This window comes from Felis catus, chromosome A3 (assembly GCF_018350175.1).
Source record: "Felis catus isolate Fca126 chromosome A3, F.catus_Fca126_mat1.0, whole genome shotgun sequence".
NCBI lineage: Eukaryota > Metazoa > Chordata > Mammalia > Carnivora > Felidae > Felis > Felis catus.
Window position 1 is genome coordinate 51,017,210 of NC_058370.1, and position 144,179 is coordinate 51,161,388.

At 38.5% G+C, this 144,179-nt stretch overlaps 2 protein-coding genes across 8 annotated transcripts; one reads left to right on the forward strand and one right to left on the reverse strand.

Moving 5' to 3' along the window:
• Positions 1 to 27,636: 27,636 nt before the first annotated feature.
• SOWAHC (sosondowah ankyrin repeat domain family member C) lies at positions 27,637 to 32,134 on the reverse strand. Its single transcript, XM_006930014.5, has one exon. The coding sequence runs from the start codon at positions 31,938 to 31,940 to the stop codon at positions 30,297 to 30,299; it is 1,644 nt and encodes a 547-aa protein (XP_006930076.3). The 5' UTR covers positions 31,941 to 32,134; the 3' UTR covers positions 27,637 to 30,296.
• A 173-nt stretch (positions 32,135 to 32,307) lies between these two features.
• On the forward strand, positions 32,308 to 98,775 carry SEPTIN10 (septin 10). 7 transcript variants are annotated; one of them, XM_019826929.3, is made up of 12 exons: positions 32,308 to 32,769; positions 58,926 to 58,994; positions 64,720 to 64,840; positions 65,245 to 65,440; positions 70,015 to 70,201; positions 73,274 to 73,435; positions 75,024 to 75,120; positions 76,309 to 76,477; positions 89,676 to 89,808; positions 95,168 to 95,355; positions 95,871 to 95,953; positions 97,115 to 98,348. In XM_019826929.3, the coding sequence occupies exons 1-12, from the start codon at positions 32,743 to 32,745 to the stop codon at positions 97,276 to 97,278; spliced, it is 1,596 nt and encodes a 531-aa protein (XP_019682488.2). In that variant the 5' UTR covers positions 32,308 to 32,742; the 3' UTR covers positions 97,279 to 98,348. The 7 variants fall into 7 exon arrangements, with proteins under 7 accessions (XP_019682488.2, XP_019682491.2, XP_023107298.1 ...); XM_019826932.3 differs by lacking the exon at positions 32,308 to 32,769 and adding an exon at positions 47,362 to 47,381; XM_023251530.2 differs by lacking the exon at positions 32,308 to 32,769 and having other exon boundaries at positions 95,871 to 96,028; positions 97,115 to 97,191.
• The last annotated feature ends 45,404 nt before the right edge of the window (positions 98,776 to 144,179 follow it).

The window sequence follows — 144,179 nt, forward strand, 5'->3', positions numbered from 1 at the left end:
CAACAAAAAACATTCTAAGCATTAGGGAAACTAACTCCTACTCTCTAAGATTATTGGCTAGAAAAGCCAGGTGACACTTCTTTTAGATTGCTCCATGTTTGCCATAAAGGGATTTGGCCAGTAGCAACATCTGCTGGGTCCAGGCTCTGTTTGGGAGCATGGCCAGAACTCTCCTGAAGGTAGAAAAAATTCTCCAAGCTCTATTTCAAGAAACATCATCTTGGTGTTGGCAGAAGAAGCAGGGAGTCTTATAAGAACATCATCTCAACAATGCAATTTCCTAGGCATTTGAAACTGCTTTTCAACAGTTTTAGTTGTTTTTAATGGTTTTTAACAGTTTAGTGGTTTTCAGGAGAGCCAGTCCTAGTAGCTGAGATCAAGACACCTTGAGTGAGCCATTAAAAGAATCTAAAAGAGAACAATATTGTACTATAATCATTAATCTTAAGAGATTAGAATTTAATGATTCCAACCTCTAAAAAGAAAGGATAATTATGTAATATGATAGAGGTGCTAATTATTGCTACAACGGCAATATTACAATATATAAATGTATCAGGGTGCCTGGGTATCTCATTTGGTTGAGCCTCTGGCTCTTGACTTTGGCTCAGGTCATGATCCCAGGGTCATGGGATTGAGCCCCACATTGGCTCTGCACTGAGTGTGGAGCCTGCTCAGGATTCACTTTCTTTCTCCCTCTTTCCTTCTCACCCACTCACACTCTCTCTTTCTAAAAAATAAACTATAGGGGTGCCTGGGTGGCTCAGTCGGTTAAGCATCCGACTTCGGCTCAGGTCATGATCTCGCAGTCCATGAGTTCGAGCCCCATGTCGGGCTCTGTGCTGACAGCTCAGAGCCTGGAGCCTGTTTCAGATTCTGTGTCTCCCTCTCTCTCTGAACCTCCCCCATTCATGCTCTGTCTCTCTCTGTTTCAAAAATAAATAAACGTTAAGAAAAAATTTTAAAAATAAACTATATATCTATATCTATCTATATCTTTCTATCACCTATCTATAAAATGCATCAAGTTAACATGTACACCTTAAATTTATAAAATGTGTTTATCAAATATATTTAAATTAAAAATAAAAATTATTTTAAAAGAATTTTTAGAAGAATGATGAGAGCCCTGTTGCTGAGGCTCCATTTAAAAAAAATTTTTTTAGCACTGTGCAAACCTACTCTGTATTACTGTGTATTACTATATATTATATGGGGAATCAGAAGTTGATTTTGTATGTATGTATGAAAGCTAAATTGAACTGGATTGATTTTTTTTTTTAATTTTTTTTTTCAACGTTTATTTATTTTTGGGACAGAGAGAGACAGAGCATGAACGGGGGAGGGGCAGAGAGAGAGGGAGACACAGAATCGGAAACAGGCTCCAGGCTCTGAGTCATCAGCCCAGAGCCCAACGCGGGGCTCGAACTCACAGACCGCGAGATCGTGACCTGGCTGAAGTCGGACACTTAACCGACTGCGCCACCCAGGCGCCCCGAACTGGATTGATTTTTAAGCTGGTCAATCGAAAGATGTCACACAGAAGACCAGCAATTAAATCATTATTATCTTTTTGTAGATGGCTCGGTCCCACTCTTGGAAGTCAACTTCAAAACCAGGTTCAGGACAAACAAGAACAGCACACGCTGATCCAAACATGTAATATTCATACCTTGGGGAGAATTTGGAACTTTGGTTTGTTTTTATAGAATATAAAGATGAAAGTTTCAGAAAAAAATTTTTTTCAGAGAGCAAACCTTGTGTTTACCACATCTTTATATGAACTTAATTTGGTTCTAGTGAATGCTACATCTTGCACAATAGTTTGTTCTTTTACCTAATTTTTAATGTAAGTTGAAATAAGAGCACAAAGAATTTCCAAAACAAAGAATTACCTAATTTTTAATGTAAGTTGAAATAAGAGCACAAAGAATTTCCACAAAGAATTAGGACAAATTTCTTTTGTCCTAATTCCCCAAATGTTAACATTTTGCCACATGTGCTTTAACTTTCTCTCTTGCTAATTTTTTTCCTGAACCATTGAAGAGTAAGTTCCAGACATGATGCTCCTTAGCCCAGATAGTGTGTATTTCCTGGAAGGAAAGACATTCTTTTACATAACTATAATGATCAAAATCATGAAATTAGCATCAAAACAATACCATTATAATCTACAGACCTTATTCAGATTTTGTCAATCATCTTAAGAATGTCCTTCACAGCAAAAGAAAGTCTGGATCATGTGGCCTGTGGTTGTCATATTTCTTGAGTCTCCTTTAATCTGGAATAGCTCCTTTGACTCTCTTTGTCTTTTTTGATATTGATGTTTTTGAAGACATGTTAACTATATTTTATAGAAATTCCTCTATTTGGGCTTGTCAGATGTTTCCTAATTATTCCATTCAGGTTACACGCTTTTGGTAGAGATTTCATAGAAGTAATGTGTTCTTTTCAGTGCCTCATATCAGGAGGCATATTATGTTGATGCATAATAATTTTTCATAGAAAAACTATATCTTGGTATGCTCTTCTCAATGGGAAAGAACACAGGACAATTCTAAACCATTATCGAATTCTTAATAACTGTAGTACAATTCTATGTTTATTTATCACTTTCCAGCAGTGAGAAAAGTGTAGATCATCTCTTATTCATATTTACAATTTAGCAGCCAGAAAAGTGCATGACATCTAATTGCACTCAATAATACGTACTGAATGAATTATTTTTGAAGAGGAGAGCACTCACTTCATCTTTACAAATCATCTTTACTCTTGGTTTCTGCTCTGTATCTCCTCAACCTTGGCTTCTTCCTCAATTTAGACAGAGTCAGACAGTAGCCCAGTTTGGATACAGCTCCCTCTTAGACATGATGTATGCCTCCCCTTGGTAGCTCAGAGTGGTAAAAAAAAAAATGCCACTCACTTCAATGTTTGAGAATATTGGATCTCTAAATAAAACATGTTTAAAATATAATATGCCAAGTAATTCTCTCACTTCTGCTAAACACTGGAATTTCACATTCAGAAACTTTTCTTTTTGCAATTTACAGAAAATGTTAGTATCATCAATTTCAGGTTTCCCCATAAATTGGTGTTAACACTCAGCATTTAGGCTCTTGCCATAGCCTATGTGTTAGTGGTTGCTGGCAGATGAAATAAGTAAATATGTCAGCAATGGGATATTTAATTAGAAAAAGAAGATCATAATTGTTTACCAGGCTTTAATTTTTTCATAGATACTCATTTGGGTTTGACTTAATATTATATGCAAATTAGTACTATTGTCAACATTGATCTTTTTTTGTATGCAGATCTAAATTCCTTCCTATGTTAATTCTCTCTTAATTTTTAACACTGCAAGTGATTGTCATTATTGTATTATGCAGTCACTAGACTTTTGATTTGCCCACATATGCACATTAATGTACACATAACCACATATGTCTCAGAACTTCCATCTAGGATAACTTTGGCTTTTTCTGAATATAGTTCTTTAATGAGAAATTATGTTGGCAGCAAAGTCTCTCAATTTTTACTTATCTGAAAATATCTTTATTGTGCCCTCAGTCTTCAAAGACCTCTTAGCTTCATCTTCAATTATAGCTATTATTTTTGCCAGTGCATAGAAGCCATCATACCCATGGCCTTGTGGCTCTTATTGCTATTGAGAGATTGGCCCTCAGCCTAGCTGTCCATTTTTGAGAGATAATGTGCCTTTTCTCTCTGGCTTATTTTAATGTCCTCTCTTTGTACTTGGTGTTCTTCAGTCTAACTATAATATATATTCTGCTTATGATTTGTTGGACTTCCTGATCAATGATTGGTATTTTTCATCAGTTGGGGAAAATTTCACCATTATTTCATTATCTCCTACTAAATGCATGTATGTTGGGTCTCATCCTAGTCTTTATGTGTCTTAACTTCTTTTTTCTATTAAAAAAATCTGTCTGAGTTCCATCTAGATAATTCCTTCAAATGTATCTTCCAGTTGATTTTTTTTCTTCCTCTGAAATGTCTAATCTGGTGTAAGGCTATCCACTAAGTTTTTTTATTTTAAATTTAAATTACTATACATTTTATTTATAAAAGTTTTGTTTAGTTTTTTTCAAATAAGCTTATTGAACTTATAGTCTCTCATTAGCTGCTCACGTTTTTGTACTGAGCGTTCAGAAAGGAATATGAAAAAAATCCATGCCCTGAAAAAGCTCACCACATAGTATGGGTAATAGGTAGAAAAACTAAATTACAACATCATAAGAGAAAGTGCAATAGGGAGCACACAACATGTAAATGTATCAACTTGTCAAAGGTTTCTTGAAGAAAATGACTAGCTACAAATTGCAAGTGAAGTTACCAGTTAATGCATATTTCTCTTGAGCAATAACATTCACATGATACCAACTGTTGCATAAGTTAGATTTTAACAGAATTAAATAGAATCAATTCCATGCTACCAGAGAAAACAAATATCCACTGACTTTTTGAAAATCAACCAATCTGTAACAGTCCTGGAATCTAGCAATCTCTTATTTTGATTCCTACACTCATTTTCTGTGCTCAATATCATCCTTTCAACCCTAGATTAATTCTCTACCTGGGGGACAGATCATCTAGGTTTAATTTTGTTTCAGTTCTATCCAACTGCTGACAAGCACTGGAAGAGGGGGGACTGACTCACTCCTTGCCCTTGGCTGTGGTTTAGCAGTGGCCGCATCCTTCCCAGGATGACGGGACTTGCTGGACAGCCCCTTTCTCCAGCTCTCTCAACAAGTGCTGGTAACATCTCAGGCTTGAAGGTGGTAACAGCTTCCTGGGTGCCTCAGCCCTCCCAGCTGGTTCCTTAATCCTGTCTTTTCTTTTTTAAATTGTTTTGAGAGGGTGCCTGGGTGGCTCAGTTGGTTAAACATCTGACTTTGACTCCAGTCATGATCTCACTATTTGTGAGCTTGAGCCCTGCATTGGGCTCTATGCTGACAGTGTGGAGTCTGCTTTAGACCTCTGTCTCCCTCTCCCTCTCTGCCCCTTCCCAGCTTGCACTCTCTCTCTCTCTCTCTCTATCAAAAATAAATAAACATTAAAAAAAATAAAATTTTTCTAAGAACAAGACACCCCAATAATTAGACAGCAACAGCTAACAGACAAGATGAGTTCCCTCATGTCAAGAGAAAAAAATAAAATTTTAATAGGGCTGAACAGCTATAAGAAACAAAATTAGTCACCACTGCGGCACCTGGGTGACTCAGCTAGTTAAGCTTCAGACCTCGGCTCAGATCATGATCTCACAGTCTGTGAGTTTGAGCCTGGTTTGGGCTCTGTGCTGACAACTAGGAGCCTGGAGACTGCTTTGGATTCTGTGTCTCCCTGTCTCTCTGCCCTTTCCCCGCTTGCGCTCTCTCTCAAAAGTAAATAAACATTAAAAAAAAAAACAGCGCTAAGGTGACAGGCTTGCACAAAATTCATCAAATTTGCAGGAAGACCACTGCAACATATCTTACCATGCTCTTTAGAGACTTCTGCCACATCCTGAAACTGCTACCAGAAATCACAAGCTGTATCCTTCTGGTCCACTCTGCTCCAAAAGTGTGCAGTTTGGCACCTTGACTCTGACCAATTTCAATAAAGGGCACAGAACTTCCAGTTTCCACTGATTTAACTCTGGGCCTAAACTTTCCCTCTTGAAGCATATTTTTGGTTTGTAACAGAGGCTGTGTCTCCCCAGTTTGTAAACTGCATGGCGATAAAGCTTACTCTTCCCTCTGACCAAATCTTTGCATTCCAAGAATTTTTGTTGAGAGTTCCTTCATTCAAATGTCTTTTTAAAAATTCCAGCTGAACATGCCTTTTGTTTCCCATCATCACTCTGCCTAATACAGTTTCCCAAAATCATTTCTCATACAGCATGAGCACAGGAAAAGTGGAGTAACAACATTTATGGTAATGTATAAGATTTTGGAGGCAAAAAAGGAATTCAAAGGGAAAGAAATGTCACATGATAATTGTGCATTTCATCTTGGACATTAAGTATTGAATAGATAATATGGAATTGTTTCCACCAAAACTGATCTGACACCAATTGGGTACACCGTAATTCAATTCCAACACTAATGACCTGAAGTTAGTGCAGACCCCACAGGTTGAGGGTAGAGTCCTCTACAGGCTGCTCTTACTTTAGATGGCAGCCCTAAACCTCGGAGGGTCCCCAGGCCACCTGCACTTCTCACTGGTTGGCTACAATTCAGGGTTTCTCATGACCCCCTTGGGCTTGATACTTCACTAGAACAACAAACAGAACTCAGGAAAATACTATACTTAGGAGTATAGTTTTATTGCAAAAGTTACACATAGGTCAAGATCTGGGAGGGTCCCAAATGCAGAATTTCTGTGCCTTCTCCCTGTGGAATCAGGGTATGTCATTACTGGGACTTCATTACATGGGCATGGCTGATTAAATCACTGGCCACATAACTGAACTCAACTTCCAGTCCCATTTCCCTCCCCAAAGGTATAGCTCAAAGTCCCAACCCTCTAAATGCATGTTGGCTTTTTTGGTGACCAGCCCCTATCCTGAAGCTATCTAGGGACCTATCTTGAGTCAATCATTAGCATAACAAAGAGACAGCTATCATTCAGGAAATTCCAAGACATTTTAGAGTCTCCTTGCCAGGAACCCAAGACAAAGACCGGAAACATTCTTTATTATACACAATGATCATAAGATGGCTTAATGAACTGGTAGCTTTCCCAGAGCACAGGATTTTTGAGCTTCATATTAGTATTGAGAAGGGACAAAGGACAAAAATCAGCATATAACTTAGGTTTAAACGTTATTTGCAACTAGAGTTTCCCAAATTAAGGATTTGGCAAGTTATGACAGATGTTGTCATTAAACTTATGAATTGATATCTACATACTTAGCTCAATTTCCAAAAAGATTTGGGACTATGAATAAGACTTATTTTAAAAATATCCTATTTTAAGAACGTATAATTCACCTCAACCATAGAAAATAGTCTAAGTGAAGGCAATAGTACTGAGACTCTGTAGGCTTAGATTCAAGTCCTAGCTCAGCCACAATGTTACTCTTGCCTTATCTCTGCTGCACTCGATAATAACACCAAGAGCTGGACAAGATGGCATCTGCCATCGTAGGCCTGCCACAAGTCAACTGCCAGTTCACACAATGATGGCATCATGTGTATTTAAGCTTCAAATAACTAACACTCTTACAATATTTTTAGTACATATTTTTCAAGCTTTAAACTTAGAAACTTTCTACCATTAGGTATGGTAATTGAGATTTAAAAATCAATTCTTAATTTAGCAAATATTTATAAAGCTAATTTTTATATTAAGGTAGAGATCTCTCATTTTTCAAGTTTGTGGAATTAAGTCCCCCAAAAATGAAAAATCACTATAATTTATTAAAGAAAAAACTACTTTTAGGCCAAGTAATAGTTGTACTTTGCTAGTGGCTATTCAGTAGTATTTATCCATTTGGTAGTATTTTTTATTTAGCCAGATGCTTACAATTAAATGATTGCCAGCTTACTTGCCAAAAACACGAGTTTTTTTCAAAAAAAAAAGGGGGATAACACCCAGAACTACATAAGTACTTTTGTAAGGTTAACAAAATCTGCCATTTAAGTGTAAATTATTCTTTTTCTCTCTCCCTCTGCTTTGCTTTGCAGCTTGCATACTGTCTCTAAAAAAAATTAAAAAATAAAGGTTAAGTGCCTTAAGTCCTGATTTCAGCTCAGGTCATGATCTCACAGTTGCTGAGATTGAGCCCCACATTGGGCTCAGTGCTAACGGTGCAGAGCCTGCTTGGGATTCTCTCTCTCCCTCTCTCTTTCTGCCCCTCCTCTGCTCACTCGGTCTCTCTCTCTTTCAAAATAAACAAACATTGAAAAACAAATAATAGATAGATAGATAGATAGATAGATAGATAGATAGATAGATAGATAGATAGAGATAGATACTTTTTTAAAAGACTGCCTATGGGGTGCCTGGGTGGCTCAGTCAGTTAAGCATCTGACTTCGGCTCAGGTCATGATCTCACGGTCCATGAGTTCAAGCCTCACTTGGGGCTCTGTGCTGACAGCTCAGACCCTGGAGTCTGCTTTGGATTCTGTGTCTTCCTCTCTCTCTGCCCCTCCCTAGTCACATTCTGTCTCTCTCTCTCTCTCTCTCAAAAATAAATAAACATAAAAAAATAAAATAAAAAGGGTTGCCTGGATGGCTCAGTTGGTTGAACATTTGAGTCTTGATTTTGGCTCAGGTCATAATCCCAGGGTTGAGGGATGGAGCCCCATGTTGGCATTTACACCAAGAGTAGAGCCTTCTTAAGATTCTCTTTCTCTCTCCCTCTGGCCCTCTCCTCTGCTCATGCTCTCTTTCTCTAAAAAATTAAAAAATAAATAAATAAAATTAAATAAACCCATTAAATTAAATGTACTACCTGAGATGAGTTGCCTTGAAAAGGTCATATTATTGGTGAAATGCCTTGAAATGAAATGTGGATAGATTTTAAAATATATAAAACAAGCAGACAGCTTTGGAAGCAGAAAAATGCATCCACCTAAAAAGCATGAGAATATAAATAAGCATATGGAGGAGAGGGGTCTACCCTAGTAAACTGAATGTGGCTGTAATGGGAATAATGGGAAATATATTCTTTAATGGGTCATTATCAGTTGTTCATAACAGAAACCAGGAAAGGGGGATTTACTGCAGTCTCTTAGGTGTCTGGAACATCTTTGTAAGAGTTAGAGAGAGGCTATCAGCTGGGCTTGTAATACCTTCCCAGAATACCACCACAGAAGAGGACTACTGGAGCTGCTACCTCTGTTTCTATCTGGAAGATAGAGAAGCAAGTCACTGTCCCAGATGGACCACATTTAAACATTTGCATGCTGTGCCACCCAGCATATGCCTACCAAAATCCTTTCATTAGGATGTTCATAGTACATTCATAATAGCTTCAAAGTGAAACTATTCAATTGACCATCAACAGAAGACATAAATTGTGTTATAGTCACACAACTATATAGCAATGAGAATAAACAACCAATCTGCAATCAATAATATGGACAAATCTTACTAACACTGTTCAGCAAAAAAAAAAAGTCAGACACAAGGAGTACATACTGTATAGTTCCATTTTTATACAAAGACAGTCAAAATTAATCTATGGAATATTTTATATACTTCCATAAAATACTTTTTTAAGCCACTGCCTCAACTATGGACCTAGGCCCCCAAAGCCCCAGTGCACACCAGCAAATTGGATGCCTTCACACTGCTCTAGACTTTCATGAATCTAAGGACCAAACTAGGCCTCTACTCCCAGGAAGGATCTCCATCCCCAGCTTGTCTGTGGAATGATAGACATAGAAGCTCCTGCATCTCACCTTGACCTTCCTAATCTGCAAGGCAACAATTTGATGGTAACCAGTCTAAATAAAAATTCTCAAATTTGAGGGTCTAAGAGGTATAGCTGCAAGTCTGAAACGTACCAGTTTTCAGAGTGAGGCAAGGACAGAGGGCTGGAATAGAGTTGTGTGACCAGTCTGCAAATAAGTCTCACTTTCCCATCCACTAGCTGATGTCTTTGATATTTTCCTCTTTAGTTTAATTCTGCCTAGTCTGTTAACAGCTTGACACTCTAACTTTCTCAGAGACTATATTTTATCCTTTAAATTATATCGTGAATGAGTTCAGATAAACAACAAAATAAGGAAGAATGGAAAAGTGACAGGAGACCAAAGTCTTTTTTTTTTTATACTTTTTTTCCTCGTGCAATATCTATCTCAAACATATTTTAAAAATGGTAAACAAATATATACCTATCACCAAGCTGTACCATATTTAAACATCTTGCTATGTTTGATTCTGAGTTTCTTTTAAGAAAAAGAACACCATGGATATAGTTATTTATCCACTTCATTCTCCTTCTCATGCAGACATAACAACCATATTGAATTTGGTGTATATCATCCCATGCTTCTTTTTGTACCACAAATGAAACAGAATATTATTTTATTTTCATATCATATAAAGTATATAATACTCTACATTTCAGTCTGCAATTTGCTTTTTTGGTTCACTTGACACTACAATTTTGAATTTTTTTTCCAGTGTTACAGTTTTACTTTATTTTTTTATATGAAATTTATTGACAAATTGGTTTCCATACAACACCCAGTGCTCATCCCAAAAGGTGCCCTCCTCAATACCCATCACCCACCCTCTCCTCCCTCCCACCCCCCATCAACCCTCAGTTTGTTCTCAGTTTTTAACAGTCTCTTATGCTTTGGCTCTCTCCCACTCTAACCTCTTTTTTTTTTTTTTCCTTCCCCTCCCCCATTGGTTCCTGTTAGGTTTCTCAGGGTCCACATAAGAGTGAAACCATATGGTATCTGTCTTTCTCTGTATGGCTTATTTCACTTAGCATCACACTCTCCAGTTCCATCCACGTTGCTACAAAAGGCCATATTTCATTTTTTCTCATTGCCACGTAATATTCCATTGTGTATATAAACCACAATTTCTTTATCCATTCATCAGTTGATGGACATTTAGGCTCTTTCCATAATTTGGCTATGGTTGAGAGTGCTGCTATGAACATTGGGGTACAAGTGGCCCTATGCATCAGTACTCCTGTATCCCTTGGATAAATTCCTAGCAGTGCTATTGCTGGGTCATAGGGTAGGTCTATTTTTAATTTTCTGAGGAACCTCCACACTGCTTTCCAGAGTGGCTGCACCAATTTGCATTCCCACCAACAGTGCAAGAGGGTTCCCGTTTCTCCACATCCTCTCCAGCATCTATAGTCTCGTGATTTGTTCATTTTGGCCACTCTGACTGGCGTGAGGTGATACCTGAGTGTGGTTTTGATTTGTATTTCCCTGATAAGGAGCGACGCTGAACATCTTTTCATGTGCCTGTTGGCCATCCGGATGTCTTCTTTAGAGAAGTGTCTATTCATGTTTTCTGCCCATTTCTTCACTGGGTTATTTGTTTTTCGGGTGTGGAGTTTGGTGAGCTCTTTATAGATTTTGGATACTAGCCCTTTGTCCGATATGTCATTTGCGAATATCTTTGCCCATTCCATTGGTTGCCTTTTAGTTTTGTTGGTTGTTTCCTTTGCTGTGCAGAAGCTTTTTATCTTCATAAGGTCCCAGTAATTCACTTTTGCTTTTAATTCCCTTGCCTTTGGGGATGTGTCGAGTAAGAGATTGCTACGGCTGAGGTCAGAGAGGTCTTTTCCTGCTTTCTCCTCTAAGGTTTTGATGGTTTCCTGTCTCACATCCAGGTCCTTTATCCATTTTGAGTTTCTTTTTGTGAATGGTGTGAGAAAGTGGTCTAGTTTCAACCTTCTGCATGTTGCTGCCCAGTTCTCCCAGCACCATTTGTTAAAGAGGCTGTCTTTTTTCCATTGGATGTTCTTTCCTGCTTTGTCAAAGATGAGTTGGCCATACGTCTGTGGGTCTAGTTCTGGGGTTTCTATTCTATTCCATTGGTCTATGTGTCTGTTTTTGTGCCAATACCATGCTGTCTTGATGATGACAGCTTTGTAGTAGAGGCTAAAGTCTGGGATTGTGATGCCTCCTGCTTTGGTCTTCTTCTTCAAAGTTACTTTGGCTATTCGGGGCCTTTTGTGGTTCCATATGTATTTTAGGATTGCTTGTTCTAGTTTCGAGAAGAATGCTGGTGCAATTTTGATTGGGATTGCATTGAATGTGTAGATAGCTTTGGATAGTATTGACATTTTGACAATATTTATTCTTCCAATCCATGAGCAGGGAATGTCTTTCCATTTCTTTAAATCTTCAATTTCCTTCATAAGCTTTCTATAGTTTTCAGCATACAGATCCTTTACATCTTTGGTTAGATTTATTCCTAGGTATTTTATGCTTCTTGGTGCAATTGTGAATGGGATCAGTTTCTTTATTTGTCTTTCTGTTGCTTCATTGTTAGTGTATAAGAATGCAACTGATTTCTGTACATTGATTTTGTATCCTGCAACTTTGCTGAATTCCTGTATCAGTTCTAGCAGACTTTTGGTGGAGTCTATCGGATTTTCCATGTATAATATCATGTCATCTGCAAAAAGCGAAAGCTTGACTTCATCTTTGCCAATTTTGATGCCTTTGATTTCCTTTTGTTGTCTGATTGCTGATGCTAGAACTTCCAGCACTATGTTAAACAGCAGCGGTGAGAGTGGGCATCCTTGTCGTGTTCCTGATCTCAGGGAGAAAGCTCTCAGTTTTTCCCCGTTGAGGATGATGTTAGCTGTGGGCTTTTCATAAATGGCTTTTATGATGTGTAAGTATGTCCCTTCTATCCCGACTTTCTCAAGGGTTTTATTTAAGAAAGGGTGCTGGATTTTGTCAAAGGCCTTTTCTGCATCGATTGACAGGATCATATGGTTCTCTTTTTTTTTGTTAATGTGATGTATCACGTTGATTGATTTGCGAATGTTGAACCAGCCCTGCATCCCAGGAATGAATCCCACTTGATCATGGTGAAGAATTCTTTTTATATGCCGTTGAATTCGATTTGCTAGTATCTTATTGAGAATTTTTACATCCATATTCATCAGGGATATTGGCCTGTAGTTCTCTTTTTTTACTGGGTCTCTGTCTGGTTTAGGAATCAAAGTCATACTGGCTTCATAGAATGAGTCTGGAAGTTTTCCTTCCCTTTCTATTTCTTGGAATAGCTTGAGAAGGATAGGTATTATCTCTGCTTTAAACGTCTGGTAGAACTCCCCTGGGAAGCCATCTGGTCCTGGACTCTTATTTGTTGGGAGATTTTTGATAACCGATTCAATTTCTTCGCTGGTTATGGGTCTGTTCAAGCTTTCTATTTCCTCCTGATTGAGTTTTGGAAGAGTGTGGGTGTTCAGGAATTTGTCCATTTCTTCCAGGTTGTCCAATTTGTTGGCATATAATTTTTCATAGTATCCCCTGATAATTGTTTGTATCTCTGAGGGATTGGTTGTAATAATTCCATTTTCATTCATGATTTTATCTATTTGGGTCATCTCCTTTTCTTTTTGAGAAGCCTGGCTAGAGGTTTGTCAATTTTGTTTATTTTTTCAAAAAACCAACTCTTGGTTTCATTGATCTGCTCTACCGTTTTTTTAGATTCTATATTGTTTATTTCTGCTCTGATCTTTATTATTTCTCTTCTTCTGCTGGGTTTAGGCTGCCTTTGCTGTTCTGCTTCTAGTTCCTTTAGGTGTGCTGTTAGATTTTGTATTTGGGATTTTTCTTGTTTCTTGAGATAGGCCTGGATTGCAATGTATTTTCCTCTCAGGACTGCCTTCGCTGCGTCCCAAAGCGTTTGGATTGTTGTATTTTCATTTTCACTTGTTTCCATATATTTTTTAATTTCTTCTCTAATTGCCTGGTTGACCTACTCATTCGTTAGTAGGGTGTTCTTTAACCTCCATGCTTTTGGAGGTTTTCCAGACTTTTTTCTGTGGTTGATTTCAAGCTTCATAGCATTGTGGTCTGAAAGTATGCATGGTATAATTTCAATTCTTGTAAACTTATGAAGGGCTGCTTTGTGACCCAGTATATGATCTATCTTGGAGAATGTTCCATGTGCACTCGAGAAGAAAGTATATTCTGTTGCTTTGGGATGCAGAGTTCTAAATATATCTGTCAAGTCCATCTGATCCAATGTCTCATTCAGGGCCCTTGTTTCTTTATTGACTGTGTGTCTAGATGATCTGTCCATTTCTGTAAGTGGGGTGTTAAAGTCCCCTGCAATTACCACGTTCTTATCAATAAGGTTGCTTATGTTTATGAGTAATTGTTTTATATATTTGGGGGCTCCGGTATTCGGCGCATAGACATTTATAATTGTTAGCTCTTCCTGATGGATAGACCCTGTAACTATTATATAATGTCCTTCTTCATCTCTTGTGACAGCCTTTAATTTAAAGTCTGGTTTGTCTGATATAAGTATGGCTACTCCAGCTTTCTTTTGGCTTCCAGTCGCATGATAAATAGTTCTCCATCCCCTCACTCTCAATCTGAAGGTGTCCTCAGGTCTAAAATGAGTCTCTTGTAGACAGCAAATAGATGGGTCTTGTTTTTTTATCCATTCTGATACCCTATGTCTTTTGGTTGGTGCATTTAATCCATTTACATTCAGTGTTATTATAGAAAGATACGGGTTGAGAATCATTGTGATGTCTGTATGTTTTATGCTTGTAGTGATGTCTCTGGGACTTTGTCTCACAGGGTCCCCCTTAGGATCTCTTGTAGGGCTGGTTTAGTGGTGACAAATTCCTTCAGTTTTTGTTTGTTTGGGAAGACCTTTATCTCTCCTTCTATTTTAAATGACAGACTTGCTGGATAAAGGATTCTCGGCTGCATATTTTTTCTGTCTAGCACCCTGAAAATCTCGTGCCAATTCTTTCTGGCCTGCCAAGTTTCAAAAGAGAGATCAGTCACGAGTCTTATAGGTCTCCCTTTATATGTGAGGGCACGTTTACCCCTTGCTGCTTTCAGAATTTTCTCTTTATCCTTGTATTTTGCCAGTTTCACTATGATATGTCGTGCAGAAGATCGATTCAAGTTACGTCTGAAGGGAGTTCTCTGTGCCTCTTGGATTTCAATGCCTTTTTCCTTCCCCAGTTCAGGGAAGTTCTCAGCTATGATTTCTTCAAGTACCCCTTCAGCACCTTTCCCTCTCTCTTCCTCCTCTGGGATACCAATTATGCGTATATTATTTCTTTTTAGTGTATCACTTAGTTCTCTAATTTTCCCCTCATACTCCTGGATTTTTTTATCTCTCTTTTTCTCAGCTTCCTCTTTTTCCATAACTTTATCTTCTAGTTCACCTATTCTCTCCTCTGCCTCTTCAAGCCGAGCTGTGGTGGTTTCCATTTTGTTATGCATTTCGTTTAAAGCGTTTTTCAGCTCCTCGTGACTGTTCCTTAGTCCCTTGATGTCTGTAGCAAGAGATTCTCTGCTGTCCTGTATACTGTTTTCAAGCCCAGCGATTAATTTTATGACTATTATTCTAAATTCACTTTCTGTTATATTATTTAAATCCTTTTTGATCAGCTCATTAGCTGTTGTTATTTCCTGGAGATTCTTCTGAGGGGAATTCTTCAGCTTGGTCATTTTGGATAGTCCCTGGTGTGGTGAGGACCTGCAGGGCACTTCCCCTGTGCTGTGGTGTATAACTGGAGTCGGTGGGCGGGGCCGCAGTCAGACCTGATGTCTGCCCCCAGCCCACTGCTGGGGCCACAGTCAGACTGGTGTGTGCCTTCTCTTCCCCTCTCCTAGGGGTGGGATTCACTGTGGGGTGGTGTGGCCCGTCTGGGCTACTTGCACACTGCCAGGCTTGTGATGCTGGGGATCTAGCGTATTAGCTGGGGTGGGTAGGCAAGGTGCACGGGGGCAGGAGTGGCAGGCTTAGATTGCTTCTCCTTAGGTGATCCACTTCAGGAGGGGCCCTGTGGCAGCGGGAGGGAGTCAGATCTGCTGCCAGAGGTTTGGCTCCGCAGAAGCACAGAGTTGGGTGTTTTCGCGGAGTTAGCAAGTTCCCTGGCAGGAACTGGTTCTCTTTGGGATTTTGGCTGGGGGATGGGCGGGGGAGATGGCGCTGGTGAGCGCCTTTGTTCCCCACCAAACTGAGCTCTGTTGTCAGGGGGCTCAGCAGCTCTCCCTCCCTTTGTCCTCCAGCCTTCCCGCTTTCCGAGCAGAGCTGTTAACTTATGACCTCCCAGACGCTAAGTCGCGCTTGTTGTGGGAACACAGTCCGTCAGGCCCCTCCGCTTTTGCAAGCCAGACTCGGGGGCTCTGCTTGGCCGGCGAGCCGCCCCTCCGCCCCGGCTCCCTCCCGCCAGTCCGTGGAGCGCGTACCGCCTCGCCGCCCTTCCTACCCTCTTCCGTGGGCCTCTCGTCTGCGTTTGGCTCCGGCGACTCTGTTCTGCTAATCCTCTGGCGGTTTTCTGGGTTATTTAGGCAGGTGTAGGTGGAATCTAAGTGGTCAGCAGGACGCGCGGTGAGCCCAGCGTCCTCCTAAGCCGCCATCTTGCCGCTTCCTCTCTACAATTTTGAATATAATCCATGTTGTTATATATGGTTTTACTTCATTTATTTTTAACTACTTTATAATATGTCATTATATGGCAGTACTACCATCTGTAGTATCTGTTCTCCTTGTGTTGGAAATTTGGGTTGTTCCCTTTTTGGTTGTTATTAGAAGCAATGCTACAACAAACATACATGTACCCCTGCTTGAATTCCCTAGAACTTATGCTTGCCAATTCCTGGGATCTTGTTAAAATGCGAATTCTGATTCAGGAAGTCTTGGGTCGGGCCTGAGGTTCTGGATTTCTAATAAGCTCCAAAGTGATACTGAAGCTGTTGGTCCGAAGGCCACCTGCTGAGTAGGGTATGTATTCAGAAGTAGAATTATTGGCTTAATGGATATATGTATCTTCAACTTCATCACATTTTTCCAAATTACTCTCCAGTTCCCTTTGCTCTACATTTTAACTAACACTTGGTATTATAAGAATATAAAGTTGTTTCAATGATTATACAGTTTTTCTCCACACCTGATTGTGGTATGTTATATCAAACAGGTTTTCTCATTTGGAACCAGCTTTTCACTGCTGAAGGGAGGACCTTACTTGAATTTGATAAGTTATTATTAAGGATTTTTAAATCTAAGTTAATAAGTGAAATTGAGCTATAATTTTCTTTTCTTGTAATCTACCAGTCTGATTTTGGTAACAAGATTACATTAAATTCATAGAGCATTTCTTTTTACATTATCTGAAACAATATATGGCAGGAAGTATCTGCTGTTGATACATTTTATTTGTTTTAAGAGATTACAGTGTTTGGGGAAAGATGACTTTTAATTAATAACTAAATTTATTGAATGCTTATTTGTTTTTTTAAAGAATTTTCTATTGCTTTTTAAGACTTCTTCCCCTAAAACATGACCTATTTAATATTATTTCTCAAATTGTTACCATAAAGTTACTACATTGTTTTTGAATAATTTCATACCATCATCTTTAAGTTTAATGTATTTCTAGTTTGATTTGAGTGATTGACCTAGTTTCAATCTTTTTCTAAATGAATTTCTTTAAGGCTATAAACTTGGCTCAAATATCCCATTAGATGCATCATACAAATCTTAATATATCAATAGTACTTTCAATGTAGTTCACTTCTATGCCCAATATGTTGTCATTTCAGATGCAATGTTTTAAAACTCATTAGAATTTTAGGAACATAATTTTAGGTTTCCAAAAAATTATTTATAAAGTGATTATTGTCGAGCTAATTTATTTGCACTGTGGTAAGTGAGTTGGTTTGTGTGATATTGATTCTTTAAAATTGTTGCCGGGCACCTGGCTGGCTCAGCCAGTTAAGTGTCCAATGCTTGATTTTGGCTCAGACCATGATCTCACAGTTCATGGGACTGAGCCCCTCATCCGGCTCCACACTAACAGTGTGGAGTCTGCTTGGGATTTTCTCTCTCTGCCCCTCCCCCACTCATGCTCTCTCTTCCTCTCAAAAATAAGCTTAAAAACAATTTGTTGTAACTTCCTTTTGTGACTTGTAAATGATCAATGCTTGTAAAATTTTCTGTGTCTATAGTACACACAGATACATACTTACAATTTGTTAGGCACAGTGTTCATTTATAAATATATTAAGTAGTTATTCATATATTCTACATCATTTCTAGCATTTGGGATGCATGAACTCTCAGTCTCTGAAAGGCATTTTAAATATTTTGCTCTAATTTATCACTTTCTCTTTGAAATCTGCATACTTTTAACTTTACTCAGGGAAAGCTTTGAGTATATAATCATGATTTTAAAGAAACATCCAAGGTGCCTGGGTAGTTCAGTTGGTTAGGCCATCAACTCTTGATTTCAGCTCAGGTCATGATCTTGAGGTTCATGAGATCAAGCCTGCAACAGGCTCATGCTGACAGTTTGAAGCCTACTTGGGATTCTCTCTCTCCCTCTCTCTCTGTCCCTCACCCTTCTCTCTCTCTCTCTCAAAGTAAATAAGCTTTTAAAAAGGTTTTTTTTTAACATTTATTCATTTTTTGATAGAGACAGAGCATGAGTGGGGGAAGGGCAGAGAGAGAAGGAGACACAGAATCTGAAGCAGGCTTTAGGCTCTGGACTGTCAACACAGAGCCTGATGTGGGGCTTGAACCCACAGACTGTGAGATCATGACCCGAGCCGAAGTTGGAGGCTCAACCAACTGAGCCACCCAGGCGCCCCAATAAAAAAACTTTAATAAATGAGGAAACTACCTGATTCAGTGAGAGAAGAGGAAAAAGGAACCTTGATACTGGACTTCTTTAATTCCACATGTTATGTGTTCAATACTTTACAGATTTGAAGCAATTCCACATGATATATCATTTGAAACTCAAAACAACTATGTGTGATATGTTATATGATATATCATCTCCAATTTATAGATGAAGATTACTGAAACTCAAAATACAGTGCTTGCCTGAGTTTAAATGGCACATAAGTGGCAGATAAATTTTCTAGTGACCAAGAAATACTGATCGATTTATTTTTTTTAATTTTAATTCCAGTTAGCTAATATACAGTATTATGTTAGTTTTGGGTGTACGATATAGTGATTCAATACTTCCATACAACACCCAGTGCTCATCATAAGTGTACTCCTTAATCCCCATCTCCTATTTCACCCATCTCCCCACCCCTCTTCTTTCTAAAGTAAAGTAGGAGTCTGTTTCTTGGTTTGTCTGTCTCTCTTTTCCTCATTTGTTTGGTTTCTTAAATGAATAGTCACTTCCAGGGCACTTGGGTGGCTCAGTCAGTTAAGTGCCTGGCTCCTGATTTCGGCTCAGTGCATGATCTCACATTTCATGAGATCGAGCGCTGCATCAGTTTCTGCACTGCTGGCGCAGAGCCTGCTTGGGTTTCTCTCTCTCTCTCTCTCTCTCTCTCTCTGCCCCTCCCCTGCTCTTTCTCTCTCTCAAAATAAATAAGTAAACTTAAAACACATTGGTTACTAAACATATAAAAAATTATATCTAAATATTTTATAGTATGATAAACAATACTGATTGGGGGTCAGATCAACATGAATTGATAAAAAATATGAATTTTAAGATGTCATAAGTGAAATTAATTTCTACTTATAAAATCAAACTAGGCTGAAAAGTTTCTGCTTCAACATAGTTCCCAGTGTTAATGAATGCTGGGAGTGACCTGCCTCTATGCTGAGGCATGAGAATAAGCATCTGTAATCACAGAATCTTTTGGTTAAAATGATCTCAAAGTTTATCCTGTCCAACTTTCTACTCACTGCAAGAATTCTCTCTTCAATATCCTACACTAATGGTAGTATTAGCCTCAAATGAAAGGCACACATGATGGTGGTTTATAGTCTTCACCTAGCAATCTTTCCCTTAAATACTCCTTTATTCTATTTGTTTGCTTACAAAAATATGACTTCATAATTAGCTAAGAGCTTAATTTCAATGCAGCCTAAATATGAAAAGATTTTCTGTGTATGCCCAAAAGACAGTGAGAGATGTATGGAAGAACACAGGGAGAGAGCTAATCTGAGCAGTCAGCATAAGAATTATAACATATCTAGACTATACTCATTAACTCCCCTCCCCAGAAGGCAAAGAAAAGAAGAGCAGACCTCAAGTAACATTCCCCAGGCAACTTGCAGATAACTTCAGATGGACACCTGAAGTAACCGTCCAAGAGCCTGTAAATTTGAAATATTTGTAAATAATGTTTGTTTATAAAACTGGCAAAGTGGATGAAAGCATATTATCATGGTGAGGTGGGAGGCAGCAAGGGGAGTGGCAGAAGATGAAGACATAAAGTTGAAAGTAGACTCTGGGAGATTGTAAAACCCTTGTAAGTCCAAAGCCAGAGATGGCATGGTCAGATGTTCATTTGCAAATCTCCCTTTGGAAAGGGTGCCTTGGACTGGCAGAGGAGCTGGAACAAGTCCCTGAATGAAACTTCCTGCGATACCCAAACTGTAACAAGTCCTATTGTCATCCCAGAAGCCTTGTAGTTAAGGTGTCCACGGTGAGAGTCTGAATATTAGCTTTTGGGAGGGCACCTGGGTCGCTGTCAGTTGAGCATGGGACTCTTGTTCTCAGCTCAGGTCTTGATCTCAGAGTTGTGAGTTCAAGCCCCACACTGGGCTCCTCACTGAGTGTGAAGCTACTTTTAAAACAATAGCTTTTTTTCACTCCTTCAATATCTGTATTAGGTATAATCCAATAAAAACTGAATAAATTATTTTATTTATTTTTTAATGTTTTTATTTATTTCTGAAACAGAGAGAGACAGAGCATGAGTGGGGGAGGGGTAGAGAGAGAGTGAGACACAGAATCCGAAGCAGACTTCAGGCTCTGAGCTGGTAGCACAAAGCCCGACGCCGGGCTCAAACTCACAAACCATGAGATCATGACCTGAGCCAAAGTCGGTCACTCAACCAACTGAGCCACCCAGGTGCCCCCTGAATAAATTATTTTAAACCAAGGAGAGATTCCAGTCTGAATTAAAGAAAAGTCAAATATCTTAAAGTATAGAAGGAACCATTAAGTTGGAGTTATTCTGGGGAATGTAAATAGGAAAAATGAATACTTTTTGCCCTATCTGCTTCTATCTTGTCATTTGTTGAAATCCGTGAGCACACATCACATTTTTTTATATAAAAATCATTAATAAATTAAACCAAGGCATTTTTTTCAAATTTTCATTTAAATTTAAGGTAGCTAACAAGTAATGTAGTATTGGTTTCAGGAGTAGAATTTAATGATTCATCACTTACGTATAACACCCAGGTCTCATCCCAACCAGGGCCCTCATTAATGCCCATCACCCATGTAGCCCACCCCTACCTACCTCTCTCCATCAACCCTCAGTTAAATTTCTATCATTCAGAGTCTCATGTTTGCTTCCCTCTCTTTCTCTTTTTTCCTTCCGGTATGTTCATCTGTTTTGTTTATTAAATTCCACATATGAGTGGAATCGTATTAAATAATATGATATTTGTCTTTCTCTGACTGACTTATTTCATTTAGCATAAATACACTCTAGCTTCATCCACATTGTTGCAAATGGCAAAATTTTATTCTTTTTGATGACTGAGTAATATTCTATTGTATATATATGTGTATACACACACATCTTCTATATCTACATCTTCTTTAAAAAATTTTTTTAATCTTTACTTATTTTTGAGAGAGAGACAGAGTGTGAGCAGGGGAGGAGCAGAGAGAGAGGAGCAGAGACACAGAATCTGAAGCAGGCTCCAGGCCCTGAGCTGTCAGCACAGAGCCCGACGTGGGGCTTGAACTCATGAACCATGAGATCATGACCTGAGCCAAAGTTGGATGCTCAACTGACTGAGCCACCCAGGCACCCCGTATATCTACATCTTTATCTATTCATTAGTCGGTGGACATTTGAGTGCTTTGCATAGTTTGGCTATTGTTAATGCTGCTATAGACATCAAGATGCATGTACCTCTCTGAATCCATATTTTTGTATCCTTTGGATAAATACTTAGCAGTGCTATTTCTGGGTTGTAGGGTAGTTCTATTTTTAAGTTTTTGAGGACCCTCCATACTGTACCAGTTTGCATTCCCACCAGCAGAGCAAAAGGGTTCCCTTCTCTGCATCCTCGCTAATATCTGTCATTGCCTGAGTTGTTCATTTTAGCCTTCTGACAAGTGTGAAGTGATATATTGTTGTGGTTTTATTTGTATTTCCCTGATGATGAGTGATGTTGAGCATCTTTTCATGTGTCTGTTAGCCATCTGGATATCTTCTTTGGAAAAATGCCTATTCATGTCTTCTGCCCATTTCTTTACTGGATTATTTGTTTTTTGGGTATTGATTTTGATAAGTTCTTTAAAGATTTTGGGTACTAACCCTTTATCAGGTATGTCATTTGTAAATATCTTCTCCCATTCTGTAGGCTTTCTCTTAATATTGTCAAATGTCTCCATGGTTGTGCAGAAGCTTTTTATCTTGATGAAATCCTAATAGTTCATTTTTGCTTTTATTTCCCTTGCCTCCAACAATGTGTCTACTAAGAAGTTGTTCCAGCTGAGGTCAAAGAGGTTGCTGCCTGTGTTCTCTTCTAGAATTTTGATGGTTTCCTGTCTCACATTTAGGTGTTTCATCCATTTTAAATTTATTTTTTTGTATGGTGTATCAAAGTGGTCCAATTTCATTCTTCTGCATGTTGGTGTCCAGTTTTCCTAACACCATTTGTTGAAGAGACTGTTTTTTTTTTCCATTGGATATTCTTTCCTAAAGCAAGACATTTTTATTCATTTGAAGTATATATGTAGTTAATTGGGTATCAAAGTTTTAGGAAGTGACTTTTTTTTTTTTGGTTTCAAGTTTTTATTTAAATTCTAGTCAGAATTTAACTAGAATTTAACTAGGCCACAGCAACTTCTTACTTGACATGTCTCTGGAGGCAAGGAAAATAAAAGCAAAAATGAAGTATTGGGACCTCATCAAGAGAAAAACAACAACAACAACAACAAAACTTCTGCACGGCGAAGGAAACAATCAACAAAACTAAAAGGCAACCGACGGAATGAGAGAAGATATTTGCAAATGACATCACATAAAGGGTTAGTATACAAAATCTTTAAAGAACTTATCAAACTGAATACCCAAAAAACAAATAATCCGGTGAAGAAATGGACAGAAGACATGAAAAGGCATTTTTCCAAGGAAGACATCCTCAACATCACTCATCATCAGGGAAATGTAAATCAAAACCACAATAATATATCACTTCACACCTGTCAGAATGGCTAAAATTAACATCTGAGGAAACAACAGATATTGGCAAGGATGCAGAAAAAGAAGGCTTTTGCACTGTTGGTGGGAATGCAAACTGGTGCAGCCACTCTGGAAAACAGTATGGAGGCTCCTCAGAAACTTAAAAGTAGAACTACCCTATGACCCAGTTATTGCACAACTAGGTATTTATCCAAAGGATACATATGGGAGTGCTGTTTAGAAGGAGAACATGTACCCCAATGTTTATAGCATTGCTATAAACAATAGGCAAATTATGGAAAGAGCCCAAATGTCCATTGATTGATGAATGGATAAAGAAGTTTAGATATACACAATGGAATACTACATGGTGATGAAAAAGAATAAAATCTTGTCATTTGCAACAACGTGGATGGAACTAGAATGTATTATGCTAAGCGAAATAAGTCAGTCAGAGAAAGACAGATATCGTATGGTTTCACTCATATGTGGAATTTGAGAAACACAACAGATGAACATAGGGGAAGGGAAGAAAAAATAAGATAAAAACTGAGAGGGAAGCAAACAATAAGAGACTTAAATACAGAGAATAAACTGAGGGTTGCTGTAGGGGAGGTGGGTGCTGGGCTAAATGGGTGCTGGGCATTAAAGAGGGCACTGGTTGGGATGAGCACTGAGTGTAATGTTTAAGAGATGAATCACTAGGTTCTACTCCTGAAGCCAAGACTACGCTGTATGTTAACTAAGTTAATTTCAATAAAAATGAAAGTTAACATACAGTGTAATAGTTTCAGGAGTGGAATTTATTGATTCATCACTTACATAAAACACCCAGTGCTATCACAAGTACCCTCCTTAATATCCATTACTCATTTAGCCCATCCCCTGCCCACTTACCCCTCTAGTAACTCTCAGTTTGTTCTCTATGGATAGGAGTTTCTTATTGTTTGCCTCCCACTTTCTCTGTCTCTCTCTCTTCTCTTTTTTGAAAAACGATTCATTTTTAAGAGCAGTTTGCAAACCAGGTGCATCCTTAAAGATTCTCTTCTTTAAAACATTCAACTGTCACCCTTTTCAATACAGCAAAGGCAAGTTTCTGCCTATTCCAAAATGGGTTATCAAAGTTCAGATTTATTGGTTAAATTTATGTCAAGGAAAATGGATGATGTATTGTTGGTTTTCTTCCAGGTTGATCATTAATCTTAAGATTGTGTATAAGTGGCCCAAATCCTTTCATTAAAGTTTAGTGCTCAGACAAGGTGGGAGGAGAGACTAGGAAGAGGGGAGGGGAGGCTGACCAAAGAAATATAACCACACCCTATACTTTTAGGAACTCCACCATTCTGAGCTAAGAAAATGTTCTTTCCCAACCCAAATGAATTTTATCCTAGGTGAGACAGAAAAATCTAAACACCTAAAAATCTAGTTTTAATCTTATTCCTGTCTAGTAATATTAGGGTGTTAATGTCAGTATTTGTCTCAATCATCAGTGCGTGGTTGTGATTTTTGTTTGGTCTTTTACACAGGGACTATGAATTTTCTACATCATTTCTACATCACTAGGTGGTAACCTTGTGAACTTATGGCCAGTTGACTATAACTTCTGTTCCCTGAGAAGTAGTATAGTCTGTTGCTTACCACAAACCTACTACCAACTAGCTTTGTGAACTTGGACAAATAGCCAGTTTCTGCCCTTCAGTTCCTCATCAGTGAAATGGGGAGACTGGAACCGAATGGGGAGGGAGATGGGAGAATTAAACAGCTTACATTTTTCTTAAGTTTATTTATTTATTTTGAGAGAGAGATTGAGAGAGAGAGAGAGAGAGAGAGAGAGAGAGAGAGAGGGAGACATGCACAAGCAGGAGAGGGACAGAGAGAGGATGAAAGAGAGAATCCCAAGTAGGCTCCACACTGCCAGTGCGGACCCCCACATGGGGCTCCAACTCACGAACTGTGAGATCATGATCACGACCTAAGCTGAAATCAAAAGTCAGCCACTTAACCGAGTGAGCGAGCCATCCAGTCGCCCCAGCAGCTTACTTTTTATAAAGTGCTTAAAACCTTGCCTGGCATGCACAGTAAGCTTCCTGGAAGTATTAACGGTTTTCATACAGCCAAAGAGAACCCTTAGCTGGGTTTGGAATCTCCTCAGTGCAGACTCAGCATGCAACCATAGGATTGAACTGCTGACCAAAACCAAATCATTGCCTCTTGAATGCATACTTGTTATGGACTCAATGTTTGTGTCCTCCCCAAATTCGTATGTTGAAACCTAATCCTCAATGTGATGGTATTAGGAGGTAAGGCCTTTGGGAGATGATTAGGTCATAAAGATAGATCCCTCATGAATGGAATTAATGCTCTTGTAAAAGAAACCCCAGAGAGCTCCCTTGCTCTTTTGTTATGTGAGGGCACATGGAATAGACTACTGTCTATGACCAGGAAACAAGTTCTCACCAGACATGGAATCTGCCAGTGCCTTGGTCTTGAACTTCCCAGCCTCCATAACTGTGAAAAATAAATGTCTGTTATAAACCACCCAATCTATGGTATTCTGTTATAGCAGCCTGCATGGACTAAAACAAAACTCAAAGATCACATTTATTAATATTGGAAACTTCTGGACAGATCTCAGGAATACTCAATTATATTTATAGAAATTAAATCCAAAGCTTCTGAGAGACCTGTAAGAGTATTCTAACAGGTACTTCCAGGTTCTTTCATTAGAGCACCATTAAATTTGGGTTAAAAAATTATATAGTGCTACTTTGCTGGATAACTTACTTCATTCAAAGTCAGGCCAGTTTTGGCTAAACCCTTGGTCAGAATAGATATGGCCTAGAGCAAGGTTTATCAAGACAGAATCAGGCACAAGGATGCCTTAAATATATTTTAACTTCTCAGGTGCTCATGTAACCTCTGATCAATTATTTCCAAGGGCTATGTTCTACCTCCTAAGACAGGCCACATCATGTTTAAAGTGACTATTAGAAATTTCTCTAAGCTAAACTAAATTTCATCTCTATTCTTTTGCTTTTTGGGGTTTCACAAAGTAGTCATTTGTATACATGATAATACTTAGAATATTTAAAGCCAGTTAAAGTAGATTCTCCTAGGGATTATGTACTTGGATCAACTTGTAAGGTAAAACTTTCTTATAATGAAATTTACTCATGAAAATCTTCTAAGTTGCTCACAAAGTAAAATCCTATTAAAGCCTATTTTACCTCCTGGGTTGGAATACTGTTCTTTTGGCTGGTCTGCAAATGAAGTAGTTGACTAGTATTTAGGAGCCAGATCCTATGAAAAATACTTACTTTTATTCATTTGGCAGAAGGGCATATCTCTGAACTTATCCATATGATGCAACATTATGAAATATTTCTTTAGCGTTTTCTATTTTTAAAAAACCCACTTATCATCTTCAATATACTAGGTATTGTGCAAGAGTTGGAACTTGTCTCATATTCCTCACCAATAAATGTGGAAAAATAGATACCTTTTTAACTGAATGGGGAAGCCTCTCCTGAGATGAAAATGAGATTTAAAGAGAAGATTAAGGAGAAATAAGTATAACATGAGGGGCGCCAGGGTGGCTCAGTCAGTTGGCCGTCTGGCTTTTGCTCGAGTCATGGTCTTGCGGTTCGTGGGCTCGGGCCCCACGTTGGGCTCTGTGCTGACACCTCAGAGCGTGGAGCCTGCTTCAGATTTTGTGTCTCCGTCTTGCTCTGCCCCTCCCCTGCTTGTGCTCTGTCTCTCTCTGTCTCTTAAAGATAAATAAACATAAAAAAAATTTTTTTTAAGTATAACATGAAAGTGATACTCTACAGAGGAAAATAATTGAAAAAGATGCAAACAACTCTACTGCTGAATCTTGAAAAATGAGTTCACAAACTGTCATCTTCCTGCTTAACTTCTAATGTTATTTCACGAAAATCTGGCTAATCACTGAAGGAACAATGCTTTGCAGAGAATTCCCAGAGTATTTATTTTTAGGAATAAATTCTAAGAAACTCCAAATAATTGCCTTCCTTCAGCAAAATTAAAAAAAAAAAAGTTTTTCACCAGGATTAATTACAGAGATCTTCAAGTGGACTATTCAATGAATCCTTTTAAGATGCCTATTTCTAAGGAAAGAAGTCATTCTAGAAACAGAAACTAGACTTCAGTTCTTCAGTGGCACTGAAAAATATTTTATAAGTTGTCATAAAGCAAGAGCAACAACAAAAATCTCCAAAACCAATCATAATGGGATCTTCCCAAGTGAGCCATGGCTGACAATTACATCAAGGTTTCTGATGCATCCCTTTGCCATCAGAACAGAGGTGAATTTCATTAAAATGAAGATCAAAGTATTTCCTTGGTGAGGAAATGGGCTCATTAATGTCCAAAGATTAATGGATATTGAAGACAATTGAAAAAGGTATTCCCGTATCTTTCCTAAGATCTGGTCTGGATAGGAAGGGCTCATAGTTAGCTGGTGTGTGCATGAACTACAGCGTTGTTTTTTTTTAAGGTAGTGGTAAAAGTACTACCTTCTGTCCAAGTGGATTCCTCTATCATTGAAGACAAACTACAATAGTTTTGCCAAAATTAGGCAATTGGAAGTGCAGAAAATATAATGTGGAACAGCACTGAATCTTAAAATCTTACTAACTGCTATTTACTTCGTGACCCTGAACAGTCATCGGCTTTCATTCCCTTTTCAATTTTAAGGGACAGGAAAGGGATCAAATAAATGTGAACTTCAAAAAGCATTGTATGAACTATAAAGGTCTACAAAGATTTAGACAATTCAGAGAAAAAGTCTAGTGTGAACCTTTTATTTTGACAAAACAAATTTTTACAAATTATACACTCTAAACTCCCAAAGAGTCACTCATTTAAAATATAAGAGATGAGGCATCCTGGACCCCAAGATTTCAGGCATGAATAAAATAGTACCAGATTTTCAATTTATATAAGCTAGTTGCATTTTACATACCATAAAAGTGAAGAGAATTGTGACAAGCATTCACTAGTTTCAAATGTACCTATAAGACACGTGGGCAACTTGGATTTTTTAACCACACAGCTTCATATTAACAAATATCTAAGTAATTGACATATATATTTCCATTAATGGCAGACACAACTCCACAAAATCAAATTATATGAATAATTTGCTTTTAATAATCTCAACTTGGAAACTGAAAAATTAGAGGAATGTATAGTTAAGTAGCTGAAAATGTTATACTTATGGCACACAAGCACATCATGACAAGGAATGCTAGAAGTTGTTCCCCTCAGGAATGAATTTGAAAATTTAAAGTATATTTTATTGAAAAGCTAATATCCTTAGTGTGAAAATCAGGTTAAATGAAGTGTTGACTCAATCTCTAAAGATCCAGTAAATTATAGATTTTGTGCAATTAGTTACTAACATACACATTTCAAGATTAATACTGATTTCAATAGAACATTTAGATGGTTCTGAAGTATCTACTTTTTATAGTTGACTTTAACTACACATGTCAATGAAATGTAAGATTCCTCAGTGGGAAGTTATAAAGCTTGTCAGGCACTAGCTACAGGTAATATGTATAGGATTCAGAACAAATGGCTGCTTTTCACCTTCAAAGAGCCCCCTTTTAATTTATACAAAATTAGACTGTTTTTACCCACATGTATGCATAAAAGTGCTTGTCAAACGTACAGTCCATTTCCATAATCCTAAAACAAAACAGGCACACAAATGGATAATAGTTTATATGTTTTATGTGAATATTTTTGATACACCTTTAAACAAATTCAATTGCTATCTAGAGAGGTGTAACAAACTTGGTACAAATCTTTGACTTGGGAAAGTAAAGATCTAAGAACTCTCTAAACTCTGCAATTCAGTGTGATTCATATACTGGTTCACTCACTCTGCAAGCTGTTAACTCACTCCTTAATCTCTAGAGGCTGCAGGTACTTATGTTTCAGCAATTATGAGACCAAAAAGACTAAGGGAGAAGGACTTGTTAGAATTAGTCTCCCACAAAATAGTTTTGAATCTAGTTACAAATTGATTTAATATGCTTGTGAGTTAAATTTTATAATAATTATAAAGACATTTACTCTAACAAATTTGAATGAAATGTAATTAAGGACTACACCCTTAATTTTAATGAAAGGCATTTTCATTTACATACAAAGGAATTCAATAGCCAGCAGCATTTAAATAAAGATACAGTTCCATCTCTTCTCTTGTCCCTTTTATAAAGTGCTATTTTTAACTGGGTAGATTTACTATCCAGCTTTTCAGTAACTTCACTGTATGTCTCTAATAGATTCAAGGAAACACTGAAAAGTTGAAAGTCTTTAGTATTAGAAATATTTGCAAACATTGTACAAAGCACAGACTATGAATGTATTTTATTAATAAAATAAAAAGTGTACCTTATGTGAGAATCATTAAGTTGATTTAATAATTACTTCACAGAAGCATAAGCTGACTAGCATTTATGCCAATTTTTGCTAGTCCTCTAAACCAGAAACAGCTTCTGTAGGCAATTCAACTCTAAGCACCACCAAATAGGGTCATGTCAAATAGAACAAATGATCCCCAGAATAAAAACTCTGACAAATTTAGACTGTTAGACTAGCAAAACAAATTACTGAGAATCAGAACCAGAGGCAACATTTTACTTAAAAGTACCATAGGTCATCAAGTGTTTTCTTCAAATAAAATTTTGTGTAGTTATTAATAATGTACCTTAACACTAAGTGCAGTGGTCTTAGAGACAGTTAAAAGAAAACCAGAGTACAGATTAACTTAAAAGTGAATGCTGCCTATTTCTTTAGTTCAGTAATTAAAGTTGAAATTGCTATTTAAAAAATAGTTGAGCACTACCTAATACAAACAGGATACCATTTTTACTCACATTATTCTCTAAACAGCTTTTTGTATTTCAACCTTGACCTGACCTTCAGTAGTATCTCTACTGTATCTACTCTAAAGCCAAATGTAATTAGTAAAAAACAAAAAACAAAAATCAGGGCAGTATGTAGTTTTGTTCACACTTAAAATTTCATTACAATTTGCATTTCTTGTCACTCTTGGAAGAGTAACCACTTTTAAAAACAGAAACATAAAAGCGCAACATTCCTTACTTTGCATGGCATCCAGTAATGGTAAAATCAAAGGATCCCTTAATCATCAATTCTGTACACCCAATTTAAATACATTTCCAGTCCTCAGAAACAGGGACTCCAGGGCAGAGGGGTGGCATATGGAAAAGAGGCCTAGGGCAAGGTTTGATGAAATCACTTGGAAATTTACTTCACCCAGAATGCTAGGTTATGGTAATTCCTCCCATCCATTCCAACTTCCCAAGTCAGAATGCAGAATTTAACCTCTTATCTGGTCTTACTTTCTTGCCTACTCCTAGTATTCTATTCCTGAAAACAAATAAACCTAGAATTTTCTAAAAGAAATTATTTTTACCCAAATACATTGGACTTCGGTCTCAATTTGAATGAAGATGAGTGGCTTTTAAGAGCCCGGTCCTCCTCTTCCTCCTCTCCTTCCTCCAGTAGCTGCTCTGGGTCTCTGAAAGAGGGTGTAGTGTGGATGATCTGGGTTCGGAAGCGGATTTTGTTGAGTCTGGGTTTTATTCGTCCACTAGAGCTGCCGGAGGCCTTGCGACCTGGATCCTTTGCTTTGCCTCCAGCCCATCCCTCAGTCAAGTGGTGGTGGTGGTGGTGGTGGTGGTGATGGTGATGATCCCCTCCATCCTCTAAGACATGTGAGAGTTTGTAGGTGATGAGGTGTGAAGGGAGCACCTTTGAAAGCCTCCATCGCCCACCCCCGCTGCCCGTGGCACTCTCTCCATCATCCTCATCCAGGGCTCCCACCAGGTTCTTGATCTCCTCAGCGATGCTCTGACTCAGGTATTGAGAGGCCTTTTTCCCACTGTAGTCCCTAATGTCCACGTCTGCGTCGTAAGCCCCCACCAGCAACTTCACCACCTCCACGTGCCCGTGCATGGCAGCTAAGTGCAGGGCAGTGTAACCTCCGCTCGTCCTGGCGTTAATGTTCACTGGCAGCTGGTGTTTGTTAGCGAAATTGACCAGCATGGCAAGGAGCTCCTGTCTGCCATGCTTGGCGGCCCAGTGCAGGCAGGTGAAGCCAGTTATAAAGTCCCTCTTGGCCAGCAGGCCGGGCTCACAGGTGAGCAACCCTTCCAGGCTATCCCACTTGCCGTCAGAGGCTGAGAGCATCCAGGCGTGTTCCAGAGGGTCCAGCGTCACGGAGCCCCCACCGCTGCTCTCCTCCTCTGCCGACGACGAAGCGACGGATGCGCTGTCTGAGTCGCCCCCGCCTTTGCCGCGTCCTCCCCCAGAGGAGGTCCCCGCGCTGCTGCCCCCAGGACAGACGCTCCTCTTCAGCTGCGGTGAGCTGCCCATCACAAGGTCCCTAAGGTTCTGGCGCGTAGATTTTGGGGTGGTGACGCCGCCGCCGGGGGAGCTGCCCGCGTCCGTCTCCTCGCAGCCATGGGGTGGGGGCTCTAGGTCCTCGCTGGGCCCGGGGTCCGGTCCCCGAGGGGAAGGCTGGACCTCGCGCTGAGAGCTTTTCCTCCGGGCCCCGCCGCTCAGCGGCGGCCCGCTCAGGCTGTCGCCAGTCAGGCTTGGCGGCCCAAGCGCGGCAGCCGGTGTCTCCCCATGGCTCTGCTCGCAGTATGGACCCGAGGACGCCTCGGGAGACGCCACCTCTGGGCACAAGCCGCCTTCCTGGGTCTCGACCCGGCCGTCGGGCGTCCTTGGGGCGCCGCTACTGGACTCTGGCTCTACGGTCACCGAGATGCTGGGCAGGTCACGCGAGGGCGCGGCTTCTGACTGGGGGGGTCCCTCGCAGAACCTCTTTTTAAGGTGCACGTACTTAGAGCCGTCAGCAGGGTCGGTGCGCACCGTGGCCACGGCATTGACCAGTTCCTTGAAGAGAGCGCGGGCGCGGGCGCGCTGCTCCGGCTCGCCGCCCAGAGCACCTCTGAAGTGCTGCACCAGCTCGGCGTGCCGGGCCCGGCCCCCGCGCTCCGCGAGGAAACGCAGCACGGCCTCTGGGCTGAGCTCCACGGGCCCCTCCATCCGTGGCCGCCCTGCTCCTCCCGCGGCGGGTGGCTCAACCCGGCCCCATCGCGGCCCGCTTGAAAACACTGGCTTCTGAGGGACGTAGAGTCCAATCGCCTGGCTCCAGTGATTTCTTGCCAGAGCGTCCTCGGCAGGAGACGCCGCCACCGCCTCACTGGGGCCGCGCCCCTGGGGAACACCCCCCCGACAGCCCCGCCCCTACGGCTTCACCCCGCCCCCCCAAGACCGCCCACTTCCGGTCCCCGCGCTGGCCGCTAGCGCGGCTTCAGGCCGGCCGTCGGCGGGCACGCCCCCCCGCCCCATGGCCCGCCCACTTCCGGCCTTAGGCGGGCCGGCAATCACTGCACCCACCCGCCGCCTGCTGGCTGAGTTTTTTTCCGCGTGTCTTTCTCCTAAGGTCCTGAATCTCTTCCAGTCACTCTCCCTCCGCTTAGGTTTGTCGTCTTCTGAGGCGTCGAGGGGATACTCCTGAGAGAGGCTCCCTTCGCGCACGCGCGCAACTATTTGGCGCGGTTAATGTCGCGCGCCCTGCCTGGCGGGGCCTTAGCCCTCTGGCTTTCTGCCCTCGCGTCACTGAGGCTACTAGACTTGGCCCCTCCCCTTTCCCCGGACACCCCTACCCCCCTCTCCCGCGGAGGCTGGCCTCGCCCGTTACACCGCCTCCGGTCCGCGCCCCGCGCGTTCAACTCTTCCCGGCGCCCCTTTGCTCCCTTCGCGGTCGGGACGCTACGCTCGGGGGCCCGGGCTGAAACCCCACTTCGCTGAGACCCCAGCCTCCGCTCAGCTCCCGCTCGGGACTATGACCTCTGAGGTGGCGCGGCATCTGGTGAGTCCCTGTCGACTCCTCACGACCCCTCCGCTGCCAAGCGCTGCCCCCTCCACCCTGGGCCCGAGTCCCCGGGCCGCCGCCCCGCCTTTCCCAGGGTCCCAGCGTAACTTCCTCAGTCCGGAGCTTGGGGCCCCTTAACACAGTCAGGCCCCGTCCAGTCGTGGCCGGGATTGTGAGCCGCGCCGCTCCTCAGCTCCCATTGCCCTCTCGGCCGGTCATCCCCGGGCTCCCGAGGCGGGATGGTCCGACCCTGCTGGGAGAAGGGATTCTCTCTTAGCGCGGGAGGCAGGGAGCGGGGCTGTTCCCGCTGCCAGAAGCGGAGGCACAGGGCGGACTCCCCAGCCTCCCGACCCCACGTTGCTGGAGTGGCTGGGAGTTTTTTGCACGGCTTCTCTGTCTAGTCAAAAGTTAAATCTGAAACAGCGATTGTGGATCCATCATTTTTGTAACGGTTTTGGAGGCACAGATTAATGCAATAGTAATGTAATATTTTACATTTGTATACTCTTCCCTTACTCTTTACGATTTGAGCCTTTTTTGTTTGTTTTTGTTTTTTGCTTTGGCACCCTTGAACCTTAAAATGATGTATGTGACTAATTTGTTCAATGTTTTATACTTTTTTTTATTTTTTATTTTTTTTTATTTTTTTACTTTAGAGGGAGAGAGAGCAGGGGAGAGGAGCAGAGGGAGAGAGAATCTTACCCAGACACCCTGATCAGCTCTGGCCCGAGGCAGAACTGGATCCCAGGACCCTGGAATCATGACCAGAGAGGAAGAGTGGCATGCTCAACCACTGAGCCACCCAGGCACCCACAATATTTTATACTTTTAAAATCACTTATATATTTACCTCACTTGATATAGTAAGCCAGTGGTTCCCAAAGTGTGGTCACAATTATGTTTGTAACAATACCAAGCTGTTATTTGCCTTTTTCACACTCTTGCTGTTATGAGTGTAAAACGAGTTTTCCAGAGGCTACATGATGTGGAATGACCTCACCATTCTGAGGGCTAATGTGTGTACTTGTCCTTTAAAAAAAATTTTGTGCCTGGGTGGCTCAGTCTCTGGGACTCTTGGTTTCATCTTAGGTCATGATCTCATGGTTGCCTGCCCCCCCCCCCCCCCTTCCGTGTTGGGCTCTGCACTGACAGCGTGGACCCTGCTTCGGATTCTTTCTCTTCCCCTCCCCTGCTTGCTGTCTTTGTTTCTCTCTCAAAATAAATAAACTTAAAAAAATAAGAAATTTCTGTTTTAATTAATAACACTGTAAATATTAATGGTTGTAAGCCAGGTAAGCAAAAGCTCTATGTGGGCCTGAGACCAAAAAGTTTGGGAATTACTGGTCTAAGCTCTTAAATTAGATTGTAGAAACAGAATTCAGATTGTAGCCTGAGAGATTAGGTGATGTGTGGAAAGTTACACAGCCAGTTTCTTTGATAGATCCTAGACAAGGATTTTTCTCCCTGATTCAGCCCAGGTCTCTGGACACTTTTGTCACATGTTTAGAGAAATATCAGTTTTTCTGTCTGAACTGCATTACAGTTGCTTTGTGTGCATGTGTGGGTGAGGAAAATATTTTATAAACTCATTCACAGTCATCTTCAGAATTAAACTTGAGCTGAAGAGATCACTTCATTTAATTGGTGTTGGATTGCTTGTCAACTGCTGTACTTATTTTGCAATAGTAAGTGTACTTTTGTTTTCTAATTAAACTTTTTATTTTGAAGTAATTGAAGATTCAGGTGCAGTCTTGCAGTTAAGAGATAATGAGATCCTCTGTACCATTTATCCAGTTTTTTTTTTTAATAATAACATCTTGTAAAACCATAGTACAAGACCACAACCAGGACGTTGCCATTGATACTGTGAAGGTAAATTTCCATCATCACAGCATCCCACAAGTTTCCCTTTTATACCACATCCACTTCATTTCTACCTCACTTCCTCCTTAACCCGTGACAACCACTAATCTGTTTTTTATTTCTATAATTTTCTCATTTCAAGACTGGACTCACATAGTATATAACCTTTTGGAATTGGCTTTTTTTTTCATGGAGCAAAATTCTCTGGAGCTTTCATCCAGGTTGTTGGATGTGTCATTGAGTTGCTCCTTTTAATTGCTGAGTAGTATTCCATGGTATGGATATACCACCTTTGTTTGAAGGACATCTGGTAGTTCCATTGTTGGGCTACTATGAAGGAGGTTTCTATAAACATTCCAGTATAGTAATATATAATGTCACCTAATGAAAACATAAGTCTTCAGTGGATGGAACTGGAGGGTATTATGCTAAGTGAAGTAAGTAAGGCAGAGAAAGACAGATACCATATGTTTTCACTAATGTGGATCCTGAGAAACTTAACAGAAGACCATGAGGGAGGGGAAGGAGAAGGGGAAAAAAAAGTTAGGAGGGAGGGAGGGAGGCAAACCATAAGAGACTCTTAAATATTGGGAACAAGCTGAGGGCTGAGTGGGGAAAGTAGGGGATGGGCATTGAGGAGGGCACCTGTTGGGATGAGCACTGGGTGTTGTATGGAAACCAATTTGACAATAAATTATATTTAGTATATATATAAAAAAAGAAAACATAAGTCTTCAATCCTCTGGGATAAATTGCCAGGAGTGTAGTTGCTGGGTCACATGGCAGTTGCATGTTTAGTTTTAATGAGAAACTGCTAAACTGTTTCCCAGAGTTTCTGTACTGTTTTCCATTCCCACCAGAGATGTTATGAGGGATCAATCCACATCCTCATCAGCATTTAGTGTTCCTATTTTTTATTTAGACATTCTGATAGGTATATATGTATGTATGTATCACAGGTATGTGGTTTTAATTTGCATTTCCCTAGTGGCTAATGATATTAGCATCTTTTCATGGGCTTATTTGTCATCTGCATATTCTCAAGTGAAATGTCTCTTCATTTCTTCAGCCCATTTTTGAGTTGGATTTTGTTTACTGTTGATTTTAGAGTTTTCTTTTTAAATATGTTCTGGATGCTAGTCCTTTCTTGATACATAGTTTGCAAATGTTTTCTCAGTCTGTTGTGTTGTTGTTGTTGTTTCATCCTCTTAGAGTCTTTTGCAGAGCAAAAATTTTCAATTTCGATTAAATCTATTTTATGTTTTTCCTCCTATGGATTATACTTTTGGTGTCAAGTCTAAGAGCTCATTGCCTAACCCTAGAACTCAAATGTTTTCTTATTTTTCTCCTAAAAGTTTTGTGGTTTGTGTTTTACATTTAAGCCCATGACCCATTTTGAGTTAATTTTTGTATAAGGTGTAAGACTTAGATCAAGTGTAATTTTTTGGCCTATGGATGCTCCAATACCGTTTATTGAAAATGTTGTCTATCCTCTATTGAATTGCTTTTGCCCTTTGCCAAAAAACCATTTGAACATACCTGTGTGGATCTATTTCTGGGTTCCCTATTAGCACTAGCACATAGTCTTGATTCTTATAACTATGTAAGTTTTGAAATAGAGTAGACTTATTCCTCTCACTTTATTCTTATTTTTTCAGAAATTATTTTGGCTATTCTAGTTACTGTGCCTTTCATTATAAGTTTTAGAATAGTCTTGTCTATATCTACAGAGAATTTTGGTAGGATTTTGATAGGAATTGTATTAAATCTGTATATCAATTTAGGGAGAATTGAAGTCTCTACTATGTTGAATCTTCCAATTTATAGACATGGTATCTCTTCCAATTTCTTTATATTTTCTTTCATTTCTTTCATCAGCATTATGTAGTTTTCAGCATACAAGTCCTGTATGTTTTACTAGATTTAAACCCATTTCATTTTTTAAGCAATTGTAAATTGTATTGCATTTTTAATTTTATTGTCCACATATTCAGTGTTAACATGTGAAAATACAGTTGATTTTTATATGTTTATCTTCTGTCCTTTGACCTTACTGAATTCATTTATTCTAGGAACTGGGATTCCTCCTAGATTCCTTGGGATTTTCTTCATAGAAAATCTTGTCATTTACACATAGAGACAGTTTTATTTCTTTCTTTCTAGTCTGTTTGCCTCTTGCTGCCTTATTTATGCTGGTTAGGACTTGTAACATTATTTGAATAAGAGTGGTGAGAACAGACATCCTTGCTTTGTTTGTGATGGGGGGAAAACATTCAGTCTTTTATCACAGATGTAGATTTTTTTGTAGATGTTCTATCAAATTCACGAGGGATTTTGGTCTGTAGGTTTTTGTATTGTCTTTATTTAGTTTGGTATCAGGGTAATAATAGTTTCATAAAATTAATTGGGAAGTGTTCCCTCCTTTTTCTGGAAGAGACTGTATGTATAGTATTGGTGTTAATTCTTCCTTAAATGTTTGATAGACTTCTTTAGTGAAACCATATGAGCGTGGAGATTTCTTTTTTATAGTTTGAAAATTACAGATTTAATTTCCTTAGTTGTTATGTGGCTATTAATATTATTTCATATTGGGTGAGTTGTGGTAGCGGGTGGTTTTGTGATCCATTCCTTCTAAGTTGTTATTTTTATGTGTATGAAGTTGTTAATAATATTCCCTTATATAATATTCCCTCATGTCTTTGGGGCCTGTAATAATATTCCCTGTTCCATTATTATTTTTTTTAATTCTAATGTTTTATTTGTGTGAGAGAGAAAGGATGTGGGTGGAGGGGAAGGGCAGAGAGAAGGGGGTGGGGTGGGGACAGGATCTGAAGCTGGCTCTGCACTGTCAGCAGAGAGCCTGGATGCTGGGCCTGAACTCAGAGTGTGAGGTCTTGACCTGAGCCAAGTCAGACACTTAACCACCCGAGCCACCCAGGCATCCCTCCCTGTTCCATTCCTAATAGGGTTATATTGTGTCTTCTGCCTTTCTTGGTTAGTCTTGTTAGAAGTTTGTCAATTTCATTCATCTTTTCAAAGAACCTGCTTTGTTTCATTGATTTTTCTCTGTTGTTTTTCTATTTTATTTATTTATTCATTTATTTTAAAGTTTATTTTGAGAGAGAGAGAGAGAGCAGGAGCAGGGGAGGGCAGAGAGAGAGAGGGAGACAGAGGATCTGAAGCAGGCTCTGTGCCTGATGCAGGGCTTGATATCACAAACCGTTAGATCATAACCTGAGCGGGAAGTCTGATGCTTAACTGAGCCACCCAGGTGCCCTTGTTTTTCTGTTTTAAATATAACTGATTTGTGATCTTTATTTCCTTTCATTTGCTTGTTTTCGGTTTATTTTGCTCTTTTTCTAAGTTTTTACGGCAGACCTCAGATCATTGATTTGAGACTTCCTCATTTCTAATATATGGACTTGATGGTATGAACTTTCCTCACAGCATGGCTTTAGCTGTGTCCCACAAATTTGGGTATGTTTTATTTTCATTTTCATTCTACCTTTATTATTTAAAGAGTTATATTAAATCTCGCTTGATACTCAGGTTTCCAGGTTTTTTTTGTTTTGTTTTTTTAAGAGAAGAGGACATCAAGACTCTGAAAGTTTTGTATTTTGCTGATGGAATCATAGCTGGTGATGATGAGATCTGCTCTTGGCATATTGTTTCTGCCAGTCTCCAGGATGCCCCTTATTAGTAATTGCATAAGTTTTATTTCAAAAGATCTTGACTATATAGTTATATATTGCTGACTGCGATAATAGATCTTGAAATAACATCAACTACCTTTTCCTTTCTCCTGAGAAAAGCACCTATAAATTCTCACTTACCGAAACTTTTAAATGGTATCCATATTTTTTCAGTTCTTATCTGTATTTGTCATTTCCTCTTTCAGCTGCAATGCTTCAGAACTCTTATGTTTCTTTTTTAGTTATCTTTCAGTGAGGATGTTTGTATCTTAGAGGCTTCCCTCATTTTATTTTCCATTTCAAAGTTGTGATTCTTAATTCTTTACTTTCATGTCTTGGAATTAATGACCACCTCAGTGCTTTGATGTATTTTCATTTCATCATCTGGAGAGACTTCTTTCCTACTGATCCATATCCTATAATCATTATGGGATAATGAAAGACCAAGTTCCTTTCTCACCTTCTCTAAAACTTTTCCAGAGAATTCTAATCCTTGACAATCTGTCATACTACTCGTTTGCCACTTAGTCACATGCTACCTTGTAATACTTCCTAACTTATGTTTGTATTGTTACTTAACTTTTTGCATCAATTAAATTGTAATGAGCCTTGCATTTTCCCCCTCTGTTAAATGATCTGTCTTCAGGAAGAGAGCCTGTAATATTCTTTGTATCCTTCATAGCCATGATTTTATATTGTTGAGGACAGATGTTGATTATATTTTATATGGAAAATAAGTTCACCTTGAATCATTTTATTCTTGTTCAATGTTAAATGCTTAAATTATGAATTCTTGTAGGTAGCCAGGAGCTATTTCTTAGTCTACATTTATGCTTTCGTGAAGCTCCACCTTCATCCAGGCTGGACACAGATAGTGTCATACCTTTTAGGTATTTCCAGACTGATTTTGATCCTAACATAGTCCCAGACTATACCTATTTGTACTGGTATGTATGTATGTATTTCAGTGTGTGGAAGAGGAGGAAGAAGAAGGGTGCTTTTAAAATTTTATATTTTACTACAAATAGATTTTCTCTCTTTAGGAATATGTATTAGACCTCATTTTTAACCATATTAAATATAGCTTTCTCTGCTTAAGATTTTAAGTATTCCTAATACAAAATAACTGATTCTAAAAGCTCTTTTACTGGGAACTTTAATTTTTACAATTTCTTGTCATTTATTGGAAGGAAATTTGATTTAGATGATGCTGTATTTTAAAAATTCACTTAACACCTTGTAAGATATATATCTACTACTGGTTTGAAGATCAGGGAAGTAGGAATCACATTTATAGTTTCAATAACATAAATAAAAGATTAAAAAATCTCATTTTAAATACCTTTAAAATAAATATTATGATGTAGTAGACTGGGATATAGCATTTAGATTTTGTTAGTATTACCTTTAGTAAATATGCATGTTATGCTCTAATATTCTTCCCATTTTTGAAAATTTGTCTTTGGCAGTTACACTTATTTGAAATTAACTGCTCTTTTTTGCATTTCTTAGCAAGTATAGAGATTTTTCTTTTTTTTTTAAGTTTTTTTTTTATTTTGAGAAAGTGGGGGCATGCGTGGGTGAGGGGCAGAGATAGAGGGGGAGGATCCCAAGCAGGCTCCACATTGATAGCTCAGAGCCTGATGAGGGGCTTAAACTCAAAAATGCAAGATCATGACCTGAGCCAAAATCAAGAGTCGAACGCTTAATGGAATGAGCCACCCAGGCACCCCAGTCTAGAGATTTTTCATTGAGGATTTAGCTAAAATAATTTAAATATAGTAGAACTCAAAGTTCATTCCAGAACATCTTCTTTTTTTTTTCTTAGGAAGACGTCTTTATTGCTAAATTTAATGGACACATTTTATTAGTTATTTAATATTTCAGAATTTCTTGTTGCTGGTCCCTTCTTTAAAACAATTCCTCCCCCTTCAAGATGTCATAACTGTAGGATTTTCTTTCTGTTTTCTTTTTTTAAAAAATTATTTCCTTATGTTTTAAATTTTATTTATATATATATATATATATATATATATATATATATGAAATTTATTGTCAAATTGGTTTCCATACAACACCCAGTGCTCATCCCAACAGGTGCCCTCCTCAATACCCATCACCCACTTTCCCCTCTTTCCTACCCCCCCCCCCCCATCAACCCTCAGTTTATTCTCAGTTTTTGAGAGTCTCTTATGGTTTGGCTCCCTCCCTTCTAACTTTTTTTTTCCTTCCCCTCCCCCCATGGTCTTCTGTTAAGTTTCTCAGGATCCACATAAGAGTGAAAACATATGGTATCTGTCTTTCTCTGTGCGACTTATTTCACTTAGCATAACACTCTCTAGTTCCATCCACGTTGCTACAAGAGGCCATATTTCATTCTTTCTCATTGCCCAGTATTATTCCATTGCTTCTTTTAAAGGTGAATTTTGTTTGCCAGTCTTTTTTTTTGAGAGAGAGAGAGAGAGAGAGAGAGCGAGCGCGAGAGCGAGAGCGAGAGCGAGCAAGCACGAGCTGGGGAGAGGGGCAGAGGGAGAGAGAGAGAATCTCAGGTGGGCTCCATGTTCAGCTCAGAGCCCCAGTCAGGGCTATATCCCATGATCCTGGGATCACAACCTCAGCCGAAATCAAGAGTTGGATGCTCAACTGACTGAGCCACTCAGGCACCCCTCCCTTGTTTGCCAGTCTTAAAGTTGTTCAGTATTATATTTTGGCAGCCCCCTTTTCCTTCTCTGTTTTGTTCAATTTAAATAATGTTACGTCAGATGTACAGGTTTCCCTTTGGCTCCCTATAAACCATATTATCATAGACAAATGAAGGTGTGTGATTACAGTTTTACCTAGAGAAGTCTTGAGTCCTGGAACAGTGCCAGGTGTCTTAGTACATGATCCCTTTAGACCTTGGTTTGAAGAAACATGGTTACCATATTCTCTCAGTAACCATGAATTGATTGCATTGGGAATTCTAGAATTTTCAGTTTCTTTCAGTCTGTTTTTTCAGACACTAGATCATTTTAAGTTACAGAGTAAATAAATTGTTGGGGCAAATTTTAAAAAGTGAACTGGGTATTGAGGCTAGAAAGGAAGGTAAAGGCAAACAGCATGTGAAAGAAAGATTTTTGAAATGTATCCTAAGGGAGATACAAGCTGAGGAGAAGGACCCTGGGCTTTAGAATTTCACTTCTACTTCTTTCTCTTATAGGGGAAGATGCTTGAAAACTGAAGTGACAGGAAGTGGTAGTTTCTGTGATAGGAACATGGGAGAGCTAAGGCTGTAGAACCTCTATTAGGGGAGAGGGATAAAGATATACCCTCTCAGCCAAGTTCCATTTAAGGCTGTCCCAGGTCTTTTTCCATTTAAGGAATCCTACATAATCTGATACTAAGCCTGAGACAACTGACAGATGTAAAAAAGTAAATATATGGCAGTATTTTAGAGATTGCATAGTCATCATTTAGTTAACAAAAGATAGGTCCCAGAAATGCTTATGACCAGACGTAGAAATTAGATAGGAGACACAGGATTATTTGCTGGAATATCAGACTTGAGTAATGTATTAAATTGAAAAATAAACTAAAATAATGCCATATGTTGAACAAAGTAATATATACATAGGAAGAAGAAGGGGCTACATTGGGAAAGAAAAGATAATTGTGTTTGAGATTTGGATGTGGGGTAAGACCAGGAGGATGATCTGGCCCTGCAGGTCCTTGCCAGGTATAATGGGTGCTCTAACCCCTTCAAGCTAGTTTCAGACAGCCTATTGTCATATGACCCAGGGGTTTACCAAAGAGAAGATGGGAGAACCATGAGACATCTTCTCTGATCTCCTTTTACCTCTCCTCTTAAGAACTAGGTCAAGTTTATCCTACCTTCTGTGTGAGCTATGCTTATAGAGACAGCAAGCAGTCCTGTTATTCTGTTTATCATGATATGTGTAGAAAGGTATTTTGTCAGTCATCTGTATGCTGTTTTTTTCATAGATGAATATAAAATGTGCACAGCCATATTTTTCTTAGTTGAATGTATACCTTTTAGCTGGAATGTTACTTTGCACTGCGGATTAAGCCAGAAATGATTGAATCAGTTTTGAAAATAAAAAGATATCTTTGTGTTTTTTTTTAAATGTTTATTTATTTATTTTGAGAGAGAGTGAGAGCGAGTGGGGGGAGGGGCAGAGAGAGAGGGAGAAAGAATCCCAAGCAGGCTCTGCACTGACAGCGTGGAGCCCGAGGGAGGGCTCACGAACTGTGAGATCATGACCTGAGCCAAAATCAAGACTTGGATGCTTAACCAACTAAGCCACCCAGACGCCTGAACATGAGATGCCTTTTAATTGTATTTACCAATCAAGAGAAAATTCACTTAAAATTTTTTAAGGTTTTTTTTTTTAAAACTAAAGTGAACTTTACCCATTATTTTCAATTTCTTTGTACATACTTTTACTTTTTTTAGTGGTCTAGTAATCTTTAAAGATCTTTGCAAAAGTTAAAGTATTCAAGATACATTTTTATATGGTTTTCTCCTTTGCTGCTTTGAGTAAATCCACTGGGGTAATTGGATAATATCAAATGCTAAAGTGCATTCACTGTGACAAGTACTTTAGTTGTAATATCACATTTATCTTCCCAACCCTAGGAGGTCAGAACTGTTATTTTCATTTTGGAGGGATGAGGCTTAACTTTCTCAAATTTTGCTGAGAAGTCTTGTTTTGTTTATGTTGTCGTTGTACCTCCTTGTCCCAGGCCCTCCTACATGGCTTTGGCAGTTATTTAGTGCTCCAACAGTTTGCGTCTGTTGCCACCATAAGCAATTAATTCTAACAGCCTTCTTAAGCCATACATTTATACTGATGTCATGTTAATTCTTCTCTACTGTGACATGGGCCATTGAGATCATTTCTAGGGGATCTCTGTTTTGGGAGAAGACAGGCTGCTTGTCATATGGTAACAGAGATTCTGTTGTATAGAAAAGAAATCTAATTTGCAGTTTCCACCTAACTCTGAAAGCCAAAAGAACTTCATACTGAATTGTAATTTTAGCAATTGGAGAAAATATTTTAATCTCCTTTTGCATTTGCTTATTTTGGTGTATATTTAATTTTTTATTGCTGCTTACAAATTATCATTTATTGTCTCAATGACCTAGTTTATCCTCACATATTCTAAGTTTTTGTTAGCCTCTGCTTTCTCGTGAATTGATTACTTATGTTTAGTTAGAAAATTTTGTTATATCTTCATAAATTAAGCTTTTTTTATTGAGGTATAATTTATGTGTAGTGAAATTTACCCTTTTTTATTATAAAGTCTTAGGAGTTTTGATGAACACATATAGTTGTGTGTAACTACAACTATAATCAAAGATATAGAACATTTCTATCACCATTTCCATCCCCTATTATTCCTTTGTGCTTCTTTGTAGTCCTCCTCCATCTCTGACAATCACTGATCAGTTTTCTGCTCCTGTTGTTTTGCCTTTACCAGAGTGTCCTACATATGGAATTATTGTAGCCTTGAGCTGGCTTCTTTCACTGAATGCAATACTTTTGAGATTTGTCCATGTTGTTGCATGTTCCTTTTTATTGCTGAGTAGTATTCCATTGTATGGATGTGTCACAGTTGAGTTTGTTCATTCTTTATTTGAGGAATACTTGGGCTGTTTCCAGTTTTTAACAGTTTTGAATAAAATCACTGTGTACATTCACATATAGGCTTTTATGTGAATATAAGTTTTTTATTTCATCTGGGTTGATATCTAGGAGTAAGATTGCTGAGTAGAATGGTAGGTATGTATTTAAGAAGCTGTCAAACTGTTTTCCGAAATGTTTGTACCAATTTGCCTTCCTAACAATAATGACTGAGAGCCTTTGTTGCTCTGCATCTTTGCCAGTATTGTTAGTTTTTTAAAAAGTCATTTTTATAGGTATATGGTCATATCTTGTAATTTATTTGGCTTTATCTAATGAGTGATGATGTTGAGCTACTGTCATTTGCTTATTTGCCATCTCTGTATTCCTGGTGAAGTATCTGTTCAAATATTTTCCCATTTTTAAAATTAAGTTATTGTATAATTATTGAGTTGTACAAGTTTTAAAAAGATATATATTTCTCATATTCCTTTATGATATAAATAATTTACAAATGTTTTATCAATCAAAGTATGTGTCTTGAGTTTTCATTCTCTTAACAGTGTCTTGAAGAGCAGAAACTTTTTTGGTTTATTAGGTTCAATTTATCATTTTTTTCTTTTATGGATCATGCTTTTGGTGTGGTAGCTAAGAAGTTTTTGTCTAACCTAAGGCCACAAGGTTTTATGTATACAATCTGTTTTGAGTTAATTTTTGTATATGTTACCAGGTTCCTTTTTTGTTTTTGTTTTTGTTTTTTGGGGGCAGATATCGGAATCTTAATTATTCTGGCACCATTTTTAAATTTCTTTTTAAATGTTTTTTTTTTTTTTTGAGAGACAGAGACAGAGTGCAAGTGAGGGAGGGGCAGAGAGAGAGCGAGAGAGAGAGAGAGAGAGAGAGAGAGAGAGAGAGAATCCAAAGCAGACTCCAGGCTCTGAGCTGTCAGCGCAGAGCCTGACATGGGGCTTGAATTCATGGACTTCGATATCATGACCTGAATTCAAATCTGATGCTTAACTAACTGAGCCACCCAGGCATCCCTCTGGCACCATTTTTAAAAAACACTATCCTTTCCACATTGAATTGCATTTGGACCTTGTTGGAAATCTACCCTCCCCTCTCCTTTGACTGCTCTGGCTCACATCACTCTCTTTCTTTCATGATATTGACCACACTTTGCTTTCTTGTTTAACTGCCTCCTCTTCACTAAGCTCCTTGAGAGGAGGAGCTTTTGTATGGGACCAAGGATAGAAAGGGTATCCAAGCAGAGGTAATGATAATTGCTGGGGTAGAACTTTGACATGTCTGAAAACATGCCAAAAGGGGTCATCAAGGACAACATGAAGCTGCAGAAATAGATGGTGGTCAAATCCTGTAGGGCCTTAGTGAGGCCATAGTACCAAAGGAGACTATGGTCTAGGACAAAAGGATTGGCATAGAGAGGGAACAGGGCATCATCACACTGTGATACTCCTTTTTGTCAAAGTGTATAAAAGAGGGGCAATAAAAAACTTCATTTATTTATTACCTGTGTCATGTTTCACAGCTCCCTAAAGAGTTCTGCCCAGTGCTTTTCTTGGGTTAAAATGGATTAAGCCTTCCTTACGTATTGGTTATTTTAGTCAGAATATAGTAATATTTTACTAAATTTACATGTGACTAAACTTTTCCCAGAGGAGATTTGCTAGAGCTATGTTTCAAGGATTCCTGTCACTAATGGATACCTCTTGTAGCACAAAACCTGGAGATGGCCTGGTTGACCCTTTACTCCTCATTGCCACTTCCAGATCATTCTCCTCTCCTCCCTAAACATTCTCTCTTGACTTTCAATCAGCTATCCCACTGTATACTCACTATCTCTCTGTTACATTCATCTCTGAAACTTATCTGCCTCCATGCTTGATGGTGTAGGTACTGGCTCCCTGTGATTCTCCAACATTAGATCTGTGGTAATTCTATGGGATTTCAGTATCCACATGGATTATCCTTTCAGTACCCTGCCTTTCAGTTTTTGGCCTCTTCTCCTTCAATGTCTTGTATTCTGTTCCCTGCTTTCACCTGTCCTTCTTGTGGTTAATATCTTGACCTTGTTATTCCCTGTAAATGCAGCCCCTCCAGGCAGTCCACTCAGCCACACCTCCTACCTTTTCTGTTTACTCCCTGTGGTACCGAGTCCCACAATTCTTTGACCTGACCTGTTGTTCCTACTACCTTTTCCCTTCCTTCATGTCTTCCATGCTTTTTCCCCTTTTTGCCCAGTTGTAAGTCCTTCCTCATAACATTTATAGTCATTTCCTTGCGTGTCTCAGTTCCCTTCCTTGCTTCATCATTCTCCACTGGCAAAAGCCACACACAGTGAAATTATACTATCTCCAGACTCTGCTCATGCAGCCTCACAGCTGAATAAGATTGAGGGTAATCATGCTGAATGGTCTCACTCTTAAGTCATGACCACTGGACTCTGGAGGCCTTGGTGCTGCCTGAAAATTGTACCACATTTTCTTCATTTATTTGCCCTCTAATTCTTCTAGATTAAGGATCTTCTAGATTAAGGGTTTTCTTTATAGGGTCAAATAGTATTTTCAGCGTTGTAAGCCAGATGGTCTCTCACAACTATGCAACTCTGTTGTGGCCTGAAAACAACCACACAAAATACGTAAAGGAATGATAGTGGCATACTCTCTCCTCCCCCAAAGGCTTTCTTTACCTGTCTTCCAGGATTCCACATATATCTGGATTTCTTTCACCCTCTTTGGCTGATCTTTCTCAGTCACTTAGACTGGTTGCTCCTTAGTGCCCCAGCCTTTAAATGTTGGAGTTCCCCCAGCGTTCACTTCTGTGATCCCTTCTCTTTTCTAAATACCTTTTACTCCGTGGGTGATTTCATCTCTTCCTGTAGCATTGACTACTTGCCATGTACTGATGACTTCAGAATTTTCACCTGTGATCTAGAGATCCTTCACTCTCAACTTGTCTATCCAGCTACCTACCTAGTACCTCCACTTCAGCATCTAGTAGGCATTTCCAATTTAATATGTTTCAGAGAGAACTCCTGACCTTCCACAGTCCTCATTCTATTGTCTTCCCAGTTCCAGTAAGTGGAAGCTCCCTCCTGCATGTTGCTCAAATAAAAAACTTGGAAACCATTCTCTATACCTCTTTACATCCCACATTGAACATTCAGCAAGTTCTAATTTTTTTTAATGTTTGTTTATTTTTGAGAGAGACTGAGACAGAGCTCACGTCGGGGAGGAGCAGAGAGAGAGAGACACACACAGAATCCAAAGCAGGCTCCAGGCTCTGAGCTGTCAGCACAGATCCCAATGCGGGGCTCGAATTCACAAATGGTGATATCATAACCTGAGCCAAAGTCGAAGTCTTAACCTACTGACCAGCCAGGTGCCTCTCAACAAGTTCTACTTTTGAGGTAGATCCAGAATTTAACCATGTCTTAGCTCTTACATCATTCACATTCTGCCATGATCTCTTTTCTTGAATTAACATAGTAGCTTCTTAACCAGTCTGTTTCTGTGTTGCCATTTTTTTTTTTGAATTTTTAAATTTTATTTAAATCCAAGTTAGTTAACATATAGTGTATTAATTTCAGGAGTAGGATTTAGTGATTTATCACTTGCATATAACACCCAGTCCTCATCCCAACAAGTACTCTCCTTAGTGCCCATCACCCATTTAGCTCATTCCCCCTACCCAACACCCCTCCAGCCAGCCTCAATTTGTTCTCTGAATTTAAGAGTCTCTACGGTTTGCCTCCCTCCTTTTATCTTATTTTTCCTTCCCTTCCCCTATGTTCATCTGTTTTGTTTCTTAAATTCCACATATGAGTGAAATCATATATTTATCTTTCTCTGACTGACTTACTTCACTTAGCATAATACACTCTAGTTCCATTTGCCTTGCCATTCTTTAGTCTACTCTCAACATAGTAGCTGTAGCCAACTATTTAATACAAAGAGAAATCATGTCTCTCTTATGCTAAAAACTCTTCAAAGTCAGTCCTTACATAATTTGGCTCTCATTTCTCTCTGACCCCTCTGTATCTCCCTTCCTCCCCTGCAGCCACCAGCCACATTGGCCTCCTTGATGTTCCTCATACCAACAGCAACATCTGCCTCAGGATCCTTGCAATGGTTTAATTCCTTCTGCCTGGAATGCTCTTCCTCCAGATAGCCCCTTCATCTGCTCTCCTCCCTTAACTCCTTCAGGTCCCCTAACTCCTATGTCTTCAGGACGTACTTACCACCTTTCCAGTTAGGCCTTCCCTAACCTCAGGGCACCTGCCTGGCTCAATCAATCAGTAGAGCATGCAACTCTTGATCTCGGGGTTTTGAGTTTGAGCCAACGTTGGGTATAGAGATTACTTAAAAAAAGTAAAATCTTTAAAAACAAAACCAAAATGATATCTCCTCACTCATGCCACCTCCACATTTCCTGTCCCCCTTTCTTGTCTTATTTTTCTTTATTGTGTTTATTATTCTCTTTTATTAGCAGTGTCTGCTTTATGCCTGTCTTTCCCTAACTGGAATGGAAGCTCCCTGATGGCCAGGACTTTTTTCTGTTTTGCTCAGTTATACTTACCCCATACCTAGGATAGTTCCTGGAACATAGTAGTCATTCAGTACATATCTTTTGAATAAATGCATTTTTATAGATATTTGAAAAATACTTATATTCTATTAGTCTCTGTTAAATTCACATAAATGATAATATTAATGGTTATTAAGAAGAAAAGGTAGTATTCTCTTCCCTCTAAGAATCAGACTCCAGGTGTTTGTCCATATGCATAAATAATCTGTAACCATGGTGTCAATACAGTTTTATATTCTTATTTTGCTACTTAATATCACATCATGTCATTAATCTTAATTTTCCTGTCACTTCCAATTTTTTGTAAAAAAAGTATTTCAACATAGACTTATATGGAACTTCTTCCTTTTTTAAAAAAAGATTTATCTTTTTCTGACTTGTAAAAATAGGATAATACTTTCTAAACTGCAGCCTGTTACTAGTAATATATAGCATTAACTATGTTCAGTCTAAAAATCAAGCCTGACTGGCTTAGTGAGTTAGGCTGAATTTTTAGTGCTCTAAAATGTGGAAGAATTACCAATATGGATGAATTCCAGTCTTAGGGAATCAGTGGCAACTTCAAGAGAAATGGGAATTATCACTGTATTTATTTATTTATTTATTTATTTATTTATTTATTTATTTATTTATTGTTAATGTTTATTTTTGAGAGAGAGAGAGACAGAGAGAGAACATGAGTGGGGGAGGAGCAGAGAGAGAGGGAGTCACAGAATCCGAAGCAGGCTCCAGGCTCTGAGCTGTCAGCATAGAGCCCAACGCAGGGCTTGAACTCAACGAACTGCAAGATCATGACTTGAGCCAAAGTCGGATGCTTAACTGACTGAGCTACCCAGGTGTCCCACCACTGTATTTATTTTTAATAATCATGGAAAAGTTACCCTAGATTAATTATACACTTGACTGAAGACTTCAGTGGTTATGTAGAATCTCCTTGAGGGATCCAGAGCGCTCATGAAAACCTTAAACTCAGTATTTCCAAAATTGCATCAAACCAATGCTGATTTATCTCATTTTCTTTCCTGCCTCACAGTAACATCTACTAAATTACCACCTTTGAAGGTGGGCATGGCTTCACTCTAAGGCAGAGTGGATGTCCAGCCCCCTGTTTCCTTGTCCAGGCTTACCTCTTCTGTCCTCCTTGCACTTAACCTTAAGCCTCCTTAGGCTTAAATGATAATGAGCTTACTGCAGTTTTCCTAGCTTTCCTAGTATACTTGCATGGTTTTGCACACATTGATTCCTCTACTTTCTTTTCCCATTTGCTAGGAATATTCCTATTTCTCCTTCAAGTCTTTGATCAAGGCTTTTCTTGGCAGTACCTTCTCTGACCATGCAGGGTTCAGTATACCCCGAGCTACTGTGGTGTTTATAAGTTGAATGCATGTCTCCCCACAGTACTAAAATTTAAATTGCAAGGATATTGGCTTATTCACCTTTGTTATTCTGTCCTGGAGATGGAAAACCTTTTAGTAAGTATTGTGTATATTTGTGGAATAAATAAAAAGCAGTATATTGATAGTCTTCATACTGACTCCTCAGTATTCTTTTTTCCCAGATATTCCATGTCAATTTTAAGTCTTTTAATTTAATTTAATTTAATTTTATTTTATTTATTTTATTTTATTTTTTTATGTTTATTTATTTTAGATAGAGAGAGACAGAATGCAAGTGGAGGAGGGGCAGAGAGAGAGGGAGACACAGAATCCAAAACAGGCTGTAGGCTTGGGTGGCTGGGCTCAAACCCATGAATCTTGAGATCATGACCTTAGCTGAAGTCAGACTGACTGAACCCCTATTTTTTTACTTTTTAGAGAGAATGCACACAAGCCCAGGAGAGGGACAAAAAGAGAAAGAAAGAGAATCTTAAGCAGGCTCCCCATTCAGCTCAGAGCCCGACGTGGGGCTCAGTCTCAGGTCCCTGGAATCATGATCTGAGCTGAAATCAAGAGTCATACTGTCAACCAACTGAGCCACCCAGGTGTTCCTAAGTCCTTCTAATGAATTTCTTCTGCCTTCCCCCTTCTTCAGCTCCTTTTCCCATTTGCTTGCTTTTCCCATTTACTTTTCAAATTTGACTGGCTTTTTTTTCATGAGTCTACATGGAACATGCTCCCTCTCCCAGGAATTCAAGCTGTCTACTTTTCATTTTAATAGCCTTTGAGATTTAGTTCCAAAAAGCCTTTTCACATCAACTAGATACAATTATGTTATGCCTGTCCTTACTTCCCCTTGTCTGAGCATGCAGTTTCCATGGCTCATTCTTCATTCTCCATATCACATACTTTTTCCTCACTGCTTGCTTATAGTTATACAGTCATAAAATCTGAGTTGAAAGAGACCTTAGAAGTTCATTATTTTTGCTTCTCACTCAGTGAAGGAATTGGCTCTGTGTATCCAGTTGATGACTGGGTCACTGTTTAAATTCCCCCCCCCCCCCCCCCCCCCGGGGCCACTAACTGAATCCTTCCTAGGACAGCCCATTCCACTCTTGCTAGGCAGCTCTAGTCATTCAGTAATTTCTCTTCACTGTGTCAGATTGACCTCTCTAGTCCATTCATGCATCCTAAGTTTTCCCTTGGGAACTCATTTCCCTAAAACAGACTATAGAGATGTTTGAATATACTTTGCTATCCCTTGATAGAGCAATAGGCTAAGGATGTTGGGAAAAATTCGGATTGCCTTGACTCACACAGTGCTAGAAAATAATTTTTAGAAGGCTTAAAAACTTATGTGTAAGACATGAAACCCTTAAAGAACTTGGAAAAAATTCAAATGGATTTTTTTGAACCTCAGGGTATGAAAAGATTTTTTAAGCTTCACATTTAAGGAAGAAACCAGAAAGGAAAACATGGATTGGACTCTGAAAATTGAAAGAGTCAGTGACAAATCAGGAAAAGATATTTGTAATACACATGACAAGCACAGTTATATCTAACAGCTTTTGTTAATAAGAGGAACAAAAAAGGGGATACCCCGATGGGCAAATGGGGGAAAACATGAATTTAAGATTTATGAAAATATTCTGAAAAAAATACTCAAAATACTGGATGTCAAATTAAGATGTCAGTGTTTGCCTGTGAACTTGACAAATACTTAAAAAGTGTTAATATAGTGTATTGATGACTTCATGGTGAAATGAACATACAGATTTTATTTTTTGTTTTTTTTTTTAACATACTAATTTTGGAAATGTGAGCAGGTATATAGCCTTTTTGAGGAGGAGTTTGACAATATGTTCATACCTTTGATCAGGACAATATGTTCATACCTTTGATACTAGGAATTTATCATGAGGAAATTATCAGATGTACAAAATGATTGATGTTTATACAGGTGTGTCCTCTTGGGTCCTTTGGGAAGCAGATGCTGAAGTTAAGAGTGTTAGAAATAGATTGGGAGTGAGAGGCAGGGAGGGGAGGTAATGCCTGTAAGAGATAGGGAGGAAGCAATACTGGAAAGGAAAAGGCTTCAGGCTCTGATGCAGATTTTGACAGCTGTGAAAGGAAAGAAGCGGAAGCAGAACTTGGCAGAGAGAGCCTCAGAGGCTATTCAGGTCTGGCAGTCTGGGCCAACCCAGTGGAGACCTCTCTGACTGCCTGTTAGGGGGGGCTCACCTAGTGCAGAAGGGGCCAGGCCCTGACACGCTCTTTGTGCTCAGTCCTGGGCTAGGGGCTGCCAGGAAGGAGTGGTCTTGGGTGGAATACTGTGCATCCTGAAGGCTCTAAAGCTGGAAGCTATCAGCCAACTGCATTCTTTGTAGCCAAAGGGCTAGTTCTTGCTGGAAGGGAGATGTAAGTACTATACCACAAATGGATGTTTATTGCAGTGTTATTAAAATGACATGATTAGAAATGCTATTTTTTCCTATAATAAACATAAAATACTCCCATTTCTAATTAAGAGTGGGAAGGTAACTTCAAGATAAGATTACATTTATTATTTTAAGCAGCCATGTATTACTGTAAACTTTTGTTAACCTTGATACCCCTAATTTTTTATCACATGAACTACTATCAAGAATTTACATGTCTTGATCTTTTGAGGCTGAATATTAGACTTTGTATTTACCCTCTAACTTTTATATTTACTGGAGATGATGGTAAAATTGAGGTGATATTTTGATGGGATTTAGACTACCCCAAACTGCCTTAAACTGAGACTGCCCTGGAGGAGATCCAGGTGTGCACATAGGAGGCCAATGTGTTGCTTTGCCTTACACTGCCCAGTCTCACTGGTTTCAGTTGAATTCTTTCTTTTTCCCCTGGGGTGTAATTAGCATTCACTTCTAGAATCAGGTAATGTTAGTACTTGTTTTTAGGAAAATTTTAGATCAGCACTCTTAAGTTTATTTTAAAGTTTCCTTAACCTGAAGATTTAATAAAATGATTTTAATCAATGAGTCTTGGAATCTGTCAAAGAACTCTGCCTGTTTGAAAGCCATACAATAGGCCTAGGTAATTATTTTGACCACTCTCTGCTTTTCGTTGTCTCTTACTTTTTTTTTTTTCTTTTTTTTTGGTCCTAAAGAACTCCAAGAAACACACCAGGGGACAGTTTGAAAACTTTGGTTCTTTGATTAATTTCTTTTTAATACGAAATTTATTGTCAAATTGGTTTCTATACAGCACCCAGTGCTCATCCCAAAAGATGCCCTCCTCAATGCCCATCACCCACCCTCCCCTCCCTCCCACCCCTCATCAACCCTCAGATTGTTCTCAGTTTTTAAGAGTCTCTTATGGTTTGGCTCCCTCCCTCTCTAACTTTTTTTTTTTCCTTCCCCTCCCCCATGGTCTTCTGTTAAGTTTCTCAGGATCCACATAAGAGTGAAAACATATGGTATCTGTCTTTCTCTGTATGGCTTATAGCATAACATTCTCCAGTTCCATCCATGTTGCTACAAAAGGCCATATTTCATTCTTTTTCATTGCCACGTAGTATTCCATTGTGTATATGAACCACAATTTCTTTATCCATTCATCAGTTGATGGACATTTAGGCTCATTCCATAATTTGGCTATTGTTGAGAATGCTGCTATAAACATTGGGGTACAGGTGACCCTATGCATCGGCACTCCTGTATCCCTTGGGTAAATTCCTAGCAGTGCTATTGCTGGGTCAGAGGGTAGATCTATTTTTAATTTTTTGAGGAACCTCCACAGTGTTTTCCAGAGCAGCTGCACCAGTTTGCATTTCCACCAACAGTGCAAGAGGGTTCCCGTTTCTCCACATCCTTGCCAGCATCTATAGTCTCCTGATTTGTTCATTTTAGCCAGTCTGACCAGCACGAGGTGGTAATCTCAGTGTGGTTTTGATTTGTATTTCCCTGATGAGGAGTGATGTTGAGCATCTTTTCATGTGCCTGTTGGCCATCTGGATGTCTTCTTTAGAGAAGTGTCTATTCATGTCTTCTGCCCATTTCTTCACTGGATAATTTTTTTTTTCGGGTGTGGAGTTTGGTGAGTTCTTTATAAATTTTGGATACTAGCCCTTTGTCAGATAATGTCATTTGCAAATATCTTTTCCCATTCCTGCGGTTGCCTTTTAGTTTTGTTGATTGTTTCCTTTGCAGTGCAGAAGCTTTTTATCTTCATGAGGTCCTAATAGTTCATTTTTGCTTTTAATTCCCTTGCCTTTGGGGATGTGTCAAGTAAGAAATTGCTGCAGCTGAGGTCAGAGAGGTTTTTTCCTGCTTCTCCTCTAGGGTTTTGGTGGTTTCCTGTCTCACATTCAGGTCCTTTATCCATTTTGAGTTTATTTTTGTGAATGGTGTAAGAAAATGGTCTAGTTTCATTCTTCTGTGTGTTGCTGTCCAGTTCTCCCAGCACTATTTGTTAAAGAGACTGTCTTTTTTCCATTGGATTTTCTTTCCTGCTTTGTCAAAGATTAGCTGGCCATACTTTTGTGGGTCCAATTCTGGAGTCTCTATTCTATTCCTTGGTCTATGTGCCTGTTTTTGTGCCAATACCATGCTATCTTGATGATTACAGCTTTGTAGTAGAGGCTAAAGTCTGGGATTGTGATGCCTCCTGCTTTGGTCTTCTTCAAAATTACTTTGGCTATTCGGGGCCTTTTGTGGTTCCATATGAATTTTAGGATTGCTTGTTCTAGCTTCGAGAAGAATGCTGGTACAATTTTGATTGGGATTGCATTGAATGTGTAGATTGCTTTGGGTAGTATTGACATTTTAACAATATTGTTAACAATATTGTTCTTCCAATCCATGAGCACAGAATGTTTTTCCATTTCTTTATAGCTTCTTCAATTTCTTTCATAAGCTTTCTATAGTTTTCAGCATACAGATCTTTTACATCTTTGGTTAGGTTAATTCCTAGGTATTTTATGGTTCTTGGTGCAATTGTGAATGGGATCAGTTTCTTTATTTGTCTTTCTGTTGCTTCATTATTAGTGTATAAGAATGCAACTAATTTCTGTACATTGATTTTGTATCCTGAGACTTTGATTAATTTTATAAAGATAAAAATTGTGGGAAAATAAAGTTAAAATGAAGCTATTAAAACCAAGTCACATTTCTGTTCCTCTAAGGCTCATTGTTATACCTAGAGAAAGGGGCAGTTTCAAGAATGTTTACAAGTAAGGAAACTTGTTATCTAATGTATTTTGTGAAAGAATCAGCAAATGTTTCCCCATAATTGGCTGATAGGAAAAAGGTCATCTACTATATGTGTCCCTAGGGACCCAGAACAATTGTGTGCCACCTCTGTTGTATTGCCGATACTCCCCAAAGTGAAATTTTGAAGAAGGTAGAGCACCGAAACTTCCTTTGGCTATCTCAATGTTTTGGTACTTTTTTCCCCATGATTCATTATATATTATAACTTAAAAAAAAGTGTGTTAGACTTTGCCAGGAATTAAAGGTACTATATGTTTTTTACTTCTAGGTAGTGTATGTATAGATTTAAATATATATGTGTTTGTGAATGTATGACGTATATATGTATTTAAAACAAAGTGTAGGGGCGCCTGGGTGGCGCAGTCGGTTAAGCGTCCGACTTCAGCCAGGTCACGATCTCGCGGTCCGGGAGTTCGAGCCCTGCGTCAGGCTCTTGGCTGATGGCTCAGAGCCTGGAGCCTGTTTCCGATTCTGTGTCTCCCTCTCTCTGCCCCTCCCCCGTTCATGCTTTGTCTTTCTCTGTCCCCAAAAAAACGTTGGAAAAAAAAATTAAAAAAAAAAAAAACAAAGTGTAAAAGCAAACTGCATAATCAAGTGTAGGTAGTGGTTTCATTAGTCTAACTTGGAATGAGACTGTGATTGCCTGTCATGAGTTTGTGTTTCTCAGAGGTAAGTTCTTAAGGTCAGGGCTGTGTCTTACTCCTCTTGAGACCCCGGTACCCAGCACAGTGATTTACACATAGTAAGTGATCATTGATATTGCAGACTGGAATTTCACTTCCAGTTTGTTGTTTTGTTTAATTTTGTTTTAATTTAGGTTTTGCCACTAGAAGGACTTGGTCAGCTCTTGTCCCCTTCTTATTTTACCTTCAATAATGTCCTGTTAATTTATTAAAACCTTTTTATTCTAAAACTTGTTTTGGAAATTTGACTAGTCAGGTAGTAGCAGTGGAAAATATTAAAAACAACTATTTATAATATTTTTATGTGACTCATTCATACTTCCTGATCAAAACTTTTATCCACAGAGATATTAAGTAGACTTTTTGGCAGGTATTCAGAAACACAGGAAGTGAATAATCAAAAGCAGATCTTTGAAATGAGCTTACATAAATGACAGAAAAATAACCTAGGTTTTATTAGTCAGAATTTAATGATGAACTAGTACAAAACCTATCCTGTTTTTTTAAGCAAATTTTACTTATCAACCGAATTGCTTACTAAGCAAGCATTTAACAAAAATATGCTATTCATTACATTAAAACCCTAAAGCTACTTTCTTACCATATTTTTTTTTACATCAGGAAGTAGCATTCAGCATGGAATGTTCTACACTCTTACTCGATTTATCTAAGGCAAGGCTCTCAACAGGGTCCCCAAACAGTTGTGTTCTGTGGTACTTCTTTGCCTTTACCAACAAGTGAGACTCTTGAGGTGGACTCTTCAAAATTCCTCAGTCAGCTACTCATCTCTTGTCTGTAATGTGTTTCTCATCCTCCTTCATAACCTCATTCATAATTGCAAAAGGAGACAATGAACTTTTTTTTTCCCTTTACCAAACTACTATACTCATGATTTACTTTCTCCAAATACAAAATTTTACCTCACTCCAGTGCTTATGGATTTTTTTCTACCCTAAATGCCACCTTCTCTCTTGGTATATATACCACTTTCCTGACTCATTTCAATATTATTGTCTTCTCTGAAAACTGCTTTGGCCTTTAATGATCTCTTTCTCCACATGTCTGTAACTACCATTGCTCTTTCCCTTAGTTTTTTCTTACTTTTCTGTTCTGGCATAGGAGAGGGACATGAGCCACTGCCTACATGCCACACAATGACTAGAGGTGAGACAGCTGGATGGAGGGAGTAAGGTGAAGTATATATAATTAAAAAACAAAACCTTAGGCCAATTTGATGTGCTTTGTATCATTATGTAATTTTCACTTTTTAAATTGTGAAAATATGGCTATCATCTGTAAGTGTTCATCACAGAGCTTTTGTTGTGTGTTTTTATATAAGGACATCTTCCAACTGACAGGAGTCATTTCATGTTGGAACAATGTGTTCAGTTGTATGTGGAGTGGTTAAGTCACAAGGCCAGCCTTCAAAAGCTTCTGTTACCCAGAATGTACAGAGGTAGATTGTTGTTAGCATTCTGTAAAATCCAGTTATGATATATACCTGTCTATCTGTGAGATTGCATTCACAATCCCAGTGTGTGTGTGTATGGGGGCGGGTGTGTGTATGGGTGTGCATGGTGCCAGAAACACTATTTTCTTGCTATAGTAGTAAGGTTCTTCTCCCTTTCATCATATATTGTCATATACAAAACAGAATACTATACCACAGTATGAATGTAGTAGATCTACATACTAGAAGCAGTTTTCAGGAGAGATTAAGGGAAAAAAAATCACAATGCAGAGCAATAGACCACTACCATTTATATAAACAAAGACACTTGCATATTCACTTATGCTCATACATGTATGGTCTGTCTCTGGAAGTATACATAGGTTTGCTAAAGTACTAGCAAGTCAAGGGTAGGAAGGGAACTTATTTTGCAGTTTTCTTATTGGCACTGTTTGCATTTTTCTTACTATAATCCATATTACTACTTTTTTAAAAATGCCACATTTCCTTAGTATCTTGTGTAGTCAAAAGTAGGATAGCAGTTTTTGAGGTAGTATGGATTTGAAATTCCCACAACTTCTCTTGTACCTTTTTCCCCCCATTCCTCACTGTTGCAAACAGTGAATATGTGTTTGGTTTACAACTTGGGACAGTAGTAGAAGGAATATCTGCTTTGCAGGCAGATCAGACCTGTGTCTACATCATACTGGCTTTTATGATTTGGAGTAATTTATTTAATTTTATAGAAGCCTTGAATATGTATAGCTCAGAAAATAATAAACATAGTTAAATAAAATATACTTAATGAGCTGCATAGTGATAGACATATAATAGGAATTCTACAAATGATAATTATTTCTATTTTAGTTGGATAACTAAAGGACTTAAGTTTTTTTAATTCATTAATGTTTATTTATTTTTGAGAGAGAGAGTGACATAGTGTGAGCAGAGGACGGGCAGAGAGAGAGACACACACACACACACACACACACACACACACACACACAGAATCCAAAGCAGGCTCCAGGCTTTGAGCCATCAGCACAGAGCCCAATGTGGGGCTTGAACCCATGAACAGTGAGATCATGACCTGCGCCGAAGTTGGATGATTGACTGAGCCACCCAGATGCCCCAGGACTTGTTCAGATTTTTAGATCACTGCTTTCTTAAATGTACTAAAATTGGATCATTAACAATTGTATTTACTCTGGCATGCTTCTGTGGCAAATACCTAATTTTGAATATCTCCTTGGCTCTTAGAGTATTTTTTTAGTGAAATAGCTTATTTTCCCTTTTTAATCCTGTAAAGTCTTTTAAGTAAAAGTAATGTGCGTTGTTTTCCTGGATGTAAATGAGAGTTTACTCTTTTATAATATTTTTGCATATGTGGGTAAATGTTTTAATATATGTTATATATTGCATATATTTATCCAGCAAGGAAACCATGGTTTTAAGCATGAGTCAAGTGTGTAGATTACAAGTGACAACTTGATGATAATGAAAATTTTTAAATTCCTTTTTAACATGGATATATTATTTAGATATAGGGTTTTTTAGAGTAATCTCTTTTTTAATATATATATATTTTTCTTTTTTTAGCTCTTTCAGTCTCACATGCCAACAAAAACAACTTGTCCATCCTCACAAGTATCTGATGATGAACAGAAAGTGAGTATATCTTTCAAATAGAGCCATATTGTACTCCACATACCTCTAGGGTTTCAAAATAACTGCTCAGAGACCTGACATTTTGTTTGTACCTTGAATGTAAATTAACTTTTATGTTGATTGAAATTGAAAATCAGTAATAGATTGAATAATTGTTGAATGTTTTCAGTGTCTCTTACCGATGTATGGGACTTGAAACAAATTAAAACTCTTGACTGCTTCCAGAGCATTCAGTAGGAGGACTAGCACTGCTTTTGCTGGGCATGCTTACAGAACTTGGTGGGTATAGAGAACTCCTTTAATGACAGGGTGTAGGAAGTCTCCAGGTGGCCCTGCAGATGCCTTCCTGAGTGTGAGATCAAGCTCTTAATGCTTCCAACATTCTTCTAAGTGTGCCTGAATAAGAGGGATGTGTTTTAGTAATTCATATTAAAATATATATTAAAAAAGAGGGAGTATATTTAACTTGGTGAAAGAGGTGAGTTGATGAGTTTTTAAATAGAAAATGGCAAAAACAAGCACAGGTAATTCAGTAAGATTAAATGATTTCCTTTAGTTCTGTGCCCATTAAGCCTCTTCTTGCTTTTCCCTCTTCCTTCACAAATGCTAAGTTCCCCATGGTTTTGATAAATTATAGTTTGACCACCAAACTACCATCCTTTTTATCTTTTTTCTCTCATTGGTAATAATGGTCTGCTCCATCTTTATTTTATCAACTTGCAAACTTTTAGAATTACTCTTTATCTGCCTTCTAACACATTGCTTTGCTGAAACTGCTGTCAATAGTCACTAGTAATCCTTTAGTGATGAATGCACTAAGTGGATTGCTTAGTCCTCATTTTCTCTGGTCCCTGTTCTTCGTTAAATTATGGTGACCACTGGCACATTTTTGAGAAGCTTCTGTTATTTTCATGACCTAACAGTCTTACAGCTGTAGAACCCGAAGGGATTCTACAGGCCATTTAGTTCAAGTTTTATCTGATAAGCATGTGCTAATCAAGTAAAAACTCTAACAAGTATCTAATCTTGAATACTTTCATTACTGAGAAGCACAGTGTTTCTTCACTTTCTCTTTTTTTTTTAAATTTTTTAATGTTTATTTATTTATTTTAAATATTTTTTAAGGAAGTATGATTGACATATGAAAATTATATATATATTTTAAAGTTTAAAGCTTTTTGTTTTTATTTTTTTATTTTATTATTTCTTTTAACGTGAAATTTATTTTTGAGGAAGAGAGAGAGAGACAGAGTGTGAGCAGGGGAGGGGCACAGAGAGAGGGAGACACAGAATCCGAAGCAGGCTCCCAGCTCTGAGCTGTTAGCACAGAGCCCAATGCAGGGCTGGAACTCAAGAATGGCAAGATCATGACCTAAGCCGAAGTCAGACGCTTAACCTGACTGAGGCACCCAGGTGCCACTTTACTTTCTTTTTCTTAATGATAAAGATAACATACTTATGTGACTAAAAGGGATCTAAAGGGCAGAAATGAGAATATAGTATACTAGTTTTCTATTGCCCCATAACGAATTGCCGTGAATTCAGCTTCTTAAAACAATACATATTTATTAGCTCATAGTTCTGTAGGTTATAAAACTAGGTTGGCATAGCTTGCTCCTCTGCTCAGGGTCTCACTTAAGATGTTGGCTGGCTGGGTTCTTATTTGAAGCTCCCCTTCAGACTCTTCCAGATTGTTGGCAGAATTTAGTTTCTTGCTGGCTGGTTGCTGTCAGCTCCTAGAGAACATTCTTATGTCCTTGCCACATGCTTCTCTGTCATTCATACAACAGGGGAGAACTAATGTCAAATCAGGTTTCAAATCCCTTTCACCTGAAAGATCCCAGTGCATTTTAAGGGCTCACCTGATTAGTTCAGACCCACCAAGGATAATCTCCCTTTCTTAGATTAATGATTTGGGACCTTAATTACATCTGCAAAATCCCTTCATGGCAGCACATAGTTTGCTGTTGGGTTGAAAAAAATAGAAGGTTGTGAGTACACCAGAGGCCATGAATCCTGGGGTCCATCTTGGAATTCTACATACCATATACAGTAACAAGTGAATCTTTCTCACCTCTACCTCCAAGACCACTCCCTCAACCTGCAAATCCATTCCCCAGTAATAACCAGTCTCATGGACATTTTCATCCATATTCATATATATGAGAAAATATGAAAAAATAATACTTTTTTTTCTTAGTCAAACCACAGTAAAAAAAAGTCACTTAGTTTTTGAGACTTAACCATGTTGTGGCATGTATCAGTAGTTTAGTATTCCGTTGTATGGATATACTACGTTTTATTTACCCATTCAACAATTGTTGGATATTTGGGTTGTTTCTAGTTTTTGACTATTTGGACCAAAGCTTCCATGAACATTCATGTGTGTGGATGCATGTTTTTATTTATCTTGGATACCTTCAGTTAGGGATTTTTGGTTATGTATAGTAATGTGTATTTAACTTTATAAGAAAGTACTCAATTGTTATCCAAAGTGGCTGTACTGTTTTGCTTTTGTACCAGCAAATTTATCAGAGTTCCATTTGTTCTTCAGAATCTCTAATACATGACATTATATGCCTGCTAAATTTTAGACATTTTAGTGGTTATTCAGTGGTATCTTACTGTAGTTTTAATTCACATTTGCCTGATAATGTTGCACACTCTTTCATTCACTGATTGGCTGTTTTGTTATCTCTGTTCATGTCTTTTACCCATTAAAAAAATAGATTGTTATTATTGAATCATATGTATTCTGAGTGTATGTGCTTTGTCATATGTATATGTCATATATATAATATTTTCTTCCAGTCTGTGACTTACATATTTCTTGATGATCACAAGTTTTTAATATTGATAAGGTAGAAAAATATAAATAATAAGATTATCCCAATACCACACTTCCTGGTGATTGTAACTTTTTGATTAGATAGTATAAATCCTTTAGCTTTGTTCTTTTCCATAATTGTTTTAGCTATTCTAAATCATCTGCATTTCCGTATAAATTTTAGAATGATCTTGTCAGTTACTATATTGACAGCATGGAGTTGAGTCATTCTTTTATCCAATCTGACAATTTCCTTCTTTTAACTGAAATGTTTATATATTCACTGTCCATTATGGTAGCCACTAGCCACATGTGGCTATTTAAATTTAAATTAGTTAAATAAAATTTAAAAACCAGTTCCTCAGTTGCACTAGTCCCATTTGAAGTGTTCAATATCTGCATGTGGCTGGTGGCTACCTGTTGCATAGATCAGATACAGAACACTTCCACCATCACAGGAAGTTCATTCTATCAGATACCGCTGGTTTAGATCATTTACATTTAATTTAACTATAGATATAGCTAGGTTTAAGTCTGCCAATTTGCTGCTATTTGTTTTCTCTTTGTCCCATTTGTTCTTTCATTTTTCTTCTTTTTCTGCCTTTTTTTTGGATTAGTTTTTTTTATTGCATTTCATCTTTACTATTGACTTCTTACCTATACCTCTTATGTCTTTTTTTTTTAAATAGTAGTTGATGTACGCTTTAATTTATTACACATATCTTCCAACAATATTATAATACTTCATGTATAATACAGAAACCTTACAACCATAACTGTCCATTCCCTCTGTTGTGTTGTCATTATCATACATTCTATTTCTCCCATGATTCCAAATTCTGCAATATATTGTTGTTGCTTTAAATGATAATATTTTCAAGAAATTAAAACAAAAAGTTATTTTACACACATTTACATGTCATTTTTTTCTTTTGTCATTTTATTGATTATTTTCTGTGGTCTTATGCTTTGCATTGTTTTTTTGTGAGAAAGCTGTAGTCATTTTATGTATTATTTGTGTGTAATATGTCTCCCCTCATCTGGTTGTTCATAAAATTTTTCTTTATCCTCTTGTTGAAACATTTTGTTCTGATATGGCTAGTTGTGGGTTCCTCTGGATTTTTCCTGTTTCTGGTTTGCTGAAATTCTTGGATCTCTGAGTTCATGTTTAGAATATTGGAAAAATTTCAGTCACTGTTACTTATATATTTCTTTCCATCCTCCTCCAGTCTCTCCCCATCTTTTCTATATGATACTCCAGTTACAGGTATGTTAGACCATTTGATATCATTCCACAGTTTTTGGAGCTCTATTGCAGTTTTATCTTTTCTATGAGAGACTTTTAGCCTGGAGAAATAAAGGTATTTAGCTTGGATGATAACTATTGAAGAAATCTTTCCTTCCATTGTTTGATCTGCTGTTAATATGGTTCAATAAGTTTTTTATTCAGACGTTGTATTTTTCCTTCCAGGAATTCCATTTGCTGACTTTTGTTGTTGAGAGCTTCTATATCTCTCTTGTAATTCTGTCATGTCAACCATTATATCCATCTCTTTTTCCTGTAGAAAAAGAGTATAGTTTTCTTCTTCAGCATATTTATCATAGTTATTTTAAAGTTCTTATCAGCTGATTCAACATCTGGTTCATTTGTGGATCTCTTTCTGTGCCTTTTTCCCCCTTGACTGTGAATCATATTTTTCTACTTCTTCCTCTAGTAATTTTTTATTATATGGTAGATACTGTGGATAGTACATTGTGGAGGTGTTGGATTTTGTTTTCTTCTTCTGAAGAGTGTTGACCTTTGTTCTAGCAAGCAGTAAATTGCTAGGTTGTTGCATTGTTCATGTTGAACCTTGGTTATAGGCTTTTTTAGGGCAGGTCTATTTCAGCTGTGTATTAGGGAACATTTCTGATTTCTGGGATGTGATCCTTACTCCTAAAATGTAGTCCATATAGTTTTTCAATAGAAAGCCTGAAGTGTTTACTGAGCCCCTTTAACTTACAGACTTAAAATTTATGCTCCCCAGGATGGCATTTCTATATAGCTCCTTCCAATTTCCATCCCCCTCCCCCCTTTAGGCTCTTTGTGCTCCCCTTATACTCAAGTTCAGCAGTCAGCCAGAGTTTTAAGAGGAGTGTATTTCTGGATTTTAGTCCAAAATCTTCTTCTTTTCTGGAATTTTCTTCTTCAATTTTCAGCTGATCTACCTGCTCTTGTTTCCAACTGACTACTCAACCCAGTAAGACTACTACTTCCATCTTGAGGTCTATCTTCTTTGTGTAGCAGTGACTAGGTTGTGCCCTCGGAAAGACCTAGAAAATGTACATCTCACCCTACATGGTCTCCTGTTCCCAAGAGTCTCATTCCCTCTAGTGTCTATTGGCCTTTGGTTGCACTTCCCAGCAACTTGGAAGAATTGATTATAATTGTTAATTAGTAGGAACATTAGTGTGACATAAGTTTGCTGTCCCATTGCTGGGAGCTAAAACTGTATAATTTTGTATTGTACTTTTTTCACGTGACATTTAAATTAAAATTTAAGTTATTAAATATTTATCATAAATGTATTTAATCACTTTAAACATTCCATTTTATGAATGAATATGCCATAGTTTACATGATTATTTTCCTATTTTTTAGAAATCAAATATTTGTGATAAACAATGCTGGACTCTCATTGTATGAAGAAAATAAGAAATGCAGATGTGTTTTGAGGGTCTGGACACAGATTTCTCACAAATTTGCTTAACACATTTATATCTTGGTGAAGGTATAATGATCATAAAATCTTTAGTTTCTTTGATAAATTATATTTATCATTTGAAATGTGTTTATATCCTATCTTAGTAAAAGTTTTTTTTTTTTTAATTATTGCCATTGTCTTTGTTTTCTTTCAGCAAAAAAGAGAAAATATTCGTTCTTTAACTATGTCTGGCCATGTTGGTTTTGAGAGTTTGCCTGATCAGCTGGTCAATAGATCCATTCAGCAAGGCTTCTGTTTTAATATTCTCTGTGTGGGTAAGGGCCAAACTCTTCTTCTATATTATTCCTTTATATTCCTTGTGTTCTCTTCATTCTTGCAAAGAGTATGATGCTCATGTCATTAATTTGATATCATGATCGCAGATTTTTTCGGTTATTTAAATTCTATTAGTTTTTTCTTAGCTTTTCTGCTTTAAATTTTTTTTGTTCTTTAAATATTTCAGTGCTTTCTTCAGAGTTCTGAGTAACTTAGCATACATACTTACTTTTATGTTCTGCTAATGACTCAGTGGACCAGCCTTTACATGTATGTCTTTCACAGACAACTCAGCTTTTGAAATGTTTGAAATATTTGGGATCCCTTGAAACCACTCTGGGAGTTCTATTTTTTTCTCATTTGTCTTAATGCACCTGTGAAGATACACCTTTGTTTCTTTCAGGGGAAACTGGAATTGGAAAATCAACATTGATTGACACACTGTTTAATACTAATTTTGAAGACCATGAATCCTCACATTTTTACCCACATGTTAGACTTAAAGCTCAGACATATGAACTCCATGAAAGTAATGTTCGATTGAAATTGACCATTGTGAATACAGTAGGATTTGGTGACCAAATAAACAAAGAAGAAAGGTATGTGTTTTCTTATTGTAATGAAATAAGTTTTTTCTTATTTTAAGACAGTTGTCTGAGGTGCGTGCATTAAGCATCTGACTTCGGCTCAGGTCATAATCTCACAGTTTGCAAGTTAAAGCCCTGTGTGCTTTAACACAGCTCTGTGCTGACAGCTGAGTGCCTGGAGCTTGCTTTAGATTCTGTGTCTCCCTCTCTCTGTGCCATTCCCCCACTCATGCTCTATCTTTCTCTCTTAAAAATTAGTAAAAACATTAAAAAAAAAGACATTTGTCTTGTGCCATGATTTGGTTTTCTACTATGGAAATTCAAACCCTTCCTCCCAGACTTTAATTTTTTTAATAATTCAGCTATATTTTGTTCTTAACAAATTGACATTTTCTATCCAGTTTAATTTTTTTAGAATAATTTGAATCACATTATTGAAATGTGTATTTCAGCAAAAATTATTTTAATTATTCTTATGCCAATTTGGTATATAATAAGTGATTTGTACTAATTTTCAGGCAGGAAATTATTTTGTTGAGGGTAAAATAACAAGACATACAGTGGCAGATATATAATGGCCCAATCCATGGTGCTTGAATTTTTTGTGTGTGAAATTCTAACCAAATCAGCCAGGTACATTATTAAGCATTGCAGGAAAGGTCTGATATAAATAAATTATTACTTATATTTTATAGGATATCATTATTTCTCCTATGATACTATGAAGAACGATTATAGAATCTATATGAAATTTAAAATATGAAATAGGGAAATAGATTGGAGTAAAGCAATAACTTTTTGTTCTCTTTCCTTTTCGAAATGCATATATTTTCATTATTAGAGGTAATTTTTTAGTTTCCTAAAGTTTGCTTGACAGGAGAAATATTTTGCATAATTGGCTCCCTTTATGTGACTTATGTTAGCCTATCAGCACATTTATGTGGGTTTTCTAGAGGAAGAAGATTAGTGGTAGAGTCAAAGGCCTGTGACATGTTGCTTTAAATCTTCATAATTTTTTTATAATTTTCTATGTAGACATCTTATACAGCTTTATTCAAATTTATTCTTAGATATTTGGCATTTTGATGCTTTCATAGATGATATCTTTTAGAAATACTTTACTTTCTATTTGATGTATAGGAATATAATTGATTTTGCATATAGGGACATTTGTAAATTCTCTGATTAATTCCAACAATTCATCTCTAAATTTGTGTAGATTTTCTATGTATGTAATGTGTAATCTCCAAATGACATTTATATATTTTTTTCCGTTTTTTTTTTGTTCCTTTTAAAATAAATTTTATTGATGTATAATTTATATAGCATAAATAAAATGCACTGATTTTTTTAAGTGTACAATTCAGTTAATTTTTACATATACATGGTTTCATAACCACCACCAGGACTATAATATAGGATATATCTATAGTCTTGGGTTCTTTCCTCAGACATATATGCAGATTAGTGCTTCACCAAAGACTGGAGGGAACTTCTGTCCAGATCATTAGCACTTTTGTTGGTGCAGCTGTCTTCTATTTAGTGTTCTTGCCTACAAATTTTATTTGCCTTGGCCTCCCTGAACTCCTGTTTCTGTCTCCTCAACTTGGTGAGTCCACCAGGCTCTGGCTCTCTTGTGCTGTGCCCTGGAAACTTATATCCAGGGAGTAAGCTGAGGGAATTGTAAAGTTTTTCTCATTTATTTCCCTACTCAATGAACACAGTTTTATACATTGTGTTGTCGCATGTCTTGAGAGCCTTTTTCGTGTATTTTATCCAAGTTTCTAATTGTTTAGGGTGGGAGAGTAAATCCAGTCCCAGTTACTTCATCATGGCTGCAGAGAGTTTTTATTTTTCTTTCTTCCATTTTTAAAACCTGACTGCACTGGGTAGGGTGTACAGTATTATATTGGATAGCCAGTAGTATTAGTGGGTATCTTTGCCTTGTCCTGATGCAAAGAGAAAGCTTGATTTTTACCACGTATTATGCTTGCCTGCTTTTTTAAACATTTTAGTTGTAGTAAGGAAGTTCCATTGTATTACTGGTAAGGGCTTTTTTTTCCTCATGAATAAATATTATCAGATATTTTATTTATTCATTCTGTAGAAAAGAATTTACTTTCTCTTGTTTAATCTGTAGCAAGGTGAATTTTAGTAACTGAGTTTTCATTGGTAAATTAGCCTTGAAATCTTAAATACCATTTTGCATACTTAAGATTATAAATTATTTTACCGATGTTTGTTTTTTTACTTTGGGTCTTATTCATTGTGTTTTTTTTTTTTTTCTCATATGCTTGGTTATTTTTTATTGTAGGTATCATGGTCTTTGAAAAATTATTTGCAGAGATACTTTGAGGTCTAAGATGAAGATGCCTTCCTTTGAACAGATTTAGATTTGCTTATGTTATGCCCCTGTGGCATTAATACTCTGAGGATCCTTAAATCCGTTTCATGGCTAGAGGTTTTCAGCATCAAAGAGGCTGTGAACCTGGGCTGTGGATATATGTGAGGGCAGACCCTGTGTCCTCAAGTTCTCAAAAACTTTTTTTCTTCTTTCCTTTTATTTTCCCTACTTCATTTACTGCCAGGGCAACCTTCCCTGCAACAACTTGGGGGGAGGGGAGGAATTGTAGGTTAACTTCTAGTTCATTCTTAACCCTGAGGGTGTAGGCTCTCAGGATCTCAGCTCAATGTGGGGAGGCAGTCTCTTTAATAGATTGCCACTTTGTGTGGGTCCTGGGCTTTGATTTCTTCTTTCTTGTCCTGTGAGTCCTTCAGAACTAAAGCTCAAGAACTAGATTGACAAGTGACCTCAGGACAAAACTAGCACTGATGCTTTTAGTGCAGGGGTTAGTAAAATTTTTCTGCAAAGTGCCAGATAGTCAATATTCCAGACTTTGTGGGACATATGGTCTCTGTCCAAACTACTCAACTCAGCCACTGTAACACAAAAGCAGCCATAGGTATTACATATACCAGTGAACAGGGCTGTGTTTCAGTGAAACTTATAATATACAAGCATCGTCTGGACTTGGCCCATTTACTACCTCTCCTCTAAGTCCTCTGCTCACCTCTCTCAGGTTCCACTCTCTTCAATTTTGACCTGGTTAATTCCTTACCATTTTATGAGTACTTGGAAGTTTTTAAGGAGGTTATTTTTGTATTTTAAGCCATTGTCTTTTGTTTCACTGGAAGAATGAGTATGCAGTGTATTGGAAATGGAAACCTAAAGCAAATTACTGTGGAAGAACACCTAATGGTAGACTATTTAGCAGAAAATGTTTTGGTTTACATTTTGACAAGCATAATGCAACACAGTCAGGTAGAGGACCATTTATGGCTATTAGGGCATAAAATAGGTCATATTACTCATCTCTTTCAAGTCATTAATAAAAGCTTTGGATTTTTTTATGTTAAATATGTATTTAACAAATTAATTTTTAGTATTTTATTATTTGGGGGAGGAAATCATGTTGAGTCACATTTAGACAAGTTTTCCAAGTGTAGTGTTCCTGATAGTTAATACTGGTGTTTCTAATAGTCTCTCTGATAATGTTCAAAGTATTGTACTAAGTGTTGTGGAGAACATAGAAGATACTGTCTCTGTCCTCACATTGTTTACCATCTGTGTGGGAAGAGCAAGGTATTCTATGAGATTAAAAGAGGTGATGATTCTAAAGGACTAAAAACGTCAGGCAGCTTCATGGAAGAATTCAGTTCTGTGCACATGTATTGAGTATCTCAGCTATATGAAGTACCACTCCATTTGCGCTACAAAGATAATTAATAAGGTGTCCAGGGAATTTGACAGAGGAACTATTTGCTGTTATTTTCACTTGGAAACCCAGATTTACTTAACTAGAATGGTTAAGAGTAGAAAGTTGAGTTGAATAGACAGTGATTTAGCATATCAGAATGAAGTGGAACAGTCACAAACTAATGTGAATGCTGGTGCACATGAAACGTAATATGATTTGCATCTTGAAGGATGCATAGAATGAAATAGCTAGAGGAGAATTTATTTGGGCAAGGACTCAGCATAGAGTATGATGCGCTTTTAGAATTAAAAATAAAATTATGCCTGCATTACTGGTTACGTTCATTTTATATATGCATTTCCTCCTTATTATGTTGCTATTCTTCATGCCTTATGGGTCTTATTTAAGAGGGAAGAAATCATAGAATTTGACTTAAATATCTTTTAAGGTATTAGTACTCATACCTTTTATCAGTCAAATAATGTGTCATGTCCAGTTTGGTTATAGTTAGATGCCTGTACTCATTCAGCAGTCTGGCAAGTGTGGGAATCCTTGTCAGACGTGCAGTGTGCAAATGAAGGTGAGAGTGAGTCTGTATATTCATTCTATTTCTGTAAAGCACAGGGTATACTGATGGTTTTAAAGTACTACCTTTGTATATGCATGTTCTGCACAATTTGTTTTATTACTATAGTTCTCTGTTTAGCATAGATAGTAGCTGTTTATTAATTGGTGAAAATGCACATCTTACACTTGAGAATTACATAAATATCTTATTACGGTAGCATGAATATGCTGTATTAAATATTTAAATGTTAATTTTTTCAGCTACCAACCAGTAGTTGACTACATAGATGCTCAGTTTGAGGCCTATCTCCAAGAAGAGCTAAAGATCAAGCGTTCTCTCTTTAATTACCACGATTCTCGCATCCATGTGTGCCTCTACTTCATCTCACCTACAGGTCACTCTCTGAAGACACTGGATCTCTTAACAATGAAGACCCTTGACAGCAAGGTGGGCTTAGAAAAGGAATCAGCTTATGCTTTAATATTTATGTTGAACTATTAAAATATCTTTATGATATGTATATATATCTTAACTTTTATTCTGTGCATTTTAAAAACATTTGATAAATTTCAATCTTAGGTTATTTTCCAGGGAAATTCAATTTGGAAGATGAACTGCAAAGAAAAATATGTTAACATAAAACTTTAGTCCTTTTTTTAGTGATTACATTGCATGCCAGAATTTGACACTGATTTTACTTAATGATGCTATTGAGAAGAAGTTCATTGACAAAGGTTGAGATCTAATGTTTCATCATGTGTTATAGTAATTATGTTTTAATTTGAACCATACCAAGAAAAGCTAGTTTTGAACATCTGAGCAAAGAAGTGGTATATAAATTCAGGGAGCTATAAAAATAATATCCACAAATTAACTCACTTTGGGGTTTTTTTTTATTCATTTTTTTTAATCTGCGTAGAAGATGGTTGAAGACTACTATCTTATTCTAAAAAAACTCCAGAGTTTTCCCATAACCTTTGATGGTGTGAGAAATGCAGTTTTCATTATCCTGCCTAATGATTTTATGAAATAGGATTCAGGGAAAAGGGCATTCTGTCCAGTACTACTCTCTATGTAGAAATCCGTGTGGAAAGCATAAAGCTGCCAGTGAGGTCATGGTACATAGATTGATTGATTTTTGACTAGTTGCACAGTCCCCTGGATTTAGCAAAAATTTGATGAAGCTTACATGATAGTCTATTCATCTGATTAGATGTTGTAACCATTTACCCAGTATTTTAATAGTTGAGTCTGATTATATGGAAACTCATAAAATCAAGCATGTGCCAGTTTGTCTTAGCTAGACAGAAGCAACATGATGTAATCTGTATAAACATTATAGAATTTGGTGTCAATAGAGGCCGGTTTTAAATACTGGGTCTGTCCCTTAATAGCTTTGTGGTTTTTGGCAAGTTTCTTTAGCCCCCTGAGTCTCAGTTTCCTCACCTCTAAAATAAAAATTTAAGGAGAAAAACACCTACCTCAAGGGACAGATGTGAGGGTTAATTAAACTGATATCTTGTCTTTTATTCCTAAGCTTGACATGGAAAGTTATCTTATGCAAACAGTGTAAAATCTCTTTCCCTCCCAGCGACATACAAATAAATGGATGTGTAGCATTCAGTCTGTGATATACCCTCCCAGTCTAATTAGAGTGATATTCTTGGCTAGGAATGTCTGAGGTACTCCCCCAACTATATTACTCATAGCATGCCCCACAGATATCCTTCCCAGGACCAGTGTCATGGCTGAGCCGGCCCTTATAGCTCTTTTACTATGATTTCAGGATGCACTTCAGCCAGATACCATCAGGGAACTTTGAAGAACAAGATCTATTACTCACAGGTCCTGGAGGGTACACAACATGTAGGAGGGCCACACAATAAAGTTGACAGTGAACCTGGGCTCTGCTTTTATTAGGGTTTAGGGTCGGGTGTCTAGGGTTTTGCGGGCTCACTCCTGGCAAATTTAAAGGATAAGAGCGGAATTAGGGCGCGGGGAGGGAGAAGTGGGCTCACTCAAGTGGTCAGTTACCTGGGTAAGTCACCCAGGTTTTCTAAAAGGGGAGCTTCATGGGTGGGGGTGGCTTTGTGCTTTATTCAGTTTTGCTAGTAGCTGTGTCATACACCTGGCAATATGTTTATTCAACATGGATGTCTTTGAAATGAGTATCTTGGCAATCAAAAGCTTAACGTTAGGCACTTACATTAGAGCATGCTTCTGCTATTTACTGTGGAAGCAATTATAAGTTATTAACTTGGCATAATTTATTGACAATCTGAGTATACAATATTGAAACCAAGAACTTGGATCAAATTTTTATGTACTTTGATTAATTTAGCATGAAAGCTGTTTGCCCATAATTGCTGGAAAGTTTTCATGGGTAGATGAAAAAATCTTTATCTTCTGTGGAGCATATTAAGACTAATAAATCTGAATATACATAGTAAGTCACTGTGAAATTGGAGAAGAGCAAGAAATTTACGAATAGAGTACGAATTATGATTTTTACTTTTCATTCTGAAAATTACATTGATATCTCACTCTCTTGATATGTATGATTAGTTAGCCTGAAGTTTTTCTCTAAAACCAACTAAATAACCAAAAAACAAAAACCCTACAAACCGTTAGATTTGTGGAGACATTAGTCTTTTGTGGGACTAATGTTGTAAAGTTAGTCAGTCTTCACAACCCCAGATTTCTTTCTCTTTGGCCAGTGATAGGGCTTTAATGCTAAGAGTGTTATTCCTTTGAGTCATGAACACTTTCAGTTAATATTCATAAATTTCCTTCCTTCAACATAGGTAGGAGTCTCTAACAACAGGGTTCAGATAGGATGTATTGATTGGGGAGAGGACCTGCTGAAATGAGGGGCAGAAGGAGAAACTCACCTGCTTCATAGTTTTGCCAAGGAATCAATTACTCTTATTATTTAGTGCTTAGATTATTAAGAAATAAAAAATTCTTAGTGAATTAAGCAGATGATCTCAGCTTCCTTGCTTACATTTTGTATGTGATAGAATTATGAGAGACGTTGAAAAAGAAAAGAAAATGTAAAATTTATAACCATAAATTCAGGTGTAAGATTAATCTTATAAGAACTCTGCATTTTAAAAGGAGTTACTATTAAGGCCAGCATCTGTAGGAATGATTGTAGAGGGGAATATGGTGACAATGACAGCCAGAGATTTTCTAGGTTAGGAGTTGGCAAGCTTTTTCTGTGAAGGGCCAAGTAGTAAATAATATTTTAGGCTTTACAGGCCATATGGTCTCTGAGTTAATTGCTCATTTCTGCTATTGTAGCATGAAAGTGGTCATGGATAATATGTAAATGAGTGAGCCTGGCTGTGTTCCAGTAAATCTTTATTTATATCAACAGGCAATGAGCTGGTCTATAGTTTGTTTATCTGATTTAGGTTAAAAGTTTGTCGAGACTGAGTGGTTTTGAATGCAAAAAACATAGAATTAAAAAAATAAATCCTCAATTGTGAGATTTTGTTTTTTCTTTATTGTTGGTAGGTGAACATTATACCAGTGATTGCCAAAGCAGATACAATTTCTAAAGCTGAATTACAGAAGTTTAAGATCAAGCTCATGAGTGAATTGGTTAGCAATGGTGTCCAGATATACCAATTCCCAACAGATGATGAAACTATTGCTAAAATCAATGCTTCAATGAATGTAAGCTCCTAGTTGAATGTTAATTCTGTTTTACATGTGAAAAGAGTAATGTATAAATGACATTCCTACTAACACACTTTCACTTGCGTCTTCTCAAAAGACTTCACACAAGGTGAATTTTCAAATGTTCAGTATAGAAAAATGTTTTATTTTCTAGAGTTGGGAAAAATATAAAGAGAATATATTTTTGAGCATATTTTCTTTCCTCTACTTTTACTTAAATAGAATGATACATTGGTGAGGCTGGGGTTCTCCTTTTGTGGCACTATACTTCCTAATTGCCTTAGGAAGATGCCTTTCTATCCTGTCTTTAAAAACATGTGAAGTCTTTATACTCTCCCTTGGAATGCTTTAGAATCTTAAAACCTTTAACGATATGTTTCTAATCTGGTATTTAAGCTCATTCTCCCTTATGGTGTTACATGTACATATTAAACATTCATATAACTTTTAATTTAATATAACCAAATATGGCTAATTTCTTTGTGTTACTTTCTCCAAGCTACTAAATTTCTTAAATATCTGGTTATATTTTGAAGGGTCATGGGTTTTGGAGTTATATAGACTTAACCATATGTTCTTCTGGGAGTTATTAACCTCCCTGAGACTATTAACTTACCTACAAAATTGGGTTAATACCTATTGTATGTGTTGTTGTGAGGAGACAGTCCTTGTTCACTGCCTAACACATTGACATTCAGTAACCCTGCAGGCTATTTCTCCTTTTCCTTTTCTGATTTTTTCATTCAGATACTTTAAATATATAAAAAGCTGACTATGTAAATGAAGTGATCTCAATACCTATGTGTTATATTGTCTTCCGATCCAATTTTATTTTTTGTGCCCACTTGGAATAATTTTCCAGAAAGGCCCAATTAAGACACTGTCAGTTATTAAATATTAAACAAAACACTTAATACATTTTATATTAGACTTTTCCCCTATAGTATTCCTCAGTTTCAGACAGACCAGTCTATTCACTGTTTCCTAAATCTAACTATTTATGTCTTTGTTCAATATCTTCCCCTTGCCAAAGTTAGTTCTTACTCTCCTTGATCCATCTCTGGTTTAGGTTGTATCTTCTTGCTTACAATAATCCCTCACTCTTCTAAGTTTATGTAGCATTTATTGCATTTACCATTAGTTTTGGACTTAAATATTGTTTCATATTATCATATATCTGTGCACACACTAAATATAAACATATGTTTTAGTTATGTATTTTGTGTGTGTGTGTGAGTATACGTACTTGTGCAATTTCCTAAACATTGTTTTTTAGAACCAAGATAATGTTGAGGGAAATTATACTAATACTAGAATTTTTTTTGTATTCCTATTACATAATACCTTGCATGTGGGGGATGCTCAATAAATAATTTTCTTTATAGGGCCTAAAATTTACTCTTAGAGAACAGTTGGCACATATTCACTGCCAAGTTTTAAAATTGGAGGCATAGCAGGTCATTTGATTTTAATAACTTCATTATTTAGTAAATTTTCTCTAATCTGTTATTTTTATAAAACTTGTTTTAGTTAGGCATTTATCACAGTAATGTGAGATATGATTGATATCATGGTTCCTTTCCAGGGACATTTGCCATTTGCTGTTGTAGGAAGTATGGATGAGCTAAAAGTTGGAAATAAGATGGTCAAAGCTCGCCAATACCCTTGGGGTGTTGTACAAGGTAAATGAGATGAATGATGACTAGGAATATGTATGTCACCTAACAGTCTGAAAGTAGCATTCAGTATATTCTGAGGTATTATTTATTTTGGGTTATGATTTGTTTATCAGGAGTGTGGAATGTGTTTTATTTTAGCCAACTCTGTAGAGGCTGGCAGAGCTTCTCTATTTTCTGCATGATCCCACACACATTTCGTGTCTGGTGTGCCAAGACATTCAGATGGTAGAAAGCACTGGTCAGGTCCTTTGAACAGAATTTGAGGGTAAACACTAGTATTTGAACATGATACATAAACTAATTACTAGGTAATTCTAGGCACAGTAAACCATCTTGTACATTTATATATTTTCACTCATCAAAGTATTACTATTTCTAAAACAAACTAGTCAGGCAATTAAGAAACTTTAGGATTTATCTAGCATTATAATGAATAAGTAATTAGTACTATCTGGTTCATTTATTTGTGGTGCTAATTAATGGGGAATGGATTACCTCTACTAGTACTGATTTCCCAGTGCTGCTTCTTTTTTAAATTGACAAATTTGTAATTAATAAAAATATTGACAAAACTTAACATTTTTAATGTGTAAAAAAATATACAAATAGTAATTGTACTTAAAACTATTCGTTTCAGTAACACATTTATTTGTAGTCTTTGAGCCACTGTAAACAGATGAAGGACCATGTAAGGAGGACTCAGTGTATTTATTCATTAATTCTGTATCATGTCAAACATAGCATCATAAATGTGACATTGTATAAAAAGAATTTGATAATTATAGCATGTATAGGTGGTATCTTGAGTACTTTGAAGTTTTAGTAAAATACTGTTACAGACTCTTTTTAAGCACTTTGTGAAATGTCCTGAGGATGGTTTTGTAAATTGCTAACAAAATATTAGTGAAATAACTGGAGCATATGGTAACATAACGTAATGTATTTGTTTCCTGTTTATCTATTGCCTACTAAATTTAAAGCAATCTCCCAGTCTGTTAATTTACATGCCTGTAATTCAGTGTATATAATTCAAGAGTTTCTTCCTTGGTTATTTATATAAAATAGTTGTAGGTAACTGATCATTTTACTGTTATTTCAAATGTGTTTTTATACATTCATTCATTCAACAAATGCTAACTGTGTGCCAGGAATTAAAAATTGGTGTTGCTGTTTTCTTGTTTTTCGGACTAGTGGAAAATGAAAACCACTGTGACTTTGTAAAGCTCCGAGAAATGCTTATTTGTACAAACATGGAGGATCTGCGAGAACAGACCCATACTAGGCATTATGAACTTTACAGGCGTTGCAAACTGGAGGAAATGGGCTTTACAGATGTGGGTCCAGAGAATAAGCCGCTCAGGTAAGGGGGGGGGGGATTTCTCTGAGAAGCCAACCAAAGAGGAAGTTAGAACTATACTATGTTATATATCCAGGATGTTGGAGAATGTGGTTTTCAGAAATCAGGCAAACCATGAAGTAGAATCATTTCCTAATGATTAATTATTGTGCTTCTCAGGTTAGTTGAGGCCTTCTTGCTTTTGAAGGGTCTCTAAGACCTCATCTGACTTGAAGTGTTTAAGAAAGAACATGGGGCAAAAGCCCACTATCTCAGCACATGCTGAAATGAATAACTAAAGGAAAGAACTCTCATTATTTGGTTCTATGTTTGTATTTTTCTGAAAAAGATGAAAGTATATTTATCCTTTCTTCTAAAAGAAAGTGGAGAGTGTGATGCTAAGTGAAATAAGCCATACAGAGAAAGATACCATATGGTTTCACTCTTATGTGGATCCTGAGAAACTTAACAGGAACCCATGGGGGAGGGGAAGGAAAAAAAAAAAAAAGAGGTTATAGTGGGAGAGAGCCAAAGCATAAGAGACTGTTAAAAACTGAGAACAAACTGAGGGTTGATGGGGGGTGGGAGGGAGGAGAGGGTGGGTGATGGGTATTGAAGAGGGCACCTTTTGGGATGAGCACTGGGTGTTGTATGGAAACCAATTTGTCAATAAATTTCATATATAAAAAAAAAATTAAAAAAAAAAAGAAGGTATATACACCCCAAATTGACATCATTCTTTGAGAGCAACTAACCACTGATCAGTGATCATGTATGAAAATGGAACATATCCATCTTGTAAATATTGAATCCAGCTTATCACTGCTGGTTCTGCTTGCATTTATATTGTCAAAATGCAAATACGTCAATAATAAGTTCAAGCCTATTAAAAAAAATTAAAAAAATAAAAGAAAGTTAGAATGTGCATCATAGTAAAACAAAAAAAACACTTGGTTTTCCTCCTGATGAAAGTTTGGAATGACTTAAACTTAGGGAACTATCTTGTAAAGGAAAAATAAACATGCTTGCAGGAAGTCAGAGATTAGACTTGTTTCTTAAAATATTTCAGTATAGTTATAAGAATTTTAGAGCCTGATGACCTTCTTGCTCAGTGATTATAGCATTCAATGTTATGGTAAACTTGCTGGGTAATTTTATATGCTGCCACATTCCTCACTTTTTTTTTTCTTATTAAGATATGTAAACATGAAACTCTAATCCTTAACCTACTACATCAAATTTGATTTGATGTAGCATTCCAGAACAGTTTTTGCATGGAGGAAAGCATGAGATCTTTAAGACAAACACTCCTTAAAACTCTGTTATGGGACTAAGGATTCCTTTTCCATTTCATTATTTGCATTTCTGTCATTTCCCTGGCTGTTCCTATTTGCACTAAACACAAAAGGAAGGAGGAGGAGAATGTTAAATCAATGCTGCTATTGCATATGACCTTTGGGAAGATTTAATAGATGAGGTTAAATTTTCAATTTTTTTTCTATCTATGGATTTAATTACTGTTTTAGCTTTAGTAGCATGATAAATTAAGAATTATATGTACTTAACCCCTCTCACCAATTTCAGGCATGCTGTGCTTCTGGTTATGGGTCAGTTCTGATAAAATTATTTTCTCTATTGAAGATCTGGCTTTGCCACTGTTTCCCAGATGAGACTTTACTTCTTATTCTTTAAAGTCTAAGGGTCAATTCAGAGGTCTCATTGGGGCGCCTGGGTGGTTCAGTCACCAAGTTGATGGTCAGTCAATCAAATTTGACTCTTGATTTCAGCTCAGATCATGATCTCAGTGTTGTGAGATCAAGCCTCACATCAGGCTCCTTGCTAAGCATGGAGCCTGCTTAGGATTCTTTCTCTCCCCCTTTCTTTGCCCCTCTCCCACTTGCATACACATTCTCTCTCTCTCTCTCTCTCTCTCTCTCTCTCTCTCTCTCTCAAAGTACATAAATAAACATGAAAAAAATTCAGAGGTCTCAATGTACATTACTAAGACATGGATCCTGAGTGAGAGCAAGTGGGACAGCATTGAAATACTCTGAAAAGAGGGATTCAGGTTGTCTGGTGGGTCAGTCATCAGGCATCTGTGAAAGATTAAGAAAGACAGGTTCAGAATTTCCAGGGATGGGCCAGAGGATCTACATTTAAGTTAAAATTATCATTCAGTCATTTAGTAGATATTTACTCTTTGTCTCCTATCTGCCCCACACAGTGCTAGTCAATGGATATGTATGCACTATGGGATTAAACAGAAACCCTGCCTTACAGAGTTTCTGGGGTAGAGGTGGGAGGAGGGTACTCTGGCCCTGTGTGGAAAATAGAGTCAGGATGACTGCTGTAGTAGTCCTGGTGAGACCAGAGAGGCTTGGATTAGGGTGGTAATGTAGAGGTGGTCAGAAACACATACGACATCTAATTTGAAGGTAAAGTTAATAGGACTCATTGATGTTTCAGATATGGGATGTAGAGGACAGAGGAATCAAGGATAACTCTACTCACTGTGGTTGACCTGAGAAATGGCTGAATGGTGGTGATGTTTACTAATATGAGCAAGGCTGGGGAAAGGGTCAATTTTAGGAGTTATGGTTGATAATTGAGAGGTTTGGGACATGTTAAATTTAAATTGCTTATTAAATATTACAGTGGAGTTTCAGTAGGTTCTTGCATAAATGAATCTAGTGCTTAGAGAGAAGTTAATGCTGAGATAATAATTTGGGAATCAACAGTGATTAACATTATGTAAAATCATAAATATTGTAAAGGTGTTTACTCTTTGCAAGACTCTGGGCTAAGTGCTGGGGATATAATACTGAATAAGATCCTGTAGACATGGCTGTCATGGAGTTTACATTCTTGTAGGGGAGGCCAAAATCAATAACTAATTCCACAATCACAGTTGTGAAATACACACTAAGGGAGAGATGTTATATTGGGGGGTTATCCTGATTTAATGTGGAAAATTAGAGACTTTCTTGAGGCAGTTACTGTTTTGAGCTAATAATTTGGGGAAATAAGAGAAAGACATGAAAAGACTGTGTAAGCAGAGAGAATAACATTTTGAAGGCTGTAGGAAGGTCAGTGTAGCTGGAGAACAGACAAGTTGGGGGGTATAAGATTGAGAGAAGAGGTATATAGGAGTCAAACTGGGGAGGACCTGGTAAGGATTTGGGCTTTGTCCCAAGGGAAAGGCAAAACCATTCAAGGAGTTATATCATATTTGCATTTGAAATATCACTTTTAGCTATAATGCAAAGAAGGTATTAAAGGGGTATGCAAAGCTACTTTGGAGAGACCAGTGGGAGAGTAAAAGCAATGAAAATAGAACTAGATGTGCTTGCAAGATATCTAGAAGATGAAATTGAAAGAACTTAGTGATTGTTTGGGTGTAATGAGGTAAAGAAGCAAGAGATGTCAGAAGATGCTAAAAAAAAGACTTCTGGTTTCCTAGTATTATGGTTTCATTGGCTAGGCAGATGGTTGTTGCTTTCATTGAGATAGTTATCTCTGGAAGAACTGGCTTTTTTTGTGGAGCAGCAGTGATGGCCATGATGGAGATCAAAAGCTTGGTTTGGGACCTGCTGACATGAGTGTCCCCTCAAACATCCAAATAACAATGTTGATAGGCACTTTGGGTACTTCTCTGGAGCTCAGAGGAGAGGGCTGGGCCAAAGGAATAAACTTAAGAGTTATCAGCATTTAGATGTTTAATTGAATGTATGGGTGTGGATGAGATTGCCTGGAGAGAGAAGTATATCTGGAAAGCAAGGTACCTTGGAAACAGACTTGAGTCACTCTAATATTTTTCAGCAAGAGAAGCAGATAGAAGAGATTGAGAAGGCTTGGGCAGGAAAGCCAGCAGTGTCATGTCTTGGAAGCCAAATGTAGAGGGTTTCAGGAAGGAAGAGGTCAGCTGTGTTGAAGCTGAGGATCAAGTTCTTGCTGTAGAAGTATAGCAGTGTAATACAATCCAATTGCTTCCTTTACAGCTCTTTGAAAATGAAAACCACTCCGTCTAAAAGAAAAAGGGCAATAGTTGGAAGACTACATTGGCCAAGACTTACAGATTCAAAGGGAAGGCTTAGAACAGGTAGAAACCAGTTTCATTCTATACTGGAAGTGGAGTGAATGAATTGAAACCATTTCCAGACTTTTAATTCTCTGCTTGACAATTTGTAGCCCAGGAGAGAGTGTCCAAAGGCCTACCTTAGGACGTCTTGCCTCGTCTTGGCCAGAGTGGGCATGAATCTAATTAATTGTCCCATCATACGATATCCCCAGTGGGGAGAGGTAGCTCTCCAAAAGGTAATCAGGTAACAATACCAAAAGGAGGTATAGATAGATGGTGGGCAGTCGGAATCAAAGAGTGCTTAGAACATCTTTTTTTTTTTTTTTTTGAGCATTATCTTCAGTCTGGGAAACATCCGCTCACAAATCAGAAGAATGGAAAATTGGCAAAGGAGGTTCTTCAATTTATGCCAGATTTTAGATTGGATAGGGAACAAGCAACAAGCAAGAAAAGTTGGGGAACTAGATCTCAGTGTAAGGAAGACCTCTGCCTGCATGGGTCCTCTGCCATCCTTAAGAGAGAAGAAATTTCTTACTGGATTTCTTGAGTCAGGCATGGCAGATGTTTTTTCTCTTGGTGTTTTCTCATTCGTGAATGAATTATCTGATAAAGCTTCTATAATTCAGTATAGCCTGATGTCTTAGGAAGGTTTTACAGCTTCAAGAAGTTATATTCTATTTTCTAGGCAATGTTTTCCATTTAATTTGGGGTGTATGTAAAAATAGTCACTGTGATTTGGTTGGCATATGAAATCCATCCCTATTATATCTATCAATAAAAAATAGTTCTATGAACCTGTTAGGATGACCTTTATTCTTCACTGCCATACCGTCAGCTTGTTTTCCACTTACATTTTATTGTGAACAGTTATGCTGAGTCATAGTTAGCATCCTAATCTCCCAACACTGTTCAGGTGCTTATCATGAGGTCCCAGTAAATGGCATTATACTCTCCTCTAGTCTTAATTAACTGATCTTTAGTTATTTAAGCTAGATCAGACATGCTTATAAAGCTCCTTAAATCCCCAAGTTATTTTAGATTAACATAACCACTCTTATTCCCCAAATTAGTCATCTTTAACATTAGAGAATAGAAGGGGCCTATAGATTTGAGGGACCTATAGTTTTGAAAAGAAGATTTTTGTAGTATTTTAGAGTTGCTTAAGTGTTTGGCGTGATTTTTTGTGTTATAAAATTTGTGTCTTTGGAATTCTCAAGAAATAAATAACTTTTGCATTTAGTCTACAGCAGAAATGGAGAAAGTTCAGCAGGTTTATTAGAACTGTATATGAAACACAAAGAAATCCCAAGTGAAGGGACTGCAGTGATTTTCTTGATGAAAATGAATTTCTGAGAATTTTTTTTCTTCTTTGGTTTTCAACAGTGATACTTTAAGTATAGTAATATGTTGCATTGAATATTCACAGCAAGCTACTTTTATATTAGAAAAAGCAAGAATTTTATATTAAAATAGCAAGAAAACCATTTTTTCATTTTTATTTAATGAATAAATCCATGATAGTAAACAGTGGTTGTCTTAGTTTTACAACACTAACTAATAAATCATTCCCTTACAGATTTTCTAAGAGTTTCTTTATGACTTTTTGAAAGATAGTGCAGGTTTCTTTACTTACATTTGGCTTTTGGTTGTCAAAGTTGAAAAACCATATCACATGGTGGAAAATATGCAGGAGTAGTACATTTTTATCTTTAAAAAAACCCAAAAATCTGACCTGGTTCAATTTCCAACTTTCTACTTACCAACTATGTTGCTTTGGGCAGATTACTTTACCTTTCTGAGCTTTAGTTTTCTTATCTGTAAAACAGAGTATTAGTGCTTGATCTTCACAGATGGTATGGAAATTAGATAGATATGGGAATTACCAGAAAATTACCTTGCTGTTAGCAGCTATTCAACAAATGTTAGGTCTTTTCTCTTTACCAGGTAGATTTATTTTCCTCCTAAGCAACTCAAGTGCTTATGTATAAACAGATAATGAGAATTTTGAAAACAGTTTAAAATTCATTTAAATTCCACATATTATTTAAATCAAGTTTGTCATCAAAGACTATCAAATCCAATATGGGGCTGGTGAAATGTAGTGAGGTTTCTGACAATAGTGAAGGTAGCCTGATAGATTTAGAGGCTTCTTTAAAATAAGACCAAAACAGGGAGGAGCCAAGATTACGGAACAGCATGGAAGTCTTTTTGCATCTCACATCCATGAAATACAGCCAGATCAACACTAAACCATCCTGCACGCCTAGAAAACTGATTGGAGGATTAACACAACAGTCTGCACAACCTGAGCCACAGAACTCAGCAGGAATTCACCCCATAAGAAAGAGCAGAAAGAAACAACAGCCAGAGACTTAATCAACACAGATAAAAGCAAGATGTCTGAACCAGAATTTAGAATCACGATAGTAAGAATACTAGCTGGGGTCAAAAATAGATTAGAATCCCTCCCTGAAGAGATAAAAGAAGTAAAAACTAGTCAGGATGAAATTAAAAAAGTGTCATAACTGAGCTGCAATCTCGAATGCCACGGTGGCAAGGATGGATGAGGCAGAACAGCGAATCAATGATATAGGGACAAACTTATGGAGAATGATGAAGCAGAAAAAAAGAGGGAGACTAAGGCAATGAGCATGATTTAAGAATTAGAGAAATCAGTGACTCATTAAAAAGGAAAAAGATCAGAATCATAGGGGTCCCAGAAGATAAAGAGAGAAAAAGGGGTAGAAGGGTTATGTGAGCAAATCATAGCAGAAAACTTTGCTAACCTGGGGAAAGACACAGAAATCAAAACCCAGGAAGCACAAAAGACTCCCATCAGATTCAACAAAAACTGACCATCAACAAGGCATATCATAGTCAAATTCACAAAATACTCAGGAAAGGAGAGGATCATGAAAGCATCAAGGGAAAAAAATCCTTAACCTACAAGGGAAGACAGACCAGGTTTGCAGCAGACCTATCCACAGAAACTTGGCAGGCCAGAAAGGAGTGGCAGAATATATTCAATGTGCTGAATTGGAAAAATATGCAGCTAAAAATTCTTTATCCATCAAGGCTGTCATTCAAAATAGAAGGAAAGATTAAAAGTTTCCCAAACAACAATTAAAGGAATTTGTGATCACTAAACCAGCCCTGAAAGAAATTTTAAGGGGGACTCTCTGAGGGGAGAAAAGACAAAAAAAATACCAGAAGCAACAAAGATTAGAAAGGACCAGAGAACACCACCAGAAACTCCAACTCTACAAGAAACACAATAGCAATAAACTCGTATCTTTCAGTACTCACTCTAAATGTCAATAGACTAAATGTTCCAATCAAAAGACATAGGGTAACAGACTGGATAAGAAAACAAGATCCATCTGTATGCTGTTTACAAGAGACCCACTTTAGACCTAAAGACACCTTCAGATTGAAAGTAAGGGGATGGAGTACCATCTAGCTAATGGTCAACAAAAGAAAGCCGGAGTAGCCATACTTATATCAGACAATCTAGACTTCAAAATAAAGACTGTAACAAGAGATGAAGAAGGGAATTATATCATAATTAAGGGGTCTGTCCACCAAGAAGACCTAACAATTGTAAACATGTATGCTGCAAATGTGGGAGCACCCAAATATAAAAATCAATTAATCACAAACATAAAGAAACTCATTGATAATAATACCATGATAGTAGGGGACTTCAACACTTCACTTACAGCAACGGACAGATCATCTAAATAGAAAATCAACAAGGAAGCAATGACTTTGAATGACATACTAGACCAGATGGACCTAACAGATATATTCAGAACATTTCATCCTAAATCAGCAGAATAGTATATTCTTCTTCAGTGCACATGGAACGTTCTCCAGAATAGATCACATACTGGGACACAAATGAGCCCTCAACAAGTACAAAAAGCAAGATCATTCCATGCATATTTTCAGACCACAATGCTATGAAACTCAAAATCAACCACAAGAAAAAATTTGGAAAGATAGCAAATACTTGGAGACTAAAGAACATCCTACTAAAGAATGAATGGGCTAACCAAGAAGTTAAAGAGGAAATTAAAAAGTACATGGAAGCCAATAAAAATGATAACACCACAGCCCAAAACCTCTGGGATGCAGCAAAGGTGGTCATAAGGGGGAAGTATATAGCAATCCAGGCCTTCCTAAAGAAGGAAGAAAGCTCTCAGATACACAACCTAACCTTAAACCTTAAAGAGCTAGAAAAAGAACAGCAACTAAAGCCCCAAACCAGAAGAAGACAGGAAATAATAAAGATTAAAGCAGAAATCAATGCTATTGAAGCCAAAAAATCAGTAGAACAGATCGATGAAACCAGAAGCTGGTTCTTTGAAAGAATTAACAAAATTGATAAGCCCCTAGCCAGTTTGATCAAAAAGAAAAAGGAAAGGACCCAAATAAATAAAATCAAGAATGAAAGAAGAGAGATCACAACCAACACAGCAGGAATAAAAACAATAAGAGAATATTATGAGCAATTATATGCCAACAAAATGGGCAATCTGGAAGAAATGGACAAATTCCTAGAAACATATAAATTACCAAAACTGAAACAGGAAAAAATAAAAAATTTGAACAGATCCAAACCAGTAAAGAAATTGAATTAGTAATAAAAACATTCCCCCCAAACAAGCGTCTAGGGCCAGATGGCTTTCCAGGGGAATTTTACCAAACATTTAAGGAAGAGTTAACACCTATTCTCTTGAAGCTGTTCCAAAAAATAGAAATGAAAGGAAAACTTCCAAACTCTTTCTATGAAGCCAGCATTACCTTGATTCCAGAACCAGACAGAGACCCCACTAAAAAGAACTATAGACCAATTTCCCTCATGAACATGGGTGCAGAAATCCTCAACAAGATATTAGCCAACTGGATCCACCAATACATTAAAGAAATTTTTCACCACAACCAAGTGGGATTTATACCTGGGATGCAGGGCTGGTTCAATATCCACAAAACAATGTGATTTATCACATCAATAAAAGAAAGAACAAGAACCACATGATCCTCTCAATAGATGCAGAGACAGCATTTGACAAAATACAACATCTTTTCTTGATAAAAACTCTGAAGAAAATAGGGATAGAAGGATTATACCTTGAGATCATAAGAGACATATGTGAAAGACCTAACACTAATATCATCCTCAATGGGGAAAAACGGAGAGCTTTGACCCTAAGGTCAGGAACACAACAGGGGTATCTACTCTCGTCATGGTGATTCAACATAGAATTGGAAGTCTTAGCCTCAGCCATCAGACAACATAAAGAAATAAAAGCATCCAAATCGGCCAGGATGAGGTCAAACTTTCACTCTTCGCAGATGACATGATACTGTATACAGAAAACCCAAAAGATTCCACCAAAAAAACTGCTAGAAGTGATCCATGAATTCAGCAAAGTGGCAGGATATAAAATCAATGCACAGAAATCAGTTGCATTCCTATACACTAACAATGAAGCAACAGAAAGAGAAATCAAGGGATCAGTCCCAATTGCACCAAAAACCATAAAATACCCAGGAAGAAATCTAACCAAAGAGGTAAAAAGTCTATACACTGAAAACTATGGAAAGGTTATGAAAGGAATTGAAGAAGATACCAAAAAATGGAAAAATATTCCATGCTCCTGGATAGGGAGAACAAATACTGTTAAAATGTCAATACTACCCAAAGCAATCTACATATTCAATGCAATACCTATCAAAATAACACCAGCAGTCTTCACAGAGCTGGAACAAACAATCCAAAAATTTGAATGGAACCAGAAAAGACCCCAAATAGCCAAAGTAATCTTGAAGAAGAAAACTAAAGCAGGAGGCATCATAATCGCAGACTTCAAGTTGTATTACAAAGCTGTAATCATCAAGACAGTATGGTATTGGCACAAGAACAGACACTCAGATCAGTGAAACAGAATAGAGAACCCAGAAATGGACCCACAAACATATGGCTAACTAGTCTTTGACAAAGCAGGAAAATATCCAATGGAATAGACAGTCTCTTCAGCAAGTGGTGCTCGGAAAACTGGACAGCAACATGCAGAAAAATGAACCTGGACCACTTTCTTACACCATCCACAAAAATAAACTCAAAATGGAATGAAGAGCTAAATGTTAGACAGGAAGCCATCAAAATCCTCGAGGAGGAAGCAGGCAAAAACCTCTTTGACTTTGGCCACAGCAACTCCTTACTCAGCATGACTCCAGAGGCAAGGGAAACAAAAGCAAAAAAGAACTATTGGGACCTCATCAAAATAAAAAGCTTCTGCACAGCAAAGGAAATAATCAGCAAAACTAAAAGGCAACTGATGGAATGGGGGAAGATATTTGCAAATGACATATCAGATAAAGGGTTAGTATCCAAAATCTATAAACAGCTTATCAAACTGAACACCCCAAAAACAAATAATCCCGTGAAGAAATGGGCAAAAGACGTGAATAGACACTTTTCCAAAGAAGACATCCAGATGGCCAACCAACACATGAAAAAATGCTCAACATCACTCATCATCAGGGAAATACAAATGAAAACCACAATGAGTATATATGTACAGTGGAGTATTACTCCAGAAGTAATGCGGAGTAATGAAATAATAAAGAATAATTCATTAATTATTCCGCAAGTAATGAGTAATGAATGAGTAAAGAATGAAATCTTGCCATTCGCAACTACGTGGATAGAACTAGAGGGTATTATGCTAAGCGAAATTAGAGAAAGACAAATATCATACAACTTCACTCATATGAGGACTTTAAGATACAAAACAGATGAACATAAGAGAAGGGAAGCAAAAATAATATAAAAACAGGGAGGGGGACAAAAACATAAGAGGCTCTTAAAAACGAAGAACAAACAGAGGGTTGCTGGAGGGGTTGTGGGAGGAGGGGATGGGCTAAATGGGTAAGGAGCATTAAGGAACCTACTCCTGAAATCATTGTTGCACTGTATGCTAACTTAGATGTAAATTAAAAAATAAATAAATAAAAATTAAAAAAATGTTTAAAGAACAAAAATAAGATGAGAACAACCACAGAAAAGCAAAAAGCCTGGTAAAAAGTAAAATGTTCTTGAGATCTGGGACATTTATGTGCTTATCTAGGGCAGTTTGTACATTTTGCTTTTATTTTTTTTTTAATTTTTTTTTCAACGTTTATTTATTTTTGGGACAGAGAGAGACAGAGCACGAATGGGGGAGGGGCAGAGAGAGAGGTTGACACAGAATCGGAAACAGGCTCCAGGCTCCGAGCCATCAGCCCAGAGCCTGACGCGGGGCTCGAACTCACGGACCGCGAGATCGTGACCTGGCTGAAGTCGGACGCTTAACCGACTGCGCCACCCAGGCGCCCCGTGTACATTTTGCTTTTAAAGAAAGTGTTTAGGATCTTTTCCTCCTCAGAGCACCTGCTTTGCATACCACACACAATAAGCCATAATAGCTGTTATGCAACATTTCTTACTCTATTTCTTCATGAACTTTTAAAATTCTATACTTGGAAGATTTATTTCTCCAGTTACAACATTTAAGATTGTAAAATGCCTTAATTTATCACATTTTATATCTATTTATATGTAAAGTTTTTTTTGTAAGCAGTAGAAATTTCTCACTGTAACACAGCTGGAAGGTGCATTTGTGTTCCCCGTTAAATCTTTAGGATAGTCTCATAGTGAGCTGAAATGGAAGGGCTTGGCATTTCTGATGTATAAGAAGTACATCTGAAATGCTGTAAGAAAGAAAGAGCAGCTAGGCATAGTGTTCCAGTACAGTTCTTTCTCTGGTTGGTTAAATCTGGCTCTACTTTCTGCCAATTTCTGTCACCAAATGAACATTTATTAAGAGACTGAAATGTCTAGAGAGTTTTGCTGTAGTCACGTTACAAAGATAATGATCTATTAGAAGAGAGAGGCAAATAGGATATAAATGCCAAGGAAAAGGTACAAAGTGCCATGAGAATGCTTCAAAGGCACAGTTAGTTCCAACGGGGGAGACTAGGGGAGGCTTCAGAGAGGAAGTTGCATTTGAATTTGACCCTGAGAAGTAGAAGGTTAGATGGGTAGAATGAGGATTGAGAGGTGGGCAATAACATGGGAAGCACAGGAGACACATAAGCTAAAGCATGAAATTTGTGGTGTGTTTTAGGAACAACGAGTAGGCTGTTATGACTGGAACCTTAGGGCATTAGATTTGTTTGTTAAGAGACAAATCTGGAGAGGCATCTGGGGTGGCTCCATTGGTTAAGCATCCAACTCAATTTCAGCCCAGGTCATGATCTCATAATCCCCTCGTCTGGCTCTGTGCTGACAGCAGGGAACCTGCTTGGGATTCTCTCTCCCTTTCTCTCTCTCTCCCTTCCCCCATCTCTCTTTTTCTGTCTCTGTCTCTCTCTTTCTCTCTCTCTCTCAAAATAAATAAATAAATAAAGTTTTTTTGTTTTAAAAGAGATGAATCTGGAAAGGTAGAATTAGGCCAGCTTGTGAAGTTTCTTGAGTGCTATTTAAAGGAGGTGGGACCTTATTCTGTAGATAACATAACTAGTGCAATGGAAAAAAAGATGAGATTTGTGGGACTTTTTGGAAAATCTTAGGAGTGAAAAGAAAGAAGAAAGTGAAAAAGGAACTAAAAGCCCAGAAATCAGTTATGATATTGCAATAGTGAAAGCAGAAAATGACCAAGATTGAGCTAGGATATCTGTAAAAATCAGAAGATTGGAATGAAATGATGTCAGGGGCACAGACTGAACTCCCAGACTTTGGTGATCAGGTAAGGTAAGGGTAGAGTCAAGGATGACTTCAAGACTTCAAGGTTTTCAGACACAGTGATGCCAATTAACAAAGACTGAAAGAGGAATTCAGTTGGGGTAAAATTAGAATACTTCTTGTAAAGGGCTTATAAAAAGCAGAGATTTCAGAAGTCCAGTACTCTCTGTTAGCTGTGTCACTGGTGGCTTTTTATGTCTCATTGCTATAGGAAATGTCATGTTTTGGGTTGCTGTGTGTAAGAGGGTATTGGAAAGTATGGTATACTTATGAGGATTAATCCAAGATGTTTGACTGTTTGAAAGTTTCCTACGTCACTTTTTAACATGAGAGTACCACAAATAACTTTGTAGTCTTCAAGAGACCTATGAAGCCAAAAGACATGAATTTTATGGTGAACGTCAGAGGAAGGAAGAAGAAATGAAGCAGATGTTTGTGCAGCGAGTAAAGGAGAAAGAAGCCATATTGAAAGAAGCTGAAAGAGAGGCAAGTACACTGGTTTGATGTGATCTGCATTTGTTTTTTAGGTGTCCTGTTTGAGAGATTTATCTCAAGAATTTAGCTGAGATGCTTTTGGAGAGTACTTATTGTTCTTTAAAAAGTAGCTATTTTAACACATAGTCTTTGGATACAGACTTTTAAAAATCTGAAATCAAATAAAAATTTGGCTTTTTTGAGCAAATCGTCTTCCATTAGAAGTGGTTCTCCAAGGGGACTAGGTCACTAAGAGGTGTTTTAAGTATCTTAACTTTGTTATTTATTTATTTATTTATTTATTTATTTATTTATGCATGCTTTAGTTAATATACAGTGCAATTATTGGTTTAGGAGTAGATTTCAGTGATTCATTACTTAAATACAACACCCAGTGCTCATCACAACAAGTCCCCTCCTTAATACCCATCACCCATCTAGCCATCTCCCACCCACTTTCATCAACCCTTAGTTTGTACTCTGTCGTTAGGAGTTTCTTGTGGTTTGTTTCCGTCTCTTTTTCTTCCCCCTCCTTCCCATGTTCATCTGTTTTGTTTCTTAAATTCTACTTATGAGTGAAATCATATGGTATGCTTTTTGACTTTCTCTCATTGACTTATTTCGCTGTTTAGTAGATGCATTCTAGTTCCATCCGCATTGTTGCAAATGACAAGATTTCATTCTTTTTGAGGCTGTGTGTGTGCGTGTGTGTGTGTGTGTGTGTGTGTGTGTGTGTGTATACACATACCACAGCTTCTTTATCCATTCATCAGTCGACGGACATTTGGGCTCTCTCCATAGTTTGGCTGTTGTTGATAGCACTGCTATGAACATGTACCCCTTGAATCAGTATTTTTTTTATCCTTTGGGTAAATACCTAATAGTAAAATTATGGTCAACTAATCTTCAGCAAAGCAGGAAAGAATGTCTAATGGAATAAATACCTTAACTTTGAACCAGAAATGTTTTAGCCGTGGCTTAATAAAACCTTTCTTGAGAGTTCTTGAGAGCTGTTGGGGTTGATGCCATGAAACAGGTAACTATGAAAACAATTAAGTAACTCTTCTGAGTTTGAACTCAGGCTTTCCAGACCAGTCAGGTGGTCAAATCACTTTTGGATAACCTTGGCACACATGTGCACATGCACACACAAACATTGCAGTTATTTCCATAGTTTTGTTTGCTTCTAGTTCTTCAAGCAACACTTTTAGTTTTATTTGAGTTAAACTATTTTCTATAGACCTAACTACAATGGCTACTTTTAAGTAAATGGCCACATTCAAGATGAGAGTCAAAAAGGATGAGTTCAAAAAGGAATTTCTAAGACAAAAATGTTAATACAAGTGAACTTGATAATACAAGATTTTCTGAATTATTTATATTTTTACAAATTTATTTTTTCAAGTATGCTTGTAAGTAGTTTTATAAAATTAATAGTCTGATATATCTTGTTTATAATTTGAATTTGAACTTTGTATTTTGAAAAAGTTCGAACAGGAAAGTGAAAGTAAGAGTACCTACCTATGTCCCTCCCCACACCTAGATTTAGCAATGGGTGTTTTGCCACCTTTATTTTACATACGTATATGTATATATATGTGTGTGTGTGTGTGTGTGTGTGTGTGTGTGTGTGTGTGTGTGTATGCATCTGGGAGAGAGGGGTGTCCATTTTTCCCTGGTCATCTGAAAGCTGGTTGTAGATATTATGACACTTTATCCCTAGGCACTTCAGTGTGCATCTCTGAAGTTAGGCACATTTTCTTCCATAACCATTGTACTAGTATTACACCTAAGAAAATTAATGGGAATGCCATAATCTCACCTGATCTCCTGTACACGTCACATTTCCCCAGTTGTCCAAGATGGTCTTTTATTGTTTTTTTTTTCTTTTATTTGTTTACAGATTTTGTAGTTTTTTATTTTTGAACTGGAATTCAGTTGTAGGTCTCATATCACATTCAGGTATTCTGTTTGTTTAGTCTCTTTTGTCCAAGAATAGTTCCCTAGTTTTGAGTTATTTTTAAGTATAAAAATTGAGGAAAGAGTTGTAATGAGCAGGAAATGAGAATGCTGACTTTTTTTTCATTAGTAGATTCATCTTTAAGATAGGAGTGAAACTATTTAAGAGTTTAATTCTCATACATCATGATTCTTAGTTTTTCCAGTGAGGAGAAAAGATGTAGAAGTGGTTTACAGTTGAGTTGTTTCTTTTTTTTTTTTTTTTTTTTTTTTCAGAGAGACAGAGACAGAGACAGAGAGAGTGAGCATGAGTGGTAGAGGGAGAGAGAGAATCTTAAGGCTCCACATTGACGTGGCGCTCAATCTCATGACCTCTGAGATCATGAGCTGATATCAAGAGTTGGATGCTTAGCTGACTGAGCCACCCAGGCGCCCCTATAGTTGAGTTTTTAATTTTTAAAATCCGATACAAGATTATCTTGTTTAATTGTGTGTTATTTAAAAGGAAATTGAAAATTCAGGGTTGAATTTCAAATCACATGGTTGAAAGAAAAAGAGAAAGACCGTTTGTCAGTAGATCCTTTATAGACTTTTATTTTTAATTTTTTAATGTTTATTTATTTATTTATTATTTTTTTAATACAATTTATTGTCAAATTGGTTTCCATGCAACACCCAGTGTTCATCCCAACAGGTGCCCTCCTCCATCCCCATCACCCACTTTCCCCTCCCCCTGCATCAACCCTCAGTTTGTTCTCAGTATTTAAAAGTGTCTTATGGTTTGCCTCTCTCCCTCTCTGTAACTTTTTTTTTCCCCTTCCCCTCCCCGATGGACTTCTGTTAAGTTTCTCAAGATCCACATGAGTGAAAACATAGGATATCTGTCCTTCTCTGACTTATTTCACTCAGCATAATACCTTCCAGTTCCATCCACATTGCTGCAAATGGCAAGAGTTCATTCTTTCTCATTGCCAAGTAGAATTCCATTGTATATATAAACCACATCTTCTTTATCCATTCATCAGTTGATGGACATTTAGGCTCTTTCCATAATTTGGCTGTTGTTGAAAGTGCTGCTATAAACATTGGGGTATATGTGCCTCTATGCATCAGCACTCCTGTATCCCTTGGGTAAATTCCTAGCAGTGCTATTGCTGGATCATAGGGTGTATCTATTTTTTAATTTTTTTAGGAACCTCTATACTGTTGATTTAGTTTTGAGAGAGAGACAGAGTGTAAGTGGGGGAGGTACAGAGAAAGGGAGACACAGAATTCGAAGCAGGCTCCAGGCTCTGAGCTGTCAGCACAGAACCCAACACGGGGTTTGAACTCATGAGCCATGAGATTATGACCTGAGCTGAAGTTGGATGCTTAACTGACTGAGCCACCCAGGTGCTCCCTAAATTTTTAACTATATAGCATTATAGGCAGTAGATTCTGGGCCTCTCTTATTAATGTTACAAGGTACTTCATGGCTAGTTTTAATACTGTAAAGCCAGTAGCATTAATACTTTAGAGTCAGGGTCATAAAAACAGGAGACCTTCTGTGCTGTTGATAACTTCTCACCAATGCCCTTAAGACAGTACCACCAATATGCTATATCTTTTGTAAACACTGCTTCTGAGTATTTGAAATATGTTTGAATTACATAGTGGAACCATAAGTGAGTGCTTTATGTACATGGAATAGACTGCTGCTGTCAAAAGTTGTGAATTCCACATTATGTAAATAATAGTCATACCTATCTCTGCCTCCCTTTTTAAAACATTTTTCTTTTTGTAGTATTTCTGCAATTTTTAGTCAACTTCATGAATGATCTATGAAGTAGTCTATAACCTTTCAAGATATTTAACTATGCATATAGAGTATGCAGCCTACATTTAAGTAATCAGAGATGTCTTTATACATGTCCTCTAAATCCACTCCTATACACATAATCTAAATCCACTCCTGTATCCTGTCTTTCCAGGCTTTACTCAGCTCCTCTCCCACATTTATAGAAGATACACACATACTCAGTTGTGACTCTATGTATACCATTGATTTGAATGACAACTAGATGAACCCCACTTTTTAAATACACATGCACACACACACACATAAATTTTTGTAAAAGCAGGAACTATGAAATAAGCAAATACTAATGAACTGATGCTTCTCTGAAATGCCATCCTCAGGAATAAAAGCATTTTAGGGAAGAAGAATTTTACTTAATCTGTTTCAATCCTGTTCTGTCTCCTTTTAAATACATCTCCTGTCAGGATTTACTGGCGCACAAGACAACCTCTTCCATATTTGGAACAGTGAATTTTTATTAGGATGGAGTTTAGCTCTTCAGTTTCTTATATGCCATCTTTTCTAGAAACCAAGTCCTACTTTTTTATATGAATGCTACCCAGAACTGAAAATACTAAACGTTATCTAACTAGACCAGGGAATTCAAAAAGTTACCTTTTTTATCTAGATTTTGGATGCTGTGTGTGTGTGTTCTTGGCAGGCAAGACACGCGGCTCATTGATATAGGATCCACTCAAGTCCCTAGATTCTTTTTCTAGATAAACAAACCAAGGAAATATCATGTTATAATGTTATAAACTTTTACAAACTCATTTTAATGGTTGCATTGAGTGTATTTAGCACAAATTTACTTTTTGACTTTATTAGATGTGGGCTATGTTTTCCATTATGCTGTAAACTCAACTATAGTGATTATTTTTATGAATAAAACTTACTCAATTTAGGATTTCTTGATTTAGCTTAGATTTCAAGAAGGTAAATGACTGTGGGAAAATGTAATAGATTTTTAAGGTTCTTGATTTAAATTGACAGTTGACACTTTCCAAGCAGGATTACCAATAGAACTTTTAACAGTTTCACTATATTTGGTATCTTTACTTGGAAAATAACTTGCTTTTGTAATTTGTGCCCCTCACTTTTATTAAGCATGGATTTTAGAGAGTTTTATTTGAAGAGGCTTTGCAGGGAAGTATATAGAACAAGAAAATGAAAACTCTAAGAAAAGGTCAAATGTTTTAAAAACATGGGAATCTACTCCCGAAGCCAAGAACACACTGTATACACTGTATGTTAGCTAACTTGACAATCAATTATGTTTAAAAAAAAATGAAAAAATAAAATTAGAATAAAAAAAACAGGATTTTATATGAGACTGTATTTTTTTTATTATGTTTTTGTTCATGCATCTTTTGCATGGGAACTCATTTATAATTAAAGTTACCAAGGCAGTTCCATATGTACATTTTTCCTTAAAGCATGAACTTTCGAGACATCAGGAAAACTTGTAGATTGCTGTGTAGGTTAGTGTTAGAAATTGTTGCTAAGCCGGAGAACATTCCTGTGCATGTGCTGCCACAGTGTGTTGTTGCTGGGAACTGCACCTTTCTTTCACAGCTACAGGCTAAATTTGAGCACCTTAAAAGAGTTCACCAAGAAGAGAGAATGAAGCTTGAAGAAAAGAGAAGACTCTTGGAAGAAGAAATAATCGCTTTCTCAAAAAAGAAAGCTACTTCAGAGATATACCAGAACCAGTGCTACATGGCATCAGGCAGCAACCTGAAGAAGGACAAAGACCGTAAGAAGTAAGCCATCCCCAACTCCCTGACTCTGGTGGCCCAATTCCTCCATTACTTTCTTTCTCATTGCCCTGTTTGATCTTCATTGAACTTACCAGTTTCCTTATTCCTTGTCAACCTCTTGTGATTAAAATATCAGCTCCTTGAGAGCAGAGACCTGTCCCTTTTCTTCACTGCTGTTTCTGCAGCATCTAGAACAGCACCTGGTACATATTAGGTGCTCAGTAAATATTTGCCAAAGTGAGCAAATGAATGAGTGAAAAAAAAGTATCATAATGTAGAAAGGGTCAGCTACCTGGGGGGAAGAATGGCTGCTCTTATTTTGTCACCTAGCCTGTATTTCTAATAACTGCTGACTTACCTACCGTTGGTTATATATATTTTGAATTTCATGTATATACTTTGTTGGGGAATCATAGAAGTAAAGTAATACTTGATAAAAGACCAAATTCTTAGGTTCTCTTTTTTTATTTTACAAATTCTACTGATAATGATTTTGTGAGAATTTTTATTTTAATAAGGGATCCAGGCTATCGATTTGAACTCCTGTGCTTTGATGTCAGAGCTTGTGAAATCAATGGTGGACGTAAAGATGCAGAGGAAGGTAGAGAGGGCCCCTGTACAATGGGGTGGCCATGAGTAGCATTTGGATGATAATCTCAAGGCTTATAGGTTTGGGGTATGTGTTAAAATCAAAGTTACCAACATTTTAGAAAATAAGGTTTTTTTTCTTTTCTATATTTTATGTCCTTTATTTCTCCTACTTAAAATGCCCTTGTCATTTTGGCTAGTTGACTGTTCTTGAAATTCATCATTAACCTGTTCTGTTGAGAGTGCTTCTCTGTGACTCTTTGCCTTAGTTTATTCCAGCTGCCTCTGTTTTGGCAGCATCCAGCTCTCCTTATGTTCCTCACAGAGCAACATTTCTGATTTAATTTTATCATCATATCTTATTTCAAACCCAGCATTTTCAGAATATTGTGACTTACTTCAAATAATTAGGGAAACCTAACATTGGACCATGGGGACTTTCCAATTTTTAAACTATGGAGAAGTAAATCCACAGGGTTTTGGTGGATTTAGCCGACCTGTGGATTTTATAGTTTGGGGAGAAGAAAGAAGGAAGGAATTCTCATGTGTGATCCTTCCATATAAACTTTACAAGGGCATGGATCTTTGTTTTGTTCATTGATGCATCCATGTCCAGAGCCTATAACAGTGCCTGCTATATAGTGGGCATGCAATTACTTGTCAAAAAAATGTATATGATTTTTAATAGCTATTTTTATTCAATAATTGAATTTCAAAAGATAAGCTATAAATATAGTTTATTACTGCTTTAAGATATGCTTTGAATTGTACAGTTAAGGGACCTTTTACCTTCTTATCCTTTCATCTTAATCCAGTGTTACTAAAATTGGATTCCCCAAATTTATTCCATGTATGAAAGACAGCTTACATTTGCTTTGTAAAAATTGTCACCCTGCTCCACTTAACAACCATTAGTATGTGTTCTTGTTTATAAAGTAAGGGCAAAGCCCATAGTTTTTTGAGAGCTCAGAAGAATTAATATTCAAGAAAATAGAGTTTGATGAGGTATTTTTATTTTTTCTTTTCCAAAGTCCCATAGCTAGATATCCTATAGTATATTAGATGTATATTTGCTCTTTCTGTAAAAGCTTTGTAAAACTAATGATTTTAATAATTTTTATTTCCTATATAGTTTTTTATTGTACCAATCAAAAGGTTTTTTTTCTCTTTCCAGCTCCAATTTTATGTAAAACAAAGGTTCCAGATCATAGAAGGTCATCACAAGCAAAAGTTATTAAAATGTTAAAAGTATGCTCTGATTTTCTTGCTGTTTTTATTTTCTGTATCACTTATTCTATATCTGGCAAATGGCCACAAATGGCACTTAAATGCTTTTAAGTATAAAGTTAATATATAAGCCACAGTGAATGATATCACTTATATATTCACTGTTGTTAGAGGTTTTGAAGTTGCTGGTTTGTGATGAATGTAGATCATTTTTCCTGCTGCCTGGTTATTGTCACTTACATGCATTGTACCATGGAGCGAAGTGTCATTGACATTGAAAATACAGAACTCATTCATTGTATGGCTATCTGATTGCATTTATATTCCAAGAGGAACTCCTTTTTTGTACATACCAAAGGTAAAATTTGGGAAATATGTTTTAAAATGTATTATATACCTGAAGCTCTAATCTCTTAATAGTTTTATAGAAGTTTTTAATTTTTGTACCATTATCCAATTGATAACATGATCCTACGCTTTTGTATGAAATTATGTAACATGATGGCCTTCTATGCTTCACTATACCTTATTGTGGTTGAAGTATTGTTGTGATGGAGCAAGATATGTTTGAAAGTAATAACATCTAGGTATAAATCCCTTTTCTAGTGATGAGTACCTTTGAATCTGGGGTGTTGCCACTCTATTTCATTAGGATATTTTATGTTTAAAACTGTCTTCCAGGGAAAAAAATCATAAGGTTGAATTGTCTTATTAAAAATATTTCTTAAGAAAATATCTGTCAGCATCTGAATATTAAAGATATAAAAATTTAGATAACTCATATATTGAGATATTTGAATTCAGTGCCTTCATAGTATTCTTAGAACAATTGGATGCCTTCTAACTTTTTCTTAACAGTCGTAGATAGGTATATAATCTTTCACTTTTGTACTTGAATATCCTAAATAAAATATCCTCTTGACAAATAAAATATATCTACGTATTTACTAAAATTGGTTTAAAATTACTTTAACTTTTCTTTTTGCAAACTGTCATCTTAAACATTTTGTCAAAATTAGTTCATTTAATCATGTGTTTGAATTATTTTAAGACAGAGATGTATATTACCAGTATTTTTCAGAAAACAAAATGTTTTACTTAGCCTATGTCAGATTCTGAGCAGTGTATATTTTCATGAAATTGTATAAGTTGCAAATAAAACCTTTCATTTCATAGCATAATTTATCAGAACAAACACCTTAAATTCCAGTTTTGCATTTGAAATTCACAAATGTCTCTTACCCTTTTAAAACATTAGTAAAGTAAGTTGTAAGTATCACAGAAAAAGCTCTGAACTTTCTTCTCAGGATCAGTAATGCCCAGGTTCTGGAAGGTGGGAGCAAGAGAGCCTCTGAGTCCATGAGGGCAGGTAGCCTGTTGTACGGAGCCCAGCTGGAAGGTGAGAGCAGGAGAGCCCATGAGTCCCTGAGGGCAGGTAGCCTGTCGTACAGAGCCCATCCACTGCCACAGCACTGAGCGTTAGCTGAGGGGAGTGTCATCCTGGAAGCTCAATTATGTAATGTGAGTGCTGGTCATCTGTAGTTTTATTATATCAAACTATGTATTAAACAGCTATCCTCAACTTTAATAAAGTAAGTTTAAATGCCAGATTGGTTGTTGGCAATGTTAAAAAAAATTATTCAATTTTCTAGTTGAAAAGATTATGGAAACCTGCCTAAGACTCTGAACTTAGCAGATGGGTAATCATTTATTACTACTACTGACTCTGCTGTAAGCAAGACTCACCACGTGTGCTTCAACTGACAATGTGATCTTTAATTTATTTCATTTATTTGAGATTCAAAAGTTTTGAGAACAAATACACTATAATGTTCATGTTCTTCTTACAAACCTGATTTATTCTTCACTATCCAGATGCAGGGTTACAAAGTGAGTTATGATCCAATGAAGCTTGAATTAATAAATTCCCTGGGAACAAAATAAAGCTAGACATGTTTTGGTAATTTGTTTTCCATAAAGCATGTGAAACAATTACCTCATTATCAACCATTAATCTTTACATACTTGTCTGATCTTTAAAGCTTTTTCACATAGACTATGATTTCAGCTTCAGAAAAACACAAAGGGGGAAAAAAACATTACAGGGACTATTATCCCCTTTTTGAAGAAGAACTCAATTTAGGCCCCATTTTCCTATTGGGCTAGGAAATAGGCATACACATGGTTAAGGCTAGCCATGCTCTAATGGAGCAACCAGAACAGTAACAAGACAAGAGAGCAAATTTACGCATAGAGTAGTCTCAGAAGGGCTTTTATCTCACCCACAGAACACAAGAAAGTACTCAGGGAAGTGACTGGGTCTTGAAGGATTGGAAGCAGTTTTTTAGATATGTGAATGGAGAACCATAATTCAGGTACAAGGAATAGCATGTTTTTGATAATATCTGTGTACTCTAGAAAATAGCTAACTATGAGTAGAGAGTATAGGGGAGATGTGGAAAAAGAGTGAGGATGAAATTTTAGAATTAGGGGACAGATCAAGAAAGAGTTTATAAACCCAATCCCATAGGCAGTAGGAGCCATGGAAAGATTTGACCTCACATGGTCAGATATTCCTCCAGAGTTAACAGAAAAGATGTATTGGAGGAGCTGGAACTGGCTTGGGCAGGGTGACTGAGTAGAGAGACTGCAGTCCAGGTGAGCAGTTCTTTTTTTTTTTTTTTTTTTCTTTTTAATTAAAGGGTTTTTTTTAATTCAAGACTACAGTGTAGTCTTGGTTTCCGGAGTAGAACCTGAACTCTTAAATATGGCATCCAGTGTTCATCCCAAAAGTGCCCTCCTGAATGCCCAGAGCCCATTTAACACATCCTCCCTCCCACCCAACTCCCCTTCAGCAACCCTCAGTTTGTTCTCTGTATTAAGAATCTCCCGTTTGCCTCCCTGGTTTTCTTATTTTTTCCTTCCCTTCCCCTGTGTTCATCTGTTGAGTTTCTCAAATTCCACATATGAGTGAAATAATGTATGTCTTTCTCTGACTGACTTATTTTTATAGCATAATACTCTCTAGTTCTATCCATGTTGTTGCAAATGCAAGATTTCATTCCTTTTCATCACCAAGTAGTATTCTATACCATATCTTCTTTGTCCATTCGTCAGTTGATGGACATTTGGGCTCTTTCCATAATTTGGCTATTGTTGATAATGCCGCTATAAACATTGGGGTGCATGTGCCCCTTCGAATCAGTATTTTTGTATCCTTTGGGCAAACACCTAGTAGTACAATTGCTGGGTCATAGGGTAATTCTATTTTTAATTTTTTGAGGAACCTCCATACTGAAAACAGGTGAGCAGTTCTTGTGTAATAGAATAAATAAGTAGTGTTTAAAAAATACGGATGCAGAAAGGTATATATGGTAATGGAAGTGGTAACCAAATGGATAAATCTAAATGAATAATGACTGCAAAACAATGATAATGTCTTAAAGAGTTGGAAATATACAGAAAACTAAAACACAAGACTAGAGTGGCATATAAATTGGGGGAGTGGGATAAATCAAGTCATCTAAGGTTCTTCCATTAACTGGGAGGAGAATGAGTCCCAGTCAGCCCAGTAACATGAGACTTCGTAAGAGTGCACGTAAACACAGTAAAGTATGTAACTTTCAAACTGACAGAGGGAACACTAGTCTAATAAATGATAATTCAAAAGAAAGCAAAGAAAATAAAACAGGTATGACAACCAGAAAACATTTAATAATATGGTAGATGTAGACCCAAGTAAATATGTTATCACATTGATTACATGCTATAATTTTTTTAGACAAAGTCTTTAAAAATCAGCTATAATCATTTTATGAGAGGCCTGAAACTTTCTCTGTCTTCATAGACAGAAGATAGGAAAAGGTACATCATGCAGACTCTAACCAAAAGCTAATGTGTAGCTATATTTTCTATATATTAAAAAAAAACTTTAACGCAAAGGTATTGTTGGAGATAGACCTTCAAATACAAGAATATATAACAACAAATTTGTATGTACATTATAGCTTCTGTGAGCATATTTAAAGCAAAAATTGATGAGAATATGTGGAGAAGTATGCAAATCCATACTCTGGGAGATTTCCATACACCTTTTGTATATGATAGACCAAGCGGACCAATATTAGTACAAATATGGGAGCCTTGAAGAAAACATTCAACCACATTGGCCTGGTGAGCAATTAATTATAGAGCAGTATACTCCAAATCACAGAACACACACTGCTTTCAGGCCCACTGGGAACATTTATGAAAACTGACCAGGACATTTGACTACAAAGTGAGCCTGAGTACCTTCTGAAGGAGTTACATGTAGACTGATCATCACATAATTAAGATAGAAATCAGTAGTAACAAAAATTCCCATATATTTGGAAACTAACAAATAAACTTCTAAGTAACCCATGGGTCAGAGAAGAAATCAAAAAGGAAATTTGAAAAATATTTTGAGCTGAATGATAATGAAAACCTATATCAAAACTTGTGAGAAACAGCTAAAGTTATGCTTAGGCTCAAAATTTATAATTCTCCATGCTGTGCTAGCATTAGAAGAGAAAAAAGGCTAAAACTTATAATCCTAAATGCTAGTATTAGGAGGGAAAAAAGGCTGAAAACCAATGTTGTACACATTCATCTCAAGAAGTTAGGAAAAGAATAGTAAATTAAACCCAAAGCAAAATAATAAAGATGAAAACAGGAATTAATGAAATAGAAAAAAAATCCAAATTTCCTATATTTTTAAAAGATATATTAAGATTAAAAAACCAAGGGAAGAATGACCAAGAAGAAAGGAAAGAGGCTTGGAATGGCTAGAGTTGAAAACAACAAACCTGACATTACGAAAATGAAGGTGGGGAGTTGTGGAATGACTAGAACACTGCATTGCTGGTGGGAATGCAAAATGGTTCAGTCATTTTGGAAAGTCGGCCAGCTTCCTGTTCCCTCACCATATGTGTTAGTTTTCTACAGCTGCTATAACAAATTGCCACAAACTTATTGACTTAAAAAACACTGTATTACATTCTTGGAGGCTGGAAGGCTGACATGGGGTTCACAGGGCTAAAATCAAGGTGTGGCCAGGGATCTGTTCCTTCTGGAGGCCCTAGGGGAGAATCCTCTGCCTTTTCCTGCTTCTAGAAGCTGCCCATATTCCTTGGCTCATGATTGCTTCCCCCATCTTCAGAGTCAGCAGTGGTGAGTTGAATCCTCACATGGCCTCAGTCTGACCTTTTTCTCTTCCTCCCTCTTCCACCTTAAGAGACTTTGGTGATTACATGGGGCCCACTAGCAGCAATTCCCCATCTGCTGGCTAGCAACCTTAGTTTCCCTCTGCCATGCAACCTAACATTCAAAGGTTCTGTGGATTCAGATCTCTAGGAGGACATTGTTCTACCTGCCATGCCATAAAACCCAGCAATTCCAGTCCTAAAAAATGTATTCAAGATAGATGAAAATATTTGTCCATACAAAGACCTGTATTTAAATGTTTATAGCAGTTTTTTCCATAATCTGCCAAACTTGTAACAACTCAAATGTCCATCAACTGATAAATGTATAAACAAGTTGTAGTTCATCATACAATGAAAAGGGGCACACTGATACATGTAGATACATGAATAAATCCAGAAGTACTTTGCTAAGTCAAACCAGACACAAACGGCTATATGACTACATTTATGTGACATTTTTGTCAAAGCAAAACCATAGGGACAGAAATCAGCTGTAGTTGCTGGGCCTGCTGAGGGAGGAAGATTGACTTCAAATGCACACAAGGAAATCTCTTAGAGTGATGGAAATATTCCACATACCTCAATAAGCCTGATATTTTTTCTTAAAAAGTTAAAGGCAAAAGCAATGGAAATGAAGAAGATGTCACTACAGATCCTGTTAGGCATTAAAGTGTCATCAATAAATTTGAAAATACAGAAGAAATGATAAATTCATTTTAAAAATAGTTTACTGATAAAAAATTAATAGGAAATTTCATAATAAGAGATAATCCATAATTAAAATCCTCATGAAGTTTAGGCCAAGATAGCTTCACCCTAGAATCCTACCAGACATTTAAAGAGGAAAGCATTCTTTCACTTCTCTCCCTGTGATAAATAGAACAGTGTTTCCCTCTCCCCCCCCCCCCCCCCCTCCACCACCAATGATGTCTGTGCCCTAATGTTCCAAACCTGGGAATATGTAGCCTGAGCTGGCAAAAGAGACAATAGATGTACAACCTTGAGCTGCGGTGATGGTCCTGGATTCTCCAGACTAGGTGGGCCTAGTCTAATCACTCAGTTTTTTAGAGCTGAGGGCCTCTCCTGGCTGTAGTCGGAGAGAGATGTGACCACTGAAACAGGTCAGAGAGAAGTGCCACTCTTGGCTCTGATGACAGAAGAAGGGGTCACAGCCAAGGAGCACAGGGCACCTGCAGAAGCTGGGAAGAGTAAGGAAACGGATTCTCTCCTAGAGCCTTCAGAAGGAACTCAGCTGTGCTTTGATTTTGATTTAATTCTTTGATTTTAGCCCCGTGAGACCCAAGTGAGACTTCTGACCCTTGCTGAAATTCCTGCCTCTCTTAGCTACAAGTAGCTGTTACCCATAAATTAAAAGCAGCAGGCTCCCTAAATCTTAAATTCTGCCAAGTCTAGAAGTGTAAAGCCAAGTGCACAGCTAAACAAACCCACAAGACACCAAGCCACAACACCCACCCATATTGAATCTGTGTAGCTAGAAGTCCGAATAGCGGTTATTCCAAGTAAGGATGGTGACGGGAGGGGGCCTGGGGGAACATTCCAGGGTCCTGGTAAGTTTCTTGATCTTGGTGTTTGTTACATGGGTGCTACTGTTTTGTGAAAATTTGTCAGGCTGTGCATTTATATGTACGCTTTCTGCAGTACTTCAAGTGTTTAGAAAGAAGGGAGGGAGGGAGAGAAAGTAGCACATTCTGAGGCCTGATAAATAGCCCCCCATTTTCCTCACCTGAGTTCTGAAAGAAATTGAAAAGTAAAACTGGCAGCTGGGGGCCAAAATGTCACCTTTATTGCTGACGAAGACTAAGTGTGAGAGCCAGATGAGCTTGTTAAATGAAGCCCAGAATTAGGGAGAATCACCGCCCCGCACCCCACCCCAAGCAGTGCTGATGTGTGCAGGTCTTTTCAGAATTATATCTACTACCAAGTCACCTGACTTCAATCAGGTAAAACACAAAAACAAGAAACTTTTGGTCCTAGACATTTCAGTGCACTGGTTCATATACAGTTGCTTATTCTGGTGCCCTCTGAGCTTTCAGTTGCTTTTAGTAATTTTCAGACTGCTCTAATGTCTGTATGCCTATTTGACTAAGGAAGCAGGTGGGAAGGTGTTACTGACCCTCCTTGTCTCCTGCTGTAACACGCGTCTGCTCCAGGATAAAACAGAAAACAACAACAACGACAACAACAGGCATTTCTAAGTCTTTCCCACAAGACTTGGCTCTGACAGTCTTACACACCAACACAGCTTTGTCAATAGAATGTCTCCAGGAAGAAGTGAGCTGAGGGTAATTTCTTTTGGGCATCTGGAAACTGAAAACCACTTATAATGTCCCTTAGGTTAGACACCTAAAGAAAGAGGGCAGATTATCTCCCCTTGCCAAAGCCAGGTAATATTCTCCAGGGCTTACACTGTATTCCTCACTTACTTCTGTTCATTCCTGGTTTCTTATTGCAGAGTTGTTAATTTCAGTGTTTTAACAGTGTTACCCCACATAGACAAAAATATTAACTTTAAAAAGAAGCATAAAGAACAAAACTCTTCAAGATTCGAACAAGTTTGATGGGATTTCAGGAATATCAGTACATGGGAAATTTTTGAAAGCTCCTCTCAGGATCTCCTTTTTCTCTAATTTGGTCATAGTAAAGGGTGTTTTATGGTAGTGGCTAGAACTTGTGTTTGCATGAATTTAGTGAATTCATAGTTCCTATGACACTGTATCACTCTAATACTTATCAATTTCTATTTGCTAAGAGCTTTTTAAAAAATGTTTTTAAAGCTGTTCTGTAAAAAAAAATGAATGTGACATTGAGTGGAGAATATCACTGGAATGCAGACATGTCACACCCATTTCATCCCATTGGACAGCCTCGGTACATGGTTTGATCAATATTTTCAATATTTCCACATCAAAATTTCTGCTTTAGAAGATAGATGTTTTTTTCTGTTTTTGACTAGCAGATGCAAATAAAACTCAACTGTATTTTCCAAGAGGAAAAATGTGTCTAATATTTCTTTTAAATATACGAAGAATAGCACAATAACAAAAAGGATAGGTCACTGTATTGCCATTCATTTTGTGGACCCCAGTTCACACATTTGCACACACTTCACAGTGTACATTGGTGTATCGAGTTTTCAAATCCTTCCATCTTAGAACCATCCATTTAAACGTGGGCCATTTTTCCCCCTCCACATTCAACAATAACAAAAAATAATAAAATCTTCCTTCAGTGCTAGATTGTTCCTAGTGAGAGTATATACAGTTTGCCATAATTAAAAAAATTTCCATTTCAAATCCAGGGTGTTTATGATTCCCACCAGCAGGTGCTGCTAAATAATCACTGTGAGTTGCATGTGGCGGTGTGTCTTGGTCATGCTCTTAGGATGGCTGTCTTCTTAATGAGCAGCAATAGTTTTGTGCTAATTTCTGAATAAAGGTAGGGGTTACCCAGTGTCAAAGTAGGTAATGACAACTTAAAAGAGGTGAAGATCTAGCAAATCATTTGAGACTGTCCAGAAAATACTTGGGAGGTTTTAAAGAGTGTGCCTAAGTATAATAGGATATTCTCAGAGATGACTGACTTAAGGAAAATTTCCCATCTCTTTTAGAAATCTATCATTTGGGTAAAAGCAAGATGTGTGATTACTTTATACTTCAGTGCCACATATGACCTTAAATAGTGCCTTGTGGAGGTTAGCTAAGTGGCTTAATTGGTTAAGCATCCAACTCTTGATCTCGACTCCGGTCATTATCTCACGGTTCAGTTCATGGGATCAAGCCTACTGTTGAGCTCTGTGCTGCCAGCTTAGGATTCTCTCTCTCTCTGCCCCTCCCCCTCAAAATAAATAAACTTTAAATAAATACATAAATACATAAATAAATAGTGCCTGGTGTGCATAAGCAAAAGCAATGACAGACCAACCATGAAAATAATCTCTAGCTTTAGATAAATTGTTGATCTTGATAGTTTTCTCTGATGACTTAAGATGGACAGATTAGCATCTCTCCTTTTGGATGACAGGACTGTGACCCGTTTGCAAAATGGTTTACTCCAGGCCCACATCCAGATAAGGAAGAAGCCATCCATTCAGATCTTCCTGAGGCTCTACTGTCTATATAGTGCCTTTAGGAGTAACAGTAATGAATGAGCAGAAATCCCTGCTTTTCTTGAGCCTTGGACCTGTGTGTTACTTAATGTAATGAAGTGTGAGACACTATCCAGGTGCATTATGTTGCCATAATTGTTTCATCGATCCTTAGAATGCTCCAAAAGGTAGTTGTTTCTATCATCTCTCTCAAGATGCTGAGACAAAGTCAGGAAGATTAAGCCCTGTTCTCACCTATTTCTCCTCCACTCCTGCACTGGACCTGCTCCCTTAATCACTTGAAAGATGATGTCACCAGTGTTCTGTCCTCAGCTTTCCTTCCCCTTCCCCTCCTCAGTCCCCCTGTGTATGCTCACTTCAGCTACATGTCGGTGGTGCCATATCTGTATTGTGGCCTTCATCTCTCAACCAAGCACCAGACCCATATTTCTAACCATCTGCTGGAAATACTACCTATGTGGCCCACAGGTACCAACTTTTCAGCAGTCCCAAATGGGCCTCCTCGTGTCCACTTCCCACTCCTCCTCCTGGGTACCCTTGTCTGGCTGATGGAACACTATCTGTCCAGTTGCTCAAACCTATCTCCAGAGGCTTCCACATGGGTTCCCTGGTCCTTGGGATTGTTGCCCTTTTTGCCTAACCCTGAGCTACACAGATGTCATGAACAGAACATTCTCCCTATTGCAAGTCTCTATCTCCAGTTCTTGCAACAATCCTTGGAATAAAGTCCTTACTAAGCATGTATTTGTTTATTATTATTATTATTATTATTATTATTTGACAAATCTTACTGGGGTAGGGAGGTGGAGCAGGGGAGAAGAATTTCCCAGGTGGGAGATGGAGGCAGGACATATCAACCATATGTAAGGCAGGGAGATGTGAGAGCAGTCAGTGCTGTGGGTATAAGGATTTAGGGAGAGGCTCAGGATGATTTGGTGCCTTTGGCAGGAGCACAAATGGACACCAGTGCCTTCCCGTTTCTATTCAGACCAAGGGTCCTATATGCACAGGACTGTGGATCTTTTGCCCAACAGCCCCAACTTGCCCCTCATCCCCTCTGCATGCACACACAAATGTTCCTTGTCCAACCCTCAGCTTATTCCTAGGGACCTGGGCTGTCCTGGGAGATTGAACCAAAGACAGAGATTTGCAGAGGTTCTGGGAGCCAGTTGGGCCTGAGGTCTCCTCATCCTGTGGAGAGGGGGTAGCTGACCCCCAGTGCAGGGGTCAAAGTGTACAGTGCTGGGCATTGAGCAGGTGTGCTGGCTGGGGTTGGGGGAGAGACAGAATAGCAGGACCAGCAGGGTCCTGATGTTGACAGGACTCCCTTCTTGGAGCTCCCACAAAATATATTCCTACATCAGAGTGCCTAGATGGTTTATTGTTGGTTTATGTGCTTGAGCTTTTCATTACATCACAAAATCCTTCAGGTCAGGGTCTGTGTCCTTCAGAGTCTGGCACACAGTCCACTCAGCTGTCAGCTGGATGGATGATGTCAATCTGTGGGCATTAAAAATGGTGTTTGTGAGCTCCATACAAGACTTTTTTTAATAGCTGGAGAAAATGTTTCTAACAGATGCTATATCAGCCAGAAGTAGTCAGGAGAGAGAAACTACACAATGAATAGGGAAATTTTAATATGAAGAATTACCAACTGTAATAGAATTAAAGAGAATTTGGATAGTAAGAAGCAGAGAAAATGCCAGAGTCTATAGCAATAGCAGCTACAAGGAGCAGCCACTACTGCTGGGGCTGAGAAGGAGCGCCCTGGGCCCACAGTCCTTGCAGGGCTCACCGCATGGTTTCTGTGGTGCCACCATGGGAAGCCTGCTGGAAATCCACCTTAGAGGGGCCAGGAAGGCTGTTCTCAGGGAGGTGTCTCCATTACACAGCCACCTAAGTGCTGTAGGAGCCTGCTGGAACTTGGAAGGAGAACGCCTTTTCCCAGTGCTCTCAACTGACAAAACTTAATATTGTGCCAGCTGGCAAAGAAAAAATACTTAAAGGGCCCATCTTAATTTTCATGAGTAGGTGATGAAGGGTGAATTTGAAGTTGAGAGAGAGTATATTGAGAGTTGGCACAGTATATATTATTTAAACAATAAGTACACAAGATCTATTAACTGTTGTTGTTTACCTATTTACTTTCAGAAGAACTGACCTAATCCTTGACATCCTTCCTCTATGAGACAAGTTTCTTGTGCTTTGGTCTTCCTCTACCTGTGGCTCCCTGACCTAGCTGGGATGCGCCCCTACTGTATGCAGTTCAGAGGCCATCCTACCTGCTGCTCTTGGGGGAATGCGGCAGCTCCTCAAACCCTGCCTTGCCTTGTCTAGGTAGTGGATCTTCTGTGGTCAACAGACCACACATCATGTCTCTCCCATCGGCCTCCAGAGCCCATTTTAAAATCAACATTCCACACAGCCTTCTACCCATTCTACCCATTCCTTATGGGTATCCATGGCTGTGCAACACAAACTCTTCTTGTCATGCTCAGTGGGGGGCTTGCTGAATGCACAGATCAATTTAGCAAGCATAGATCTGTAGGTAGTATTACTATCTGAAAGGTTCCCAATTGTTGGCATGGCAATCATATAATTCTTCCCTGAGTAACTTTTTATCTCTATAAGCAGCTTGTTTCTGCTGCTCATCAGGCACTGCCTTCCTTTATGAGCCAGTGAGAATTCTACAGTCACCTCTGATATCTTCCTGTTTTTGCTTTGGGTACTAGGGAGCTCAAAGTTCAATGTAGTGCCTCATAGGAGTAATAAGCTTGTCCTTAATTCCTGGTACACTTATCTCCCTGCTTTAACTGTAAGGTTTCCAACAGCTTAAAAAATTAACTTCTATGTTTACATGTGTATGTGTTTTTACTATAAATCTTATTCTATCTCTTTTTGTTTTTGAATTTGGTAGATCATACATTTTAAATAAGCACATGTAAGAAACAGGTCTTCTAATTATTTTTTATTCTTCTTTAAGGAATGTTTTGTAAATCTTAGCCTATAAATTTATCCATTTATTCAGCTTCCAGATATCCATGTGGCTCCTTTGAGCCACATAGCAGGCTGAAGTTTGAGGCATGATGACTCAGCCAGAAGGTAGAGCTCAGAGCTGTGTTGCTTGAGGACTCTGATGGAGGAAGCTCAGTATGCTACTGAAGATTGTAAATGGCATGCCCAGTTTGGACTTGGTGGGGCCTCAAACAGTTTTTCCAGAGGAATTAACATCCATGCTGAAGCCTAAAGGATGCTGGTTTAGCCTTGTTTTGTTTTGATCAGGAATGGATGCTGGGTTTTGTTCAATGCTTTACTTATTGAAATGATCATTTTTTCCCTTTTAACCTAGTTTTTAAATGTATTTTTATTGAGATATAATTGACATAGTGTAAGTTGTTTAAGGTATACAATGTGTTGATCTGATATGTTTATACACTGTGACATAAATCTCACTGTAGTGTTACCTAACACCTTTGTCACATCACATAATTATCATTTCTTTTTTGTGGGAACAATTAAGACTAGTCTTCTAGCAACTTTGAAGTTTATAATATAGTAATGTTCTCAATAATCTCTATGCTGTGCATTAGATCTCCAGGACTTACTCATCTATTAGTTGCATGTTTGCATCTTAAACCAACATCTCCCCAGTTCCCCTAGTCCCTAGCCCCTGGTAACCACCATTCTACTTTCTGTTTTTAGAAGGTCACAGCTTTTTTCAGATTCCACATATAAGTGATATCATACACTATTTGTCTTTCTCTTTCTGACGTATCTCACTTAGCATAATGCCCTCAAGGTCCATTCATGTTGTCACAAATGGCAGGATTTCCTTCTTTCTCATGGCTGAATAATATTCCATTATATATATGCATACACCACATCTTCTTTATCTATTCATCCACTGGCAGACACTTAAGCTATTTCCATATCTTGATTATTGTGAATAATGCTGCAGTGGACATGGGATTGCAGATATCTCTTCAACATTCTCTTTTCATTTCCTTTGAATGTATACCCAGAAATAGAATTGCTGGATCATATGACAGTTCTATTTTTGCTGGATCACATGGTAGATCTCTTTTTAACTATTTGAGGAAGCTCTATAATGTTTTCTGTAATGGCTGAAACCAATTTACATTCCCGATTCTGTACAAGGATTCCCTTATTGCCACACCTTCACCAATATTGTGATCTCTTGTTTTCTTGATAAGCAGCCATTTAACAGGTGTGAGGGGATATCTCATTATGGTTTTGACTTGCATTTCCTTGCTGATTAGTGATATTGACATTTTTTTCATGTACCTGTTGGTTGGCCATTTGATCTTCTTTGGAAAAATATCTATTTCTATTGCCCATCTTTAATTGTATTTTTTGATTTTTTTGTTATTGAGTTGTAGGAGTTCCTTATATACTTTGGATATTATCCATATATGGTTTGCAAATATTTTCTCCTATTCCAGAGGCTGACTTTTCGTTTTGTTGATAGTTTCTTTTGCTGTGTGTAAGTTTTAAAGTTTGATGTGGCCCCACTGGTTGGTTTTTGCTGTTGCTACCTTGCTTTTGGTAGCAAAAATATATATCTTAAAATATAAGTTTGATGTGGCCCCACTGGTTGGTTTTTGCTGTTGCTACCTTGCTTTTGGTAGTAAAAATATATATCTTAAAATATAACAGCCAAAACCAATTTCAAGGAGCTTCTTCCTTATGTTTTCTTCTAGGAGTTTTATTGTTTCAGGTGTTATGTTTAAATCTTTAATCAGTTTTGAGTTAATTTTTTGAGTGGGGAAAGATAGGTGTCCAATTTCATTTTTCGGCATGTGGTTATCCAGTTTTTCAACACCATTTATCAAAAAAGGTATCCTTTCCCCACTGAATGTTCTTGGCTTCTTGTCATATGTTAGTAAATTCAGGGATTTGTTTCTGAGCGCTGTATTCTGTTTCATTGGTCTTTGTGTCTATTTTTGTACCAGTACTTTACTATTTTAATTACTATAGCTTTGTAGTATAGTTTGAAGTCAGGAAGCGTGATGCCTCAGCTGTATTCTTTCGCATGACTGCTTTGGCTACTTAGAGTCTTCTGCGGTTCCACACAAATTTTAGAATTGTTTTTTTCTGTTTCCATGAAAAATGCCATTGGAACTTTGGTAGGGATTTTATTGAATCTATAGATGGCTTTAGATAGTATGGACATTTTAACAATATTCATTATTGCAGTCCATGAACACATGATAAATTTCATTTGTATCTTCACTTTCTTTCATCAAAGTCTTGTAGTTTTCATTGTTTAGATATTTCCCTTTTTCCCCAGTTTTACAGAGATACAATTGACATACAGCACTGTGTAAGTTTAAGGTGAGCAGCATCATGATTTAACCTTCATATATTGTGGAGTGATTACCACAATAAGTTTAGTTAACATCTATCATCTCATAGACACACACACACACACACACACACACACACACACACACACACAGTGCTTTTCTCTCTCCCCCTTGTGGTGGGAACCCTTAGGATTCACTCTTAACTTTCAAAAAACCGTACATCAGTGTTAACTGTATTCATCATGCTATACATTACACGCCCAGTAATTGTTTATCTCATAACTAGAACTTTGTACATTTTGACCCCCTTCATCCAATTCTTTCTCTTTCACTTTCTTGGTTAAATTTATTCCTAAGTATTTTGGTTTTTTGAAACTAGTGCAAATGGGATAGTTTTCTTTTTATCTTTTTCAGTTTCATTTTCAGTGCATAGAAACACAACTAATTTTGTGTAATGATTTTAATCCCTACACTTTTACTGAATTTGTTGATTAGTTCTAACAGTTTCCTTTTTTGGTTGCATATTTAGAATTCTCTACATATGAGATTATATCATTTACAAGTAATGACAATTTTACTTCTTCCTTTCCAGTTTAGTTGTCTTTTATCTCTGCCATGTCTAATTGCTCTGGAGGACTTCCAGCTCTACCTCCAGACTACTCTGAATAGGAGTGGTGAGAGTGGGCACCCTTATCTTGCTCCTGATCTTAGGGAAAAGTTTTCAACACTTCACTGTTGAATATAATGTTACTGTGGGTTTGTCATACATGGCCTTTGCTATGTTGAAGTATGTTTCTGTGTCCAATTTGTTGAGAGTTTTTAATCATGAAAGGATGTTGTATTTTGCTAAATCCTTTATCTGCATCCCATTTAGGTGATCACAGGATTTTTATCTTTCATTCCATTAATGTGGTATTCTACAGTTATTAATTTGCATATGTTGTATCCCAGAGATAAATTGCATTTGGTCATGGCGTGTAATACTTTTAATGTGCTGTTGGATTCAGTTTGCTAACATTTTGTCAAGAATTTTTACATCTAGGGGCCTGGGTGGCTCAGTCGGTTAAGTGGGCGACTTTGGCTCAGGTCATGATCTCATGGTCTGTGAGTTCCAGCCCTGCGTTGGTCTCCGTGCTGACAGCTTGGAGCCCCAGGCTGCTTCAGATTCTGTGTCTTTCTCTCTCTCTGCCCCTCCCCCATTCACGCTCTGTCTCTCTCTCAAAAATAAATAAATGTTAAAAAAATTTTACATCTATATTCATCGGATCTATAATTTTCTTCTCTTGTAGTGTCCTTATCTGGTTTTGGTATCAGGGTAATACTGCCCTTGTAAAATGAATTTGGAAGTTTTCTTTCTTCTTCAATTTTGGGAACAGTTTGAGAAGGATTGGTGTTAATTCTTTTTTTAAATGTTTGTTAGAGTTTACCAGTGAAGCCATCTGGTCCTCGGATTTCCTGTGTTGGAAGGTTTTTGATTACTGATTCAATCTCCTTATTCATTAATGATCTATTCAGATTTTCTGTTTCTTCCTGATACAGTATTGGCAAGCTGTGTTTTTAAGAATTTGTCCGTTTCTTCTCGGCTGAACAGTTTGTTGTTTATGGTAATGTTTTATGATCCTATGTATTTCTGAATGATCAGATGTAATGTCTCTTATATTTCTAATTTTATTTATTTAAGTCTTGTCTCTTCTTAGTCTAGCAAAGGTTTATCAATTTTGTTTATCATATCAAAAAACCTACTATTAGTTCCACTGATTTTTTCTATATTTTTCTAGTCTCTATTTCATTCATTTCCACTCTAACCTTTTTTATTTTCTTTCTTATGCTAACTTTGGGCTTTGTTTGTTCTTCTTTTTCTAGTTCCTTGAGGTAAAGTTAGCTTGTTTGTTTGAATTCTTTCTACTTCCTTACTGTATACATTTATCCCTATGAATATCCCCCTCAGAGCTTCTTTTGTGACATTTCATAGGTTTTGGTATGTTGTGTTTCCATTTTCATTTGTTTTGAGATTTTTTAAATTTCCCTTTTGATTTCTTCTTCAACCCATTGATTTTTCAGGAATGTGTTGTTTAGCTCCCACATATTTGTAGATCTTCCAGATTTCATACTTTTGATTTCTAGTTTCTTACCATTGTGGTCAGAGGGGATACATGGTACCAGACATTTAAAGCAGAGTTAATACCTATCCTTCTCAAGCTGTTACAAAAAAGTAGAAAGGGAAGGAAAACTTCCAGACTCATTCTATGAAGACAACATTACTTTGATACCCAAATGAATCAAGTAGTATTCATTCCTGGGCTGCAGGGCTGGTTCAATATTCACAATCTGTCTGGATCCATTGCTGAAAGTGGAGTATTAGAGTCCCCTACTATTATTATATTGTTGTCTATTTCTCCTGGCAGATCTATAAATATTTGCTTAATATATTTAGGTATTCCAGTGTTGGATGCATAAGATATTTATGATATGGTCTTCTTCATGAATTGACCCCTTTATCTCTACGTAATGACTACTTTGTCTCTTGTTACCATTTTTGTGAAGTCTAGTTTGTCTAATATAAGTATGGCTACCCCTGCTCTCTTTTGGTTTCCACTTGCATGGAATATCTTTTTCTATCCCTTCACATTGAGCCTACTAGTGCACTTAAAGCTGAAATTAGTCTCTTGTAGGCAACATATAGTTGGGTCTTGTTTTTATTTTTTATCCATTTAGCTACCATGTGCCTTTTGATTGGTGAATTCCATCCATTTACATGTAGAGTTATTCTTGCTATGTAAGGGACTGCCTAATGCCATCTTTTTTTTTAACATTTATTCATATTTGAGAGACAGAGAGAGACAGAACACAAGTGGGGTGGGGCAGAGAGAGACACACACACACACAGAATCTGAAGCAGGCTCCAGGCTCTGAACTGTGAGCACAGAGCCTTTTGCAGGGCTTGACCTCAAGAGCTGTGAGATCATGACCTGAGCCGAAGTCGGAAGCCCGCAGGCAACCCCCTAATGTCATCTTAATTGTCTTCGGGTTGTTTTGTGCTCTGTGTTGTTTCTTTCTCTCTGTTTCTGCCTACATTTGTAAATTGGTAATTTTCTGTGGTGATATGCTCTGTTTCCTCCTTTTAAATCTTTTGTACGGCTACTCTAGGTTTTTGCTCTGTGGTGGTAAATCTAATAGATGAAACAATACATTTGAAATTGATAGGAACTTAACTTCAATCATCTACAAAAAACTTTCACATTTCCCATTTCTGATGTTACTATTTCTCTCTTTTTATATTATATATTTGTTAGCAAATTACAGTAGCTGTAATTATTTTTAATACCTTTTTCTTTTGACTATTATACCATAATTAAGTGGTTAACATACCTTCCTATTACAGAATTAGAGTTTTCTAAGTCTGACTATATATTTACCTTTACCCATGTGTTGTATTCTTTCATGTTACTGATCATTGTTTTCTTTCCAGCATTTCCTGCAAGGCAGGTCTACTGGTGATAAACTCCCTCAATTTTTGTTTGTCTGGGAGAGTATTTTTCTTTTCTTCATATCTGAAGGATAACCTTGCTGGATAGAGTATTCTTGGCTGGCAATTATTTTTCAAAACTTTGAATATATCATTCCACTCTTTCTGGCCTATAGGGTTTCTGTTGAGAAATTTTCTGATAGTCTAATGGGGGTTCCTTTGTAGGGTTGCAATTTCTTTCTTTTTTTCCTTCTGACTGCTTTTCAGAACTCTGAAAATCTTTTATTTATGAGAGTTTCATTATAAAGTGTCTTGAAGAATGTCTTTTTGCATTGAGATAACAGGACAATTTGTTAGCTCTTTGAAATTTGATGTCCAAGTCTCCTGCCAGTTTGGGAAGTTCTCAGCTATTACTTATTTAAATAAACTTTATCTCTCCTTCTCCCTCACTTCTCCTTCTGGAACCCATATGGTTCTTTTTTAAAAAATAATCTTATTCATTTTGTACATCTTTATTGAGATATCATTTGCAAACCACAGAATCAACCCAAAGTGTATAATTCAATGACTTTTGGTATATTGATAAAGTCATGCATCCATCACCACAATGCATTTTATAATATTTTCATTATCCCCAAAGAAGCCGCATACAATATCACATAGCCTCACCTAATCTCTTCCATCCCACAGCCCCAGAGAACCACTAATCTATTCTCTGTTACAGATTTGCCAATTCTGGACATTTCGTATAAATGGTATTGAAACTGATCCTTGATCATCATTTCAGTTTTAAGAACAAATCTTGCCAAAACAAAGCTTGCCAGCTTCCTTTTTATAAAATTACTATAATCTCCCTTAAAAATGCCATGCACAAGATATTTGTAAATATCAACAAGTTTATCACATTCCTAGCGAAAAACACATTTCAAATACTTCAGTAAACAAACAAACAAAATTAGTCAACATAAGAAACTCACAAGTTGTGAAATAAAATAACTCAACAACCTATTCCAAATAGGTTAACAGTCATTAAAGTGTCTATAAAATATAGAAAACATCTAAAACAATATTATGAGAAAAATATATGATGAAAGACACATTATTAATCACACATTCTGAATGTAAAATTCCAGTTCATAATAACAACACTGGTAAAAGAGGAGTGACAGAGAAGGAAATAAGAAAAGTTAGATACTTTCTCATCTTAACACAAAGAAGGGTGAAGTCACCATAATTAGAGAAGAAAACTTGGTGGAACCCATATTATTCTTAATATTTGCTCTTGTGGTAGAATGTCATAGATTACATGGGCTTTCTTCACTCCTTTTCATCTTTTTTCTTTTGTTTTTCTCTGACTGGGCTATTTCTTTTTATTTTTTAATATAATTTATTGTCAAATTGGCTTCCATACAGCACCCAGTGCTCATCCCAACAAATGCCCTCCTCAATGCCTATCACCCACTTTCCCCTCTCTCTCACATCCCATCAACCCTCAGTTTGTTCTCTGTATTTAATATTAGTATATGTGCTGCCAAAGTGACCACTGATTATGGTTTGCCTCCCTCCCTCTCTGTTTGTGTAACTTTTTTTTCCCCTTCCCCTCCTCCATGGTCTTCTGTTAAGTTTCTCAAAATCCACATAGGAGTGAAATCATATGGTGTCTGTCTTTCTCTGACTTATTTCACTTAGCATAATACCTTCTAGTTCCATCCACCTTGCTGCAAGTGGCAAGATTTCATTCTTTCTCATTGCCAAGTAGTATTTTATAGTATATATAAACCACATCTTCATTCATTCATTCATCAGTTGATGGACATTAGGCTCTTTCCATAATTTGGCTATTACTGAAAGCATTACTATAAACATTGGAGTACATGTGCCCCTATGTATTAGCACTCCTGTGTCCCTTGGGTAAATTCTTAGTAGTGCTATTTCTGGGTCATAGGATAGTTCTATTTTCTATTTTTTGGAGAACTTTCACACTGTTTTCCAGAGCGGCTGCACCAGTTTGCATTCCCACCAACAGTGCAAGAAGATTCCACATCCTCGCCAGCATCTGTGGTTTCCTGATTTATTCATTTTAGCCACTCTGACCAGTGTGAGGTAGTATCTTGGTGTGGCTTTTATTTGTATTTCCCTGATGATGAGTAACGTTGAGCATCTTTTCATGTGTCTGTTGACCATCTGGATGTCTTCTTTGGAAAAGTTCTGACTGGGCTATTTCAAGGCTCCTGTCCTCTGTCTCACTTATTCTGTCTTTCTTTTGCTACACTTGGCTGCAGGTGCTCACTGTCATATTTTTCATTTCTTTCACTGAATTCTTTAGCTCCTGAATATCTGTTTTTTTCTTTTGTTATGATTTATATCTTTTTGATAAATATCTCATTTTAAATATGTTTCTCCTTCCAAATCTCAATGAACTGTCTCTGTGAATTTTCTTGTAGCTCACTGAGTCTTTTCAAAACATCTATTTTGAATTCTTTATCAGCTAGGTAGCAAACTTCCATGCTTCTGGGCTTGGTTATTGGAAAATTCCTGTCATCTTTTGATGATGACAGGATTCCTTAACTTTTCATGTTCCTTGTAGTTTTGCACTGTTACTTGTGCATTTGAAGTAGCAGTCACCTTAAATACCTGCTAGTTGCCTTCAGATGGGGTGTACTGTTCATTGGTGCTATTATATTGGTGGTTTTTTCCACATTCTAGGTTTTCCAGAAGGTAACCCTATAGCTTAAGTTTGTGTTTTCTCCTTTGCCCACAGATCCTAGTCTGCTTTTCTAATAGCAGTTGATTTATGGGACTGGCTTTTGCTTCTGTACTCAGGAAGGCATACAAGAATCTAGCTGCATAGTGGTGGAAGATGAGGGTTTAGCACTTTGGGCTTTAGGGAGTGCCCACAAAGCTAGTGAGGAGATCCTTGAGTGAGGTACTCCCAGAGTCCTGAGTGCAGGCAGCAGAAACCTCATCCCTGTAATGCCCTTTGGCATTCTTATCTTTCCCAATCTCCTCCCTACCCCCAGTCATGGAGGCCCTATCTAGTATTATGGGTGCTGCTACAGAGAAACAGATTTCCCTAGCTGTGTCCTGCAGAACCAGGGTAACTGGACACCCACTTACTCCTTTTCCCTTGAGGAGAGGTCATCACTGCCAAATCACTCAGCACTATGTAGTGTTGCCTTTAGTTGGTGGTGGGGCAGGGAGGGTGGTTCCTCTTACCATCTCCACTGCAATACATACATATATATATATATATATATATATATATATATATTTAGCCATATATATATATATATTTAGCCATATATATATATATATTTAGCCATATATATATATATATATATATATATATATATATATATATATGTGGCATGTTGGAATCTCCCTCTGGAAGTCAGGACTTCTGCAAATTTTATTCCATCTGTGGGTATCTGCCCAGGTCAGCACTCTTTAGTTTTTTTTCCAACTACAGCAAGAATGGTAGCTCACTGAAGAAAAAATAAACTGCATAGTCCTATACTTATTTAAGAAATTGAATAATAATTCAAAACTTTCTCCTCTGGCTCCTCTGGATCCACAACCTGCACCAAGGCCTGTCTACCTATTATTACCACATGCACAAGTAGGTAAAACTCCCCCAGGATCCCCTGACATATGGTGCTAGTTCTCATAACTCCTTGAAAGGCTTTTCGATTCATGGATGTATGTCTATTAGCTGTTTAAAAAGGGGACAAAAAGGAGGAATGTCTTGTTCTGCTAGTGATGCTAATGTCACTCACACTTTTAGTTTGTTAATATGGTGAATAGCATTGATTTTTTTGAATGTTGAATAAATCTTGTTTTACTGGGATAAACACCATTTAATCACGACATACTATCCTTTTTATATATGATTGGATTTGTTTCGCTAAATTAAAAAAAATTGCACCTGTGTTTATTAAAGATACCTGTCTGCAGTTTTCTTTTCTCCCAATATCTTTGTGTGGTTTTGGTATCATTGTTATGCTAGCCTCATAGAATGAGTTAGGAAATAACCCTGCTTTTCAATTTTCTGGAAAAGTCTATTTAAAATTGGTATTATTCTTTCTTAGATGTTTGATAGAGTTCACCAGTGAATCCCTCTGAACTGATTTTTTTGTGATATGGTTTTTAATTATAGATTCAATTACTTAAATAGATATAGGACTATTCAGTTTATCAATTTCTTCTTGAGTAGAAAGACACAGTAGTTTTGTCTTTCAAGAAATTTGTAAATTTTTCTAAATTATCAAATTTTGGGTCATCGGTTTTTACTCATAATACCTCTTTATTATTCATTTAATGACTATAAAATCTATGATTGTGTCCTTGCTTTCATTTCTGATATTGATAATTTGTGAATTCTCTCTTTTTGCACTCCTCAATCTGCCTTGTTTTTCAAAGAACAGCATTTGGTTTTATTGAAATCCTTTGTTGCTTTTCCACATTTTATTTCACTGATTTCTGCTTTTATTTTCATTCCCTTCTTCCTGATAACTTTCGATATATTGACTCCTGTTTTTCTAGTTTCTTAAGGCAGAAACTTAAATCATTCATTTGAGAACTTTCTTCTTTTCTAAGTGTTTAATGCTATAAATTTCCCTCTAACCAATGCTTCAGTTGCATCTCACAATTTTTCACGTGTTTTTATGTTTTTAAGTTCAAAATATTTTGTAAATCTGTTGAAAACTTTTTTTGAGCCATGAGTGTTTTAGAAGTGTGTTGTTTAATTTTTGAATATTTGGGGATTTTCCAAGTATCTTTCCATTATTGATTGATAGTTTAATTCCATTGTGGTTAGAGAAAATATTTTATATTATTTCAACCCCCTTACATTTACTGAGGTCAAAAATATGGTCCATGTTGGTGAATGTTCTGTGTGCACTTGAAAAGAATATGTATTCTGCTGTTGTTGGGTGGAGTATACATATGTCAGTTAGAGCAACCTGATAGTGTTGTTCAAGTCTTCTGTATCTTTTTTTAAAATATAATTTATTGTCAAATTGGCTTCCATACAACATCCAGTGCTCATCCCAACAAGTGCCCTCCTAAATGCCCATCACCCATTTTCCCTCTCCCCTTCCCCCCACAATCCACCCCAGTTTGTTCTCTGTATTTAAGAGTCTCTTGTGGTTTGCCTCCCTCCCTCTCTGTTTGTAACTGTTTTTTTCCCCTTCCCTCCCCCCATGGTCTTCTGTTAAGTTCCTCAAGGTCCACATATGAGTGAAATCATGATACATGTCCTCTGACTGACTTATCTCACTCAGCATAATACCTTCCAGTTCCATCCACATTGCTGCAAATGGAATGATTTCATTCTTTCTCATTGACAAGTAGTATTTCATTGTATATATGAACCACATTCTTCTGTATCTTTATAGAGTTTGGCTTACTTGTTCTATCAATTGCTGAAAGAACATTTTGAAATTACAGTAGATTTGCCCTTTTACTGACTAGGGGACCTGTAGGTCTCTTTTTTGTTCCATCAGTTTTTTGGTTCATATACTTTGGAACTCAGTCATTAGGTGCATACACACTTAAGATCAATACGTTTTCATGAATTGGCCCCTTTATCATTAAGATATGACCCCATTCATCTCTGATAAAATTATTTATTCTGAACCTGCTTTGTTTTACATTAATGTAGCCACTTCAGCTTTCTTTTCATTCATGTTTTCACAATATATCTTTTTCCCTTTTACTTTTAATGTAGCTATATCTATGTTTTTAAAATCGTGTTTTATTAGATGGCATATAATTGAATCTTACTTTTCAATCCAATCTGATGACCTCTGCATGTTAATATTGGAGTGTTTTAGGCCATTTACAATAATGTAATTGAATTTAAATATACAATCTTGCAATTTTCTTTTTGTTTCATCCATTCATTGTTTCTTTTTTCTCCTTTTCTTCCTGACTCCTTTGGATTAATTTAGTATTTTTTATGTTGCCATTTTCTTTTCTTTTTTTTTTTGGCTTAAGAGGCATATTTCTTTGTTTTAATATCTTGTAATTTCTTTAGAGTTTACAATATACATCTTTAATTATCACTAATTATTAAATTATCATGATATGAAACATAAATATTGTACCAATTCACATATTTTGTTAGCACCTGTCGTAGTACGCTTCCATTTCACAATATACCACTTCACACATTTTCTAAGCATTTTATTACAGTGTGCTTCCATTTTACCCTTCTCAGCCATTGTGTTATTATTTTCATGTATTTTACTTCCATATATGTTATAAAGTCCACAATACATTTGACGTTTTTTTGAACAATTGATTATCTTATAAAATGTTTTTTAACAAGAGAAAAACAGTTTTTTATGTTACATATTTACCATTTCCAAATTTGAATTACCATTGTCTAGATCTGAATTTCCTTCAGGTATTGTTTTCCTTCTGCCAGAAAAACTTCAACATTTCTTGTAATCCAAGAATGCCAGCAATACATTTTTTAAGCATTTGTTTGTCTCAATGTCTTTCTTTTGCTTTTGTTTTTGAAAGATACTTCCTCCAACGTGGAATTCTAGGTTGACATTTTTTTCATTCAGTATTTAAAAGTTGTCGTATTATGGCTTGTATTGTTTTTGATGAGATGTCTCCCTCATTCTTAACTTAGTTCGTCTCTATGTAATGTGCTTTTTTCCTCTAACTGCTTTTAGCTTTTCTCTCTGTCACTGGTTTTCTGGAGTTTGATTATGATTTATGTATGTGTGGTGTGTGAGGGTGGCATGTGTGTTTTCATATTCTTTCTACTTAGGGCTCACTGGGCCTCTTTTATCTGTGCATTTACAGTTTTGTCAAATTGGAAAGTTTTTGTTCATAGGGTCTTCAAAATCTTTTTTGCCCACCTTCCTTATATTTTAGGGTTTCAATTACATGTGTGTTAAGCCAACTGATATTGTCCCACAGTTCACTAATGTTCTCTTAGTATTCTGTCTTATCTCTATGTTCATTTTTGATCATTTCAACTGCTGGGTCTTCAAGTTCATTGATATTTCTCATGAATCATCTAATCTGTTAGGAGATTAAGTATATTTTTCATCCCAGATATTGTATTTTTCATCTCTATATATTAAATTTATGTCTTTTATAAATCTATCATTTCTCTTTCCATCATTTTCATGCTTTCCTTTACCTTTTTAAACTTATGGACTATAGTTATAATAGGAGTTTTTATGTTTTTGTCTACTAAATCTATAAGCTGTGACTTTTCTGTGTCTATTTCTACTGATGACTTTTTCAAAAACATTGAGAATCATATTTTACTACTTTTCTTTGTATGATTGGTGATTCTTTATTGGATGCCAGATATTGTGAAATTTACATTAGTGCTGGAGTGCTGGAGTTTGTTGTATTCCTTCATATAGTCTTGGCTTTGTCCTAGAAGTGGTTAAATTCCTTGGAATCAGTTTAATCTGTATGAGGCTCGTGTTTGCACTTTATCCAAACAGCTTTATTCTGGAACGAATTTGGTCACATTACTGAGACTACACACTTCTGAGTGATCTCATGGCTTCTTGTATGAGGAGGTTTCTTCCTGCTCACTACTGGTGGGAGCACAAGCCACTGGTCCCGAGTCAGTTCTGGGGATTGCTTTGCTTACTCCCTCATGGTGGTTCATTCCCCAGCTTGCATAATTCCTTCACGTGGATTGGTACTCAAGTAAAGACTTGAGGGGTTCCTTTGGAGACCTCAAGAGCTTGCTCACTCTGTACAGCCCCTCCTTTTTGGTACTCTCTCCCACAAATTCTGCTTACTTTGGCCTCTGTCTCTACAACTCAGCTGGCTCTCTTTGTGTTACCTTTCCTTGTACCTAAGCCTAGAAACTCTCTAGGATAGACCTAGGCATTCATTAGGCACACTCTGTGTTATGGGCTGAGTTGTCTCCCCACTTCCCATACATATGTTGAAGTCCTAAACCCCCAGTACCTCAGAATGTGACTGCATTAGGTGTAGGACCTTTAAAGACATAAGTAAGGTTGAATGAAGTCATGAGGGTAGGCCGTAATACAGTATCATTGGTGTCCTGATATGAAGAGGAGGTTAAGATACAGACTCACAGAGGGAGGCCATGTGAGGACCCAAGGAGAGAACGGCCTTATCAAGCCAAAGAGAGAGGCCTTAAAAGAAACTAATGCTGCTCACACTTTGATGTCAGACTTCTATGCTCCAGAACTGTGAGAAAATAAATTTCTGTTGGGTGAGTCCCACCCCCCAGCCTGTGGTACTTTGCTATGGCAGCCTCAGCAAACTAATGCACTTCATCTTGTTCCCTTCTCTCAACAATCACTGTTCTATGTTTGTGTTATAAAGTTCTATATTCTGTTTGATTTTCTAGGTATGTAAGCTGGAAAGTAAATCCAATTCCTGTCTTTCTGTCATGTCCATAAGCAGAAGTCAGAACTAGCTTTAGTCACTCAGTAACATCTGCTCCAGCTTTAGTTGTGATCCAAGAAGAAATGACAATTCATAGAATGTCAGATTAGAAAGAAGACTAGCAGAGACTTTAAAACATAGCTGTAAGAGGAAAAAAGTCTAGACTATTAAAATAAGAAACTCAAAGTTAAAGGGGCTTAAATAGATAAAATTTATTTCTCTCTCACTCAATACCTTGAGCAGGCCATCCATGGCAGCTTGATGGAGTCAGAGATCTCTGCTTCTTGCTTTTCTGCTGCCTGTGGATTTTGATCCTGTCCTCATGGCCACAGATGTCTTTCTACATATCCATGCTCCTGTTCCCGAAAGAGGGAGAGAAACAAGGCATGTGTACAGCTTTCCATATCTACCATGCTCATGGCCAGGCCTTTTTGCAGGGCAGTCTGGGAAAACATTTAGGGAGGCTATCTTGTACTCAGATAAAATTTATATTTCTATGGAAGAAAGGGAGAATGGTAGAAGTCTATGCCATACCAATGAGACTTCTTTTTTTTTTTTTTTTTAACGTTTATTTTTGGGACAGAGAGAGACAGAGCATGAACGGGGGAGGGGCAGAGAGAGAGGGAGACACAGAATCGGAAACAGGCTCCAGGCTCTGAGCCATCAGCCCAGAGCCCGACGCGGGGCTCGAACTCACGGAGTGACCGCGAGATCGTGACCTGGCTGAAGTCGGACGCTCAACCGACTGCGCCACCCAGGCGCCCCGAGACTTCTGTATTTGATAAGAGATGAGAAGAAGCTTTCTAAATGAGATGGAAGAGTGAACTTACCCTCACAAAACCCTGTACACCAGGCAGTATCAACATATCTGGGCATTTCAGGAAGTGACCGGTGATGGTTTATTTGGGATTTTGCATTTGAACTTGACTAGTGGCTGGGAAGAGGCTATACAGAAATGTTCTTTGACAATGGTTTCGTGCCTGATACTAAGAAGAGATGAGGAATAAGCAAACCTGAGAGATCTGGCGCCAAACCAAATCCTGGGGGACTCTGGGAATATAGTGTATACTGAATATAAAATTTGATAGCTGAACTGTTTAACTTAACTTTGTGATATCAATTCCAGATCATATTTTTAAGTCTAAACGTCCTTACAAGCTCCTCTAGCAGTATGTTAGAACATCACGCCCCAACACAACTGACGGCTTGTCAGTTGTAACCAAAATGTTAGATTACAGAAATGTTATATTTGCCAGGGAGAAATAAAAGGAGTCAAGAGCACACATGGTTCGTGGCTTCTTATCACCAGGATTTGGGGATTTTCTACAGAAGACCTTTACAAGTGTTCTGGATTGTGGGGGACATCTATAAAATGGGGCAATGGGCTCCACCTCTGTTTTAAGAAGAATAAACCCACTTTCATCTGGCTTGTAATGTTAAGCTTCCAGGTGAGATTTCATTTAAACAAAAGTTTCTAAGATTTTTAAAATATAGAGTAGTTCATTTATAATTTGCTTGCTTGATGAAATTTGAAGATTTGTATTAATAGATCATCCCAATACCTGGAAAATGTGTCTATGATTGAAGAGGAACTTACCTCCCTTGCAAATTCTGCCTGTTCATCCTGGGAGTACCTCACAACAATCAGAGGCCATTACAACCCCTGAGCTTTCAGAGCAGTGCTGTGTTACCACTAGCCCTTCTCCAGGCTCTACAGCTGCACATCTTTGGTGGTTCCCCACATGCCCCTACAGCATGCCAGCCACCTTGGTGGATTCTCAGTGGGGCAGATGGCTACTCTAGAGTGCAGTGGGATGGCCCTCTGCATCCACCCATACAGGCAGTTTTGTATTTACTTATGTCATATTATCCTTTTGGAGAAACTTCAGTCACTCTGTAAATGATCTTTGATCAAGTACAATGAGTTGCTGGTTTCTATACACAAGGTTTTATGATTATTCAGGTTGGTGCATTAATTTCTTCTCTTAAGGTAACTGTGACCTTGATTCTGCCATCTGTTATATCTACCTATCCCACTGGACTTTGGGTAATTGATAGATGTGATATTTATTTCTTGATGCCTTCATCTAAATTATGGAATGCTCTACTGGGTAGAGCCCTGTGGTATGCCACTGGAGACTTCCCTTCACATTGACAGTGATATGACTTGGCCCCACAGAAGATTCTGAAGTCTTTGATTAAAATCTAGGCCCTTTGATAAGTTAATTGAAAAAAATATAAATCAGTGATGCTCCAGATAAACAGCTGAGAAGTCATTACCAGACTGATTTACATTTATTAGGGCTGTGATGCATATTTAAGAGTCACATTAAAGGTCTGAGTTCAGGTTAATGTGTTGGATTTGCCATGACTTTAATAACTCAGCAACGGTGTAGGGTGAGCCCCCTCCTTACTTTTATAAGTGCTCAGTCCCACAGCAGCTGAGAACTGAACAGAGAGAAATGGACAAGAGGGAAGCTGGCAGAGTCTGCATTTCTGCAAAGCACGTCTTGAACATTTGAAAGGGCCGACATCAAACACGGAACCAGTCTAGAGAGTAGGATGTTTTCACATCAGAAACCAAGTGTCAGGATTGGAGCTTTGAACATAAAAAGGAGAGGTGAGGGAGAAAAACCTTCTGACAGCATTGATATCCAAGGGACAAACTCTGAGACCAAAGATAGAAGTACTTGTGCCAAATCCTCAAAGATCCCTGTGTGTCCTGCTTGCTCCCTCTATTTGCATGTTCCCTGGATTGGAAGAGGTTCAACTGGGCCTGGGGTGTGGAATGGGAAAGGACATGGAGACACTAGCCTTGGTTGGGGAGGGCTCTAAATTCTTTCTTGCAAAATCTTTCTTCATTTTCTGACAAGTCATGTCATTCCTCCCACATGTCTTGGGCTGGGGTGAACACTGGAGCACAGTGAACCCCATCAACTAGCCAGAGAAACAGACAGTCAGTGTTCAGCTCAGACTCCCAATTAAATTGAAAATTGTTTTGAGGACCTAAGATATTTATATGGTAAAAGTAAACACCATATAAAAAAGTATACCTAGAACTATCTTGTGCCCACCTCTGCTGTCTCAGTCCCATTTTCTTCTATTCCTTCACCATTTTTATTAGATTTGTGTTTATCATCAGTATTATTAGTATTTCTTATGCAAAAACAAGCAAATACAAAGAATATATATGTATATGTATATATACATATACGTATATATATATATACATTTTATATATACACTTCTACTTTAAAATGTACATTTCTACAAAAAGATACACGTTGTTTATTGTTCTACATCTCACTTCCTTCATTTAACAAACCGTGCGGATACATTTGCCAAGGTTTGCTCACATCTTTGTCTGATTTGCAGCCACTTGAGCTCCCTGGCAGGATTGTGCCATGTGTGTTCACCTAGTCCCTGGCTGGTACATCCTTGGCTGCTTTGTGTTGTTTGATGTCACAAGGCTGCAATGAATGCCCTGTTCCATATGTCATTCTTGGTGCATGAGAGTGTCCATGTAGCTCATTCCCCGCCCTGGTGCTTGCTGTCTGCTTGCACACTAGCAGGTAGGAGGGTGCCAGCTCCCTGCAGATTGCTAGTGTAGTGTGTGGGGCATCTGTGGATGTCCACCAGTCTGATGGGCAGTGCTGTCTCACTGTGGTTTTTGAATTTTCATTTCTCTGATTATAAGTGAGGCTGAGCATCTTTTCATATGGTGAAGGCCATTTGTATTTATTTTCTGGAAACTCTCTGTTCATTGCACTTTTCAGACCCAAAGCAGAAACATCAGTCTCGAACGTCAAGGCAAGAGGTGTTTATTTTACTTTTCTTCTTCTTTTTTTTTTTTTTTTTAAAGAAAAGAGTCATTTTTATTGCCAGAAGGCTGAGGACTGGAAGGAGAGAGAACATGAGATTTATTCCATAAACAGTAGAGTGGGGAAGAATGTGTGATGATTTAAGAGAAGTTTCCATGCCCCAAAGGGCAAGAAGTTTCACCAGGTTGGGGGAAGTGGGGACTGGAGGGTGGGGACCACAGCCTGGGAGCTGGTGGGTCCCTGAAAAAAACCTGTCCAATCCTGCTCCTGAGGTAAAGCCCTAGGGGTGTGATGGGTGTGGTGACAAAGTAAAACATCCAGGGTCCATCCCTCCTCCTGCTGCTTACCCATCCGTGAACGGCCCTCCATGACACCTTCAACACCTCCCTGTTTCTGAGCACACACAGTTTTACCCTGTTCCACAAAAACAAAGCAAACACAACCCAGTCCCTGTGGCCCTCTGCAGCTATTGCCCATATTCAACTCTGGCCACTGCAGAATTTCCCCACATGCCATCTACATGCCGTATCCACGTCCCACTCCTCACTGGCCAGGGTCTCTCTTACACCCAGTCCAAAACCAAAACTCCTTGTGGCTGTCTCTTCTCAACCCACACACAGTGGTCACCTCCTCTGTGGGGACCATGGCTCCATTCTGTCTTCTGTCTCCCCAGCCCCACCTGCCCGTCTCCCTGGAAACTTCTCAGCAGCTTTCTCCATGCCTCCAGGGATGCTGCCGGAGTCCAGGTAGGAGCCCTCTGCCTCTGCATTCTTGGCACCAGATTTGGCTGGCCATCTGCCTTTGCCTGGCTGACCCTTCATCCTGACCGTGTTCAAACAAGCCCACTTCCATCCATCCCAAGAGGCAGGCCAGGCCACACAGCCCTCCAGGCCCTTCAGGGACTCCAAGATTCTCTGAGGTCAAACGGGACGTGGCATGAGTTGGAGGAGTGGCGCTCATCAGCCTGCAGTTAACTCCAGGGGCACCGGCTGAACCTGTGAATGAACACAGTGATGGCCACTGCCTCTGTTTCCTGTGACTGCAGTAGTAAATCATCACAAATTTAGTGGTGGTAACATGAATTTATTGTTCTGCAGTTCTTGCAGTCAGAAGTCCAAAATAGGTCTCGCTGGACTAAAATCAAGGTGTCAGCAGGTCTCTGTTCCTTCCAGAAGCTCTAGGGGCAATCTGTTTCCTTGCCTCTTCCAGCTGGTAGAAGTCCCCTTGCATTTGCTGGCTCATGGCCCCTTCCTCCATCTTCAAAACCAGCAATGGCAGATCGAGTCCTTCTTCCATGGCATTTCTCTGACACTCACTCTTCTGCCTCCCTTGTCCACCTTCAAGAGTACTTGTGGTTACACTGGGCCTGCCTAGATAAACCAAGAGGATTTTCCCCTCTGAAGGTCAGCTGGTTAGCAATCTTAAATCCTCTGTCATAGAATATAACATATTCACAGGTTCCTGGGATTAGGACGCTTTGGGAGTGATGGTTCTGCTTCATCTAAAGAATGTTTGGCACTGGCCCCTCCTTGCTACCCTCCCAGTCACCGCTTTTACTTCCTGTTCCTTCTGCCCTGTGCATTGCAGGAGCTTCACCACCAGCCCTCCTGGATCTATTCTCATATTTTGTTATCCATAATCTCTTTTTCTAAACCATATATCCTCCCCTGTCTCCTCCAGGCTGAACCCTGTGACTGGTCAGTCTTGCCAGGCTCTTGGAAATCTGGCTTCAGTTCTGCAGACTGACATAGCCTAAAATGGCAAACTTTCACCCACTCAGCATGTATGTTTTTTGGGGTAATTCTTAGAGTAGTGCTTGCTCTGTGTTTTTATGGGTAATTCCTAGAGTAGTGCTTGCTCCCTCCCAGAGGGAGACAGTACAGCATTTGGGATGGCATATGCATGCTGGATGGAGCAGGGTGAGACTGGAGGGAGGGCAGGACATCTATTTTGCACACCACTGAACAGCTAAAATTTTTGCTGGTGACATGCTGTCAACAAATATGCCCTCACAGAAGCCCTGTTGGGCTCAACCTGTACCTAGCTGCAGCAGACCCAGCTCCAGCCTCAACCTCCCCAGCTGTGCACTCTACAGCTGATGAACTTCCCTGTTCTGTGGTCAGGTTGCCACCTTGGTACATCCTCTAGGATTTCTCCAGAAGAAAGTGTTCAGAGCCTGTCGGTGCTGATGGACTTTCTTGTTCTGCTCCCATGACCTCAGCCTCTGCCTGGATCTCCAGCAACCCAGAGAATTCCTGTTCACCCAGACCCATAACTTACTTCTCACAACTGTCAAATCCTTTTCTTCCATCTCAAGTTTGTCTCTCTCAGCATAGCCTTTCTCACTGACTCATCTTCCCCTCCCTACATTCCAGTTTCTGGAAATTCCTGCCCTTCTTAGAACCCTTATGCCATGTGCATCCTTTAGTTAGCTAGAGTCATCCTTAAAGATGGTGATGCTCAAAGCCCAGAGGGGTCCAAACTCTCTGAGCCCTTCTCATCAAATTGACCATCAGCCCAGACCAACAGACCATCCACTAGTCCACTTGGGACACCTCCCAGTCTTCTCTCCTGCTCTCAGCTTCCACCCCCAATTTTCCCTGGCTTTCTTCCCTCTCCAAGGGTGCCTCAGTCATTTATGTCCACTCAGTTCTCTCTATGGAGCTGGGAATGTGGCTTCAGTCCCAGGTGACTCTGATGACAGCTTGAAGTCCTTAAAAAGGAATTAATTACAAAGCAAACTTAAGATTAGCAACCTGCTAGCCACATCTTTTTATTTTCTTTAAACAAACAAATCTTTTATTTTGAGATCATTTTAGACTTACAAAAAAGCTGCAAAAATAATACAAAAATAATACAGAGAGGTGACCTGTCCCAGTCCACAACGCCAGCAGGAGGGAGCTCTGAGGTCTAAATTCAACAGAAGGAAGCCTGTGCTTTGAATTTGAGGTCTCAGAAGATGGCAGATGAAGCCTTCATGAGGAGTGAAAGAAGGGATATCTAATCTGTAAAAATGTATAATAAATCTTAATTTTGTACTCACTTCCTCCAGTTTCCTGACTCGAGCCTAAAGCTCGATCTTAATTGGCAATGGGGGTTCAGAGGCTGTGTGTGGCAGGTCCTCACTGCTAGATACTCATGGCCCTGTAACCAAGACCTATGCCCTGTGACCAGGGTGTGGACACAGGGAGAAGCATGCGCCTGGCATGGCCTCCTCCCTGCACACTTAGGTGCCCCACATTGTTGTTTTAGAGATTACACCAAGGCATCTGATTGAACTGGGAGAATTAGCAATGGCAACATCTGCTTCAGATGACAAATAGTAAGACCAGTGAGACCCCAGATAACTGAGTCGAGAAGGGAAAGTGGAGGCAGTAACCCAGACATGCAGATGTGGTCCTGAGCACTCAGACATGCATCAAGCAGGCAAGATGGTGGAGGAGGAAAAGCATTCTTAGAAATGGATCCCAATTTTTATAATAAGAGCAATGGTCAGTCATGTGACCTTTCTCCCTGGCATTTTATGACAAATGGGCCCTTAAACAGTCTGTCCTGAGCTACTCTGACAGGTCACCTAGGAACCACCAAGGGACTTTCTATCCTTCTGACTACAGGAGATGATGTGCCCTGAATGCCAAGAACACTGTGCCTCTTTGGGAACCTGGCATGTTGGGGGGCCCATGTCACTGGTCCAGCAACCATTCCACCAGTGTACACCTGTTGCTCTCGCAAGACCTGACTCACATACGCTGCTTCCAGAAGACAATTGAGCATTGAAGACGGTTAGTTTCACATGTTCGTGTAGGGCCGAGATGGGTGGCATGAGGATAAGTGGAGAGAATCAGCTGAGGGGAGCTGAAGACACTCCCTTACTTACCCAGAGAGCTTAGTTAGGTGGTGGTCAGAGAAGATACCTGCCAGAGAACCCCTAGAATTGAGGGCCTTCAAATGTGCACAGGCTGCCTCCCCTCCAAGACCACTGATAGCGTATTTTCTTGCAGCGTGTGACTGTCCTGGCAGGAGAAAATGGGGTCATTGGTGATGTCACTCTGCCTTTTTCTTAAAAGGGCATTTCTCAGGACTGGCCAAAGGTGGCCCCAGACGACCCAGAACTGGGAGTAGAAGGGCTGCAAATTCAGTAAATGACTGAGGCCAACATGTAGATGGAGGTGACCAACTGGTACAGAAAGATTTTGGTATCCCACTTGTGGGTCTCAGGAAAGCCCTGGGGAAAATGTCCAGGCTGGAGGATCCAAATGGCCAGGAGTTGCCATTGACTATTTGTGAAGACACCAGGGATCTGTAGAGCCAGCATAGGAAGGTGGGAGAGACTGAGCAGACAATCCTGATGTAGGTGTGAGGATGCCCCAGGTGGATCTATCCAGTGTGGCCTGGAGGTCCCCCTCCCTCTGGCTGGGACATGGCCTGGGGCTACTGAGATGCTGCACTCAGCATCAGGAGGTGGGCACTTCTATACATCCTGGTCAGAAAAGGCCTTCTGAGAGGTGCTGGGGGTAAGTAGGGACAAGGGAAGCAGGCAGCACAGCAGAGCTCTGAGGTAAAGTGCCAAGGATCACGTCCCAGAGGGAATGTGGATGGGAATGAGGGCGCCCTAGCCCCACAATGTGGCCCTTATATAGCTTGATGGGTCCTGTGGGACCAGTGGGTGCAGAGCCTGTCTTAGCAGGGAACCTGGTCCACAGAGTGGCACCCACTGCCCCAACTTCAAGGACAAGACCACACCAACCAGGCCATGCACAGGTGGTCTCCTCGGGAGATGTGCCATGTAGATGCAAGCTGTTATGTTGACTTCTTTTATTCAGTGCTTACTCCATGGCAGGTACCTTACAATTGTCAGCATATTCACTCTTTAGAATGACCTGTATGGTGGAAACCACAGCTGCCTCTTCCATGTAGCCTCCTGTCCTCCCCAGCACCTATCCTGACCCAGGGGCCTGGAAGCCTTGGGAAGCTGCCTCCCAGCCTCCCTGAGCTGCCTGAGCATGTTCCCAGCAAGTACTGATGGCACCATTGTGGGTAATGCCTCAGGGACCGGGACATGGTTACCATTCAGCTAGAGATTTGTCCTATTTCAGATTTTTCTATTTGTGCCTCACGGCCTTGCTTTTCTACTCTAATTGCAGCAGTTTTTACTGAGCCAGCGCCTGTAAATAGCTGCGGCACACAGCCCTCCCAAGGGCTGCTGTTTTCATCACAGCTGCTGACCTGCATGGAGGAGAGGGGAACAACATAGATCTCCACCCTCCAGGGATGTGGGCTGGCTCCTGCCTTTGCAGTGAGACAAGAGCCGGGGCTGTTCCATGTGACCTGCCCCATCTCCTGGGCTTCTGTACCCCTACACTGTGCATGGGTTCAGCTAGTGAAGCCTCACACCCATCCTAGAAAGTGGTGGGATTTGATCGACTACTTTAGTTGTGGGAGACAGAAGTAGTAGTATCAACTATTTTAGTTTAGCAATGGCTACAAACATGCACGGCTTATCTGCCCTCAAAGCTGCAGTTTGGGCTGGACTCAGCAGGGTAATTATCCTGGTGGCTTCTGGGGTTCCCTGTGCAGGTCTATTCCCCAGTTGTCAGCTGGGCAGTGTGGCCCTAGCAGGGTTTTCACCAGGGGGCAGAAGAGGTGCCAGCAGAAAGAGAAGGTAAACCTTAAGAAGCAAGATTTTTTCAATCTCTGCCTGCATGACATTGGTTGTAGTTTTCTTAGGCAAGCCCCAAGCTGGGTGGGAGGGACTGCACCCTCCTGGGTGGGTCCTGGGGGCTGAGTGACTGGCCGCTACTGTGAGGATGGACAACACTCCTTATAGCACGAAATAAAATAACATTTCTGACTTGCCTGTGGTTGCCTGAAGATTATCCACGTGCAAACTTCCTCGCTAGCTAACCATGCTAGCCTGAGCAGGCATGGCTAGTGGCCACACATATCACTGTTATAGTAGGTGAAGATGCCTTTTACTTTTAAAATTATTAAGGGTTTCTAAATCAGATATGGAGAATAAGGAAAAAGAATCAAGAAGAAAATGAAAACCACAAGTGACCTCCAAGCTGAGGGTATTTTGATGTTTGTCTTCCATTTAGTTTATTCTAAGTGTGTTTTTTTTCTATCAGCCTGTCACAGAGTTTACCTACCTGTTCATCTATTATTATATCTTGAACCTGGCCCCACAGACACAGTGTTTGGCAGCTGCCTGATACTCTTGTATACCACAGATGAGTCAAACAATTTCCTGTGGTTGAGCATTTAAGTTCTTTATCATGTTTTCATTATTATGGATAATGCTTAAGCAAATATTCTTTGACATAGTTTTTTTTGTGCACATCTCTGATTATTTCTTTTGTTAGATTTCCCCACAGGCCAAAAAGTATGAACATCTCAAGATTTTTTTTGTACATTTTGCTGCACTCTAAAGCCACTCCTTAAAAGGTGAAATTTCTGAGTCCCTGGCCAGCCTTTTGGGGAGCTCCTGCCTGTCACAGAGCCATCTTTGTTGGCTCAAGCCACCTGTCTCAGGTGTCTCAGAGACGCTAGCTAGAGTCCTGCATGGTACATGGGAGTCCCTCAAAAGACAGGCCTCCCCCAGTGGTCTCAGACAGCAAGGGCCTGTCCCTTTCAAGACAGGGTCCAGTGAGATGTTCAGGAACTGCATGGCCTGACACTCCAGATGACAAGAGGGTCAGCACTCAGAGCCAGAGAGAGGACCCAGTCCACATGCTTTAGGGGACAGATAACATTTTACATATTGTGTGTCCCCAGAGCTGTGTCCAGAAAACGTGCTCAATAAAACTTTGTAAAAAAATAGAGACTGAGGGAGAAGGAATCAGCAATCATGAAAATGACCCAAGCAACCTGTCAGTGGGAGGGCGAGGGTGTTAAACAAGCAAATGTCTGAGGGGTGTAGATCCATTACAACAGGAAATTTAGTGACAGCTTATTTATATATCCATGTGTATTTGGTCCTTTTAGTACTTATTCTAGTTTGGGCAATCTATAACTCATAAATGGAAGTGGAATTGCTGCAGCTCTGTCTAATACACATCTATTTGAACACACTCTTCTCCATCATTCTCATGAGCCTGACTGTTGTATGTTAGCAACTCAGGTGCAGGTACCACTGATGGCCAAGTTGTTCCCTGAAATGAAGGCAGAGTGTCTTCTGGATTTTTAATCTTGGCAGCATGTTAACATCCCTGGAAGCTTGTAGAAGATGCTGGCACCTGGACTGACTCCAGGCCCACTGGACCATAATTGGTAGAGTGGGGCTGAACACTGGTACTTTTTTCCCAGGGATGCTCATATGCAGCTGGTGCCAAGGATCACAGATACAGACACTTGGAGAAACAAAGATGCCCCCTGAAAACTGACTTTGCTAACTTTTTACTGATCTCAACTGGTAGAAGACTCAATTTATACTAAGCATGTCTCATTTAGCAGGTTTTTTTTTTAAATTTATTCTTGAGAGAGAGAGGTAGAGAAGAAGCAGGGGAGGGGCAGAGAGAGAGGGAGACAGAATCCTAAGCAGGCTCAATGCCGTAGGCATGGAGCCTGATGTGGGGCTTTAACTCACAAACCATGAGATCATGACCTGAGCCAAAACCAAGAGTTAACTGACTAAGCCACCCAGGCACCCAAGCAGTTTATTTTTTAAAATTAAATTTTGAAGAAAATTTCTGTTAAAACGTTGAACATTATGAGTAGAATGCTGCCATCTTGGAGTGATGGATGGCCAGCTGAGCAGAACTGAGTCAGCGGTGCTGGGACCGTAGATCTGGAGCCTGGTTCAACAGGCAGAGCAACAACTATGAACACTGCCCTGTCCCTGCAGAAAAGTCACCCTCAGTTAACACTATAACAGTTCTTAGGTAATGAGTCAATTTAATCAGTATTAAAAGTGCTAACAGCAGGAGCCCCCAAGGAGCTAAGCTAGCAGCCAGGTCCACTAAAGGGAACTACCTGTTACTGTGGATGCAAGCCTCCTTTCTGTTAGAAGGGCTGTTCCAGGTGACCCAGTCTGCAATTTCTTTTGATTGTCAAAAACATCAGGACTCAAATAAAGGGGTGGGAACGCATGGAACAGTAGAATAGAGGAGACTTGAGAGCTAAACTGGTAGTATGCATGCCCTGAAGGCTGACTCAGCACTGTCATTGTCATTAATTCCAGCATGCAGCATATCTAGCTCTGCTCGGACACTTCTAAGCATGAGGAGCGTCCTGACCACCCAGCAGCCATACTCTGGTTGGATCACACTGACAAAGAGGCTTAGAAAATCCTGGACTTTCCCGAGCATGTTCTCAGCCACACTGGGGAGACTGAGCCAATGTAGCAGACTTGTAGGACAGCTAGTGAGCAGGCAAGCATGGTGGACCTAACCATCATCACGCCCAGCACAGTGCTGCACAGCTAGCCCCTTGGGTGGCAGCTTCCTCCATTGTCCCCCTCTCCTCATCTGATGTTCATTCTCCTTGAAGGAGAGGACAGCGTGAAGTTGGGATGCGGGTGTTGAGAGCCCCAGCCTACATTTAATGTGTCATCCTTTTAAAAGAATTTTATTTATTTAATTTTGAGAGTGATATAGAGAGCAAGCAGGGCAGAGGGAGACAGAATCCCAAGCAGGCTCCACACTGTCAGCACAGAGCCTGATACGGGGCCCAAACTCACAAAACAGCTGTAAGATCATGACCTGAGCAGAAATCAAGAGTCCGATGCTTAACCAACTGAGCTACCCAGGTGCCCCATAATGTGTGATCTTTAACATCACAATTTTTCAGCAGGGCTCTTATCCTCCACCCACTTTCCTCACCTTTTTACTCTAAACTCAGTTCCAACTCCTCCCCAGCTTTTAAAACACTTTTTATTTTGAGATAACTGTGGATTCACATACAATTTTGGGGAATAATATAGACAGATTCCATATACCCCTCACCAAACTTCCCCTGGTTGTGGCATCTTGTAACACTGTAGTACCATATCACAGTCAGGAACTTGATATTGGTACAACCTATGATTCAGATTTCATGCTTTTTATTGGCGCTGGTGTGTGTGTGTGTGTATGTGTACACGTGCAGTTAATTCTATGCAACCTTATCTCATGTGTACACTCATGACCATCATCAAGATACAGACCAACCCATCCCCATGAGGATCACCCCTACCATTTATAGCCACTCCACTCTCTCTCCCGCTCCCCCACCTCCTTGCAGCCACCAATCTGTTATGCATCTCTATAATTTTATGATTTTGTAACTGTTATATAAATGGAATCATACATTATATGACCTTTTGAATTTGCCTTTTTTTTTCAATCAGCATAATGCCTTGAGATCCATTCAGGTTGTTGCCTATATCAATCCATAGTTTGCTTTTTACTGTTGACTGATAGTCCATAGAATAGATGTATCACAGTCTGGTTACCACTTACCCATTGAAGGACATTTGGGTCTTTTGCAGTTTGGGGCTATTATGAATGAAGCTTCTATGAACATTAGCGTCAGGTTTTGTGTGTGTGAACATAAGTTTGTATTTTCCCAGGATAAACGCACAAGAATGTGTAACATGTAGGTCATATGGCAGTTGCATGTTTAATGTTTTAAGAAACTACCAACTGTTTATTAGAGCGGTCATACCATTTTCCATTCCCACCAGCAATGTATGAAAGACTCAGTCTTAGTTTCCCCACATCCTCACCAGCATTTGCTGTTGTTACTAGTTTTTCTTTTAGCCAGGTATTTATTAGCTATGTAGTGGTATCTTGTGGTTTTAATTTGCATTTCCCCATGGCTAATGATACTGAACATCTTTTCGTGTTCTTATATGCCATTCATATATCCTCCTTGGTGAAATATCTCTTCATGCCTTTTGACCATTGTCTCTTTTTTTAAATATAATTTATTGTCAAATTGGCTTCCATACAATACCAAGTGCTCATCCCAACAAGTGCTGTCCTCAATGCCTATCACCCACGTGTCCCTCTCCCCCACACCCTATCAACCCTCAATTTCTTCTATGTATTTAAGAGTCTCTTATGGTTTGCCTCTCTCCCTCTCTGTTTGGAACTTTTTCCCCCTTCACCTCCCCCATGATCTTCTGTTACGTTTCTCAAGATCCACATATGAGTGAAATCATATGGTATCTATCTTTCTCTAACTTATTTTACTTAGCATAATACCCTTCAGTTCCATCCACATTGCTGCAAATGGCAAGATTTCATTATTTCTCATTGCCAAGTAGTATTCCATTGTATATATAAGCCACATGTTCTTTATCCATTAATCAGTTGGACATTTAGGCTCTTTCCATAATGTGGCTATTGTTGAAATCATTGCTATAAACATTGGGGTACATGTGCCCCTATGCATCAGAACTCCTGTATCCCTTGGGTAAATTCCTAGTAGTGCTATTGCTGGGTCATAGGGTAGTTCTATTTTTAATTTTTTGAGGAAGCTCCACACTGTTTTCCAGAGTGGCTGCACCAGTTTGCATTCCCACCACCAGTGCAAGAGGGTTCCCTTTTTTCCACATCCTCACCAGCATCTACCAGGCAATTAAAGAAGAAATTTAAAAATATATGGAAACAAATGAAAATGAAAACACAACGGGGCCCGGAGGGAAGATGGCGGCGTAGGAGGACGCTGGGCTCATCGCGCTTCCTGCTGATCACTTAGATTCCACCTACACCTGCCTAAATAACCCAGAAAACCACCAGAGGATTAGCAGAATGGAGTCTCCGGAGCCAAGCTCAGACGAGAGGCCCACGGAAGAGGGTAGGAAGGGTGGCGAGGCGGTGCGTGCTCCACGGACTGGCGGGAGGGAGCCGGGGCAGAGGGGCGGCTCGCCGGCCAAGCAGAGCCCCCGAGTCTGGCTTGCAAAAGCGGAGGGGCCTGACGGACTGTGTTCCAACAGCAAGCGCGACTTAGCGTCTGGGAGGTCATAAGTTAACAGCTCTGCTCGGAAAGCGGGAAGGCTGGAGGACAAAGGGAGGGAGAGCTGCTGAGCCCCCAGACGACAGAGCTCAGTTTGGTGGGGAACAAAGGCGCTCGCCAGCGCCATCTCCCCCGCCCATCCCCCAGCCAAAATCCCAAAGAGAACCAGTTCCTGCCAGGGAACTTGCTCGCTCTGCGCAAACACCCAACTCTGCGCTTCTGCGGAGCCAAACCTCCAGCAGCGGATCTGACTCCCTCCCGCTGCCACAGGGCCCCTCCTGAAGTGGATCACCTAAGGAGAAGCGAGCTAAGCCTGCCCCTCCTGCCCCTGTGCACCTTGCCTACCCACTCCAGCTAATACGCCAGATCCCCAGCATCACAAGCCTGGCAGTGAGCAAGTAGCCCAGACGGGCCACGCCACCTCACAGTGAATCCCGCCCCTAGGAGAGGGGAAGAGAAGGCACACACCAGTCTGAATGTGGCCCCAGCGGTGGGCTGGAAGCAGACATCAGGTCTGACTGCGGCTCCGCCCACCAACTCCAGTTATACACCACAGCACAGGGGAAGTGCCCTGCAGGTCCTCACCACGCCAGGGACTATCCAAAATGACCAAGCGGAAGAATTCCCCTCAGAAGAATCTCCAGGAAATAACAACAGCTAATGAGCTGATCAAAAAGGATTTAAATAATATAACAGAAAGTGAATTTAGAATAATAGTCATAAAATTAATCGCTGGGCTTGAAAACAGTATACAGGACAGCAGAGAATCTCTTGCTACAGAGATCAAGGGACTAAGGAGCAGTCACGAGGAGCTGAAAAACGCTTTAAACGAAATGCATGGCAAAATGGAAACCACCACGGCTCGGCTTGAAGAGGCAGAGGAGAGAATAGATGAACTAGAAGATAAAGTTATGGAAAAAGAGGAAGCTGAGAAAAAGAGAGATAAAAAAATCCAGGAGTATGAGGGGAAAATTAGAGAACTAAGTGATACACTAAAAAGAAATAATATACGCATAATTGGTATCCCAGAGGAGGAAGAGAGAGGGAAAGGTGCTGAAGGGGTACTTGAAGAAGTAATAGCTGAGAACTTCCCTGAACTGGGGAAGGAAAAAGGCATTGAAAACCAAGAGGCACAGAGAACTCCCTTCAGACGTAACTTGAATCGATCTTCTGCACGACATATCATAGTGAAACTGGCAAAATACAAGGATAAAGAGAAAATTCTGAAAGCAGCAAGGGGTAAACGTGCCCTCACATATAAAGGGAGACCTATAAGACTCGTGACTGATCTCTCTTTTGAAACTTGGCAGGCCAGAAAGAATTGGCACGAGATTTTCAGGGTGCTAGACAGAAAAAATATGCAGCCGAGAATCCTTTATCCAGCAAGTCTGTCATTTAAAATAGAAGGAGAGATAAAGGTCTTCCCAAACAAACAAAAACTGAAGGAATTTGTCACCACTAAACCAGCCCTACAAGAGATCCTAAGGGGGACCCTGTGAGACAAAGTCCCAGAGACATCACTACAAGCATAAAACATACAGACATCACAATGACTCTAAACCCGTATCTTTCTATAATAACACTGAATGTAAATGGATTAAATGCGCCAACCAAAAGACATAGGGTATCAGAATGGATAAAAAAACAAGACCCATCTATTGGCTGTCTACAAGAGACGCATTTTAGACCTGAGGACACCTTTAGATTGAGAGTGAGGGGATGGAGAACTATTTATCATGCGACTGGAAGCCAAAAGAAAGCTGGAGTAGCCATACTTATATCAGACAAACCAGACTTTAAATTAAAGGCTGTCACAAGAGATGAAGAAGGACATTATATAATAGTTACAGGGTCTATCCATCAGGAAGAGCTAACAATTATAAATGTCTATGCGCCGAATACCGGAGCCCCCAAATATATAAAACAATTACTCATAAACATAAGCAACCTTATTGATAAGAATGTGGTAATTGCAGGGGACTTTAACACCCCACTTACAGAAATGGATAGATCATCTAGACACACGGTCAATAAAGAAACAAGGGCCCTGACTGAGACATTGGATCAGATGGACTTGACAGATATATTTAGAACTCTACATCCCAAAGCAACAGAATATACTTTCTTCTCGAGTGCACATGGAACATTCTCCAAGATAGATCATATACTGGGTCACAAAGCAGCCCTTCATAAGTTTACAAGAATTGAAATTATACCATGCATACTTTCAGACCACAATGCTATGAAGCTTGAAATCAACCACAGAAAAAAGTCTGGAAAACCTCCAAAAGCATGGAGGTTAAAGAACACCCTACTAACGAATGAGTGGGTCAACCAGGCAATTAGAGAAGAAATTAAAAAATATATGGAAACAAGTGAAAATGAAAATACAACAATCCAAACGCTTTGGGACGCAGCGAAGGCAGTCCTGAGAGGAAAATACATTGCAATCCAGGCCTATCTCAAGAAACAAGAAAAATCCCAAATACAAAATCTAACAGCACACCTAAAGGAACTAGAAGCAGAACAGCAAAGGCAGCCTAAACCCAGCAGAAGAAGAGAAATAATAAAGATCAGAGCAGAAATAATATAGAATCTAAAAAAATGGTAGAGCAGATCAACGAAACCAAGAGTTGGTTTTTTGAAAAAATAAACAAAATTGACAAACCTCTAGCCAGGCTTCTCAAAAAGAAAAGGGAAATGACCCAAATAGATAAAATCATGAATGAAAATGGAATTATTACAACCAATCCCTCAGAGATACAAACAATTATCAGGGAATACTATGAAAAATTATATGCCAACAAATTGGACAACCTGGAAGAAATGGACAAATTCCTGAACACCCACACTCTTCCAAAAGTCAATCAGGAGGAAATAGAAAGCTTGAACAGACCCATAACCAGTGAAGAAATTGAATCGGTTATCAAAAATCTCCCAACAAATAAGAGTCCAGGACCAGATGGCTTCCCAGGGGAGTTCTACCAGACGTTTAAAGCAGAGATAATACCTATCCTTCTCAAGCTATTCCAAGAAATAGAAAGGGAAGGAAAACTTCCAGACTCATTCTATGAAGCCAGTATGACTTTGATTCCTAAACCAGACAGAGACCCAGTAAAAAAAGAGAACTACAGGCCAATATCCCTGATGAATATGGATGCAAAAATTCTCAATAAGATACTAGCAAATCGAATTCAACGGCATATAAAAAGAGTTATTCACCATGATCAAGTGGGATTCATTCCTGGGATGCAGGGCTGGTTCAACATTCGCAAATCAATCAACGTGATACATCACATTAACAAAAAAAAAGAGAAGAACCATATGATCCTGTCAATCGATGCAGAAAAGGCCTTTGACAAAATCCAGCACCCTTTCTTAATAAAAACTTTTGAGAAAGTTGGGATAGAAGGAACATACTCAAAGATCATAAAAGCCATCTATGAAAAGCCCACAGCTAACATCATCCTCAACGGGGAAAAACTGAGAGCTTTCTCCCTGAGATCAGGAACACGACAGGGATGCCCACTCTCACCGCTGCTGTTTAACATAGTGCTGGAAGTTCTAGCATCAGCAATCAGACAACAAAAGGAAATCAAAGGCATCAAAATTGGCAAAGATGAAGTCAAGCTTTCACTTTTTGCAGATGACATGATATTATACATGGAAAATCCGATAGACTCCACCAAAAGTCTGCTAGAACTGATACAGGAATTCAGCAAAGTTGCAGGATACAAATAAATGTACAGAAATCAGTTGCATTCTTATACACTAACAATGAAGCAACAGAAAGACAAATAAAGAAACTGATCCCATTCACAATTGCACCAAGAAGCATAAAATACCTAGGAATAAATCTAACCAGAGATGTAAAGGATCTGTATGCTGAAAACTATAGAAAGCTTATGAAGGAAATTGAAGAAGATTTAAAGAAATGGAAAGACATTCCCTGCTCATGGATTGGAAGAATAAATATTGTCAAAATGTCAATACTACCCAAAGCTATCTACACATTCAATGCAATCCCAATCAAAATTGCACCAGCATTCTTCTCGAAACTAGAACAAGCAATCCTAAAATTCATATGGAACCACAAAAGGCCCCGAATAGCCAAAGGAATTTTGAAGAAGAAGACCAAAGCAGGAGGCATCACAATCTCAGACTTTAGCCTCTACTACAAAGCTGTCATCATCAAGACAGCATGGTATTGGCACAAAAACAGACACATAGACCAATGGAATAGAATAGAAACCCCAGAACTAGACCCACAAACGTATGGCCAACTCATCTTTGACAAAGCAGGAAAGAACATCCAATGGAAAAAAGACAGCCTCTTTAACAAATGGTGCTGGGAGAACTGGGCAGCAACATGCAGAAGGTTGAAACTAGACCACTTTCTCACACCATTCACAAAAATAAACTCAAAATCGATAAAGGACCTGAATGTGAGACAGGAAACCATCAAAACCTTAGAGGAGAAAGCAGGAAAAGACCTCTCTGACCTCAGCCATAGCAATCTCTTACTCGACACATCCCCAAAGGCAAGGGAATTAAAAGCAAAAGTGAATTACTGGGACCTTATGAAGATAAAAAGCTTCTGCACAGCAAAGGAAACAACCAACAAAACTAAAAGGCAACCAACGGAATGGGAAAAGATATTTGCAAATGACATATCGGACAAAGGGCTAGTATCCAAAATCTATAAAGAGCTCACCAAACTCCACACCCGAAAAACAAATAACCCAGTGAAGAAATGGGCAGAAAACATGAATAGACACTTCTCTAAAGAAGACATCCGGATGGCCAACAGGCACATGAAAAGATGTTCAGCGTCGCTCCTTATCAGGGAAATACAAATCAAAACCACACTCAGGTATCACCTCACGCCAGTCAGAGTGGCCAAAATGAACAAATCACGAGACTATAGATGCTGGAGAGGATGTGGAGAAGCAGGAACCCTCTTGCACTGTTGGTGGGAATGCAAATTGGTGCAGCCGCTCTGGAAAGCAGTGTGGAGGTTCCTCAGAAAATTAAAAATAGACCTACCCTATGACCCAGCAATAGCACTGCTAGGAATTTACCCAAGGGATACAGAAGTACTGATGCATAGGGGCACTTGTACCCCAATGTTCATAGCAGCACTCTCAACAATAGCCAAATTATGGAAAGAGCCTAAATGTCCATCAACTGATGAATGGATAAAGAAATTGTGGTTTATATACACAATGGAATATTACGTGGCAATGAGAAAAAATGAAATATGGCCTTTTGTAGCAACGTGGATGGAACTGGAGAGTGTGATGCTAAGTGAAATAAGCCATACAGAGAAAGACAGATACCATATGGTTTCACTCTTATGTGGATCCTGAGAAACTTAACAGGAACCCATGGGGGAGGGGAAGGAAAAAAAAAAGAGGTTAGAGTGGGAGAGAGCCAAAGCATAAGAGACTGTTAAAAACTGAGAACAAACTGAGGGTTGATGGGGGGTGGGAGGGAGGAGAGGGTGGGTGATGGGTATTGAAGAGGGCACCTTTTGGGATGAGCACTGGGTGTTGTAGGGAAACCAATTTGACAATAAATTTCATATAAAAAAAAAAACCTTTGGGATTCAGCAAAGACAGTCCTAAGAGGAAAATACATTGCCATCCAGGCCTATCTCAAGAAACAAGAAAAATCCCAAATACAAAATCTAATAGCACACCT

Bases quoted from the DNA above. Each gene is read 5' to 3' on its own strand.
- SOWAHC (XM_006930014.5), bottom strand. From the start codon at position 31,940: ATGGAGGGGCCCGTGGAGCTCAGCCCAGAGGCCGTGCTGCGTTTCCTC.
- SEPTIN10 (XM_019826929.3), top strand. From the start codon at position 32,743: ATGACCTCTGAGGTGGCGCGGCATCTG. The intron at 75,121-76,308 runs GTAAATGAGATG...TTTTCGGACTAG, and splicing joins CCCTTGGGGTGTTGTACAAG to TGGAAAATGAAAACCACTGT. The intron at 76,478-89,675 runs GTAAGGGGGGGG...ATAACTTTGTAG, and splicing joins CCAGAGAATAAGCCGCTCAG to TCTTCAAGAGACCTATGAAG.